Genomic DNA, 144,179 nt, shown 5'->3' on the forward strand with positions numbered 1-144,179 from the left:
ATGACTAATGATGATAAATACAATCCACCTGTGTGTAATCAAGTCTCCGTAAAAATGCACCTGCACTGTGATAGTCTCAGAGGCCCTAAACTTTCAGCTCATACAAGGAGAAGACTGATCAGAGATGCAGCCAAGAGGCCCATGATCACTCTGGATGAACTGCAGAGATTTACAGCTGAGGTGGGAGACTCTGTCCATAGGACAACAATCAGTCTATATTGCACAAATCTGGCCTTTATGGAAGAGTGGCAAGAAGAAAGCCATTTCTTAAAGATATCCATAAAAAGTGTTGTTTAAAGTTTGCCACAAGCCACCTGGGAGACACACCAAACATGTGGAAGAAGGTGCTCTGGTCAGATGAAACCAAAATTGAACTTTTTGGCAAAGATGCAAAACATTATGTTTGGCGTAAAAGCAACACAGCTCATCACCTAGAACACACCATCCCCACTGTCAAACATGGTGGTGGCAGCATCATGGTTTGGGCCTGCTTTTCTTCAGCAGGGACAGGGAAGATGGTTAAAATTGATGGGAAGATGGATGGAGCCAAATACAGGACCATTCTGGAAGAAAACCTGATGGAGTCTGCAAAAGACCTGAGACTGGGACGGAGATTTGTCTTCCAACACGACAATGATCCAAAACATAAAGCAAAATCTACAATGGAATGGTTCAAAAATAAACATATCCAGGTGTTAGAATGGCCAAGTCAAAGTCCAGACCAAAATCCAATCGAGAATCTGTGGAAAGAACTGAAAACTGCTGTTCACAAATGCTCTCCATCCAACCTCACTGAGCTCGAGCTGTTTTGCAAGGAGGAATGGGAAAAAAATTCGGTCTCTCGATGTGCAAAACTGATAGAGACATACCCCAAGCGACTTACAGCTGTAATCGCAGCAAAAGGTGGCGCTACAAAGTATTAACTTAAGGGGGCTGAATAATTTTGCACGCCCAATTTTTCAGTTTTTGATTTGTTAAAAAAGTTTTCAATATCCAATAAATGTCGTTCCACTTCATGATTGTGTCCCACTTGTTGTTGATTCTTCGCAAAAAAATACAGTTTTATATCTTTATGTTTGAAGCCTGAAATGTGGCAAAAGGTCGCAAAGTTCAAGGGGGCCGAATACTTTCGCAAGGCACTGTAGCTAGCAGTGCTGAGAGCAAATACGGAAGCTTGGGACTGAGGTGGCATTTTTTGTTTTCCTTTCCCCCACACTGTTTAGTACTGTGTGGATACATAAGTATCTACTGTACATCACTAAGAGATATGAATCCACAAAACCAACACCTCACTAATAACCTAATAATTCCATGTTTAAAGTAAAGTGTTAGCATTCCACTTCATTGAACTATAAATACAATAACTTGGTGATTTGATCACTTCTGTGCTCATTTTGCAACACTTGGTTAGTAATATCTAAACTGATAATCAGAAACTGCATGATTGTCCCCAGTCCACCTGGCCATGCTGCTGCTCCAGTTTCAACTTCCACCTGACTGTGCTGCTGCTCCAGTTTCAACTGTTCTGCCTTATTATTATTCGACCATGCTGGTCATTTATGAACATTTGAACATCCTGGTCATGTTCTGTTATAATCTCCACCCGGCACAGCCAGAAGAGGACTGGCCACCCCACATAGCCTGGTTCCTCTCTAGGTTTCTTCCTAGGTTTTGGCCTTTCTAGGGAGTTTTTCCTAGCCACCGTGCTTCTACACCTGCATTGCTTGCTGTTTGGGGTTTTAGGCTGGGTTTCTGTACAGCACTTTGAGATATCAGCTGATGTACGAAGGGCTATATAAATACATTTGATTTGATTTGTTTTGTTAGATGTTTTTCTGATCATGTCACAGATCATAGTATAGACTTCAAATGATTTAGACAGGGGTGGTGCATGCTGGTCTAAAAAAGATCCTCAATGTGAGCCATGTATACAGTATTTAGCGCTGCCCTCAATGTGATATAATTTATCTACTGAATTGCTTCTATCCAATAGATACAAGCCAGTGAACTAAGGCTGACTTTCAAGCAGCCAAGTCAATGACAGAATATCTTTTGGCGTGAGGAAGGAATCAAACCACAAATCAGCATTGTAGTTACATCAGTTTAGCTGAACAAAGTAACGCAGCATGTTGTGACTGTATACTACAAGACTTTCTGACAGGCAGGGGATGGAAGTGTTTTCATGGAGTAGCTTCAGCCTTAGGTGGTAGTGTAGATATTGGTTTTGTAAACTGATTGTATCTTTGTGAACAGTGAGAGAGAGTGTCTATCCATTTTCACTTGAGCAAAATACATTGATAATGGTATTTTTCATTGCCTCAAGTTTGGTTGAGAGAGAGAGTTCTTTGTGAACCCCTGATTGTCGCTGGGCAGATGAGTGTAAGTGTATAATGAGTATAGTTATTGTAGACCTCTTCTATCCTGGTCCCAGATCTGTTTGTGTAGTTTCGACATTTCATATGGTCCTTGTCACAACAATGGCCATAGGAGTTGGCAAAACAGCACATAAACAGATCTGGGACCAGATTCGATCTGTATCGGTCAGAGGTCATCTCTGTTGGATTAGGCTGTTTGCCAGCACCCAGGTTACACAATCGTAAAGAAACATCAAATCAATGCAATAGTCGACCACCAATGAGCTTGCAGGATTCCATTTAAGAACCATGAGAAGAAAAAAAAGATACAGTATTTCGCATACACCATGTACTTTACGCAGGAACATTACTAAAAGCCTGGTCCCAGATCTGTTTGTACTCTTGCCAACTCCAAGCCTAACATGTCAAGGAGTTGGAATGATAGCACAAACAGGCTGGTACTCAGGCTACTATAAACCCGAATGTTGTATTTTCTTTGAAAGTATGGGCTTATTTATAACAATGACAGTGCTATGGAGAGGAAACAGAGATACTTCACATTTGTATTACGTGTAATGCATGATGCCATCAACGGCTGACTTTTAAGACTGGTTATTTCCTGAGAGACAAACAATATACCTGACCATGCTAATAACAGCTTATGACAGTGGAACTGCAGCTTTGGAGAGCACTACATGGTATTTACAAGTGCTGAAAAGCATATGATTTAAATACTGACTATTAAACGTGTCTTCACATGCACACGGGTAGAGCTGACCAACCAGAGCGCAGACCATGCTCTGTTTGACATTATTGATTACTGATCACTAATGGTCACACTTTTACATCATCACAGACCAGAGCTCCACTAGGGCACTCTGTCTTGGGACAGTCTGCCTTGGGACAGTCTGTCTGGTCTTGGCTGGGGTTGCCTTTGAGAAAACGCAGGATCTTCTCAATGGTGGCCTCTTGGTACTCATGGGACCACCTGTATCGAGAGAGAAAGGGAGGGAGGGAGTGAAAGAGGGAGAAGGGGAAAGAGAAAGAGGAAGGGAGAAAGAGGGAGAGATAAGGAGAGTTTGAGTGATAGAAAAAGATAAGAGAGAAGGAAAGAGAAAGAGAGGGAGACAGGGGGAAAGAAAATGTAAGAAACTCCAGCGAAGTGCACTTTGGATAAGTGTTCAAAATGCTCATCTCTCTCAAACAGTCTGCCGTCTCTGTCTGACTCACTTGATGCCGTTGAAGTTGAGGATGGTTTTCATGTCCTCAGGCAGAGAGTTTGGGTCAGGCCACATGAAGTTATCAGTGACAGGGACGATGTTCTTCTTCTCAGTGAGAGCTGTGACAATCTCCTGCAGGATTTACGAGAGGTACGTTAAATCACAGACAGACACAGTGTCTACGCAGTCTAGACATGTAAGGGGCACGGGTATATGGGGAAAATAATGTCTCAACTGTAACATTGTTCTGTATGCAGTGCAGGGGCGTCAATAGGGCATGGCAGAGTATGGCAGTCGCCAGCCCCTCGCTCAACACCAACAATTTAAAATAGGCTACTAAAATCATTCCAAGGCAAATGCATTATTAGTGGGCTGGCTTTAGGACCATGCACACGCCTTTGAGCGTGCGAGAAGGGTGTTTGTCCGGCTGGATGCCTTTGAGAGAGCACATCGACGCAGTTGCAGTGAACAGTGCAACTTTTCTTTGAAAACAGTGCAGAGGTGGAAGATGGTTGTAGATGGCTAGGTAGTTACTGTTTGACATGACATGAAACTAAACTTGAGTTTTTAATACCGGTGCTGAACTAGTGGGTACAGTTAGCAGCTCATTTCTGTATGACCTGATTGTAGAATGTTAAGTCCTTTATTGACTAAGGTGAATGAAGCTACAGCAGCAAGGTGAAAATTGTCACGCCCTGACCTTAGTTATCTTTGTTTTCTTTATTATTTTGGTCAGGTCAGGGTGTGACTAGGGTGGGTATGTTAGTTTTGTATTGTCTAGGGGTTTTGTATATCTAGGGGTATTGTATATCTAGGGGTTTTTGTAAGTCTAGGTATATGTAGGTCTATGGTGGCCTGAATTGGTTCCCAATCAGAGGCAGCTGTTTATCGTTTCTCTGATTGGGGACCATATTTAGGTAGCCATAGGGTATTTGTGGGTTCTTATTCTATGTTTAGTTGCCTGTCTGCACTAGCCGTATTAGCGTCACGTTTTGTTGTTTTGTTCAGTGTTGCATTTCTTTATTAAAAGAAGTATGTATGCATATCACGCTGCGCCTTGGTCTCCTCCATACAACGAACGTGACAGATAATGTCCAGTCAATTTTGCAGTTTATTTTTAGCATTTTTAAATTGTGTAGCAATGGAATACATGAGCTTCAACTTTATATAAATTCCTTGGAGCTTCAACGTTGCCATACCTTTATTTAACTAGGAAAGTCAGTTAAGAACAAGTTCTTATTTTCAATGACGGCCTAGGAACAAGGGATTAACTGCCTTGTTCAGGGCCTTGTTCATTTTGTACCTTGTCAGCTCAGGGATTTGATCTGGCAACCTTTCGGTTACTAGTCCAACACTCTAACCACTAGGCTACGCTGCAGCCCCAAATGACGCCACTGATGCAGGAGACCTCTCTATGTCTAATATTGTATATCACCAACATATAGATGGAACATCTAGACATGTAAAGGCTAGAGTGACAGGATTATACACATAGAAACATTTTGGAATTCCATCTAGATACTATTGGATCTAGACTGAATGAATAAAACATTATGAACACCTGCTCGTTCCATGACAGACTGACCAGGTGAATACACGTGAAAGCTATGATCCCTTGTTGATGTTTGTCGGGGCATGGACTCTACAAGGTGTTGAAAGCGTTCCACAGGGATGCTGCCCCATGTTGACTCCAATAATTCCCACAGTTGTGTCAAGTTGGCTAGATGTCCTTTGGGTAGGGGACCATTCTTGATACACACAGGAAACTGTTGATAGTGAAAAACTCAGCAGTGTTTCAGTTCTTGACACAAACTGGTGCAAACCGGGTAAGCATTGCTTACCGGTGCAAACCGGGTAACAAACCAGGTAAGTATTGCTTACCCCATTTAAAAGCACTTAAACATTTTGTCTTGCCCATTCACCCTCTGAATGGCACACATACACAATCCATGTCTCGAGGCTTAAAAATCCTTCTTTAACCTGTCTCCTCCTCTTCATCTACACTGATTGAAGTGGATTTAACAAGTGACATCAATAACGGATCATAGTGTTCACCTGGATTCACCTGGTCAGTCTGTGTCATGGAAAAAGTAATGTTTTGTATACTCAGTGTATATTGTTCTGTATGCAGAACCGATCTATGTATAGATCCGTCTCTGACCTTGTGTACCCAGTCCTTCATGCCAGTGTCACCCATGCACTTGTCGAGGGCATTGGCAGACAGCACCAGGATGAAGTTCCGTGCCCGCTGGACGCTCTGGATCAGCTTGTCCTCAAACTTCCCTGCTTCCAGCTTCTCCACGTCAATGAACACACTGAAACCTCTGACCTGCAGGTGGACCTTCAACAGACTGGGGGGGGGGGGGGGGGGGGGGAGTAACAATTAACGATCTATAGATCTTAGCCTCCAGATAATCCTGACAAACCTGATAATGTTGTTCCAAAGCTCCCTAGCTTTCCCTCTATTATTCCTCGCCCTATCCATGACTCTCCCTCTTCCTCTCCTTCTTCCTCTCCCTCTCTGCAAACCTGGCGAGCTGGGAACCGGTAGTCCTGCGGTAGCTAATAAACACATCCGGTCCAGGGGGCTGGGCATCGGTCAGACACGGCTTAATCGGCCTACGGGTGGCTGCCAGGATCTTGGAGCGATGGATGCCGTTCTCTAGAAGGAGAAAAGGAATACTTTATTCTCCATTGTCTTGCAGGGAACATAAATGTGGCTTTTGGCTCACAACCCACCTATGTAACAGTCTGACTGGAGCTGTTGGTCGGTGAGGTGGAGGACGTTCTTGCGGTCCACGCCAGACTGCACCAGGCCGTAGGTGTACTGGCGGAAGCGTGGGCTCACCTCGCCCAGCCAGTCAGCCATGTTGTTGGGGTCACAGGTCGAGTAGTTGGCATAGGTCTTCAGGACGCGCAGGTCACGGAGGAACCTAGAAGACAAAACAAAATGGAGTGGGAAGGGTGAGGTGGGGATTTTATTTCAATGCTCAATTTCACTGATGTTGACTGGTGTAACAGACGTTTTATAAGCTTGACATAAACTTGACAGATAATTGAACTAACCTCTTGCGAGTGAGTCCTGCGGTCATGCCCAGGTCAGTGCTCAGCTCCTGGTCTGTGATGTTCAGCAGTAGGTCACCATCCACCTGCAGCTCCTGAAGGATGGGCAGAGAGAGTAGAGAGAAAGACTGAGTTAATTTAGTGAGTAAGAGGCTAAGGAGAAATACAGGTAACTGCCAAAACAAAGGAAACACCAGCATAAAGAGTCTTAATAGGTTGTCGGGGCATCACGAGCCATAACAGCTTTAATGCGACTTGGCATAGATTCTACAAGTGTCTGGAACTCTATTGGAGGGATGCTTTGCTGATGGTGGTAGAAAACGCTGTCTCCAGAATCTCCCATAAGTGTTTAATTGGGTTGAGATCTGGTGACTAAGAGGGCCACGGCATATGGTTTATATTGTTTTCATGCTCATCAAACCATTCAGTGACCACTCGTGCCCTATGGATGGGGGCATTGTCATCGTATGGGGGCATAGCCATGGTTGACAAAATAATGGCCAAAATACTGGCCTGCCCAGCAGTTTTATACATGTCCCTAAGCATGATGATATGTTAATTGCTTTATTAACTCAGGAACCACATCTGCGTGAAAGCATTTCTATTATTTTGGTAGCTACCTGTAGGTATCCATATCTAATAGACATGAAACCAAACATTCACCTTATTTTGTCACCATCTTTACAAGGACTATAGAAGAACATTCTCATTGTTTATTGTTCAAACCTTAGTCTTTTGCTATCGCTATCTCTATCTATCTTTCTCACAAACACACACTGAGACACAGAAACACACACCTGGAAGCGCTCAGTATAAGAGCTGAATCCAATTACTTGGAGCCATCTCTGAACCTCACCGCCCTTCCAGTTGGGCACGGAGGACAGGATACGTCGCGGCACCTCCTCCCCCATCATCCCCAGTGCCCGCTTGGCCAGGGCACAGGCCGTCCCGTTGCTGGAGTACATGACAATCCTTTTCAGGCTCTGCACCGCACCTATCTCCTGGAAGATCTGGGAGGAAGAATGTACACACATTCAATTGTATGTCCATTGATATTGTAGGGCTGGTGATTTTAATGAAGGAACATTTAAATCCCTTTTACTTCATTTTTACCTGTGCAACTAGATGAAACAAAACTTGATCACATTTACTCCACACACAGAAACGCATACAAGGCTCTCCCTCGCCCTCCCTTTGGCAAATCTGACCATAACTCTATCCTCATGATTCCTGCGTACAAGCAAAAATTCAAACAGGAAGTAACAGTGACGCACTCAATACGGAAGTGGTCACATGAAATGGATGCTAACGGACTGTTTCGCTAGCACAGACTGGAATATTTTCGGATTCATCCGATAACATTGAGGAGTTTACCACATCAGTCACTGGCTTCATTAATAAGTGCATCGACGATGTCGTCCCCACAGTGACCGCACGTACTGTACATTTCCCAACCAAAAGCCATGGATTACAGGCAACATCCGCACTGAGCTATAGGTTGGAGCTTCTGCTTTCAAGGAGCAGGATACTAATCCGGATGTTTATTCGAAATCCTGCTACGACCTTCAATGACCCATCAAACACCCAGCTTGAACGCTTGTCGGATGTGGCAGGGCTTGCAAACTATTACGCATTGCAAAGGGAATCCCAGCCGCAAACTGCCCAGTGACGCGAGCCTACCAGACAAGCTAAATGCCTTCTATGCTCGTTTCGAGGCAAGTAACACTAAACCATGCATGAGAGCGCCAGCAGTTCCAAACGATTGTGTGTTCTCACTCTCCGTAGCCAATGTAAGACCTTTAAACAGGTTAACATTCACAAGGCCGCGGGGCCAGATGGATACCAGGACACGTACTAAGAGCATGTGCTTACCAGCTGGCGGGTGTCTTCACTGACATTTTCAAACTCTCCCTGACCCAGTTTGTAATACCTACATGTTTCAAGCAGATCACCATAGTCCCTTTGCCCAAGAACGCCCAGGTAACCTGTCTAAATGTCTATTGACCATAGCACTCACATCATTAGCCAAATTCTTTGAAAGGCAGGTCATGGCTCAGTTTACATACACTAAGTTGACTGTGCCTTTAAACAGCTTGGAAAATTCCAGAAAATTATGTCATGGCTTTAGAAGCTTCTGATAGGCTAATTGACATCATTTGAGTCAATTGGAGGTGTAACTGTGGATGTATTTCAAGGCCTACCTTCCAACTCAGTGAGTCTTTGCTTGACATCATGGGAAAATCTAAAGAAATCAGCCATGACCTTAGAAAAAATTTGTAGACCTCCACAGTCTGCTTCATCCTTGGGAGCAATTTCCAAACGCCTGAAGGTACCATGTTCATCTGTACAAACAATAGTACACAAGTATAAACACCATGGGACCACGCAGCCGTCATACCGCTCAGGAAGGAGACGCGTTCTGTCTCCTAGAGATTAATGTACTTTGGTGCGAAAAGTGCAAATCAATCCCAGAACAACAGCAAAGGACCTTGTGAAGATGCTGGAGGAAGCAGGTAGAAAAGTATCTACTGTATATCCACAGTAAAACGAGTCCTATATCGGCACAACCCGAAAGGCCGCTCAGCAAGAAAGAAGCCACTGCTCCAAAGCCTCCATGAAAAGCCAGACAACGGTTTGCAACTGCACATGGGGACAAAGATCATACTTTTTGGAGAAATATCCTATGGTCTGATGAAACAAAAATAGAACTGTTTGGCCATAATGACCATCATTATGTTTGGAGGGAAAAGGGGGATGCTTGCAAGCACACCATCCCAACCGTTAAGCACGGGGGTGGCAGCATCATGTTGTGGGGGATGCTTTGCTGCAGGAGGGACTGATGCACAAAATAGATGGCATCATGATGTAGGAAAATTATATGGATATATTGAAGCAACATCTCAAGACATCAGTCAGGAAGTTAAAGCTTGGTCGCAAATGGGTCTTCCAAATGAACAATGACCCCAAGCATACTTCCAAAGTTGTGGCAAAATGGCTTAAGGACAACAAAGTCAAGGTATTGGAGTGGCCATCACAAAGCCCTGACCTCAATCCCATAGAACATTTGTGGGCAGAACTGAAAAAGTGTGTGCGAGCAAGGAGGCCTACAAACCTGACTCAGTTACACCAGCTCTGTCAGGAGGAATGGGCCAAAATTCCCCCAACTTATTGCGGGAACCTTGTGGAAGGCTACCCCAAACGTTTGACCCAAGTTAAACAATTTAAAGGCAATGCTGCTAAATACTAATTGAGTGTATGTAAACGTCTGGCCCACTGGGAATGTGATGAAAGAAATAAAAGCTGAAATAAATCATTCTCTCTACTATTATTCTGACATTTCACATTCTTAAAATAAAGTTGTGATCCTAACTGACCTAAGACAGGGAATTTTTACTAGGATTAAATGTCAGGAATTGTGAAAAACTGAGTTGAAATGTTTTTGGGTAAGGTGTATGTAAACTTACGACTTCAACTGTATGTGAGAATGCTGTTCATTGACTACAGCTCAGCGTTCAACACTATAGTGCCCTCTAAGCTTATCACTATGCTCAGGACCCTGGGACTGAACACCTCCCTCTGCAACTGGATCCTGGACTTCCTGATGGGCCACCCCCTGGTGGTAAGGGTAGGCAACAACACATCCGCCATGCTGACCCTCAACACAGGGGTCCATCTGGGGTGCATGCTTAGTCCCCTCCTGTACTCCCTGTTCACCCACGACTTTGTGGCTTGCACGACTCCAACACCATCATTAAGTTTGCTGACGACACAACAGTGGTAGGCCTGATCACCATCAACAATGAGGCCACCTATAGAAAGGATGTCACAGACCTGGCAGTGTGGTGCCAGGACAACAACCTCTCCCTCAATGTCAGCAAGACAAAGGAGCTGATCGTGGACTACAGGAGGGTCGAGCACGCCTCCATCCACATCATCGGGGCCATAGTGGACTTGTCAAAGACTCCAGCCACCCAAGTCATAGACTGTCCTCTCTGCTACAACACGGCAAGCGGTACCGATACACCAAGTTTGGAACCAACAGAACCCTGAACAGCTTCTACCCCCAAGCCATAAGACTACTAAACAGTTAACCAAATAGTTAACCTGACAATCTGCATTGACCCCTTTTGGACGAATTATTTTGACTCATTACATACGCTGCTGCTACTGTTAATTATCTATCATGTTGCCTAGTCACTTTACCCCTACCTATATGCACATATCTACCTCAATTACATCATACCCCTGCACATTGACTATGTACTGGTATTCCATGTACAGTTTTTAGCCAAGTTATTGTTACTCATTGTGTATTTATTCCTTGTGATATTATTTGTATTAATTTTCCTCTCTTCATTGTTGGGAAGTAAGCATTTCATAGTTAGTCTATACCTGCTGTTTACAAAGTGTGTTCAGGGCCTCCCGGGTGGCGCAGTGGTTAAGGGTGCTGTACTGCAGTGCCAGCTGTGCCATCAGAGTCCCTGGGTTCGCGCCCAGGCTCTGTCGTAACCGGCCGCGACCGGGAGGTCCGTGGGGCGACGCACAATTGGCCTAGCGTCGCCCTGGTTAGGGAGGGTTTGGTCAGTAGGGGTGTCCTTGTCTCATCGCGCACCAGCGACTCCTGTGGTGGGCTGGGCGCAGTGTGCGCTAACCAAGGTGGCCAGGTGCACGGTGATTCCTCTGGCGCATTGGTGTGGCTGGCTTCCGGGTTGGATGCATGCTGTGTTAAGAAGCAGTGCGGCTTGGTTGGGTTGTGTATCTGAGGACGCATGACTTTCAACCTTCGTCTCTCCTGAGCCCATACGGGAGTTGTAGCGATGAGACAAGATAGTAGCTACTACAACAATTGGATACCATGAAATTGGGGAGAAAAAGGGGTAAAAATTCAACAAACAAAAAAAGCGTGTGACAAATGAAATTCTATTTTATTTTATATATAGTTAGGTAAGTGGGCACCAGAAGTGGTTTTAGGCCACAAAAGGTTGTTGGGTGATATCCCTGTATCCACTAACCACTAAAGTTGTTTGTCCTAGCACTACACAGCTGATTCAAATAATCAACTAATCATCAAGCTTTGATCATTTTAATCAGCTGTGTAGTGTTAGGACAAAAACCTAAACGTGTACCCCTAGGGGTCCCGAGGACCAAGTTTGTGAAACTCTGCACTAAGGTGTAGTGGTCACCACAGGGAGGGTGTGCAGGCTTTTGTTCCAGCCCAGCACTAACACATCTGATTCAGCAAATCAACTGCTTATCAAGGTTGAATCTTTTGTTCCCTGATACTGACCTTGGTGTTCCGCTGGCGTGACTTGATGCTGGTCTCGACACACAAGTAGAAGGCAGCGATACACTTCCCCTCCAGTCTGGCCCCATCCAGTAGTGGCAGCAGCTGCTGTAGGTCTGCAGCCGTCCTCCCCTGCATGCTGTCTGCACTGTCCAGCAAGCTCCTGGCAAACTCATCAGGGTCCAGAGACGCAATAAAAGGCTCCACCAGCTCCAACGTCCCTGACTTCACCACCTATAATAATACATTTAGCAGACACTTTAATCCAGGGAAATTTACAGTGTTGTGTGCATACGTGTTTTTGTATAGGTGGCCAGTGCAGGAATCAAACCAACCACCCTGGTGTTACAACCTCCATGCTGTACTAACTGAGCCACACAGGACCCACCTCCTGCTCGATCTCCCGGTTATTGGCGAGCACGGCCACCGCTAAACACGCATGGAAGCGGATGAGCTCGTCCTCTTTGGAGAACGCCAACGGAAACAACCACTCGGCTGCCTGCTTCTCGATCATCAGCCGCTGGCAGTGATGGCCGCCATACATGGCGCAGTTGGCGAGTGCCACGGCACAGTGGCGGAGGACGGTGGGGTCGGTACCGCGGCACCAGAAGAGCAGGGCATCCAGGGCGCCATTGGCGATGAGCTGGGCGGACGTCTCCTCGGTGTGTTTGAACATGTGCTCCAGGATGCCTGAGACACTGCGAGCCAGCTGGGCATCCTCTGTCTCCCTCGTCAGGTTCAGGATCACCCCCAGACCCATGTGGGCCACGTAATCTCTGAATAGGAAGAGAGAGAGGTGAAGAGGGTAAAGAAAATGATTAGTATATAACTAGGCAGGGTTGGGTAGGTTAATTTCAAAATGTAATCCGTTACAGATACTAGTTACCTGTCCAAAATTCTAATCAGTAATGTAACTTTTGGATTACTCAAACTCAGTAACGTAATCTGATTACATTCAGTTACTTTTAGATTACTTTCCCCTCAAGAGGCATTAGAAGAAGGCAAAAATGTATGTTACCAATTGAAGACATCTATTGCAGGATAAATCAATGTTAAAGTTTACATATCTGGCCATATGGATGTTAAATTTTACTTTATGGGTTGGTTATGTATGATTCTTCTAACCCATCGCTTTCTACAACATATAATAATATGATTAACTTATATCTTTACATTAAAAACCAAAGTCTATCAGAATTCCAGTCATTCCAATAAATATTATACCCCTTGACCTTCAGGAATGGGACTTGGAAATATGGAAGTATAGATTATCCAAATTGTTTTACCTGAGCACCAAAAACTAAGGACTTATTAGCCAGCGCTACTCTATTTATGATTGTGTTGTCATGGAGGACTGATTGGGCTCATTGGTTTGAGTTGAAAAATAAATGCTGCGCTCATGGAATGGCATGCTTTGATCAATAATAAGTGATATCTGTATCGCCTAAACTACACCACTGCTGTCATCCTTACATCCAATGGTGCGATTGGAAGACATAGCTTGGACTGTAGCCTACAAATGACTATTCCTGCTCTTTTCCTGCGATCCATCAAACACATTTGGTGTGTCGTCATAGTGGTCTCTGACTTATGGTCAGACTCACTCAGGTGGAACAAATTTACATTTGCTCCTTTTTTCAATGCTGATTTGAATGTCATTGAAAAAACAGAGAAGTGTCAAATATTTTTTCGCAAACATTCTTTCTAAATGTAAAACTTATCCTCGAAGTAATCATCTAGTTTTTCAAAAGTATCTGTAATCTGATTACAATATTTTGGCTGGTAACGCAACAATTACTGTAATTACCATAACAATTACATGTAATCAGCTCCTCCCCAAACCAGTTGCTGAGTTTATAAATGTTTTTTTTAACCTTTATTTAACTAGGAAAGTCAGTTAAGAACAAATTCTTATTTACAATGACAGCCTACCGGGGAACAGTGGGTTAACTGCCTTGATCAGGTGCAGAACGACATATTTTTACCGTGTCAGCTCGGGGATTCAATCCAGCAACCTTTCAGTTACTGGCCCAATGTTCAAACCACTAGGCTGCCTCTGCCTGGTCTAACCACTAGGCTGCCTGGCGCCCCAGAACGACTAAGACTTATCTGTATCTGGGTCCTGGAAACTGGCCCTAAAGGTTAGGACCGAGGTAATATGTTGTACAACTAAAAAAGTGCATGTAGGCCTGTAGTGAATACACACCTGTTCTCAGAGACCAGTATCTGCTCCAGTAGTTTGGCAGACTCATAGGTGATCTCCACAGCAGGTGTCATTAGGAGTTGCAGGAGCAGCTCCAGTCCTCCGTCCAGTCGTATCCTGTTGCATATCTCCTCCGCGACCTGCCGGCCCACAGTAGGCAGAACCCAGGCCTCCTCCACTAACTGGAACGTCTCTGCGATGGCCCTGCGGGTCTCGTCTAGATCCGATGTATCTTTGGCTGATTTCAGTGTCTTGATAGCGGAGCGCAGGGCCGGGAGCGAGGTATCCAAAACATCCTGGACGTCGGCACCGTGGACACCCGGTGAGACCGGTGGTGCTTTCGGTTCCGAGGATGAGGTCGAGCTGCCCGACCTCCGGTTCCCAATCCGAATGACATATTCCGGTACCGTGAGTCTTTCGGAGCTGAACATGGAGAGGTATCGATAGAGTCTCCAGAGGAAAACGGTTAGAGATAAGAGCATCAACCGCCAATCTCTGTCAGAGCCAAGAGGGCTTGTTGCAGGCCCTGATCAATAACAGATCAATTATCAGGCCAGTTTCTCTGGAGAAATAAACGTGTGCGTAATAACCTGGTTATAACTGAATGGGAAACAATGTTTATCTTGCAAGCAAGTTGTTTAGATACATGAACAAACCATAATTGGTGAAATTACAATCCCATCATCTGAACTGGATGCTGAGCTATAAAATCTAAGTGACAGCTTTCACTAAATTGCATCATCATCACACTGATGTCATCTTTGAAAATAAGTGAATAAAGACTCATCTCGCATCATCATGAACAAGCCGTCACACTATGCTTGCATTTAAACCCGGATGTCCTCCGTTTTCTCCTATCATTTACAAGGCCTTGTTGGATCAAATTATGTCTACTCAGAATAACCCGACGCCAAAAAACTGATCAAGCCTTCACTGTGTCCACTATTAGATAATGTATCACCACTGCGGATGTTTACAGAACTCCTAGACAGGGAAAAACAATTGTCTCAAAAAGCCCATTACATATCAAATTATGTTTACCAGCTGGATGGAGAAATATAAACAGCTCTGTTGTCTTCTGTCTCTCGCTTGCATTATTGAGGTTTAATCCAGACAAAGACGCACTGTCGATCAAAATGACTCTCACGGTTTTCCTTTTTCCTGTCTATTCACATGACTATATTGAAACGACTTACGACTTGTTATGCTTTAATCCATAACAAATATATCTTATTTAGGCTACGTATTCTTAAAATAGACTCTCTCCGTGACATCCTTGACTCAGCATCCTCGAACGTCCTCGAAGCTAGGACCGCCCATTATCTTCAGGATATATTTACAGACGAACATGTCATGCCGAGGCCCGCTCAGCAACAAAGCGCCAGTATGGTGCTCATCTCCACTATGACCCCTTGTGGATAAAGGTAGAAGTGTAATCAATCAACAAGGTGGTACACACATCAACTGTGATAAATAGGTTATTATGGAGCTACAATAAGATAAAACAGTGCACATCAATTGATACACTACATGTCCAAAAGTATGTGGACACCTCCTCGTTGAACATATCATTCCAAATTCATGGGTATTAATATGGAGTTGGTCCCTGTTTGCTGCTATAACAGCCTCCACTCTTCTGGGAAGGCTTTCCTATAAGTGTTGGAACAGTGCTGAGGGGACTTGCTTCCATTCAGCCACAAGAGCATTAGTGAGGTCGGGCACTGATGTCAAATCAAATCAAATTTAATTGGTCACATACACATGGTTAGCAGATGTTAATGAAAGTGTAGCGAAATGGTTGTGCTCCTAGTTCCGACAATGCAGTAATATCTAACAAGTAATCAAACAATTTCACAATAACTACCTTATACACACAAATGTGTAGGGATGAATAAGAATATATACATATAAATATATGAATGAGTGATGGCCGTGCGCCATAGGCAAGATGCAGTAGATGGTGTAGAATACAGTATATACATCTGAGATGAGTAATGTAGGATATGTAAACATTATTAAAGTGGTGTTATTTAAAGTGACTAGTGATACCTTTATTAAGTCCATTTATTAAAGTGGCCAGAGATTTGAGTCTGTATGTTGACAGCAGCCTCTCTATGTTAGTGATGGCTGGTTAACAGTCTGATGGCCTTGAGATAGAATCTGTTTTTCAGTCTCTCGGTCCCAGCTTTGATGCACATGTACTGACCTCGCCTTCTGGATGATAGCGGGGTGAACAGGCAGTGGCTTGGGTGGTTTTTGTCCTTGATGATCTTTTTGGCCATCCTGAGACATCAGGTGCTGTAGGTGTCCTGGAGGGCAGGTAGTTTGCCCCCAGTGATGTGTTGTGCAGACCTCACTACCCTCTGGAGAGCCTTACGGTTGAGGGCGGTGCAGTTGCCGTACCAGGCAGTGATACAGCCAGACAGGATGCTCTCGATTGTGCATCTGTAGAAGTTTGTGAGTGTTTTAGGTGACAAGACACATATCGTCAGCCTCCTGAGGTTGAATAGGCACTGTTGTGCCTTCTTCACCACGCTGTCTGTGTGGGTGGACCATTTCAGTTTGTCTGTGATGTGTACGCAGTGGAACTTAAAACTTTCCACCTTCTCCACTGCTGTCCCGTCAATGTGGACAGGGGGAGCTCCCTCTGCTGTTTCCCGAAGTCTCCGAACATCTCCTTTGTTTTGTTGATATTGAGTGAGAGGTTATTTTCCTGACACCACACTCCGAGTGCCCTCACCTCCTCCCTGTAGACCGTCTCATTGTTGTTGGTAATCAAGCCTACCACTGTAGTGTCGTCTGCAAACGTGATGACTAAGTTGGAAGCGTGCAGGGCCACGCAGTCATGGGGAACAGGGAGTACAGGAGAGGGCTGAGAACGCACCCTTGTGGGGCCCCAATGTTGAGGATCAGCGGGGTGGAGATGTTGTTTCCTATCTTCACCACCTAGGGGCAGCCCGTCAGAAAGTCCAGGACAAAGTTGCACAGGGTGGGGTCGAGACCCAGGGTCTCAAGCTTAATGAGTTTGGAGGGTACAATGGTGATAAATGCTGAGCTGTAGTCAATGAACAGCATTCTTACATAGGTATTCATCTTGTCCAGATGGGTTAGGGCAGTGTGTAGTGTGATGGCGATTGCATTGTCAGTGGACCTATTGAGGCGGTAAGCAAATTGGAGTGGATCTAGTGTATCAGGTAGGGTGGAGGTGATATGATCCTTGACTAGTCTCTCAAAGCACTTCATGATGACAGAAGTGAGTGCAATGGAGCGATAGTCATTTAGTTCAGTTACCTTAGCTTTCTTGGTAACAGGAACAATGGTGGCCAATCAAAGCATATAAGGACAGCAGACTGAGATAGGGATTGATTGAATATGTCAGTAAACACACCAGCCAGCTGGTCTTCGCATGCTCTGAGGACGCGGCTAGGGATGCTGTCTGGGCCAGCAGCCTTGCGAGGTTAACACGTTTAAATGTTTTACTCACGTTGGCCACGGAGAAGGAGAGCCCACAGGCTTTGGTAGCGGGCCGTGTCAGTGGCACTGTATTGTCCTCAAAGCGAGCAAAGAAGTTGTTTAATTTGTCTGGGAGCAAGACGTCAATGTCCGCAACAGGGCTGGGCTGGTTTTCTTTTTGTAGTCCATTATTGACTGAAGACCCTGCCACATACGTCTCGTGTTTGAGCCGTTGAATTGCGACTCTACTTTGTCTCTGTATGGACCTCCCTTGGACGATTAGACCTGGCCCGCAGTCTGCGTTCCAATTCATCCCAAAGGTGTTCAATGACGTTGAGGTCAGGGCTCTGTGAAGGCCAGTCAAGTTCTTCCTCACCGATCTCGACAAACCATTTCTGTATGGACCTCGCTTTGTGCACAGGGGCATTGTCATGCTGAATCAGGAATGGGCCTTCCCCAAACTGTTGCCACAAAGTTGGAATCACAGACATTGTATGCTGTAGCGTTAAGATTGCCCTTCACTAGAACTAAGGGGCCTAGCCCGAACCATGAAAAACAGTCCTAGACCATTATTCCTCATCCACCAAACTTTACAGTTGGCACTATGCATTTGGGCAGGTAGCGTTCTCCTGGCATCCGCCAAACCCAGATTCGTCCGTCAGACTGCCAGATGGTGATGCGTGATTCATCACTCCAGAGAACGCGTTTCCATTGCTCCAGAGTCCAATGGTGGCGAGCGTTACACTAGTCCAGCCGACAATTGGCATTGCACATGGTGATCTTAGGCTTGTGTGCAGCTGCTCGGCCATGGAAACCCATTTCATGAAGCTCTTGATGAACAAATATCAGCAGAAACAAATAACAATATTTTGTTCAATATAGTCATTAGGCCTTTTACTGTTGTTTAAAGTGGCAATCTGCAATTTCTACATCCATTTTAGGACTTTTTAATTAATGATATAGGCTAAGTATTCATACCTATTAACTTATTCCACATTTTGATGTGTTACAGGCTGAATTCAAAATGGATTAAATTTAAATTTTTCTATCACCCATCTACACACAATAACCCCATAATGACAAAGTGAAAACATGTTATTAGCATTTTTAGCTAATTTATTGAAAATTAAATACAGAAATATCTAATTGAAACAGTATTCACACCACTGAGTTAATTCTTTGTAGAATTACCTTTGGCAGCGATTACAGCTGTGAGTTTTTCTGGGTAAGTCTTTAAGAGCTTTCCACACCTGGATTGTGCAACATTTGCCCATTTTTCTTTTCAAAATTCTTCAAGCTCTGTCAAATTTTTCAAGCATATTTAAGTCAAAACTGTAACTCGGCAACTCAGGAACATTCACTGTCTTCTTGGTAAGTAACTCCAGCATAGATTTGGCATAGTGTTTTAGGTTATTGTCCTGCTGAAAGATGAATTCATCTCCCAGTGTCTGGTGGAAAGCAGATGGAAGCAGGTTTTCCTCGAGGATTTTGCCTGTGCTTAGCTCCATTCCGTTTCTTTTTAGTCCTGAAAAATTCTTCAGTCCTAAACCATTACAAGCATACCCATAACATGATGCAGCCACCACTATGCTTGAAAGTATGGAGAGTGCTACTCAGTAATGTGTTGTATTGGCTTTGCCCCAAACATAACACTTTGTATTCAGGATAAAAAGTGAATTGCTTTACCACATTTTTTTGCAGTATTAATGCTTTGTTGCAAACAGGATGCATGTTTTTGAATATTTTTATACTGTACAGGCTTCTCTCTTTTCCTAATTAGGTTAGTATTGTGGAGTAACTACAATGTTGTTGATCCATCATCTGTTTTCTCCTATCACAGCCATTAAACTTTGTAACTGTTTTAAAGTGAACATTAGATTCATGGTGAAATCCCTAAGCGGTTTCCTTCCTCTCCGGCAACTGAGTTAGGAAGGATGCCTGTATCTTTGTAGTGACTGATTGTATTGATACACAATCCAAAGTGTAATTAATCATTTCACCACACTCAAAGGGATATTCAAATGTCTGCTTTTTTCATTTTTACCCATCTACAGTGCCTTGCGAAAGTATTCGGCCCCCTTGAACTTTGCGACCTTTTGCCACATTTCAGGCTTCAAACATAAATATATAAAACTGTATTTTTTTTGTGAAGAATCAACAACAAGTGGGACACAATCATGAAGTGGAACGACATTTATTGGATATTGAAAACTTTTTTAACAAATCAAAAACTGAAAAATTGGGCGTGCAAAATTATTCAGCCCCCTTAAGTTAATACTTTGTAGCGCCACCTTTTGCTGCGATTACAGCTGTAAGTCGCTTGGGGTATGTCTCTATCAGTTTTGCACATCGAGAGACTGACATTTTTTCCCATTCCTCCTTGCAAAACAGCTCAAGCTCAGTGAGGTTGGATGGAGAGCATTTGTGAACAGCAGTTTTCAGTTCTTTCCACAGATTCTCGATTGGATTTTGGTCTGGACTTTGACTTGGCCATTCTAACACCTGGATATGTTTATTTTTGAACCATTCCATTGTAGATTTTGCTTTATGTTTTGGATCATTGTCTTGTTGGAAGACAAATCTCCGTCCCAGTCTCAGGTCTTTTGCAGACTCCATCAGGTTTTCTTCCAGAATGGTCCTGTATTTGGCTCCATCCATCTTCCCATCAATTTTAACCATCTTCCCTGTCCCTGCTGAAGAAAAGCAGGCCCAAACCATGATGCTGCCACCACCATGTTTGACAGTGGGGATGGTGTGTTCAGGGTGATGAGCTGTGTTGCTTTTACGCCAAACATAACGTTTTGCATTGTTGCCAAAAAGTTCAATTTTGGTTTCATCTGACCAGAGCACCTTCTTCCACATGTTTGGTGTGTCTCCCAGGTGGCTTGTGGCAAACTTTAAACAACACTTTTTATGGATATCTTTAAGAAATGGCTTTCTTCTTGCCACTCTTCCATAAAGGCCAGATTTGTGCAATATACGACTGATTGTTGTCCTATGGACAGAGTCTCCCACCTCAGCTGTAGATCTCTGCAGTTCATCCAGAGTGATCATGGGCCTCTTGGCTGCATCTCTGATCAGTCTTCTCCTTGTATGAGCTGAAAGTTTAGAGGGATGGCCAGGTCTTGGTAGATTTGCAGTGGTCTGATATTCCTTCCATTTCAATATTATCGCGTGCACAGTGCTCCTTGGGATGTTTAAAGCTTGGGAAATCTTTTGTATCCAAATCCGGCTTTAAACTTCTTCACAACAGTATCTCGGACCTGCCTGGTGTGTTCCTTGTTCTTCATGATGCTCTCTGCGCTTTTAACGGACCTCTGAGACTATCACAGTGCAGGTGCCTTTATACGGAGACTTGATTACACACAGGTGGATTGTATTTATCATCATTAGTCATTTAGGTCAACATTGGATCATTCAGAGATCCTCACTGAACTTCTGGAGAGAGTTTGCTGCACTGAAAGTAAAGGGGCTGAATAATTTTGTACGCCCAATTTTTCAGTTTTTGATTTGTTAAAAAAGTTTGAAATATCCAATAAATGTTGTTCCACTTCATGATTCTGTCCCACTTGTTGTTGATTCTTCACAAAAAAATACAGTTTTATATCTTTATGTTTGAAGCCTGAAATGTGACAAAAGGTCGCAAAGTTCAAGGGGGCCGAATACTTTCGCAAGGCACTGTACCAATAGGTCCCCTTCTTTGCAAGGCATTGGAAAACCTCCCTGGTCTTTGTGGTTGAATCTGTTTCATAAGTTCTTTAAAGGGTAAAAGCTAACTTACCAACATTTAAAAAAATGTATATATATATATATATCATTAAAAAAATATTAAACTCTTTATTAAGTGATTTTTTAAACAAAAACAAGGTTTAACTAAACACGCTGTAGAGGTGAATGACACTGGTAGCCACTGCATTGCATTGGTCATTGATTGGCAGCGCACGGTTCTCTATCCCCTGGGTCCTCTCAGTCACACACCCAGAGAGACCCAGAGAGACCGACAGCATGAGGCTCAGGCTGATACTCCTGCTAGCTATTGTGTTTGCTGCAGAGGGTAAGTATACCATAAAATATATATATACGCTGCTCAAAAAAATAAAGGGAACACTAAAATAACACATCCTAGATCTGAATGAATTAAATATTCTTATTAAATACTTTTTTCTTTACATAGTTGAATGTGCTGACAACAAAATCACACAAAAATGATCAATGGAAATCAAATGTATCAACCCATGGAGGTCTGGATTTGGAGTCAGACTCAAAATTAAAGTGGAAAACCACACTACAGGCTGATGCAACTTTGATGTAATGTCCTTAAAACAAGTCTAAATGAGGCTCAGTAGTGTGTGTGTGGCCTCCACGTGCCTGTATGCCCTCCCTACAACGCCTGGGCATGCTCCTGATGAGGTGGCGGATGGTCTCCTGAGGGATCTCCTCCCAGACCTGGACTAAAGCATCCGCCAACTCCTGGACAGTCTGTGGTGCAACAGTGGACAGTCTGTTGGTGGATGGAGCGAGACATGATGTCCCAGATGTGCTCAATTGGATTCAGGTCTGGGGAACGGGCGGGCCAGTCCATAGCATCAATGCCTTCCTTTTGCAGGAACTGCTGACACACTCCAGCCACATGAGGTCTATAATTGTCTTGCATTAGGAGGAACCCAGGGCCAATCGCACCAGCATATGGTCTCACAAGGGGTCTGAGGATCTCATCTCGGTACCTAATGGCAGTCAGGCTACCTCTGGCGAGCACATGGAGGGCTGTGCGGCCCCCCAAAGAAATGCCACCCCACACCATGACTGACCCACCGCCTAACCGGTCATGCTGGAGGATGTTGCAGGCAGCAGAACGTTCTCCACGGCGTCTCCAGACTCTGTCACTTCTGTCACGTGCTCAGTGTGAACCTGCTTTCATCTGTGAAGAGCACAGGGCGCCAGTGGCAAATTTACCAATCTTGGTGTTCTCTGGCAAATGCCAAACATCCTGCACGGTGCTGGGCTGTAAGCACAACCCCTACCTGTGGACGTCGGGCCCTCATACCACCCTCATGGAGTCTGTTTCTGACCGTTTGAGCAGACACATGCACATTTGTGGCCTGCTGGAGGTCATTTTGCAGGGCTCTGGCAGTGCTCCTCCTGCTCCTCCTTGCACAAAGGCGGAGGTAGCGGTCCTGCTGCTGGGTTGTTGCCCTCCTAAGGCCTCCTCCACATCTCCTGATGTACTGGCCTGTCTCCTGGTAGCGCCTCCATGCTCTGGACACTACGCTGACAGACACAGCAAACCTTCTTGCCACAGCTCGCATTGATGTTCCATCCTGGATGAGCTGCACTACCTGAGCCACTTGTGTGGGTTGTAGACTCCGTCTCATGCTACCACTAGAGTGAAAGCACCGCCAGCATTCAAAAGTGACCAAAACATCAGCCAGGAAGCATAGGAACTGAGAAGTGGTCTGTTGTCACCACCTGCAGAACCACTCCTTTATTGGGGGTGTCTTGCTAATTGCCTATAATTTCCACCTGTTGTCTATTCTATTTGCACAACAGCATGTGAAATTTATTGTCAATCAGTGTTGCTTCCTAAGTGGACAGTTTGATTTCACAGAAGTGTGATTGACTTGGAGTGATATTGTGTTGTTTAAGTGTTCCCTTTATTTTTTTGAGCAGTGTATAATCTAGGTTGATTTGAAAATGTAGTGGTGACATTTTAGTTGAAGTTTGACTGAGTTGGAGCAGAGACAGTATATTGGAGTTGGTGGAAGTATTCCAAAAATGTTTGCTGTTCTATGGTCATTTATAAGTTACCTCTCTGTGCTGTCCTTGTTTGTCAGAGTCATGCATGGACCGCTGTGAGAATGGCTTCAACTCCAAAAATAATTTCCAGTGTGACACCATGTGTCAGTACTACAAGAGACCGCGACCGCGAGACCGCATGTCGTATGAAAAGTAAGAAGAGAGTGTGTGTGTGCGTGCGTGTGTTTGTATATTGATTGTTACAAAAGTTATAGATTTCACTTTTAACAACCTCTAAAAGGTCATATTGAAAAATGCACCACTGATTAACATGGTAATGAGTTGCATATGTTCAATATTCACATAATATGCAGGTAGCCTAGTAGTTAGAGCATTGGGCCAATAACTGAAAGGTTGCTGGATCGAATCCCTGAGCTGACAAGGTAAAAATCTGTTATTCTGCCCCTGAGCAAGGCAGTTAACCCACTGTTCCCCGGTAGGCCGTCATTGTAAATAAGAATTTGCCCAGTTAAAAAAATAATAATATTGGGCTTGTAATTCATTGGGTATTTCATCTAATGTGACCTCTGTTTCCTTCAGCACGTGGGGACACCTTTGAATTTGCAGAGGATGATGATGGTCTATTTGCCCCTACAACGCCCACCTCGCTGACCAAACCTGAAGATGAAGAATCCAGCTACTCATGGGGCCAACGTCGGCAACCCACATGCTTCAGAACTCCCAATTCCATCTCTACTCCTACCACAATTGCCTTAAAGACAAACCCAGTCACAGAGCCAGCTACAGGCGCAGCTACAGGCCCACAGGGATGCCAGATCCCACTCTCGGAGGCAGCTAAAACCACCAAGGCACCATCAGCCTCACATGCAGGTAGAGGCCCACAGAGAGGTCAGGTCCCAGTGAAAGTCCCACTCCCGGAGACAGCTAAAGCCACAGAGGGACCATCAGTCGCACATGCACCCTCAATCCAACAGAAAATATCAGTCTCCCAGAGTGCCACGGTAAGAGTAACAGAGCCAGTTACAACAGAAGCTCCAGGCACAACAGCAGAAGTGGAGACAACCACAGAGGAAGTGGTAGATCCAGATGCTGAGCCATGCAGCGGCAGGCCCTGGGACTCCGTCATGCAGTTCAAGAACGGCTCTGTCTACACCTTCAGAGGTAAGAGTCTTCAAGGGTCTTACCGCGTCACCTTTATAGGTGTGAAGCATTGGGTGGGAGAAAAACACCAGGAGAGGTTCTGTTTATCTGTATCTCCCGCACCCCACCATACCCCTGTCTGCGCATTATGCCCTGAATATATTCTACCATGCCCAGAAACCTGCTCCTCTTATTCTCTGTCCCCAACGCTCTAGGCGACCAGTTTTGATAGCCTTTAGCCGCACCCTCATACTACTCCTTCTCTGTTCCGCGGGTGATGTGGAGGTAAACCCAGGCCCTGCATGTCCCCAGGCACCCTCATTTGTTGACTTCTGTGTTCGAAAAAGCCTTGGTTTCATGCATGTCAACATCAGAAGCCTCCTCCCTAAGTTTGTCTTACTCACTGCTTTAGCACACTCTGCTAACCCTGATGTCCTTGCTGTGTCTGAATCCTGGCTCAGGAAGGCCACCAAAAATTCAGAGATTTCCATACCCAACTATAACATCTTCCGTCAAGATAGAACTGCCAAAGGGGGAGGAGTTGCAGTTTACTGCAGAGATGGCCTGCAAAGTAATGTCATACTTTCCAGGTCCATACCCAAACAGTTCGAACTACTAATTTTGAAAATTACTCTCTCCAGAAATAAGTCTCTCACGGTTGCCGCCTGCTACCGACCCCCCTCAGCTCCCAGCTGTGCCCTGGACACCATTTGTGAATTGATCGCCCCCCATCTAGCTTCAGAGTTTGTTCTGTTAGGTGACCTAAACTGGGATATGCTTAACACCCCGCCAGTCCTACAATCTAAGCTAGATGCCCTCAATCTCACACAAATCATCAAGGAACCCACCAGGTACAACCCCAACTCTGTAAACAAGGGCACCCTCATAGACGTCATCCTGACCAACTGGCCCTCCAAATACACCTCCGCTGTCTTCAACCAGGATCTCAGCGATCACTGCCTCATTGCCTGTATCCGCTACGGAGCCGCAGTCAAACGACCACCCCTCATCACTGTCAAACGCTCCCTAAAACACTTCTGTGAGCAGGCCTTTCTAATCGACCTGGCCCGGGTATCCTGGAAGGACATTGACCTCATCCCGTCAGTTGAGGATGCCTGGTCATTCTTTAAAAGTAACTTCCTCACCATTTTAGATAAGTATGCTCCGTTCAAAAAATGCAGAACTAAGAACAGATACAGCCCTTGGTTCACCCCAGACCTGACTGCCCTCGACCAGCACAAAAACATCCTGTGGCGGACTGCAATAGCATCGAATAGTCCCCGTGATATGCAACTGTTCAGGGAAGTCCGGAACCAATACACGCAGTCAGTCAGGAAAGCTAAGGCCAGCTTCTTCAGGCAGAAGTTTGCATCCTGTAGCTCCAACTCCAAAAAGTTCTGGGACACTGTGAAGTCCATGGAGAACAAGAGCACCTCCTCCCAGCTGCCCACTGCACTGAGGCTAGGTAACACGGTCACCACTGATAAATCCATGATTATCGAAAACTTCAATAAGCATTTCTCAACGGCTGGCCATGCCTTCCGCCTGGCTACTTCAACCTCGGCCAACAGCTCCGCCCCCCCCGCAGCTCCTCGCCCAAGCCTCTCCAGGTTCTCCTTTACCCAAATCCAGATAGCAGATGTTCTGAAAGAGCTGCAAAACCTGGACCCGTACAAATCAGCTGGGCTTGACAATCTGGACCCTCTATTTCTGAAACTATCTGCCACCATTGTCGCAACCCCTATTACCAGCCTGTTCAACCTCTCTTTCATCTCGTCTGAGATCCCCAAGGATTGGAAAGCTGCCGCAGTCATCCCCCTCTTCAAAGGGGGAGACACCCTGGACCCAAACTGTTACAGACCTATATCCATCCTGCCCTGCCTATCTAAGGTCTTCGAAAGCCAAGTCAACAAACAGGTCACTGACCATCTCGAATCCCACCGTACCTTCTCCGCTGTGCAATCTGGTTTCCGAGCCGGTCATGGGTGCACCTCAGCCACACTCAAGGTACTAAACGACATCATAACCGCCATCGATAAAAGACAGTACTGTGCAGCCGTCTTCATCGACCTTGCCAAGGCTTTCGACTCTGTCAATCACCATATTCTTATCGGCAGACTCAGTAGCCTCGGTTTTTCGGATGACTGCCTTGCCTGGTTCACCAATTACTTTGCAGACAGAGTTCAGTGTGTCAAATCGGAGGGCATGCTGTCCGGTCCTCTGGCAGTCTCTATGGGGGTGCCACAGGGTTCAATTCTCGGGCCGACTCTTTTCTCTGTGTATATCAATGATGTTGCTCTTGCTGCGGGCGATTCCCTGATCCACCTCTACGCAGACGACACCATTCTATATACTTTCGGCCCGTCTTTGGACACTGTGCTATCTAACCTCCAAACAAGCTTCAATGCCATACAACACTCCTTCCCGTGGCCTCCAACTGCTCTTAAACGCTAGTAAAACCAAATGCATGCTTTTCAACCGGTCGCTGCCTGCACCTGCATGCCCGACTAGCATCACCACCCTGGATGGTTCCGACCTAGAATATGTGGACGTCTATAAGTACCTAGGTGTCTGGCTAGACTGCAAACTCTCCTTCCAGACTCATATCAAACATCTCCAATCGAAAATCAAATCAAGAGTCGGCTTTCTATTCCGCAACAAAGCCTCCTTCACTCAAGCCGCCAAGCTTACCCTAGTAAAACTGACTATCCTACCGATCCTCGACTTCGGCGATGTCATCTACAAAATGGCTTCCAACACTCTACTCAGCAAACTGGATGCAGTCTATCACAGTGCCATCCGTTTTGTCACTAAAGCACCTTATACTACCCACCACTGCGACTTGTATGCTCTAGTCGGCTGGCCCTCGCTACATATTCGTCGCCAGACCCACTGGCTCCAGGTCATCTACAAGTCTATGCTAGGTAAAGCTCCGCCTTATCTCAGCTCACTGGTCACGATGGCAACACCCATCCGTAGCACGCGCTCCAGCAGGTGTATCTCACTGATCATCCCTAAAGCCAACACCTCATTTGGCCGCCTTTCGTTCCAGTACTCTGCTGCCTGTGACTGGAACGAATTGCAAAAATCGCTGAAGTTGGAGACTTTTATCTCCCTCACCAACTTCAAACATCAGCTATCTGAGCAGCTAACCGATCGCTGCAGCTGTACATAGTCTATTGGTAAATAGCCCACCCTTTTCACCTACCTCATCCCCGTACTGTTTTTATTTATTTACTTTTCTGCTCTTCTGCACACCAATATCTCTACCTGTACATGACCATCTGATCTTTTATCACTCCAGTGTTAATCTGCAAAATTGTAATTATTTGCCTACCTCCTCATGCCTTTTGCACACATTGTATATAGACCCCCCCTTCGTTTTCTACTGTGTTATTGACTTGTTAATTGTTTACTCCATGTGTAACTCTTTGTTGTATGCTCACACTGCTATGCTTTATCTTGGCCAGGTCGCAGTTGCAAATGAGAACTTGTTCTCAACTAGCCTACCTGGTTAAATAAAGGTGAAATAAAAATAAATAAAAAATGTGTTTGTTTACTGACTAAGGGGAGTGGTTATTTTTTGCTGGATGAGAAGTTGGTGATGCCCGGCTACCCCAAACAGATCCAGGACATCTGAGGTATCAGAGGACCTATACGTATCAACTGCCAGGGCAAGACATACATGTTCAAGGTGGGATGAATACGCTCGTTAGAGAGGGTAGACTAAAGCTTCAATGTTGGAAGGATGGTAGAGGAAAATTATATCTCTAGCTGTTTGTATTTATTGTACATTTTATAACTGCAATACATTTGTTATAAATTGCCAACGTCACTGATATAAATTGCATTTATTCATTCCAAATATATTTTTGGAGAATTGCATATCCTTCAACAGAGTAACAAGTACTGGCGGTTTGATGATGGTGAGATGGAGGAGGACTATTCCAGGAATATCAACGTGGGCTTTGAGAGGATACCTGTCACGACTTCCGCCGAAGTTGGCTCTCCTGCCTGTTCGGGCGGTGCTCCGCGGTCGTCGTCACCGTCCTACTAGCCACTACCGATCCCTTTTTCGTTTGTCTGTTGGTTTTGTCTTATTAGTTTCACCTGTGCGAATTTTAGTTTAATTAACGCCCTTATATGTAGTAGGTTGTCCCGCCCTTGTTTTGTGCGGGATTGTTTTTGTATTCATGTCATTTGGTGTAGTACTTGTGTTTTATTCTCCGGTCTATTTTGATCCGTTGTTGGATTATTCACCCTGTGTGTTGGGTTGACCGTGTGTTTATGTGCGCCGGAGAATAAACTATCGAATCACTGAAACCTGCTCTCTGCGCCTGATTCCACCCACCTTGATTAAACGTGACAATACCAGACGAAGTGGACGCAGCCTTCGCCATAGCAGCCCCTGGACACCACGCCAAAGAGAAGGTCGACTTCTTCAAAGGTCACACCAAATCTTAAACGAAGAACATAAATTGCAGCAAAATACAATCCACTAGGCAGTTGATAATTGATAAGTGATAAAAATTGTTTGATCATTTAAAAAAAGTATGTATTTACACTTGAGAATACCTCTCAATGATAGTCCTCCTCTTAAATGTATTCAAATGATGGAAGATATAGCCACAATTAAGTGATTAAATCACTGTTTCCAGTGTATTTCTTTTCACATAATCTGTTTTGTTAACAGAACAGTTGTTTGTCTGTGTTCCCAGGTGACCAGTACTACCAGTATGAGTTCAAGCACCAGCCATCACGTGAGGAGTGTATCAAGATGTCAGCTGGGTCTCCCAGTATTACTATATTTATATAATGTAGTATTCACTGTAGTATTTTTGCAGTCTTTACTATAGTATTCACTGTAGTGTTCACTGTAGTATACTGTAGTATTTACAGTTAACTATAGAATACTGTACTGAAAGAACTGTGGTGTATAGTAATTCATGTAGTGTTTTTGCAGATTGTAATATACTGTAGTATTTACTGTGGTGTTTTTGTGGACAGTGTAGTGTTTACTATAATGTTTTTATTTTATTATCTTTGACAAAGAAGTGTAGGCTTTCACAGTGTGTAATATCGTATTCTACAGTATACTAAAGAATTCTATAGTAAAATGTAGCAATCTCTCCTCTCTATCTGACCCAGTTCACAAGACGAGCCTTTAAAGGTTGGATTGACAGTGTGAAACAGAAACCCTACTACCACCTAGTGAATGACAGGCTAGAAAGACATCAACAAACACAACTGTGGACTACCAGGTCGTAATTTCCTGACTGCAGCGCTTTCAGTGGAGTATGATATGAGCTGTTTTCGGCTGTGTAGAAGAACATGTTATGTGGGAGACAAGCTTAACAGTGATCAAGAGGACAGAGGCTTAGCAAAACCTACAGATAGTAAATAGATTATGTCAGGTAGCAGGGGGATATCTGTTACAATGAGACACTGTTCTGCATTCTTTTACATGACAACTCAATTCCACTTGAATTTGACAGTGAACACGGTCCAGACTTGTTGATTCACTGCTGATTTAAAAAAAAATATATATATATATATAATTGACATTAGATTAAAGAAGATCAAGTAATCAATCATCCATTCTTACCCTGTCTGTCAACCCCTCTTTATATCCTGTACAAGCAGAGGGGGTAGACTAAAGAGTGGTCACCATAGAGATCAATATTGTATCTACAGTTATGTCTATGGTGGCTAATTTCCTTTCTTTGTAAATGCCCACACATAACCAAATGCTCTCAATTCTAGCGTATTGTGAATGGCATCTGACAGACATCATAATATACATCATATACATGGCAAGTATTCAACCAGGCATGCAGTAGCACCTTCATAATCCATTTGATGTCATCAGCTTCATCACTTGTTTTGTTTCACTCATGTACATCCCAAATGGCACCCTATTTCCTTTATAGTGCACTACTTTTGATCAGGGCCAGAATGAAAGTAATAGGGTGCCATTTGTGGCACAGCCTCAGTGTTCCAGTGAATAATATATATCACAGACAGATGATGGTTTGGAAAGGGTTGGTGCTGCCAGTGCCAAGCTGTTTTAAGGGTTCAAGCTGGCTCAACAGAGCAATGTTTGTATTTATTATGGATCCCCATTATTTTCTGCCAAGGTAGCAGCTACTCTTCCTGGGGTCAGGCAAAATTAAGGCAATAATACCATTTTTAAAACATTACAATACATTCACAACATATTTCACAACACACTGTGTGCCCTCAGGCCCCTACTCCACTACCACATATCTACAAAACAAAATCCATGTGTATGTGTGTATAGTGCGTGTGTTATGTGTGTATGCATGTGTCTATGTTTGTGTTGCTTCACAGTCCTCGCTGTTCCATAAGGTGTGGTTTTATCTGTTTAAAAAAAATCTGATTCTACTGCTTGCATCAGTTACCTGATGTGGAGTAGAGTTCCACGTATTCAAGGCTCTATGTAATACTGTGCTTCTCCCATAGTCTGTTCTGGACTTGGGGACTGTGAAGAGACTTCTGATGGCATGTCTTCTGAGGTATGCATGGGTGTCTGAGCTGTGTGCTAGTCGTTTAAACAGACAGCTCGGTGCTGTCAACAAATACCTCTCACAAATACAAGTAGTGATGAAGTCAACCTCTCCACTTTGAGTCAGGAGAGATTGACATACATATTATCAATGTTTGCTCTCCATGTACATCCAAGGGCAAGACGTACTGCCCTGTTCTGATCCAATTACAATTTTCCTAAGTCCCTCTTGGGTGCACCTGACCACACGACTGAACAGTATTCAGGTGAGACAAAACTATGGCCTGTAGGATCTGCCTTGTTGATAGTGCTGTTAAGAAGGTAGAGCAGTGCTTTATTATGGACAGACTTCTCCCCATCTTAGCCACTGTTGTATCACTATGTTTTGACCATGACAGTTTACAATCCAGGGTTACTCCAAGCAGTTTAGTCATCTCAACTTGCTCAATTTCCACATTATTTATTACAATATTTAGTTGAGGTTTAGGGTTTAGTGAATAATTTGTCCCAAATACAGTGCTTTAAGCTTTTGAAATATTTAGGACTAACTTATTCCTTACCACCCATTCTCAAACTAACTGCAGCTCTTTGTTAAGTGTTGCAGTGGTTTCACTCGCTGTAGTAGCGAGTTAAGTGTATAGTGTTGAGTCATCCGCATACATCGACACACTGGATTTTCTCAAAGCCAGTGGCATGTCGTTAGTAAAGAATGAAAAAGGTTAGGGGCCTAGAAAGCTGCCATGGGGAATTCCTGATTTTACCTTTACTAAGGGTTGGTAACAGGCTGATTGTTCGGCTATTTCAGCCAGTAAAGGGGGCTTTACTATTCTTAGGTAGTGGAATTACTTTAGCTTCCCTCCAGACCTGAGGGCACACACTTTCTTGTAGTCTTAAATTGAAGATATGGCAAATAGGAGTGGCTATTATCAGTAATTTTCCATCCAATTTGTCAGACCCTGGCTGATTGTAATTGTTGATAGGCAATATTTTGCTCACCTCTTCCACACTGACTTTAGGTGGCAGGGAAGTCAGGCGCAGGAGAGTCAAAATGGAGTGTAAATGGAGTCTTTTAATAAATGTCCACGGAACATGCTCCATAACACCAAAAGTACAGACATGAACAAACATGGGTATGAGGACCCGTCGCACACCAACACAACAATAAACAACACTGACAATAAAACAATCTCTGACAAAGACATGAGGGGAAACAGAGGGTTAAATACACAACAGGTAATGAATGGGATTGAAAACAGGTGTGTGGGAAGACAAGACAAAACCAATGGGAAATGAAAAATGGATCCATGATGGCTAGAAGACCGGTGACGTCGAACGCCGAGCACTGCCTGAACAAGGAGAGGCAACGACTTCGGCAGAAGTCGTGACAGTATTGCTACCACTGTATTATCAAAGGTATTGTCTAAGTGAATTTCAGAGATTGTCAAAATATGAATGTCATCTGTTACTAGCAAGTTATTCATTTAATGAACCTTGTTTCTTAAGCTACATATGTTGACATGGGCAATTTGAGCAGTTTTCTGGGATGCTTGCTTGTTTTCATTGCTTTACTGGGAAGCTTAGCAAAAGTCGATATTCTCATGTTATTTATGTTAGTGCAGAGTGAGCTGCACACAGTGGACTTCCTACTACGGCACACCGCCTCAGTGCTAACAGCATAAATATGGTTCATAAGCACACAATTGCTGCATAGAATAGCTGTAGGATCAGCAGAGGCATTCAGGGCACATAGAGGTACATAAATTAAGTTACTTACATTGTGTCTTCCAATGCCCCTGGTATAATGTACATTTGCTAAAGCATTATGATGACTCAGTGACACAATGGTAGGGATTAACTGAGCTGGGCTTGAGACGCAGCCTTATAATTCTGTGAAAGGATCCAGGAACCCAAATAATTTGGGTGGATCCCATCCTCCTTTTGTTTCCAAAAGGTATCGAAATTGTCAACAAAAGTTACACCCATTGGCTTGCAATAATCACGTAACCAGTTGTGAAGAGAAAGAATCCTGCTAAAGCGTTCAATGCCACGATTCAGAGAGGGCACTGGATCAGATATGATGGGTCATTTATTTGTGTCTAGCAGAGTGTCAATCAGCGCTTTAAAATCCAGTTTTAACTGATCAGAGCTGCCCTTCATAATGTCATTAACACCCCCATTACCTACGATAGAGTCGATTTCCATGTCCTGATGTAGTACATTAGGGAGCAGCTTAGTAATGTCATTTACTCAAGCTCTGGAATAGGACATTTGTTTTTGCACCAGGAACAGTTCTTAACATGGAGCTGCCCAAATCATGGCTGATGAGAAGGACGAGGAAATACGTCCACTCCCACGCTTCACAGGCATGCACGCCTCTGACAGATGAAGAGGTCCCGCTTGATCCAGAGCAAGGATGGAAGGTTGCCGAAAGTCGACTTCGAAATCGTAGGGGAAGGAGTAGGAGGAGGAACAGCGGCCGCATATGCAGGAAGATCAGGCTCTAGGGCGGTGAAACAATTTGTTGTTTGTATCTGCTCCGGGCCTCTCGTAGGGAGTGTAGATTGCATTGCGGGAGGCCGCTGTCTTCGGCTTCCACAGCTCATGACATGCGACCATCGTTGATTGCCATGCTCCTCTTGCTGTGCTCCTTCGACTCCAGCCAGTCGGATAACAACAAATGACCACACCGAGATGCATCCAACATGGACGAACGCAGTGCAGCACCGGTGTATAAATGGTAAACATTCCACTCTGCGTTTCCCCCAGTTTCTTACGTAGGCTGGCGACCTGCGTGATCAAGGAAGCCACCTCCGTTTATAATCCTCCACAAGCAAACAATTGCTGCATTGGAACTCCAAGTGATCCAGTTTGTCTCAAAACCAAGGGTAGTAGATACAGCTCCTACAGCGCTGGAACCATTCATTTATGTCTCCAGACAAAGAGGCTCCATTGCAAAACTCATCTGGTACCAACTTTGTTAGCTTGATGGCTAACATTAGCAGCTTAGCCTAGTGATGACAGACAAGCCAAAGTGAACAAAGTGCACAGATCGGAGCATGCATTTTTTTGTTTTAATTTGTATAGTTGTTTCACACATGGCAGTTACAGTGTCGATTACTATTTGGTAAGGCGATTTCAACATTATCCTATTGTTGCATGATATACATACATACAGTACATATTGTACAGAACCATCATGTACATATTGTAATTCATAAAATGGTATACTCAATATTGTAAAGTTAGTTAATGTCAGACTCAACTGTTAACTTCAGTACATTAAGCTAGTTTCCAAATTCCTCATTCATTAGTAGTCAAACTACATACTCGATTGTGAGAGGAGATCGAGCAGCACAGTCATTCGCATCTGAAGTTAGGAATGCATTATCATCACATTCTCATATAGGTTAGCTCCATCGTCCACACTGGCCACCACTCCGTCATTGGCGATGACTTCACTCAGACTAACAGCGTTGGTTACAACTCCAGCTGGCCCGACTGTTAGATATCCACTGTCAGTCTCAGTCTGCATCCCAGGGTCACCATTCCCTCCCCTCACCGCTGACCTTTCACCCATGACTTCTAACCCAGCGACCTCTGGCACACTTTTCAAAATGGAGGACAGGGGCCTCGTAGGCATAATGGTGGCATTGGCACCCTCTGGTGGGGGGTGAGTGTTAGTGCCATCGTCAGTGTTTCCCATGACAGCAGGCGAGCTGTGGTGGGCGTGCTGTTTCCTCCTACTGGGTTTCCTCATAGGTACGCCTTCCCCTACAGGACCCTCCACCCCCAAGGGTGGGTGACCCCCCTGCTCCCACACACTGGCCCTGGCCCCTAGCTTCCTCCTGGGTGGCTTGGTGATCCCCTCCGCCACCGGGATCTTACCCTTGGACCTAGTTCCCCCCTCCTGGTCTTTATGTCTCTGGAGGCTGCCTAGCCTGCGTAGCATGGCCTGTACCGGGCCCTCCGAGCTGGGGAGCTCTAGTTTAGACAGGGGCCTCCCCACCCCCGCCTTACCCACTGTCACGTACACTGTGGTCACCTTGTCCATCCCTTTATCGATCTCTGCCTGCTGGCCATTGGATGTGGACCCTGGTGTTTGCCCACCCTTTCTGTTAACAGCAGTGTTGGATATGGTGCGTCTTCTTCCTACCAATGCTCCAGGCACCTGCAGGGTAGACATGGCTTGGGACGGGGTGGCCGTGTACCTGTCCACATCGGGGTCCCCTGCTTCACCACTGGATCCTGGTTCTTCCAATGGTCCAGTCTCACCTCCACATCCATCCACACCCCCCTCACCTGTCTCCCTCTCTTCCCCCTCTGAGGCCTTCCCTCCATGGGCCTGGAGGGCTGATAGCATCAGGACCCCCCAGGGGGACTTAGGTTTGGTGCGGGGGGCCCCGGGAGTCAGGTCCTGGGCAGAGCCTCGGCGCTCCTTGGGGCTGAACCTGGGATGAGGTGAGATTGAACTTTATTCATCCCCAAGAATAAATAAATTTGACAAACTCTCAACATTAAAAACAATTGCGATAACTATAACTTTGCAGAGACAAGTTAAAAAGGGAATTGAAGTGTTGCGTGGTGTGTGTAATGTCCAATGTCCTCATCATGATGACTGCGACCTGGTGTTACCTGGTGCCTTCGGCGAAGGAGACGGAGGGGCGTTTGGACTTGGCGTTGCTGGAGGTGCGGGGGATGCCAAAGGGGAGGGACATGTCTTCTGCACTAACGCTGAAGGCAGAGGGGTCGGGGAACATGTTACACTTAGAACTCATCTCATGCTGGAACTCCTGGAACTCACCGCCCGCCACTGCAGGGATGTCTGAGGGAGGAAGAGTTGGGTAAAGGGAGGGACAAGGAGAGAGAGAAAATAGGGAGTCAACAAAGCACAAAGGGTTGAACACACACACAGACACACACACACACACTGATTACCTTCTCTGGGGGGGACACAGTAGAGAGCCTCTCCGGTCTCCTCATCACTGTCGAAGGAGGATCCATCCGTCACCCAGCCTGAGGAGGGAGGCTCTATGAAACTGTGGTTGAATGTCAGCTCAGGGTCGTGGTGGGACACTGGAGAGAGAAGTGCTTATTATTATTATTGTCATAATATTGTAATAAGTATAGCATGCACACCTCTCATGTTTCCAAGTGCACAGAGAAAAACCTTGAGAGCATCCAACAAGTACTGGAGTTTCTTCCTTACATACAGTACCAGTCAAAAGTTTGGACACACCTACTCATTTAAGGGTTTTTCTTTATTTTTTACTATTTTCTAAATTGTAGAATAATAGTGAAGACATTCAACTATGAAATAACACATATGGAATCATGTAGTAACCAAAAACAGTGTTAAACAACTATATTTTAGATTCTTCAAAGTAGTGTGAGTTCAGTGACCAGCCGGAGGAAGACGACACGACAGCACCCTCCACAGGGGATAGGTACTCAGTGTAAAGCCAATTAGTACACACCTGGGCCCACTAATTGCTTTGTGTCTTCCTCTATATAGGTGTGCCAGGAGAGGAGCTGGGGGAGGATTGGGAGGAGAAACCTGTGGGGATGTCAGATTTTCCTACCTCAGAGAAAGCTTTGTTTACTGGGGCCCCTTGTCTCTCTGTTAACCAAGGCAGGCTTTAGGTAGAGAGAAGCGTTCCTCCGGTAACTATGCTGTGTAGAAGAGAGAGCTTTGTTTACTGGGGCCCCTTGTCTCTCTGTTAACCAAGGCAGGCTTTAGGTAGAGAGAAGCGTTCCTCCGGTAACTATGCTGTGTAGAAGAGAGAGCTTTGTTTACTGGGGCCCCTTGTCTCTCTGTTAACCAAGGCAGGCTTTAGGTAGAGAGAAGCGTTCCTCCGGTAACTATGCTGTGTAGATGATAGTCTAAAGACAGGTGTAGCCATTTGTTGTTTTGCATTCCCCTTTTGGCCACGGCCTTTTGGTCAATTGTTTAGTTTCTGTTTATTTGTTTTGTTACGCTGGTGACAGCGTTGGAGGTTACCCTGTACTGAAATTATTTTGTTGGGCGAAAGAACCTGTTTAGTAAACAATCACAAGAAAATGAATCACAACCACTGCCTCTGGTCTGTTCATGTTTTACCTCCCGCCTGTGTTAGGGTGTTTTGGACAAGCTGATCCGTTCACAGTAGCCACCCTTTGCCTTGATCACAGCTTTGCACACTCTTGGCATTCTCTCAACCAGCTTCACCTGGAATGCTTTTCCAACAGTCTCGAAAGCTTTCCCACATATGCTGAGCACTTGTTGGCTGCTTTTCCTTCAATGTGCGGTCCAACTCATCCCAAACCATTGGGTTGAGGTTGGGTGATTGTGGAGGCCAGGTCATCTGATGCATCCTTCTTGGTCAAATAGCCCTTACACAGCCTGGAGGTGTGTTGGGTCATTGTCCTGTTGAAAAACAAATGATAGGACCACTATCAAGCACAAAACAGATGGGATGGCGTACCGCTGTAGAATGCTGTTGTAGCCATGCTGGTTAAGTATGCCTTGAATTCTAAATAAATCACTGACAGTGTCACCAGCAAAGGACCGGTGGGAACAACACATGCGGAGATCATCTGTACACCTACTCTGCATCTCACAAAGACACAGCAGTTGGAACCAAAAATCTCAAATTTGGACTCATCAGCCCAAAGGACAGATTTCCACTGGTCTAATGGCCATTGCTGTTGTTTCTTGGCCCAAGCAAGTCTCTTCTTATTGGTGTCCTTTAGTTTCATTGCAGCATTTCAATCATGAAGGCCTGATTCACACAGTCTCCTCTGAACAGCTGATGTTGAGATGTGTCTGTTACTTGAACTCTGTGAAGCATTTATTTGGACTGCAATTTCTGAGGCTGGTAACTCTAATAAACGTATCCTCTGCAGCAGAGGTAACTCTGTCTTCCTTTTCTGTGGCAGTCCTCATGAGAGCCAGTTTCATCATAGCACTTGGTTTTTGTGACCGCTCTTGAATACACTTTCTGGATTGACTGACCTTAATGTCTTAAGGTAATGACGGAATGTCATTTCTCTTTGCTTATTTGAGCTGTTCTTGCCATAATATGGACTTGATCTTTTACAAAATAGGGCTATCTTCTGTATACCACCCCTACCATGTCACAACACAACTGATTGCCTCAAACGCATTAAGAAGAAAATAAAATTAACTTTTAACAAGGCACACCTGTTAATTGAAATGCATTCCAGGTGACTAGCTAATGAAGCTGGTTGAGAGAATGCCAAGAGTGTGCAAAGCTGTCATCAAGGCAAAGGGTGGCTACTTTTAAGAATTTCAAATGTAAAATGTATAACACTTTTTTGGTTAGTACATGATTCCATATAAAGAAAAGTGTTATACATTTTACATTCTTAAAAGTATCCACCCTTTGCCTTGATGACAGCTTAGTGTGGATGTCTTTGTCTACAATGTAGAAAATAGTACAAAGAAAAGAAAGAAGATAGAAACACCCTTAAGAAACACCTTTGAATGAGTAGGTGTGTCCAAACTTTGAATGGTACCGTACATACAGACACAGCAGAGATATGATATGATATCTAGTGTGATATTGGACTGACCTGTGACTCTGGGTAGCCCAGAGGACCAGATAGAGATACAGGGTACAGCAGAGCTCACGTTGGCCAGGACATTATACACATGATACTTCATACGGACAGAGGTACCACCGTCACCCACTGCTACCCTGTAGGACCAGAGCAAGGTCAGAGGAACACACACACACACACGCCTTTGCCATCAGAATCATACACACACACACACACCTGTCTTTGCCGTCAGTAGGTCCTCCACAGCAGCAGCAGCAGCAGACCAGACCCAGCAGCACCAAGGTCAGAGGGACCAGGAGACCAGCGATCAGAGCCCTGTGACCACCTAACACCACACACACACCCACACATAAACAAATGTGATTCAACCTCACATATTCCTTCTTGAGGGGAAAAAATATTTGAATCCATAGACCCATCTACTTTTACTTATCAGTAACTACACATTAATAACCAACTGGAGCTGTATCCAATAGGAGGAGTGCATACTGAATGGACACGCCCCCGTTTCTGGGTGACAGGCGGTGCCCTCTCCACAGTCACAGACAGAGGAACAGTTAAAGCCATACAGCTGGTCTGGACAGGTGATGTTACAACTGGGGACACAACAGAGAGAAACCGGTTAGTGACAGCCAGATACACAATCACCTAACGTGACATTGAGATACACAAACAGCAAGATGTCTAAATTAGATAGTATTGGATTGGAGAAACATATTTATTTGAACCATTGTTCACATCAGTGATTACTTCAAGGAAGGGAGAAAGGAAAGATGCATTTTAACAGTATTCGAACAGAACCTGTTTGCTTTCTCCATACTCTCACCTCTGTCCCTGGAACCCGGGCCCACAGACACAACTTCCTGTCACGTGATCACAGTGGCCATGGAAACAGGGGCTGCACAGGAAGCGGCAGGCGTCTCCGAATGTTCTGTTAAAGCATGGCTTGTCACATCTGCAGACAAACAGAGTGGCCCAGGTAACAGACGGACAACAAAACTGTCAGCAATTGAAGAAAACGCTGAACCTCTTCGGTATCATTGACACTGTCATGTCTGGGAATTACTGTAAAAGGTCTCAGATACATTTCACTGGTAGTTAGTCATCAAACACACACACACCTGGGTCCGGTCCATCCTGGATCACATCGTGAACACGCCCCCGTCCTGGGGTTGCATGGTTCACCGTTCCTGCAGCGTGGGCAGGCCTCATGGCAGTCGTTTCCATGGTAACCCCGCTTGCACGGCCGGTCACAGCGTGTGCCGTTCCACCCAGGCTCACAGGCCTTACAGACACCATCAACCACAGAGCAAGGCTGGCCTCGTTTACAGTGGCCACAGCTACACAGGAGAGAAGGAGAGAGAGACATCCATGGAACAGTCCAACTGAATACATACTGTAGCCATTTCAGGATAGACACAGGTACAAACCTACATAAAGTGCTCAGAAGTCTCCCGAACCATCATTCATCCATATTGATCAACAGCACAATGACAAGGCTGTACCATCCCAATCATGTAATCCAAATCACCACTGCAACATCCATATACACTGGCTTACCTCAGTGTACACCCGCTGCCATACTCCCCAGGTCCACACGGCTCATTACAGACGGCTCCCTTGTACCCAGGCTGACATAAACACTCCCCGCTGACGGCATGACACTCGCTGTGCTTCAGGTCACAGTTACAGTGGCGATCACACGACGGACCCCACCAGTCGTTCTGGCACTCGCACGCCCCCGTCTTCTGTTGGCACGACGATATGTAGCAGCTACAGCGAAGGCTGCACTTCTGACCCCAGAACCCTGAGGCACACTGACACCTGCCAACCAACGTTTTTTAAGAAAACATATATTTCTATTGTGTTTTAGCAATTGTGTTGAAAAGTATGGTGTGAGACACCGCCCTTTTTAATTTGTAAATTGCATCAAGAAGTTCATCTCTAAGCTAACTAATGCCTCCCACTGTAAGTAAACTCATTCTCTCTCACCTGCCGGTCAGTGGGTCGCAGGTGGAGGTGCCTGGGTAGCACTGGCACTGCTTGGTACAGGTGGGTGTCCACCAGCCCTCGTCGCAGGTGCAGTTGCCGTGCACAGGGTGACAGTGCCCGTGGCGGCCACATCTGCAGGCGTTCTGGCAGAGTGGCCCCCAGCGGTTGGGGAGGCATGTGCACTCGCCCGTGATCGGGTCACATCGCCCGTGAGGGTGGCACTTGCACATCTCACGGCAGTCCGGTGCCCAGAACTCTGGAGGGCAGCCTGAAGAGGGAGACAGGTTGTAATACTTCAGTAGTACTCTGGAGGGCAGCCTGAAGAGGGAGACAGGTTGTAATACTTCAGTAGTACTCTGGAGGGCAGCCCAAAGAGGGAGACAGGTTGTAATACTTCAGTAGTACTCTGGAGGGCAGCCTGAAGAGGGAGACAGGTTGTAATACTTCAGTAGTACTCTGGAGGGCAGCCCAAAGAGGGAGACAGGTTGTAATACTTCAGTAGTACTCTGGAGGGCAGCCTGAAGAGGGAGACAGGCTGTAATACTTCAGTAGTTTGCACTTAATTACAATGTTCTTGCCCTTTTATTCCTGCAATGTAAAGTGCTACCAAAGTTACTATATTAACTCTGGTTGTGTTAAAAATATATTTCTTAGTGACATAGCCTATGTAACTTAAACGTCAGAGTTGGTTTGACTTACGTGTCTTGCAGTGGGCTCCATAGTAGCCAGGGCGACAGCGACAGACGCCCGGGTATACACACACCTCATCCTGCTGGCAGGCCCGCTCGCCATCACACACAGCTGGAGTCATAAACAACAGACACAGTGCTGAATTATACAATAGTACCTAAACAAGATGAAAAACCTGTTCTTGTGTGCCCTGGATGGTTCTACACATGTTACTGTCTACTGGTACTCACGTATAGTACACTCCTCTCCCTGTTGCCTCCATCCAGTACAACAGACAAGAGTGGAGGGATCCCTGTTTGAGAAGGGTAAACAAAATACATACCATAAAGCATAGTAGGAAGTTTCCTTATGGGTCACATTTCTTTTGACTGTTTTTTTCATGAAATAATGGAAGATTACAATGATTAAGTTTCTGAGAATAAAAATAAGAGAGAAAAATAAGGTGTGAGAGTGGAATGTAATCATCACCTGAGGTCCTGGCAGACATTTCTCTCTGAGGGAGCCAGTCTCTGAGGGGAGGAGAGGGAACAGCAGAGCAGTAATCCTAGACCCGTCAGAAACAGGCCCATGTCCACCCCACAACCAGGTCCGTACCAGCCCACAAAAGGTCTCAGACCGTCCAAATCACGCCTGTCCCTGTCCCAAAACCAGAATCCTATCCCGGAAAAATCACTTTCTCCTTTTCTCCTCTTTCTCTCACTATTCTCTTCCCAAGTCCAGAAGAGGACAATGGAAATTGAAAGCACTCTCCTCTTTCTCGATTCTTTCTCTCTCTCCCTATGTCTTTCTCCCAAGTCACTCTCTCTCTTTACCTTTCTTTTCCCCAGCCCAGCTCTGTGGTCTTGGAAGTCTGTCTTTCTGCCCAGCCTAGCTCTCGTCAATCATTAGTCTTGTAGTTCTAGGCCCAGTAATGCCTGACTGAGCTGTCCAAACCCATATGTTTCCTCTCCCTCTTTCCTGGGGAAGTTAGAACCACTTCCTCCTATTCAATCTGCCTCAGTAAGGCTTTTTAAAGACATCACCACATACTGAGAGATTCTGGGAAGAGGTGAGCAGTGTGTTTTGCAAGTTTTTTTGTGTACTGTACTTCTGTCTTCCACACAATAACTTCCTACAGCTCACAAACATACACACACAAAACACAAACAAAAAAGATCAGAAGTGGGATGTTCTCTTGGCAAATTGATGCATGTTGACAGTCCAACTCTCATTCTCCCACAATACACACTTCAGATTGAATGTCAGATATTTATTTAATTTTAGTAGCACAAAAGCTTCTCCATTTAAAAACAGTCAGGCTTACAAAAATGAAATCACCAGCAGCATTAATTTAGAATGTCAGAAAACTATCAGTACCGATAAGATATGGCAGGGGGCAGCGGCAGCCATTGTTGTGTGTGTGTGTGTGTGTGTGTGTTTAACGACATGGTGAGATAGAAGGAGCGTGAGAGCACAGACACCATTTCCTTTCAAGGAAACACACACTTCCTCTGTATGTACAGTAACCAACGTACAGGTGCTGGTGCCCCAGTGAACACACACAGACAGACATGCAGGCACACGCACAGGACAGACAGGCACACACACACACCACACTTGGCAGACATACATAACAATCAACCCCAATACCCAATTCATGGTCCTGGGAAGACATGATTGAACTCATAATAAGACTCTATCAAATATGTGAGATGAGCTGATGGTTAAGAATATAAAGTCTAATCAATAAATGACTGTTACTGAGGCAATACATTCAGGGTCAGAATCGACACACAGTGTACTTTACTGCCAAACGTTCCCTATAACTCACACCATGTCCATGACAGAGAATTAGAATTACAGCAACCACAAGGCATGGCAACAAAAAAACACACTAGGTAAAATGTTAAACACATGGAAGTCCACCATGGTTGTTAATAGTTAGGATGCCCTCTTCTGGCACAAATATGTTCCTGCGATTACTAATGATTTCTGTGGTCAAAATACATCTTAAAATCTTTATTAAAATATTGCAATACAAATTTGCTTCAGAGATTTTCCTGTTAATAATGTCCTGCATGGTCATTGTCAATGCAAAGTGTACAGTTGGCCATGTCACCATTCTGAACCTCTTCCTGAGAGAAACAGAGGGAGAAACAGTGGGAGAGAAAGAGAAAGGTATATAGAGCAAGGACGAGGAGGTAGTAAAAAAAGAAAGAGGGAAGGCATGAGAGAATGCTCTTCCTTTCTTAGGGCTGCTATGGAGACCTAACCAGTATAAAACATTCAGTGAAAACTGAACAGAATGGAGGACAAGTGTAGTTGGACAGGTGTTGAGGGTTGTCATGGTGATCGTCTGGTTTCTGTCTCCGTGGTGGTCTTGGTGTCGTCGATGATTTCCCAGGAAGAAGCAGCCTTGTTTTCACTGGGACTACGGCTGCTGTGGTTGCTGCCGGAGCGAGTCAGGAAGCCAAAGCTAGGAGACAACACAGGTCTAGGATCAGATATACTAACTCACGACCAGAAGAAACTAAAGCTACACACAGGAGAGGAGAGACCACAACACAGTTCCCAGGTCAGAGATATTGTCTTGAAAGACTGAGTTGTTCCGCTTCCTAGTAGTTCCTACACACTACTACAGTGTAGAGGTCGACCGATTATGATTTTTCAACGCCGATACCGATTATTGGAGGACCAAAAAAAGCCGATACCGATTAATCGGCCGATTTAAAAAAAATGTATATATACATACACACACACACACACACACACACATTTTTGTAATAATGACAATTGCAACAATACTGAATGAACACTTTTATTTTAACTTAATATAATACATATGTGCTTTTGGATGGGTGTTCTTAAGGTGATTCCACAGGTTGGTGGTATTTTTTGATTTAGTTTAAAAAATAGAGTTTAAGTTACCTGTGATGAATGTTGAAAACAAAAGCTGTAATTTCTATATGCAGGAAATCCTATTTTAATAATGGACATGGTAAGAATTGACTACCAAAGTGCGAGTCATAATTCCCATGACATCTTCTAGCAAAATCTGAAAAGTGGTTCTTTCATTCATTTATTCCATAGGATATTTTTTAGATTCACTTAAAATAAGGTCTGTGTTTCATGTAGGCTTACACCACCTTGCCAATTGTATAACTGTGTAGATATCCATAGGACAAGTTAACTCTGATCAATATTGGCTAAATATATGTGAAGATCTTATTTTTTGTAGAGTGGATTTATGAAAATATTTTGACAAAACGTTACCTTATCCTAGTGAGATTTACACGGATATCAAAACGCCGAGGCGGTTTAAGCACGAAACACAGACCTTATTTGAAGTAGATCAAGACATTCTCTATGGAAGACATGAACAGAGGCGGTTTAAGCCTGCACGAAACACAGACCTTATTTGAAGTAGATCAAGACATTCTCTATGGAAGACATGAACAGAGGCGGTTTAAGTCTGCACGAAACGCAGACCTTATTTGAAGTAGATCAAGACATTCCCTATGGAAGACATGAACAGAGGCGGTTTAAGTCTGCACGAAACACAGACCTTATTTGAAGTAGATCAAGACATTCTCTATGGAAGACATGAACGGTAAAATAACGAAGGAACCCCTTTCAAGTTCAGCCGCAAGTTATTACAGGAATTAGAACGCGTCGACTATTTCTCTCTAAACCATGTACCTAAACCATATACCTTTGACTATTACGAGTCTACCACCCCTCAGTCAGACTGCTCTATCAAATATCAAATCATAGATTTAACTATAATAAACACACAGAAATACGAGCCTTAGGTCAAATCCGGAAACTATCACCTCGAAAACAAAACATTTATTCTGTTCCGTATTTTATCTAACGGGTGGCATCCATGAGTCTAAATATTGCTGTTACATTGCACAACCTTCAATGTTATGTCATAATTACGTAAAATTCTGGCAAATTAGTTCGCAAAGAGCCAGGTGGCACAAACTGTTGCATATACCCTGACTCTGCGTGTAATGAACTCAAGAAAAGTGACAATTTCACCTGGTTAATATTGCCTGCTAACCTGGATTTCTTTTAGCTAAATATGCAGGTTTAAAAATATATACTTGTGCATTGATTTTAAGAAAGGCATTGATGTTTATGGTTAAGTACACATTGGTGCAATGACAGTCGATTGATTGTTTTTTATAAGATAAGTTTAATGCTAGCTAGCAACTTACCTTGGCTTACTGCATTTGCGTAACAGGGGGGCTTCCTCGTGAGGCAGGTCGCTATTGCGTTGGACTAGTTAACTGTAAGGTTGCAAGATTGGATCCCCCGAGCTGACAAGGTGAAAATCTGTCGTTCTGCCCCTGAACAAGGCAGTTAACCCACTGTTCCTAGGCCGTCATTGAAAATAAGAATGTGTTCTTAACTGACTTATCTAGTTAAATAAAGATGAAATAAAGGTGTAATCGGTCGACCTCTACTACAGTGTCTGAGGTTATATACCGCATAGTCTCGTGACCAACCGTGATCATTAAACGGTAAGCGTGTATGTGAAACGTGGTTCTGGTCAGGGTTTCTGAGATTACATGCAGTACTACATTGAACAGATATGAGGTAGTCCCTGGTTACACCACCAGGGGGAGTAGTCTGTTTACATCAATGGCCTTAGAGGCATCAGCAGGTGCTGTGAAAGCTATATGTTGAAGGTAAACAGCAGAACAGTGAACAAAGCAGAGGCAAGTTTTTCTATGTCTGCCTAGAGGTAAACATAGACACTCAACAGTATTATCTTTCTCCCAGACAAATTAAACAACTTTTTTGCACGCATTGAGGACAATACAGTGCCACCGACACGGCCCACTCCCAAAGACTGTGGGCTCTCCTCCGTGGCCGACGTGAGTAAAACATTTAAAATATGTTAACCCTTGCAAGGCCGCCAGCCCAGACGGCATCCCTAGCCACGTCCTCAGAGTATGCTGGCTGGTGTGTTTACGGACATATTCAATCAATCCTTATCCCAGTCTGCTGTCCCCACACGCTTCAAGAGGGCCACTTTTGTTCCTGTTCCCAAGAAAGCAAAGGTAACTGAACTAAATGACTATCATCCCATAGCACTCACTTCTGATATTTGCTTACCGCCCCAATAGGTCCACAGACGACGCAATCGCCATCACACTGCACACTGCCCTATCCCATCTGGACAAGAGGAATACCTATGTAAGAATGCTGTTCATTGACTACAGCTCAGCATTCAACACCATAGTACCCTCCAAACTCATCATTAAGCTTGAGACCCTTGGTCTCGACCCCGCCCTGTGCAACTGGGTTCTGGACTTCCTGACATCTCCACTCCACTGATGCTCAACACTGGGGCCCCACAAGGGTGCGTTCTCAGCCCTCTCCTGTACTCCCTGTTCACCCATGACTGCGTGGCCATGCACGCTTCCAACTCAATCATCAAGTTTGCAGACGACACCACAGTGGTTACCAACAACGACATGACGGCCTACAGGGAAGAAGTGAGGGCCCTCGGAGTGTGGTGCCAGGAAAATAACCTCTCACTCAATGTCAGCAAAACAAAGGAGATGATTGGGGACATCAGGAAACAGCAAAGGGAGCACCCCCCCCAACCACATCGACGGGACTGTAGTGGAGAAGGTGGAAGGTTTTAAGTTCCTCTGTGTACATATCACAGACAAACTGAAATGATCCACGCACACAGACAGTGTGGTGAAGAAGGCGCTACAGCGCCTCTTCAATCTCAGGAGGCTGAAAAAATGTGTTGTCACCAAAAACCCTCACTAACTTGTACAGATGCACAATTGAGAGCATCCTGTCTGGCTGTATCACCGCCTGGTACGGCAACTGCACCGCCCACAACCGCAGCACGAGGGTAGAGGGTAGTGAGGTCTGCACAATGCTTTACCGGGAGCAAACTACGTGCCCTCCAGGACACCTACAGCACCCGATGTCACAGGAAGACACAAAAGATCATCAAGGACAATAACCACCCGAGCCACTACCTGTTTACCCCACTATCATCCAGAAGGCGAGGTCAGTACAGGTGCATCAAAGCTGGGTCAGAGAGATTGAAAAACAGTTTTTTCTCAAGGTCATCAGATTGTTAAAACAGCCACCACTAGCACAGAGAGGCGGCTGCCTTCCTACAGACATGATATCATTGGCCACTTTAATAAATGGAACACTAGTCACTTTAATAATGCACATTACTCATCATGTATATACTGTATCCTTCACTCTCTATTGCATCTTAGCCGCTCTTTCACTGCTCATCCATACATTTTATACTTATATATTCTCCTCCCATTCCTTTACTAGATTGTGTGTATTAGGTTTTGTTGTGGAATTGTTGGATATTACATGTTAAATACTGCTGCACTGTCAGATCTAGAAGCATAAGCATTTCGCTACACTCTAACATCTGCTAACCATGTGTATGTGACCAATAAAATTTGATTTGATTTGAGGAGACCAGAGGTAGTTTAACAGACAGACAATATAATCAGGATTCAGGACATAGCAACAAGTTGATGGAATGATTCACGCATGCTGGAGGGCTATGAAAGAAGCCAAACCAGTCTAACCAAACACAGACCTGCCTCAACTTTGCCTAGACAATCAGTGGCCTTCGAGTAAGGGTTATGGTAGGGCACTGCATATTTAACTGAGGCTCATTGTCATTGCAAATTAGGCTATTGCAGGAATTCTCCAACATAACGGTCCTGTGTCAGTTTACCAAAGTAATAACATTGTAACAAGCAACATACCAAATTTCTCGAACTCTTCTGATTGGGTTTCTATGAATGTTGTAAATATGCTTTAAACATGTTTACATTTATGTATGTAAATAGCTACAGTGGAAGAAAAAGTGTGAACCCTTTAGAATTACCTGGATTTCTGCATAAATTTGTCATAAAATGTTATGATCTTCCTCTAAGTCACAACAATAGACAAACACAGTCTGCTTAAACTAATTACACACAAACATTTAGAGTTGTTCATGTGTTTATTGAACACACCGTGTAAACACCCTCCTTTGGCAGCAATACCCTCAACCAAACATTTTCTGTAGTTGCGGATCAGACCTGTACAACGGTCAAGAGGAATTTTGGACCATTCCTCTTTATGAAACCGTTTCAGTTCCACAATATTCTTGGGATTGTCACTTCCTGACCTTAGTTATCTTTGTTTTCTTTATTATTTTGGTTAGGTCAGGGTGTGATGAGGGCGGTATTTGTGTTTTTGTCTTGTCTAGGGTTTTTTGTATATCTATGGGGTTTTGATATGCCTAGGTATATGTAGGTCTATGGTGGCCTGAATTGGTTCCCAATCAGAGACAGCTGTTTATCGTTGTCTCTGATTGAGGATCCTATTTAGGTTGCCATTTTGGTTTTGTGGGTTATTGTCTATGTGTAGTTGCCTGTCAGCACTTGTGTTAGATAGCTTCGTGGTCGTTTTGTTAGTTTGTTCTGTGTTATTAATTATTTCTTAATTAAAAGAGGAATGTATTCATATCACGCTCACGCTTCTCATCGTTACGACGAACGTGACAGGGATGTCTGGTGTGAACCGCTCTCTTGTGGTCATGCCACAGCATCTCAATCGGGTTGAGGTCAGGACTGACTGGGCCACTCCAGATGGCATATTTTCTTCTGTTCAAGCCATTCTGTTGTTGATTTACTTCTGTGTTTTTGGTTGTTGTACTGTTGCTTCACTTAACTTCTGTTGAGCTTCAATTGGCAGACAGATAGCGTTATATTCTCCTGCAAAATGTCTTGATAAAATGAATTCCCAAGTTTTCCGTCTGATAGCAAGCTGTCCAGGGCCTGATGTAGCAAAGCAGCCCAAACCATGATGCTCCCTCCACCATACTTTACAGTTGGGATGAGGTTATGATGTTGGTGTGCTGTGCCTTTGTTTCTCCACACACAGTGGGTGTTGTGTGTTCCTTCCAAACAACACAACTTTAGTTTCATCTGTCCACAGAATATTTTGCCAGTAGCGCTGTGGAACATCCAGCTGCTCTTCTGTTAACTTCAGATGTGCAGCAATGTTTTTTTTGGACAGCAGTGGCTTCTTCCATGGTGTCCTCCCATGAACACCATTCTTGTTTAGTGTTTTACGTATTGTAGTCTCATCAACAGAGATGTTAGCATCTTCCAGAGATTTCAGTAAGTCTTTAGCTGACACTCTAGGATTCTTCTTAACCTCATTGAGCATTCTGCTCTGTGCTCTTGCAATCATCTTTGCAGGATGGCCACTCCTATGGAGAGTAGCAACAGTGCTGAAATTTCTCCATTTATAGACAATTTGTCTTACCGTGGAATGACTTTTATAGATACTTTTGTAACCCTTTCCAGCATTATGCAAGGCAACAATTCTTAATCTAAGGTCTTATGAGATCTCTTTTGTTCCGAGGCATAGTTCTTCTCAGGCAATGCTTCTTGCGAGTGCTTTTCATAGGGCTAGGCAGCTCTAACCAACATCTCCAATCTCATCTCATTGATTGGACTCCAGGTTAGTTGATTCCTGACTCCAATTAGCTTTTGGAGAAGTCAATAGCCTAGGGGTTCACATACTTTATCCAACCTACACTGTGAATGTTTAAATGATGCATTCAATATAGACAAGAAAAATACAATAATTGGTGTTATTAGTTTAAGAATACTGTGTCTGTGGTGACTTAGAATTTGATCTGATCTTCATCTATGTCAAATTTATGCAGAAATCCAGGTAATTCCAAAAGGTTCATATACTTTTTTTTGCCACTGTTAATAGATGTGTTGTGTAAATTAGTAAAAACAGGTCAGTAGTACTTACAGGTTCCTGATGCGAGACTCATGTGGTTTGCTGTGTGTGCTGTCTGTCTCGGTTTCTGTCTCTGCTCTCCTCTTAAACAGGGGGCCTTTCTCCTCATCACTGTTCAAGGAAATCACATCCACAAAGTTAGCACTGTGTGTGTGTGTGTGTGTGTGTGTGTGTGTGTGTACCCGTGTGTGTGAGTCAGTGTCACCTGCTGCATTCGTCTTCTGGCATGCCCAGCATCTTGGCCTTGATGACAGTTTTCTGTTTCTTTATGGCAGAACGTACTGCCTCCAGCAAGAATCCTGGACACCGCTCATCATTCAGGATCTCCCTGTATGGATGACACACACGTCAGTACATACACACTAGAGGTCGACCGATTAATCGGAATGGCCGATTAATTAGGGCCGATTTCAATTTTTCATATCAATCGGAATCTGTATTTTTGGGAGCCGAATTGAAGTTTTTATTTTACACCTTTATTTAATCTTTATTTAACTAGGCAAGTCAGTTAAGAACACGTTCTTATTTTCAATGACGGCCTAGGAACAGTGGGTTAACTGCCTTGTTCAGGGGCAGAACGACAGATTTTCACCTTGTCAGCTCGGGGGATCCAATCTTGCAACCTTACAGTTAACGAGTCCAACACAATAACAACCTGCCTCTCTCTCGTTGCACTCCACAAGGAGACTGTCTGTTACGCGAATGCAGTAAGCCAAGGTAAGTTGCTAGCTAGCATTAAACTTATCTTATAAAAAACAATCAATCATAATCACTAATTAACTACATATGGTTGATGATATTACTAGATATTATCTAGTGTGTCCTGCGTTGCATATAATCTGATTGAGCATACAAGTATCTAAGTATCTGACTGAGCGGTGGTAGGCAGAAGCAGGCACGTAAACATTAATTCAAACAGCATTTTTGTGCGTTTTCCCAGCAGCTCTTCGTTGTGCGTCAAGCATTGCGCTGTTTATGACTTCAAGCTTATCAACTCCCGAGATGAGGCTTGTGTAACCAAAGTGAAATGGCTAGCTAGTTAGCGCGCCCTAATTGTTGTTGTGTTGCTGGTTCGAGCCCAGGGAGGAGCGAGGAGAGGGACGGAAGCTATACTGTTAAACTGGCAATACTAAAGTGCCTATAAGAACATCCAATAGTCAAAGGTTAATGAAATACAAATGGTATAGAGGGAAATAGTCCTATAATTCCTATAATAACTACAACCTAAAACTTCTTACCTGGGAATATTGAAGACTCATGTTAAAAGGAACCACCAGCTTTCATATGTTCTCATGTTCTGAACGTTAGCTTTCTTACATAACACATATTGCACTTTTACTTTCCTCTCCAACACTTTGTTTTTGCATTATTTAAACCAAATTGAACAAGTTTCATTATTTACTTGAGGCTAAATTGATTTTATTGATGTATTAAGTTAAAATAAAAGTGTTCATTCAGTATTGTTGGAATTGTCATTATTACAAATACATATTTATTTTTTAAATTGACCGGTTAATCGGTATCGGCTTTTTTTGGTCCTCCAATAATCGGTATCGGCGTTGGAAAAAAAAAAAAATCATAATCGGTCGACCTCTAATACACACACAGGTATAAAACTAAACAAACATGTAAACACATACACACACACAAACAAACACACCCCCTATAGTACCTACCTCTGGTAGTAGGAGAGTTCCTCCTGCACCAGGAACAGGTTGGCTTTGAGCTCGTTCCTCTCTGTCAGCATCTCTCTGACCTCCTGCTTGGTGAAACAGGGTCTGTTGGGGTCCTTAAGGTCTATCACCAGCTTGCCTGTCAGGTCCCACTCTGTCCTACATGGACTGGCCTGTTGGGGTGGAGAAAACACAGCTGGACTATCACAATTGTGTTAATGTAATGACAGTTGTGTTTAAAGGGAAACAAAATGGTTGTTCACCTGGTATAAGAAATGTGAACTTCACGGTCTATGAAATTGTCTAAAAGCAATAGCAAAAGCTAAATACCCATCAAAATGACACGATTTGGCTATGTGACTATTACAAAGTAAAAAGACACAGATTTCTTGTAGTGAGATTTCTTAGTCACATTATACTGTAGGTGGACAATACATACATGTACATCTTGTGCCACAGGTGTATCTGTTTCTCTCACAACAATGAGTTAACTCCTTTGTCAGAGAGAGAAGTCACAGATATGACCTTAGTTTCTCTTATCTTATTCATAACAAATATTTCAAAATGGCTACAGTTTCTTTTACAGGGAGAAGAGTTTAAAGAAACAAAGGCCAAGTGTAAGACTTGGCAGAGAGAGGACAGTGACAAATGTTTAAAGATTACAGTTCAGCTCCAAAATAAACTGAGGGAGAGGGCAGGACACTAAAAGTTCTCTAGAGAAATGACAAGCAAGGTGTAACAAACAAGTCAGTAAAGAGAGTCAGAATACACCACTCTGGATGACTAACATTTATGTAGTATTACTGGGTACTTTGGGTCCTGGATACGATTTGACAGAAACAGCATTTCAGTTGTGTGTACAGTATATCAGACCACAGGTATGACTCAAAAATACATGTTTAGTGTTCTAATTATGTTAGTAACCGCTTTATAATAGCAATAAGGCACCTTAGGGGTTTGAAGTACAGTGGGGAGAACAAGTATTTGATACATTGCAGATTTTGCAGGTTTTCCTACTTACAAAGCATGTAGAGGTCTGCAATTTGTATCATAGGTACACTTCAACTGTGAGAGACAGAATCTAAAACAAAAATCCAGAAAATCACATTGTATGATTTTTAAGTAATTAATTTGCATTTTATTGCATGACATAAGTATTTGATACATCAGAAAAGCAGAACTTAATATTTGGTAAGGAAACCTTTGTTTGCAATTACAGAGATCATACGTTTCCTGTAGTTCTTGACCAGGTTTGTACACACTGCAGCAGGGATTTTGGCCCACTCCTCCATACAGACCTTCTCCAGATCCGTCAGGTTTCGGGGCCATCCCTGGGCAATACGGACTTTCAGCTCCCTCCAAACCTTTTCTATTGGGTTCAGGTCTGGAGACTGGCTAGGCCACTCCAAGACCTTGAGACGATTCTTACGGAGCCACTCCGTAGTTGCCCTGGCTGTGTGTTTCGGGTCGTTGTCATGCTGGAAGACCCAGCCACGACCCATCTTCAATGCTCTTACTGAGGGAAGGAGGTTGTTGGCCAAGATCTCGCGATACATGGCCTCATCCATCCTCCCCTCAATACGGTGCAGTCGTCCTGTCCCCTTTGCAGAAAAGCATCCCCAAAGAATGATGTTTCCACCTCCATGCTTCGCGGTTGGGATGGTGTTCTTGGGGTTGTACTCATCCTTCTTCCTCCAAACACAGCGAGTGGAGTTTAGACCAAAAAGCTCTATTTTTGTCTCATCAGACCACCTGACCTTCTCCCATTCCTCCTCTGCAGATGGTCATTGGCAAACTTCAGACGGGCCTGGACATGCGCTGGCTTGAGCAGGGGGACCTTGCGTGCGCTGCAGGATTTTAATCCAAGACGGCGTAGTGTGTTACTAATGGTTTTCTTTGAGACTCTGGTCCCAGCTCTCTTCAGGTCATTGACCAGGTCCTGCCGTGTAGTTCTGGGCTGATCCCTCACCTTCCTCATGATCATTGATGCCCCACGAGGTGAGATCTTGCATGGAGCCCCAGACCGAGGGTGATTGACCGTCATCTTGAACTTCTTCCATTTTCTAATAATTGCGCCAACAGTTGTTGCCTTCTCACCAAGCTGCTTGCCTATTGTCCTGTAGCCCAGCCCAGCCTTGTGCAGGTCTACAATTGTATCCCTGATGTCCTTACACCCTCTCTGGTCTTGGCCATTGTGGAGAGGTTAGGGTCTGTTTGGTTGAGTGTGTGGACAGGTGTCTTTTATAAGGTAACGAGTTCAAACAGGTGCAGTTAATACAGGTAATGAGTGGAGAACAGGAGCGCTTCTTAAAGAAAAACTAACAGGTCTGTGAGAGCCGGAATTCTTATTGGTTGGTAGGTGATCAAATACTTATGTCATGCAATAAAATGCAAATGAATTACTTAAAAATCATACAATGTGATTGTCTGGATTTTTGTTTTAGATTCCGTCTCTCACAGTTGAAGTGTAAAATTACAGACCTCTACATGCTTTGTAAGTAGGAAAATCGGCAAAATCGGCAGTGTATCAAATACTTGTTCTCCCCACTGTATATGGCCAACATACCATACCCCCTCGGGTCTTTTTGCTTAAATATAATATGAATGTCCAAGGCCAATTCAAAAATGGAAATGAATGCTTACCTTTTTAATAAGGGAGAAAAATACACACTTCTTACCGTGCCCACTGCAGCGTTGGCCTTTTCCAGCTGGGTGGTGAGGCATTCTATCTCTTTCTGTTTCTCTCTGAGGTCTGCCTCCATATCAGCCTTCCTCTCCACAGCATTCTTCACCTGGGCCATGACGATGCTCTGCTTGTGTCTCAGCTCCCCATTCATCTTCATGAAGCGCTCCAACTGCTCCTGCAGCTGTACACACACACACACAATCACACACACACACACACACACATGAAACAACATTAACATTACTTACATACACACTCAGGACGATGATATGCTAGATATCATAGTGGGCCTTGGTAGGGGTGCAGGGACTCATTGGGAGTAAGGGTGACCATATTACACAAACACAGGGGGACAATACTGGTTACTCCCATGAACACAAAAACATGTTCAAGCATAATTTTGAGCAAACTTAATTTAGGAGGCCCCACAGCTTTAGGTCAGATGAAAGGCCTAGAAACATCAACAAACTCGAGCTGGAGTTTAAAACCATTACTGTGTGACAGAGGGAGCTGCTGTGAATAGGGAGGTGGAGTTATTGCCCAGACTTGTCTCCAAGGTGTAGGTGATGCTCAGCACAAAACAATAACCATGACTATTACGCCAGTACTGTTTCAATTTCAAGTTTTATTAGTCGCATGTACGGGATGGTATACCACGCCACATGGTATACCCCGCCACATGGTATACCTCGTCAAAAGGTATACCACGCCACATGGTATACCCCGTCACATGGTATACCCCGCCACAACTTGACACAGTGTTTTGTACACTCAGTGTATATATATATATATATATATATGTATATGTATGTATGTATGTATGTATGTGTGTGTGTGTGTGTGTGTGTGTGTGTGTGTGTGTGTGTGTGTGTGTGTGTAAACTGAAAAGTGTCTGGGTCACTGCTGAGAGACAGACTTCCTATCGGCTGTTTATGACACCTCCCCACTCATGACTGGCTATTGGCTGACCTTCAGAGTATTGATACAATCATTGTGCCCAGGCGTGTGTGTGTGTGCGTGTGTAAACTGAAGCGTGTATGGCTACACTTGCATTCAGATGGACTGTACATGTAGTCTTTTTGTCCTTACCGCCTCCACCTCTTTAGACATGCTGGCTATCTGCTGTACTTTGGCCCTCAGCTCATCTCTCTGCTTGTCAACCACTTCCTTCAGTTTAAGCATCACCTCCCGCTCCTGCCGTTGTACACGGTCTGGAACACAGGACCACAACAATGCAATATCATCACTGTGGGTATTCAATGGTCAACAGACAAATCAGAGAGAACATCATTAGGGCACACATTTTTTTTAAATATAAATAATGTCAATGGAGTCTGGGAAGTCCCTCCTTGTTTCAGTCTGTTTTCTTCCGTTTGGTGCCTAACGAATATGACCCAGTAGCTCATCAACCACCAACAGTCGGCCGAGACTACGTCCCCAGCCAAATCTGCTCAGTGGAGTGTATCTTAAGGTCTGACGTTAAACAGTAAAGACACTTTAGGATTATCCTTCAGCACACGGTCATCTTTAAGCATTCTGGTTTATACCTGTTGATTCAGACAGACGACTCTGGACGTATAATAACTGATACATAAGTTATGGTGGAGCTATGGCATGGTAATTGGAGACACTAATGTTCCTAGGCTAAACTGTTGCAATAAAAACTTAACAGCAAGCAGCTAACATGGACCTCATTGCTGGAAAACTGCTTTCAGTGTGTAGTATGACCGGGGTTTTCAAACTGGGGTCCGTAGAGGTACTGCAGGGGGTCCACGATGTAATTTTTTATTTAAAAAAAATGGAAATATATTTTTGGGGAATTGTTTTATGTGATACATTCTTATTTTATGAATATCACTACAACAGAATATCCTCGTGGATACCATTTCTATGTCTCAGCATCCAGTATGAAGGAATTTAAAAACTAGCGTTAGCGCAATGACTGGAAGTCTACAGCAACGGTTAACATGCTAGCTGTTCCTGTTCATTCAACTCTGGGGAAGTAGATACATGTCTTGCCAAAATCTCTAACTATCCATTTAATATGGTGGAAATTACAGTCATTGGAGCTAATTAAAGGGTTTTTCTGTATAGAAAAGTCTTAAGTGGGCCATCTAAGTGTTCCATTTTTTTGTGGAAAAGTGTCAACTTAAAAAAAACGACCAAAACCAAATAGCATGCAGAAAATATATTGAAGTATAATTATTTGTAAAAATAACATATGCTAATATATGATGGGGGTCCCTGGGTCGCCAGTTTGCCTGGGCGGGGGTCCCTGGGCAAAAAAAGTTTGAAACCCCTGTAGTATGGTATCATATAATCTAATTGAGTTAAATGTAATTATGAGCACAATTAGATTATTCTTCTAGTCCTGAGAAAATGAAGAAAGTTAAATGTACATTTTAGTGGCTGGAGTAGATCCAATTATTGTGATGTTTCTTGACACAAATATGGCCTTCTCCTCCAGGGAAAAATGTATCTGATTTAGGCCCCCCGCGGCTGAACAGACACTTCCTTGAAAACTAGTGAAAAAATACCACAAGACTTGCATACATTGCATTAACAGTTTACATTAGGTTGAAGTAAAGAGGTACAGTATACAAGCCATAGTGGACATTATCAGTAGACAGACTTAACTAAACTTTCAACTGCCCTTGAAAATTGCTCATATGCAATGAGTAAATCAAGGATAAGAGCATCTAATTTGTTGAATGATATTAGGGTTGGTGCTCTTCGAAGCTTCTATAGCAGTGTGAGTATAGAGTACTAGGCAGAGACGAGATGAATAATGAATATCTTACAAATACTTCAGAATGCTTAATAAGTTAGTGTAATAATACAAATTATATGCGTCTATCGTATAATATTAGTTTATATGTATCTATTCTGCTTTGTTCTTCTTTCAGTCTTTACATAACAAATGTCACATTTACAGTCCCACATTCACTTCCCAAATAAACAAACACTGGAATTCCTCAGTCAGCAATGTGTTCCCCTGTGACTAACACCAGAAGTAAATACTCTGCATGAGCAACACAGTAACTCCATTCTCGTGGCAAGATTACTTTGGGGTACTTTACCTGTTGTGGTGTATAGCATGTTTGCATACACGCGTGTGAGAAGCGGATTGTTTCTAAGAGGCGTGTGATATATTATGTGGTCTTGTTGGTATCTTGTTGTTATATTGTACGATATATTATGTGCAACAGAAAGGGTAAGTACCATGCCCCGACCATCCTGAGCATGGTTGACCCTAAAACAGATGTTTAAACTAACCTTCCTGGGCATGGTTGCCCCTCAGGCAGATGTTTAAACCAATAATGTGTGCACGTGTGTTCATGTGTTTTAAACCAACCTTCCTGGGCATGGTTGCCCCTCAGGCAGATGTTTAAACCAATAATGTGTGCACGTGTGTTCATGTGTTTTAAACCAACCTTCCTGGGCATGGTTGCCCCTCAGGCAGCTCTGTAACTCCTGAATCTCAGTCTGTAGATGTAACACTTGGGCCTGCAGCTCCTCGCACCTGCTCCTCTGCTTCTCTGCCTCCTCCTGCTGCTGCACCTCCTGTTGGGGGACGAGGAGAAGCGGTCACTGACTCTGGGTTAGGAGGAGACACAGCATACCCACCATAGAAATAGAATGACATTCTATGCCCCCAGTGGAGTCTACAGGTACTTGGTGGTACTTGGTGGTGGGGAAGAATAGCCTCCTAATTAAATCAAAGATATTGATAAATACTGAGTGCTAGCTGAAGAATGTTCCAAGTGAAAGAGAAAAACAAGCGTGCCCATGACGCCTGTGTTTATAACTTCAATTTCAGTGTTATGGTGACTACCAATATAACAACAAGATACCAACAAGACCAATAACACACAGTGTAGTCAGGTGTGAGACAGAAGCAATGTTGGGATGAGCAGGGCTCATGGTGTGGTGTGTGAAAGAATGTGTGTGGTGCATAGAGACGCGGTGTAGTGAAAGCTGTAGGAGATAAATGGGCCAAGAGCAAGTACAAACATACTGTTTCTTCCTAAATCAAATCTATAATCGTTGAGATCACAGACAAGATAAGTGATTTCCCAAATTATAATGCGATATAGCCTGGGCTATATAGCCTACCCATGTTACTAACGGTACCATGTTGTTATTACCATCGACTCACCCGCTGTATTTCAATCTTTCTGCTTTCGTCGTATTCTTTCACAGATCTCGTCTTCTTCTGTTTCTGTACATGTAGCGTTTCAAATGCTTTGAGTAATTCTTCTTCTTTTGACTTGTGTGCATTGTTCCGCGAGGCGAAGCTCTCCAAAAGCTCTAGAACTTTGACTATTTTAGGCAGCAGTACTGTGGCGCTCTCTTTACCGTAGCTGTCAATAAGTTTTTCCACTTCTGAGCCAATCAATTTAGCCATTTCGTATACATCATCCACAGTTAATGCTGAACATGTCCTTTCAAAACAACACCCGGTCTTCTTGACGTCTTGCTTTTGATCGTTAATATCGCAATCATTCTCCATGTTTGCACCAGTGTGCATGCACGTTAATATCGAAACCCAGAAATAAAATTAAAATGTCGTTCTCGGCGTGACAAGACAGTTCCCCAGCGATAGAGTCGAAACACAACTAAAGCGAGTGTTCTCACAATAAACAGGTGTCTCATCTATATCGCGATATGCTGCTGCATCTAAAATATATGCATTATTCGTCACCCTATGCTCGAAGTTGACTCTTTCTTTAGTTGGATGCTTGGTCATCCAGACAGTAATAAACCCGTTCTAATTTGAACCTCATTCGAGCATACGTCACACATTGTGCTTGCCCCTAGTCGAGAACATTAACTTGAGGCCCGATTCAAATGAAAGAACAGAGTTCCTCATCGAGTAGTCTTGAAAAGACAGAGCAGTGTACTGTAAACTGGACGCCCACATTTCAGCCCCCTCTCTTTGCTCGGCTTGTTTACCATTCAAGAACTCTCCTACTTTCCTGACCAGCGTAATAGGAGTGAGCTTCTCTTAGAGCCACATAGCATGGCGTACTGTTGAACTGGTGTGCTAGGTCGAACGTACAGTAAAACTGTCCAAGCATACCAATTGGATTTCATCTGAAGGCATGGGAAGCGATCGAGGATGCTGTGTACTGTTGTTTAACAGTCGGCATACAGTACCAGTCAAAAGTTGACACACCTACTCATTCCAGGGTTTTTCTTTATTTTTACTATATTCTACATTGTAGAATAATATTGAAGACGTCAAAACTATGAAATAACACAAATGGTCTTGAACCGCCACTGGACCAAAGGACAGATTTTCACCAATCTAATGTCCATTGCTGTCGTTTCTTGGCCCAAGCAAGTCTCTTATTATTGGTGTCCTTTAGTAGTGGTTTCTTTGCAGAAATTCAATCATGAAGGCCTGATCCACGCAGTTTCCTCTGAACAGTTGATGTTGAGATGTGTCTGTTACTTGAACTCTCCGAAGCATTTATTTGGGCTGCAATTTCTGAGGCTGGTAACAGCAGAAGTAACCCTAAATAGGACTAGCAAGAAACACAAGTCATATTTAAACTATAAAACCAATGTCAGTGATTAAAGTCACATTAAAACATGAAAGCAGAAAATACCAACTTTTAATATGACCCCAAATTAATTTAGAAATATTCAAATGCCCCTTGATGGCAAAAAGGTTCCCCACCAGTCTTAAAGTAATGTACTGTCATTTCTCTTTGCTTATTTCAGCTGTTCTTGCCATAATATGCACTTGGTCTTATACCAAATAGGGCTATATTCTGTATATCACCCCTACCTTGTCACAACACAAATGATTGGCTCAAACACATTAAGGAAATACATTCAACAAATTAACAAGGCACATCTGTTAATTTAATTGAATTCCAAGTGACTACCCCATGAAGCTGGTTGAGAGAATGCCAAGAGTGTGCAAAGTGTGGTTACTTTGAAGAATCTCAAATATATATTGATTTTAACACATGTAACCAAAAAAAAGTGTTATTTCATAGTTTGTCTTCACTATTATTCTACAATGTAGAATATAGTAAAAATAAAAACCCTTGAATGAGTAGGTGTGTCCAAACTTTGACTGGTACTGTACGTAACAAACGGAATAGATCAAATGCAATCGAAGGACACAATCTACCCACATTTGCTTCATTGACATGACAATCAGTTTGCAAAGCAGGGCAAGAGTGCTTTGTTAGTCATCATCATTGATGAGGCAAAATACGTATATCCGTCTTTGGCCACAGCTTGCATGTCTCCCACACTCCCATGAGACCAATCTCTTCCAGCTGAGCCACCACTGTCCATCACCAATAAGTTTGACTGCAGACATGATCCTAATTACAATGGTAGTCACTATCTCAGGTGTGTCCTTGCTATAAGACAGTGCTATTCACAAAATACATGATCACTGCACTCACACACAAACTGAGACAACCAAACAAGGGTAAATACTTATAAAATGTCAATCTTTATTTAAACCCAAACGACAGTGTCCACAATGAATGCAACAACATAGCAAATGGGTAACAGAATGCTAGCGTAAAAACACAGGACATATCAATTCCATTACAGTTCTAATGGGAGAAAAGAGTATTAATGATTAACCACCAATTTAAAGAAATGCCACAAATGCATTTTACAGCTATATCAACTACTAGACTGATGAGACAAATACCGGTACACATTAGCAGCAATGTGTCAAAAGGAATGCCATAAATGAAATGCAGTAGAATTCACATTCTGAAGCCTTATTGGAGAGATCTGATGGGAGGGCAACCAATTCAAGCAAACAATTTAGCAGAAAACCCCTCAAAATTGGCATTGTGTCCTAAAATAAAAGGTGGTCCTAGGCTTACATACATACAAATTCCAACATCTTCAGGCCATCCCTATCAGTTGGTACACTTGGTCCATCACAGTTATGGAGATCGCTATAGCTGTACCTCGATTCCCCTAGTAGTTAAATTCATAACTTCACGACTGGCTGGGCCAAATTGTCTGACTGTACTAGACAGGGCCGCATAAGGATGTCCATGTCATAGAATATCTACAATAGAGAGGTAATCCTCATCTCTGAGCAGAGCGCCAGTCTCAACCGTACATGTCCTCTCTGTCTGCGTTGTAGATCTCTCCCTCCTGCAGGGAGGCGAAGTTGAGGAAGTGAGAGGGGCGATGGACCTCGTGGTAGAACTCCTTGGGGTTGGACAGCTGCAGGTCATACTTCATGTTGGGGTCGTGGCGGACACCTGAAAGAGGAGGATGTATAATTGATACACTACATTACCAAAAGTATGGACAACCCTTCAAATTAGTGGATTTTGCTATTTTTCAGCCACAACAGTTGCTGACAGGTGCATAAAATCGAACAAACATTGTCAGTAGAATGTCCTGTACTGAAGAGCTCAGTGACTTTCAACGGGACACCGTCATCGGATGCCAGTTTGTCAAATTTTTGCCCTGCTTGAGTTGCCCTGGTCACCTGCAAGTGCTGTTATTGTGAAGAGGAAACATCTAATAGAGACAACGGCTCAGCAGCGAAGTCAAACTCACAGAACGGGACCGCCAAGTGCTGAAGCACATAAAAATCATCTGTCCTCAGTTGCAACACTCACTACCGAATTCCAAACTGCCTATGGAAGCAACATCAGCACAATAACTGTTCGAAAGATGACCATGCGCAATGCCAAGAATCGGCATGGTTCGCGCTAGGTCCCTTAGCTCCACTGAAGGGGAATCTTAACACTACAGCATAATAACATTCTAGATGTTTCTGTGCTTCCAACTTTGTGGTAGGCCCTTGTTTCAGCATGACAATGCCCCCGTGCACCAAGCGAGGTCCATACAGAACGCCGACTGTGAGCCAGGCCTAATCGCCCAACATCAGTGCCCGACCTCGCTAATGCTTGTGGCTGAATTGAAGCAAGTCCTCGCAGTAATGTTCCAACATCTAGTGGAACGCCTTCCCAGAAGAGTGGAGGTTGTTATGGCAGCAAAAGAGGATCAACTCCATATTAATGCCCATGATTTTGGAATAAGATGTAAGATGAGCAGGTGTCCACATACTTTTGGCCATGTAGTATATGTTGACAAACACACTGCAAGCACGTGGTTGTAAAAATGCTTAATTTTCCTAATATGCTATTTCACTGTTGTTGAATTTAATGGTTTCAAATACACTAAGATTTGAAGACACTGATAAGAGGTTAGCCATTAAACAAGATTCTCTATTTAGCACAAGTTTCAGTCTGGGAATAGGTTTTAATGTGTCTGAAATCCACCCTCCAGGCAGTGTGGGCATAGCAGAGAATCCCATGTTCTATGCACTACTCACCCATGAAGTTGTAGTTCCAGGAAACCTGTCCAGGCACCATGAAGAAGCCCAGGAAGCGGTCAGACAGAAGCATCTGAACCCTCTCATAGTGGGAGGGCAGGTAGCCCTTGGGGTTGTTGCCCTTGTCTGTGTTCTGTCTGCCCCACTCGTACCCACTGGGAGTCAGCTTGTAGGCCGTCAGCGTGCATGAGCCAGGAGTGAAACTGGAAATGAATAAATATACATGATGCAACTAGAAGGCTCAACAGGCTAACCCAGTCTAGTGACGAGTAGACTGCCTGGATTCAAACCCAGACGGTCACACCAACCAACATACAATGCCCTCTATCATGAAGTAAAACCTTATTCAAATTAGCTGCAACAGTTGAAGTCGGAGGTTTACATGCACCTTAGCCAAATACATTGAAACTCGGTTTCACAATTCCTGACATTTGATCCTAATACAAATTCCCCGTCTTAGGTCAGTTAGGTCACCACTATTTTAAGAATGTGAAATGTCAGAATAATGGTAGAGAGAATAATTTATTTCAGCCTTTATTTCTTTCATCACATTCCCAGTGGGTCAGAAGTTTACATACACTCAATTAATATTTGGTAGCTTTGCCTTTAAATTGTTTAACTTGGGTCAACATTGGGTGAATTTTGGCCCATTCCTCCTGACAGAGCTGGTGTAACTGAGTCAGGTTTGTAGGCCTCCTTGCTCACACACGCTTTTTCAGTTCTGCCCACAAATTTTCTATAGGAGTGAGGTCAGGGCTTTGTGATGGCCACTCCAAAACCTTGACTTTGTTATCCTTAAGCCATTTTGCCACAACTTTGGAAGTATGCTTGGGGTCATTGTTCATTTGGAAGACCCATTGGCGACCAAGCTATAACTACCTGACTGATGTCTTGAGATGTTGCTTCAATATATCCACATAATTTTCCTACATCATGATGCCATCTATTTTGTGAAGTGCCAAACAGTTCTATTTTTGTTTCATCAGACCAGAGAACATTTCGCCAAAAAGTATGATCTTTGTCCCCATGTGCAGTTGCAAACCGTAGTCTGGCTTTGTTATGGTGGTTTTGGAGCAGTGGCTTCTTCCTTGCGGAGCGGCCTTTCAGGTTATGTCGATATTGGACTCGTTTTACTGTGGATATAGATACTTTTGTACCCGTTTCCCCCAGCATCTTCACAAGGTCCTTTGTTGTTGTTCTGGGATTGATTTGCACTTTTCGCACCAAAGTACATTCATCTCTAGGAGACTGAACGCGCGGTATTCCTGAGCGGTATGATGGCTGCGTGATCACATGGTGTTTATACTTGTGTACTATTGTTTGTACAGATGAACATGGTACCTTCAGATGTTTGGACATTGCTCCCAAGGATAACCAGACTTGTGGAGGTCTACAATTTTCTTTTCTGAGATCTTGGCTGATTTCTTTTGATTTTCAAATTATGTCAAGCAAAGAGGCACTGAGTTTGAAGGTAGGCCCTGAAATACATCCACAGGTACACTTCCAATTGACTCAAACGATGTCAATTAGCCTATCAGAAGCTTCTAAAGCCATAGAATTTTCTGCGATTTTCCAAGCAGTTTAAAGGCAGTCAACTTAGTGCATGTAAACTTCTGACCCACTGGAATTAGTGAATCATAGCGAATGATAAGTGAAATAATCTGTCTGAACAATTGTTGGAAAAATTACTTGTGTCATGCACAAAGTAGATGTCCTAACCGACTTGCCAAAACTATAGTTTGTTAACAAGAAATTTGTGGAGTGGTTGAAAAACGAGTTTTAATGACTCCAACCTAAGTGTATGCATATATAGTTGAAGTCAGAAGTTTACAAACTCACTGCTGGTAAGTGTAAAGAAAAAAGCAAGTACAAGAATCTGGCCTACCTGCAGGTGATGATGATGGTCTTCTCTCCGTCCCAGGCGGGGTTGTCAGCCATGATCTTGGCGTGGCTGGTGACGTCCTGGGGGGAGAGCTGGGGAGACTCATTGGGCTGGGTGTGGATCCAACCCAGGGGCTCCATCTCCTAAAGGGGAGAGACAGGTTAGAGAAGAGGTGAGATACGGGAAGTAGAGAGGGGTGTGTGTGTTCTGCCCTCATCAGGAACTGAACACTTCCAATTTCAAAGGCTATGGCATACATAAAAACACAAGGAAAATGAGTCACGGTCCATGGTTAATCACTTCCAAATACTGAGACGTGATCCAGTAAACCGCATGCATTACATGGCATCAAATCGTGTTATATGCATGTGTGTCCGAGTGTGTGTACATTATCCCCAAAGTCTGTACCTTGAGGTACTCGTGACCAGGCAGCTGATTGGGTAGGTGGACGGTCTGATGAGTTCCCCACTGGGGTACCATGACGATACACCTGATCTCCTTCACCTGGGGGTTGTCAGGGGGACTGGTGCCGTACAGGTAACCTGCAATCTGAAGACAGAGGAGATGCACACGTCAGCAACACACACATTCAGATTTACAGATATATAATACTATACAAGACATGACTGAAGGTCATGACCAAATAGTTCTGGTCCAGGAGCACTTCATTCATATAAGACGATTACAATAATAATGGGGATGTTGATAGATATGAAGGTAGAGTGATTTGACTGTTTTAGCATCATGGTAGGCATTTTATCTCGAGGGTCACAAGCAGAGACAACTAGGAGAAATTTACTGTGATACAAACAGGATAGACCATAGGCTACTGACCTGGGCTCGCAGGTCTGAGATGCAGATGAACTTCTTGAGGACGTTCTTGGGCAGGATGTAGGTGTAGCCCGTCTCCTTGATGTCATCAGACGACACGTAGATGTGGTTGGTCCTCAGGTGCAGGTTGGCAGCAGAGATGGCCCTGCAGGAGGATGAGGAAGAACCATGTTAGGACTTTCAGACAAGACAATAGAAAGAGAAAATAATTCTTAAAAAAGGTCAAGTTATCAAAGAGCCAATATAGACGCTCTGACGTCTGAAGCTATGGCCTTGATTTTGCAACTCCCGCTTTGAGAACTATAATATACCAATCATAAAGCTCCATGAAAGTTTCTATTACATTCCTTTGTCAGCACCATGTGTGAGTGGAAGGATATATAAACCTAAATGTCACAATCATATTCTATGAGTTCACTAATATTATTGTAAAAATATAGGGAAATCTACAACATTTAAAATCCAAATAGTCTCCCCCTACATACCTGACTCTCCATTCTGTCTTGGAGGAGAAGGTCTGTGTCTCGTAGTTGGAGGTTGTTGAGGTGATGATCTCGTCTCCATGTTTGTTGACTGTGCGTGTCTGCGTGGCGGTGAGCTGGGACTGCTCCTTGGTCTGCTTCTCGATCTCAGCGATCTGCTGGCGCTGCTGGGACGGAGCAGAGATCTCCATGCCCAGGATGATGTCACGGATCTCAGACTGGGTCAGAGACGCCACGTTGACGCTTGAGAGGACAAAGTTGAAGTCAGAAATGGCTGAGGGAAGTTTGGGAATGAAATGCATGCTCGCTTGCAGTGGGAATCCCAGATGCTACTTGATTCCAACAAAAATAGTCAGACGCATTTTTGCATTAGCTTATTGAGATTGTTAAGAGATTTTTCTTTGAGAGGCGTTATGAAGCTTCATGACAGCTTTTCGAAGGCCACCACAGCCACTCACTTGTTCTTCTTTCCATAGTCGGCCAGGATGAGGTCTTTAAGCTGCACCTCCACCTTGATCCACTCCTCGTCGGTCAGTGTGGGCCAGATGTGGTGAGGCTCTGTGATGGTGGTCTTATCAGGCTTCAGGATCACCTTGGCACGGTCGTTGTTCACATGGAGCGCTCTTAGGATCAGGATAAGACGTGAGAATGCCTAGAGACAGGAAACAGAGCCGTACAGACACTGGTTAAACAGGGGAATGACAGAAACAGCCCCCCCAATTAAAGTTTTGCATTCTAGAAGAGCTTCTAGAATGAGAAACAGGACTAGACAATTATTCCATAAATAACATTCTTCAAGAAGCTGGCTCCTATGTATACTTTAAATGCATCACCTCCTCATGGACTGTACCAGATTTGCCAGTTCTTGCTGTGAGATGTTACCCCACTCTTCCACCATGGCACCTGCAAGTTCCCGGACATTTCTGGGGGGGAATGGCCCTAGCCCTCACCCTCCGATCCAACATGTCCCAGACATGCTCAATAGGATTGAGATCCGGGCTCTTCGCTGGCCATGGGAGAACATTGACATTCCTGTCTTGCAGGAATCACACATAGAATGAGCAGTATGGCTGGTGGCATTGTCATGCTGGAGGGTCATGTCAGGATGAGCCTGCAGGAAGGGTACCACATGAGGGAGGAGGATGTCTTCCCGGTAATGCACAGTGTTGAGATTGCCTGCAATGACAACAAGCTCATTCCGATGATGCTGTGACACACCGCCCCAGACCATGACGGACCCTCCACCTCCAAATCGATCCCACTCCAGAGTACAGGCCTCGGTGTAACGCTCATTCCTTCTACGATAAATGCGAATTCGACCATCACCCCATGTGAGACAAAACCGCGACTCGTCAGTGAAGAGCACTTTTTGCCAGTCCTGCCTTGTCCAGTGACAGTGGGTTCATGCCCATAGGTGATGTTGTTGCCAGTGATGTCTGGTGAGGACCTGCCTTACAACAGGCCTACAAGCCCTCAGTCCAGTCTCTCTCAGCCTATTGCGGACAATCTGAGCACTGATGGAGGGATTGTGCGTTCCTTGTGTAACGTGGGCAGTTGTTGTTGCCATCCTGTACCTGCCCGCAGGTGTGATGTTCGGATGTACCGATCCCGGGCAGGTGTTGTTACACGTGGTCTGCCACTGCGAGGAGGATCAGCTGTCCGTCCTGTCTCCCTGTAGCTCCGTCTTAGGCGTCTCACAGTACGGACATTTCAATTTATTGCCCTGGCCACATCTGCAGTCCTCATGCCTACGTTCACGCAGATGAGCAAGGACCCTGGGCATGTTTTTTTTTTGTGTTTTTTAGAGTCAGTAGAAAGGCCTCTTTAAATGTCCTAAGTTTTCATAACTGTGACCTTATTGCCTACCGTCTGTAACCTGTTAGTGTCTTAACAACTGTTCCACAGGTGCATGTTCATTAATTGTTTGTGGTTCATTGAACAAGCATGGGAAACGGTGTTTAAATTACAATCTGTGAAGTTATTTGGATTTTTACGAATTCTCTTTGATAGACAGGGTCCTGAAAAAGGGACGTTTCTTTTTTTGCTGAGTTTAAAACAAAAAAAGTAGAAAGTAGACTCACGGTGTAGGAGGAGATGGTCTTGAGCCAGTCGTCGTACAGGTTGAAGAGGACCATCTGAGGCTCGGTGGCCTTCAGGATTAGGTCTCCAAACTTCTCCACCTTCAGACAGGCCTGGAAGGGCAGCTGCAGCTCAGAGCCCTTGATCACGATGTTGGGGAAGTCCAGCAAGTGCACCTGGGAGGAGGAAGGGATAAAACATGTTCCACATTGGTCATCTCAAGTCTTTCAATATTAATTTATGTCAAATCGTATCAAAACAGATCACTGATCATCGCAATAGTTAATATTTATAATCTCAGTCAAATTCAACTGAGTCCTTTCCTTCATCTCTACTGATGTGGAAATTGGGCAGATTAATGCTATGTCTATATCAATGAGGAGTGTGAAGCGCAATCAAGCAATCAATGTGATTGTGAGTTATGGGGTCTCACCTCAAGGGGATCCAGCATGCCCTTCCTGGTGACAATGATCTGTTTTGGCTGCTCCTCCACAGGTAGGGAACGAATAAGAGCAGCCACCTCCTCAGCTGTCTTCCACTTAGCCAGCTATAAAGGGAGAGGGAACAGAGGAAGGAAAGAAAGAGGGAAGGGAACAAGGTGAGGACAGTTTATTTATTAGATTGTTTATTTAACTAGGCAAGTCAGTTAAGAACAAATTCTTCTTTAGAATGACGGCCTACCCCGGCCAAACCCTAACAACGCTGGGCCAATTGTGTGCCACCCTATGGGACTCCCAGTCACGGCCGGTTGTGATACAGCCTGGAATTGAACCAGGGTCTGTAATAACGCCTCTAGCACTGAGATATAGTGCCCAATGAGCATAACTAGTCTTCCATGCATATTTGTTTTGCTCCATTCCAGAGTTTTATTGCCCTGTGCATTGCTAAAGAGAGTGACAGGTCTTTTTCATTTGAAGACGAACCTGTCCCAGACGTTTCTGTCCGGCCCACACAGAGGTATGGATGATCTTGAGGAAGAGCTGACCTGTCCTGGGGTTGAAGATGAAGATGGCTCCATTGATGGGCTTGGTCGTCAAGTTACCCTCAAACGTCTGCAAGGACAGAGTATTTACATGACTGAAGACAGAGGATGCTGAACACTGAGGCGATCTAACAGTAGATCTTTTCACAAATGTTTAATTGTCTGAAAATGTTACACTCTGCATAAAAAGCTATTCTAGAGGTACTGTTGTGCCAGACAGAATCTAACCCATATAATTAGAATCCCTAGAACATTGACACCAATCTCAGAATGTCTGACTCCTCACTCACCTTGTGGATGGTGACACGGTAGACGTTAGTGTCGTCCACAAACCAGATGATCTGATTGGAGAAGAGCTCTCCGTAGTTCTGGGAGGACAGGTAGGGCTCAGTGGGCTCTGAGGAGTAGAGCTGCAGACCCTTACGGATGCGCTCCCTCAGGACATACAGGGCAGGGTTGGCCTTCATGATCTTAGCCATGGCCTGCTGGATAAGAGGCTTGCCTCCCGGGAACCAGTTACCGTACCCACTGGAGGGAGGAGAGAGAAAAGAGGGTGGATGATGAGTTCATATGTTATGTAACAGATGTAAACAAACACGTGTTCAATAACCCCCTTTAAGTTGAGGGAAACGGTTGACAAACAAGACTACTAGCTACGCTAACAAAAAACTTCATCACTTATGTGGACATTAGTGGAAATGCTAGACTCATGTCAACAGGCTAGAACATTTCTCCATTACTTATCATGCAGACATTAGCAGAAACGTTAGCGTAGCTATGGTAACCTGTGGAGGTTGTAGGCCAGGTCGATGGCAATGAGCACCCCGGTGGGGGAGGGGTAGATGCTCATGTTGTCGGTGGTGTAGTCCAGGAACTTGGCTCTGGCGTAGCGCTCGATGTCGTGAGAGTCGTAGTCTCCCCAGCGAAGCTGTATGTCGATCCAGTACTTCTGGGTGGTGGTGCTGTCCATCACGTCCCTGAAGAGAGAGGTCAAGGGTGAATTAGTACTAAGAAAGAAATAATGTCTTTATAAATTGCAAGAAGAACTTGGCTTCTTGTCAAACTTTTTTGTTTGACAAGTTTGGAAGCCGCTTCCATTTTGAGAGGGCATATTAAAAATGGATACCTGCGAAACATCGTTCATATCCAACTAAGAAAAGGCTTCAGCGTTAACCTGATACAAAGTTGAAAAGACTGTAGTGTCGTACTTTGAGTCAGCGAGCAGCGAGGGGCGTGAGACGTTCCACTTGTAGGAGGCGAAGAGTAGTATGTCGGCACAGGAGGAGTTCATCTTGTAGGACTTCCTGGGGTGAATGGTTTCCTTCTGCACTGTCTCAATCTCCAGGGCATCCAGCTCCTGGTCAAACACCTACATAGACAGAGGGAATTCATTATTTTCTGGAAAAGTTTTTATACAATCAAAATGGATTTTCAACCACGTTGTTTTGTGATGTTGGTAGAGAATGTCCTTTAAAGAAATGCAGTGACATTTGGTTTTTGCTGCCCGGAAAGGCAGTGAAGGCAAAGGTACACAAAACTTATCATTGGAGTCTCCACTTATGTCTCAGAGTCATCAGACGTCCTGGGATCCCTGATTGAACCAAATACATCAAGCTGAGATATAAGCTCCTAGTAACGTGCCTGACAGAGATCCATGACGACGCTCTCGTGGATCTTCTGCCACAAGTGAGCCCTGAAGATCTGGATGAGGGAGATCTTCAGGGTGGGGATCTTTCCGTGCATAAAGATCCCGGTCAGATCCAGCTGCACCTGGAAACCCACATACACCTAGAGAGGACAGAGTACGGAGCGGAATTGTGAGTGTCAAGAGTAGCAAAACAACATCTGGGATATGCATCCTTGTGTGTGTAGTCGGGTACTCACGTTGGCCCTGTTGATGGTGGGAGACCACCAGAGGGTGAAGCGACGGTTGGGGATCTGGTTCAGACCAGATCTCTGGGCGTTGGTCAGCTTCTTCCATTTCATGGACTCCTCAAAGCCACTGGCCTTCTCCCTGTGGTGAAGTGGAGATCAGGCTGGAGGTTAGCGAGGTAAAAAACCCATACCTCACGTCTACATTACTGATGTTATACTGTGTCTTTGACAATGCATATCAAATACCACAAATACTTTTGAAAAAAGAGTGTGCAAAGCAGTGGCTACTTTGAAGAAACTCAAATATGAAATTTTTGGGGGTTACTACATGATTCCATATGTGTTATTTCATAGGTTTGAGGTCTTCACTATTATTCTACAAGGTAGAAAATTGTAAAAATAAAAGAAAAACCCTGGAATGAGTAGTTGTGTCTAAACTTTTGACCGGTAGTATATGTACGGGCACACACGCAATAATAACAATTCAGTCATATAGTGAATGAGTGTGTGGTACTGACCAGAAGAGACCCTCCCAGGTGGGGAAGTAGGTCCCTTTGAAGAGCGTGTGTTCCAGGATACCCTCCACCCCTCCCAGAGCCTGGATCATGTCTGTCCTGTAGTTGTTGAGGTTCCACAACTTCCCGTCGTGCCGCTGGTGGGTCCACCAGAACGGGTTCTGCTTCAGAACCTACGGGACAATCAGACAGACTAGAGTTAATGTTCTGCTTCACAACCTAGGAGACTATGAGAAAGAGCATAGCATTAATGTTTGGACAAATGCTTAAGGCATTTACCAGAATTGAAATGCATTTGTAATTTATTTGTAAATGTCCAAGTCAATCTTTCGTTAGAGGACATATTTAAAAAAAGATCTGCAGTACCCACTGGTCCGTGTCTTACCTGGTACTGTTTGAAGTCAGTGCGGACCCTCCAGCCCTTGTCGTAGGCCAGCGTGTGTCTGTCCTTCTGGAACAGGGTGTTGATACGGGGGATACCTCGGTCCCAAGAGTCCTCCAAGTCCTCCAGGGTCAGACGCCTGACAGGGACAACACATCATCAACTCTCATTGTCCTAAGCCTCTGAACCATTTGACCATCTGGTTACAGACTATGCAGCTAAATCTGGGTTTACACCCCACCAAGTGTTCTCCTTAGAAAAACCTCAAATGTTGAGTTACACATTCTGGCACGCACCAAAATATTCACCCGTGCAATGTGTGATTAAGTACGCAGAGTGGAGCTTAAATCCAGCCTACATGGGGACAAGGGGTTAGATTTGAGATAGGACAACTGTCTTGCCTGTGTAGGTGTTCAGTACCTGTTCTGTGCGATAGCCTCCTGTCTCTTCAGGGCGTACTCTGCCCAGACTCTCTGGGAGTCGATGAACTCACTCTCCCAGGGCTGGATGTAACGGTACAGGTTAGGAATCAGCTGGTCCTCCTCGTGGCTCATACCGGACCGGAAATGGGTGATGCCAACGTCAGTCTGCTTCGACCACCTGAGGGAGGGGGGCAGGACAAGAAGGGTTAGTGGCAGGAAGAAAATCTTGCATCTAACTTGCAATTTAAAACATGTATCAATCGGTAATGGTGACATTTCAAGGAGGCAGTAATGTAGCCAGGTCTATCTACATTAGTTAACTACAAACGTTATCGTTATCCAGCTCAGAGGCTTACATTTCTATCAATTCAAGGTTATCAAAGCTTGCAGCAAGTTGACTTTGTTAACCTCATACAGGAACTTCTATGGCCTGGTCTAGACAAATCTTAGCTTCTACATATTCTGCGTTTTGCGCTTACCTCAAATCCGACTGTGGGATGAGGACGTGTCCCATGGACAGCATGCCCAGCCCTCCCAGCTCCTTGGGGGTGTAGAAAACGACAGGGGGGAAGCGACTGGGCATCTTGGAGTTGAGGCCAATCTTGATACGGGTCTGGATCTTGTTCTCACACTTCACCAGCAGGTCCAGCAGCTCCTGGGTGTTGACCACCGCCTCGCGGAAGTACGTCATCAGACCGATCAGAGCCGTGTTCCACTTGTTCACAATCTGACGGGATATTCAATTATTTCAACATTAGTACAGTTCTCATAACTCTAGACTACATTTATGAACCCAGCTAATGATTCAATTAAATTTAATACATTTCTTTAGTTGGTATACTTCTATACACAATTATATTTAAATGTGAGAAAAACAACCTCAGTGAAGAAAGGAATAGTGGTTTTGTAAAGGAGTTACCTTGGTGAAGGTGGTAGATCCTGAGGCCATGAGTATCTGTCGGACTCTGTTGTGGAACCGCTGCATGGACTCATCATCCACACGCAGGAAACACTGGGCCGTACGCTCTTTGGTCACCTACATACAGACGGAGACACAGATGGACGCAGTAAGCACAGCGATCTCACCGCATTTATCCTACAGTGGAAGGGATAGTCTCCCCAAAAATAGTGTTCAAGCGATTCATAAAACTTTAGTACAAGGGACAAAAGTGTAGCAGTGTATCAGTTCCAGTCAGCCACGGTGATGAAGGTCTGACCGTATCTGGTGGAGGCTGTCATGATTGTTTAGCAGGACAGAGTCAACTGGTGTGCGTACAAACCAAGTAACATCACCCTTCCTCAGTCCCCTCTCACCTCGTTCTGCAGGTTCCAGACGCCGTCCTTGTGGGTGAACTCCTCGTAGCTGGTGCGACACTTGGGCAGGATGCGGCACTCGAAGCCACACATGTTGAAGAGCAGGTTAGGGTTGTCTTTGCTGTAGACAGACACAAAGCTGTTCTCCCATTGGACCGTGGTCACAGAGCGAGGCAGGCGGTTCTTAATGTCCCAGAACACAGCACGACCCCTGGACGGTTAGACAGGGAGGAACCACTATCATTTCACAAGTATGGGAAAATAACATGTGCAGGTCTCACGTCAGTACATCTCACACAAGGACTGCATTATTTTCTCAGCTACTCCACTACGGTTCCATATCAACTCCATCTTAAAGAACTAGCAACTGGGGGGGGGGGGGGGGGGGGGGGCGACTCACAGGTTGACGTCGTGCTTCATCAGTCTCATCCTGGCGTCTCTGGGCCAGCACTTCTTGTTGTTGTAGCCCACAATGTTCTCATTGTTGGGGTCAGGGTGCTCCGTCAGGTACCTCTGGATCAGGTCCCTGGCCTCATCAGCTGAGAACCTGGAAGGAGAAAGAAGGAGGACATGTCAACTACTGAGCTTCTACAGATACCTACATGGATAAGTCTAAACGGTTAGTCTGAACCAAGTAAAACTTTGTGTGCGTGTCTCCTGCTCCTACTCAGGTATTTGATGTAGAGTCAGTTAAGGAGTACTACCTCCTATCTAAGGTGTGGTCTAATTTGTGTACCTGAAAAATATGTGTATACGGTCGATGTATCTGCAGTAGAGGCGGATGGGGTGGGCGCTCTCTGTGGCTGTATCTTGGAAGGACAGGAAGTCGTTGGGCATCTGAGGGGGTCCGGCCATCTCACTGGCCCGGTGGAGGCCCAGCACCAACAGGTCCATGACGAGGCCGTAGTACTGCACGATGAACGAGGCAAACTGCAGACCACGGATGATACCGTATGAGTTGGTGTGGTTCATGTCCTGGGATGGGAGAGAGGAAGGATATGACGTTGGGTCTATATACGCAACTAAACAGTTAGTAGAGAAGAGTGAAGTACAAGGTATGAAATCGAACAATGCCATCGTTCAACAACAAAAAGATATTCACAATGCAAATACAATATCTTCCTCATTGCTTTTGAATGAGGAAAATTAGAATCTGTTTACTTCATGATTTGACTGAAATGTAATTGATCTAAACCCTGCACAACAAACCCATCTTCAAGATGGCAAGGTGTTCTCACCTTGTAGTTGATGACCACGTTGTTCTTGGCAGTCATGTAGTCAGCGATGTTGTGGTCCACGATGAGACGCAGCAGTCTGTTGAGCAGCGTCAGATCTATTTTCTCATACATCTTCTCATAGCGAGACTCCAGCATTACGTTACACTCTCCCTCCATCGTCTCCCACACATCCTGCAGGTTGTTGATGCCTGGCAACAAAACATAGGGTACAAACAGTGTTTTTGGCCATCATTAATGGATATATAATGAAAGAGTCTAACAGAAACAATTGAAGTGGTTGTAGATACGTTTTCCTATTATACAATATGCATTGGCTTTGTGAATACACATATACAACTGCTATAAGCAACACTCAACATTTTGGGACTTTTGAAAGCAATGTTGTCTACCCAACATAGTCCTCACCTTGGCACCACTTGTAGACGAGGAGTGGAGGAGGCTCTGTGTCAGCTGGTTTGATCCAGGGGGGGAAGAGACGTCGTTTGTCAGCCTCATACCACAGGTACTGGTCCAGGTAGGCATCTGTGATCTTCTCCAGGGGCTCCACGTCATACACAGGCACCAGGTGGCTGTACAGGTCCATGAACTCTATGCCCACCTAGAGAGGAGGTGATTGTTAAGTTCATAGAACAGAGATAGATTTGGGTATTGATACAGTTGTCCTTGTCAACTGAAAGTTCAAATAATCTCCATCTCGTTAGACAAAAATGGGGGGAACCTAGAGGTTAACTTGTGTTTTCAGAGTAACTTAAGTTGCTAATAAACCGATCATGAGGCAAAAATCTCAGTGTGTATATAGAGTTGGTCCTGGGACTAACCTCCTTGAAGGCTCTCTGTGTGAGCAGGTGACGTTTGATTCTGGACAGGGCCTCGTGAGGGTTGTCATAAGCCTGTTCTATCAGCCCCAACTCCTCTCTCTGGGACTGGTTCAGCCTGGACTTCACACTGGGAAGAGAAAACAACCACATGATCAAGTCATTGCAAGATCAAATAAATAACATACCTCAGCAGCAAGAATCTACAGGCATCTCATTCCCCGATAAGCTATCCAAGGTAGCATTACAGTACATGTTCCCTAACAGGAGGCTACAGGGAGTTGGTGTGTGTTACCTGTAGGCCTCTTTGAGCCTCTCCAAGGCCAGGATGAGCAGCTTGGTGTCGTGTTTGTAGGACAGCGGGGGGAAGGGGATGGGGGAGAAGCGTCTGCTCTCCAGCCAGTGGACTGTGGTGGTGTAGATGGCCACAGCCTCCTCTGCTGTGATGTATGGACCATCCTGGGGGAGACAGATTACATATTATACACACTGCTCTAAATGGATATGGCAATATGAAGTCATAGGAACCAAGTTACCAGTTTTTAAACAAATAATAACTACACCTTTAAATTATAGAAAAAGACACGAACAAGTGTCAGAGTATTATACTACCGACTCAGCCTGTTCTTGAGAGACTGGTGGCCCTGTTAACTCTGCTGGTTTGCTGTTGCATATCTGAATTGTCTACACTTCTCACATCAGAGTAGGTAGTTGCACCATAGAGATAAAACGGTGTTTTACTTCCATGTTTGCATCAGCTATGCAGTTACCTAGTGCATTCTTTCCCATAAATGAGGACCACAGTGTGTGTTGTATTACCTTCAGGTAGTTGTGCTGCCTCTCCTGCTCAGCCTTCAGGTACAGACGGGTCAGTCTGCCCAGGTTCTTCTTGCACACCGTTTTGTCCACGGTGGCGCCGCGCCTGATTCGCTCGCGGTTATAGTGGGCCGTGTTGGTCCACCAATCAGCTTTGGCCTTCACATACCGTAGGATCATGTTCTCGATGGGGGTGGGCAGGCCTGGGACCTGGAGGGAGGACACGAATTAGACAGGTCAAAAGCTGTCAGTACTGGAGAGGTGTAAATGAAGTACCTTCCAGGGAATCAAACTGCGTCTATTGCTTACAATATTGTTATTGCTGATGACAACTACGTTTGATGAAAGATTATATTTCTATAACATTTCACCAATAAATATTCTTAAAGCAATCATCTACTCTGCATTCCCTGAACTGCTCCTACCTTTTCGGCAGTCAAACCAAGCACACACACCCCTGGAATGAAGCCCCAACATTCCTTTCCCTCTATATGCTGCCTCCTCATTCCTATACATCCCATATATGTCATCATACCTTCCAGGGAATGTTGGCCTTCCAGCAGCGCCACGACTCAGAGAGGTGCTGCAGGATGGTTCTGGCCTTGTTCTGCTTGATGCCCTCAGGCATCATATCCAGGATGTCGTGCATCACAGCCGCACGCAGTTCTAGGTCAAAGTGGGACTCCACGCGCTGCTTCGTCACAGTCTTCGCCACGCCCTTGGAGTGACGACCTGTTGAAGGGGACATTCATGATTGGTTGATAGACTGATTGAGAACACAATAGATACAAGAGCTTCTCATGTGAGTAAATCAATGATCCATAGTTATTTCATCACGGTTTTCTTATCATCACAGTCCTCCCTTTTCATAACCCTTCACACAGACACATCTAAATATTTACAATTGCTCAAGGACACAAAAGCAACTTGGCAAACGAGTAGTTCATTGATGGGCCATACCGCATCAGTTGATAATGATTAATTTCACACAAACAATTCTAACATGACCTATGACAAAGGGGAAGTTAAAAGGCCTTACCTTCGAACTGCCTGGCCAGCAGGTTTCCGAGCCATCTCTCTAGCAGGGGGGTGATGCCCCTCATGAAGAACAGCCACACCCTCCATCCTGGGGCCCAGAACCCACAGCCTGGACCCTTACCCACCGGACCCTGAGAACACACAAGAAAACGCACACCTTCAACAACAAACTCAGGCTTTAGTTCTGTCCCAAAATAACCACCAATACATTATTAGAGCAGGTGTGTTAGTGTCTTCAGACATATTTACTTGACTAAATCTGCAATAAAGGTAATGTTTGTGTGCATTTACATAGATCTGTCTCTGTGTGTATACTCAGTACTCACAGTATTGAAGCGGTAGTAGATGAGGTGCTTGAGGTCCTTGCACATGCGGATCTGTCTCATCAGCTTGTACTTGTAGCGGTACATGCCAGTCAGCTGGCCCACGTGGGCAAAGATGTACTGCAGCCCGTCTGCCAACTACAGACCAAGGAGGAAGTAGGGAGAAACCATACATATTAGGAAAGACTTTAAATTTAAATAGGTTTGACTCATTTGATAAAAACAGGTACTTCCTGGTAACTCGAAATGACATGGTTCCAGTTTAACAACGTTTACTAAACTGTATTAGCATACTACATGGTTGCCATTGCACTCAGGCCAGGTTCATCAACAACGAGACTGCTGCACAGGTGCACTAATAACAGAGTGATAGCCCCGTAATAACAGAACTATAGGGATACTTAAAACATGACATTAACACTTCCAACTGTGAGCCAAAATCAAATCATGCTATTTAAACACCACAAAAAAATATTTTATTGGAGCTTTAATGTGATTCAAATGTGTGTTACTGACCTGGAAAGCATCCACGTTGCCCAGTCTGTACTGTACGTGGCTGTCCACCACCAGCTTGCTGAGACGCAGCACCTCTCTGCACAGATGGAAGGCATTCCCGAACCTGGACTTCTTACGTTCCTGAAGGGACAGACACCACGGGCGCATTCAGCATGGTACAACCTTGTGGAACTCTTTTAGATAGAACTGCCATGATTCTACTTGTCAAAGAGGCATGTTCGTTCTATATATCATATTTATATCTGCAACGTTCCACAAAGTTTGCCTACTGAACGTGGCCCTGAAAACCCCTAAACTGTTAACTCAGTACAGGTCAGATAAAACATGCTTGCAATGTAGCATGACACAAGCACCCCTTGATATTGAGCTACTACAGATTAGGATTTAGTTATGCAAATTAGACAACTAAGTCAGAAGGGCCATGGTAAGCCGAGGCAAGGTGTTGTTTTTGGACCAGACTTGGGTCTACTTTGCTCTGTCTTGTACCTTTTTACATCAGCTGGCATCTGGTTTGACTGGTTACCTTTGTGGTGAGGGTCTTGACCGGCTTGAGGTTGAAGTTGTAATCCAGGTGCAGGTAGTTGAGGTTCTTGCGGTGGATGAGCAGGTTCAGCATGTTGTATCCCTGTCTGCACACCTGCAGGCCCACCTCCACCCAGTCCAGCTTAGTCGACTGGAAGAACTTGGTGGCTTTGAAGGAACGGAACAAGTACCTGTAGGGGAGGACAGAGGAGGCTGGTCAGGTTATGTTGTACACCCCCCCCCCCCCCAAAATGGTGCTGCAAATAATAGTACATTTCAGTTATTTTTCCGTATGAAACACCAACGAACAAACATTGCCGAAATTCATGGTTCGTATGGTAATTTGAGAAGAACTTGAGAATCATCATTGATGCTTACCTCTTCTTCTGGGCCTTGGGTGGTCTGTGTTTGAGAGCGTTGAGTACGTAGTACTTGAGCAGTTTCTGGTAAGACACACGCACCTTCACTGGCTGGCCGGCCGGGCAGTGCTCACGATACCTGATAGGGGAGGCAGTCATGCAGACACCCACTAATTAGATTTGAATTCAGTATTAATATGCCATCTTTATTAGGTTTACAATATCAGCAGAGACAAGAGTTCACAGATATAGCAGTCATCTTCAGTCATTATAGGTCTATGTAGGACAAGTTACTTAGTTTTATCGTATTAGAGAAATGTTTCCAATAACTTACCAAGGCAATAAATACTTTTATACAGCAACAACAATTCCCATCCTACATCAACATTACCAAATCATGTTCTTTGAGTGTATCCTCACCAGTTCTTGATGAGTGGGATGTCGATGGCCCGCCTGGTCCTCCCAGATCGCAGATTGAAGGGGCGTGGCGCCCAGAGCAGAGCGATTCCATTGGCTGTGTTGTCTGTGTAGAGGGGCGTCTCCTTCAGGAAGGGCTCCACGTACTCTGGAAGCTCAAACTCCTCGTCATCATCTGGCAGAGGCTCCTGACTCTGTGTGAGTATGTGTGAAAGAGCGAGTGAGGGGACAGCAACAGGAGCACACACACTGCAATAGAGATATCCACTGTTAGTTGACTTTCCCATTCTCAAAATAAGTGTTTGAATGCTGATGGACTAACTGCAGCACAGGTTCAGCTCAACCAGTAATCCACCATTCAATTCTCCTTCGGTCGTTACTCACTTGCATTGGTTTGCTTGCCTTTGTAGGAGGGCTAGTAGCCAGGTAGATATAATTTTAGAAAACATTTTTGTTCCCTAGACAGAGTTAATGGCGCTGCTGGGGCAGGGTTCATTACAATTCAAGAGAACTTTGTCCCCGAAGGGCAATCTGGCTGCAGTGCATTACGTACAGTACACTAAAAACAACACATACCTTGACTGAGTGTCTGTGGGAGATGGGGTTGATCAGGGGGTCAAAGTAGAACGCTGGCAAATCAGGATCCTCAGTCTTGATGAAAACCACATTGGGAGTGTGGTACCTACAGAAACACTAGTTAGCATTGGTGGTGTATCACCCAAATGTGTGCATATCAAAAGATTTCCATTTCAAGGAGTCTGGGAGGTTGTTCTGGGGCCTGTATGACATTGTCAGTAGAGGGCATATTTCTCACCAGGTAAGGTGAACGTGGTGGGGAAGGTTGTTGTACAGGTACGGGAAGGCAATCTTGTACTCCGTCCTGATTGGCTGTCTGATGATAATCTTGTTGATGTCGTTGAACTCGTTCCAGTCTTCATCTCTGAGATGGGAGAAGAGAGTTCAGGAACAGATACGTCAACAGTGTGATGCCCAAAAGCCACCACATGGTAGACAGTACTAGGCTACTACCACTAAGGGGTAACAGCCTAAAGACCCATACTCTTACTGGAGGTTGATGTCCCTAACTAGGGGTTCAAACTTGGGTCCCCCAGGGATGGCCATGTTGAGGGCCTTGGAGGTGAAGAAGGCCTTCAGGTCAAACAGGTAGAAATAGTTGTAGTCCACAAGGTCAGTCAGCAGCTGGTTGGCCAGACGGTACAGCGTGGACATCATGGGCAGGGTGAACTGCCAACGCCTGTACGTGGTCCCGTTCACATACCTGGAGTTGGAGGGAAGTAGAGGAAGGCAGGTTCATACAAGGACTAGAAGAAAATTGACATCCATTTCAGTCATGTTTTGTCTTGAAGAATACTTGACTGATTTCAACTTACCCAGAACTTGTGCTAAACCAACCAAGACTTGTGTTTAAATATTGTGGCCTACGTTAATAGGTTTCAGGTCTTTGGTACGCTGTGATAATGTTCTGATGACCACCAGGCAATAGTATAAACCATGCTTATTTGAAAATAGAGCAAAAGTCTGTGTTTAGGTGTCCTTTCTGCATCAGGACCGTCCAGAGAGCAAACAAAACAGGTTTTGCTGTGACTCACTTGTTGGTGTCCTTAAGGGGCTGGTGCTCGTAGAGCCACTCCGCCACAGAGGAGTCCTCTTCTGCATCCAGCTCCATCTGGATGGCCTCCAGTGGCTCCACATCCAGGATGTTATCAGCGTAGTCCAGCGGAGGTTCCTCGTCATCAAAGGGAGGGAAACGCATACGCTTGAAGTGACGACGGTCCCTTTTCTCACGGCGCATCATGATCCACATGGCGCTATGGAGAGAAGAGATAACAAGGATCATCTAGGTTGTTTGAGGCATGTATGGCTAACTCTAGTTTCTAACAATTCGTAGAGAGGACTTTATGGAAACTAGGCATGCTTCAATCCAAAAACAGACCTCAATTGTTACTTCACTTTAAAAATATACAAAAACAGAAATAAAAAAATTGCTTGAACAGAATATTAGCCCGTCTCACCCCCACTGGGCGATGTAGACAGGCTCTATGACCCAGGGGATCTCGTTGACAAAGGAAATGGCTCCGGTGATGTGGTATAGAACAGGCACGTCTCTGATCTGCTCCCAAGGCATGGGCATGTTCTCCAGTAGCTTCAGCACCGCGTGGGGCATGTACTTCAGGGCTCTGTGGAGAAGACCGCACAAAGAGGGAAGGGAAGTGAGGAAGAGGTGTGTGAGTGTTGGGAGATGGATGAAAAGAGGAAAGGGGGGGGGGGGGGGGGGGGGGCATGGTTAGCAAACTACAATTGTTTTAATTATTGTGATAGGTTTATGTTTTACCGGTACAGCATACCACCACTATTTATTTTGCAGGGACACCGTACCACCGTACATTCACCCCTGGATATCATACACAACATTTTCCAAATTCTTCTCAAAATCCCCAGAGTTCCATAGAGACACTGAGAAGTTGCTTCATACCCCAGGTAGACCCTCTTGTCGTGACGGAACTTCCTGTTGGTCATGTCACCGTGGTCCCTGATGATCTTACGGACGTGCTCAGGTGGCATGTCTTCCTTCTGGGCGTCAACAAACCCAAACTTCCTCTTCTCAGAGTAGCGCTTCGCCTGCAACTGCTGCCATTTTCTGGCTGTTGTATTGTGAAAATAACAATTAATAATGGTTGAATTATAGTTTCATGCAATGGAATTTTCTATTTCATGAATTGAATAACCACCCCATGGAAATCCTTGGCAAAGAGGCAATGAAATGTTATGGTTTTTGGTAGATGACAGACACATGAGGCCAGTCCAGTAGCTGTACATTAGATAAAACACATTGATCAAACGTTCCTTCAACGTTCCAGCTCAAACGTGAGCTGAACCCACCTTTCTCTTGCAGTTTTTCCTCAGACATGTAATCTGGAACCTGGACTGGAGGGTGGATACCTGGGGGCATTCCACCAGGTACCCCTCGATAAGGGAATGCAGCTGCCATTGCGGCTCACAACTAGAAATATTAATAATTTAAAATAATAATAAAAAGGGTCAAACAATAATCATGTATTATTAGTTAGGTAGTACTTCAGCAACGAACATAGTCCATGAGTGTCAATAACAAGTAATGCATCAGCTTACTGTGCTCAATTCATCATGAAATGTTTCGATTTACCAACACGTTTACAATGGCTGCTGTTTTCTGGTAAATATAAATAAACTAAATCATTTATGAGAGTACTTGTGTCAATATTTCATAATGTTAGCTAGCAGGTGAAATCTTGAGCAGTGCAAAATCTGGAAAGCTAGCTTGGTCGCTGGCTAGCTAACTTAATTAGCGGATGTTTTATAACGTTAGCTGTAGCACGCGTACAAATTCAAGTGTGTCGTTAGCACACACAATGGGGAAAAAGCACAGGTGGGCAAATTAATTGACCAATCGATTAATAAAATTCGAGCCTATCATACGTGAGTTGATTTAGCTAACTAACGTTAGTTGGCTAGTCTTTATTAGTTGGGCAACAACTTTTTTTTGTGAAGGCCCAGAATGAAAGTGCTAACGTTAGTCTGCTAATGCTAACCGGATCAATTGCACAACCAGAGGACCTGGCAAAACGTACCTCCTCCACGTCCAGGGCAACTGCTTTGTATTGAAAATAGCCTCGATTTGCACACGATTATAACAACATCTCTCGGTAAAGAATTATATGAACTTTTTCCTGCATTCACGATTGTGTTGATTAGCCTTCCTCCTGCCCAAAGCACGCAGTGTAAACGACACCGCACGTTGCGCGCACTTCCCTTGAATTCACGAACTGTTTGATGGCTTTCGAACAACACAAACAAAGGGGGCTACGCAAGAATATGCACAAACGTAGAAGACAAGCGCACTAATTCAAAGTACCCGGATGAAGAAACGGAAGTTTCGTCACTTGGACAGGATGTTTGGGTTTCAAAGTTCATCCTGTGTCTGCCTCTAAAAAAACATACATTTGTCAACATGTCAACACAAGTGCATGACAATGTCAAGGTAGGTTTGTTATCAGATTACAACCATGTATGTAGCTACACTCATTGTTAAACGGAGCTAAAGTAAGACGTTTTATATCTTTAAGTACCTACCATGATACCGACACAGACCAGGCATGCAGCTATTCCTGTAAATCCACCATGGCTACTCCCACCTCCAGAGGTTGATCTACTAGTGTTGGAGAGACTACAGAAAGATAGGGAGGGTGTTAATCCATCTGGATACTGTGTATCAGGATTTTGTGGCCATTTACACAGATGGTTTCAAAGATCCAAGAACAGGACATACTGGGTCAGCATTTGTAGTGCAGGAACGTATTACAGATCATCTGGCTGTATATACGGCTGAGCTGATGGCCATACTGTTGGCTTTGCAGTGGGTGGCGGAAGTCAAGCCAGACAGAGTAGTTATTTTCTGTGATTGATGTGAGGTGTTGATGAGTCAGCAGTCCTTTAGCTCATGTAGCAGACAATACCTGCTTTATGAGGTACTACAAACTCATGGCACTATTAGACAGATGGGTATACATATCAGATTCACTTGGGTCCCAGTCCATGTGGGGGTGTAGGGGAATGAGGCAGTTGATGTTGTGGCTAAACAAGCACTTAGTAGTTGGGATGTTATAGTTTCAATGAGCAAGGCAGAAGCAAAAAGCCTGATATTGACAGTGATGGTGCCACAATGGCAGGAGCAGTGGAATAGAGCTATGAAGGACAGGGATTTATTTCAAGTACAGAGGAAAGTCTGGGACGGGAGGACAGCATGAAGGGGCAGAAGAGAAGGGTGGGACACAACTGATTGAATAAGACTTTAAAAGGGATAGGAAAACATCCAACAGGAAAGTGTGATTATTGCCAGGAAACAGACCGTGGAGCATGCATTGCTACAGTGTGGCAGTATCAGAAGGAAAAGGAGAGGATGAGAGCTAGTATGAGGGAGAAGGAGATACAGGAAATTCGTTTTAAAAGTATATTGAGTAGAACTTCATTAGTTATAGTCTCAAATAATTTATATATTTTTTAAGATGAACGGGGCTGGCAGGATTTAGTTTCTCCCTGTCTCTGGCCCACACTCCAGTACAGTAGGTGGCGGTAATGCATCATGACGATGAATTGTGAACCGAAGATAAACCTTACCGAGGAAGAAGCCCGGGCATGCGCAAAAAGTGGCGCACCAAGTTCTCGCATCGATTTTTCTACATAGTATGCTGTCGCCACTCTCTTGCAGTAATTGTTCTACACATTTTGAAAAGAAACCAAAATGTTTCAAAATATTACGTATTTTATCACTAACAGATGAGAGGACAGCTTAAGTACTTTTCCCGGACATTACCCCCTCACTACAGTCCGCATTTCTGTGTCCAGATTGTAACAAAACAAGTGCATGGCAATGTCAAGGTAAGTTTACCCTTACTAAAAATAAGTGCCGTCAGTGTGCAGTATAACTGAAGAACGCTGTAGTATAATTGTAGTTAGTGTAGTGTACTGCAAATACTCCGTCGTTTTTTTTACTGTTTTCTACATGGTTGAATACTAGGGAAGACATCAAAACTATGAAATAACACATATGGAATCATGTAGTAACCACAAAAGGGTTTAACTAATCAAAATACATTTTATATTTTATATTTGTCAAAGTAGCCACCCTTTGCCTTGATTACAGCTTTGCACTTTGCACTTGGCATTCTCTCAACCAGCTTCATGAGGTAGTCACCGGGAATGCATTTCAATTAACAGGTGTGTCATGTTAAGTTAATTTGTCAAATTTCTTTCCTTCTTATTGCATTTGAGCCAATCAGTTGTGTTGTGACAAGGTAGGGGTGGTATACAGAAGATAACCCTATTTGGTAAAAGACCAAGTCCATATTATGGTAAGAACAGCTCAAATAAGCAAAGAGAAACGACAGTCCATCATTACTTTAAGACATGAAGGTCAGTCAATACGGAAAATATCAAGAACTTTGAAAGTTTCTTCAAGTGCAGTTGCAATAACCATCAAGCGCTTTGATGAAACTTTCTCATGAGGACTGCCACAGGAAAGGAAGACCCAGAGTTACCTCTGTTGCAGAGAATAAGTTCATAAGAGTTACCAGACATAGATATTGCAGCCCAAATAAATGCTTCACAGAGTTCAAGTAACACACATCTCAACGTCAACTGTTCAGAGGAAAAGGCGTGAATCAGGCTTTCACGGTCGAATTGCTGCAAAGAAGCCACTACTAAAGGACACCAATAATAAGAGACTTGCTTGGGCCAAGAAACACAAGCAATGGACATTATAAATGTGAGATTTTTTGGTTACAACCACTGTGTCTTTGTGAGATGCAGAGTAGGTGATCGGATGATCTCTCCATGTGTGGTTCCCACTGTGAATTATGGAGGAGGTGTGACAGGTGATTTATTTAGAATTCAAGGCACGCTTAACCAGCATGGCTACCAAAGCATTCTGCAGCGATATGCAATCCTATCTGGTTTGCACTTAGTGCGACTATCATTTGTTTTTCAACAGGACAATGACCCAACATACCTCCAGGCTGTGTAAGGGCTATTTGACCAAGAAGGAGAGTGATGGAGTGCTGTATCAGTTGAGATAGTTTGGGATGAGTTGGACCGCAGAGTGAAGGAAAAGCAGCCAACAAGTGCTCAGTATATGTGGGAACTCCTCCAAGACTGTTGGAAAAGTATTCCAGGTGAAGCTGGTTGAGAGAATGCATTGAGTGTGCATGATTCCATATGTGTTATTTCATAGTTTTGATGTCTTCACCATTATTCTACAGTGTAGAACATAGTAAAAATAAAGAAAAATCCTTGAATGAGTAGGTGTGTCTAAACCTTTGACTGGTACTGTATGTGTGAAATTTGTTTTGATTTAGAATGGACCATTATCATGCTCCTGTCTCAAAACAGGGGCAGAGGGAATAAAATACATGACTGCACTTAAATTGCGAATGGAGGATGTTTTTCCCATGTTTCATTTTGATGCCAGCCAGGTAAGCAAAACTCCTGTTTCAAAGATAAGCAATGTGCTTAAAATTTGGAAGGTTGAGAAATAAATATAGTTGGCCTAGCCTATCGACAGCTGATTGGATCCTCAGTTTTCTCACGCAATTGCATAGCCTAAATAAATGTTGCGCAACATGAGCTCTCATGAAGTGTTTTGATTAGAATTTCGATTACATTTGCAGTGATGTCAGAGTGATTAGAGGGACAATAGTGTGGAGTACCAGGCAGTTAGCACGTTTGGTAGGCTAGTAATGACCATCAGCAGCATCAGGGCTCAGAGAAGCCTAATTACCATGACTAAACGGTCACATGGAATTTAACTGCAATCATGACTCATGAACGCCGGTGTGGCAGTAATGTGGTCACCGTAACAGCCCTAATCCTAGGCAGTCACTTCCATTTCCAATGTGTTGCAGGTGATATTAGCTATGCATCTGGCACTTACCGGCTCTTCAAATTGCCCAAAAAGCTTGAGATGTCAAGCGCAATAGTGACCTACAAGAGAACTGTGTCTGACTACCCTTGTCAGCTGTAGTTTGACTCCTCCCACTGCTTCAAGGTATGTTAGTGCAAACACGGCAGAGCTCTCCAACCCTGTTCCCGGAGAGCTACCGTCCATAGGTTTTCACTCCAACCCCAATCTAGTGCACCTGATACTAATAATTAGCTTGTTGATAAACTGAATCAGGGTAGGTACAACAGGGGTTGGAGTGAAAACCTACACGAGGGAAGCTCTTCAGGAACAGGTAATAATATAACTGCCCTCACCAAAGCATTTTTCATGAAGGCAGCATTGGTTGTTTCTGTTTATATAGCAAAGTCATTTTGTTCCCAAGTGTTTTACTTGTGTATTCATATTGCTACAGACATTTCTAAAAATGGATTCCACACTACATTAGGTCAATGCACAAATTGTGTGGGTTGTCTGATATGCTAAATGTATAATCCCTTTGATGATTACTTTGTGTTGTGCAGAAAAACGCTGCAGGTCGACAGGGTTATCTGTTATCTTCCAGTGCTCTCTCTTCTCCCAAGACTTCTGCATCCAGAAGGTAGGTACCACTTTACAAAGGTAACACCTTAGCATTGTTGCTGTGATAGCTCTGTAATAGCAATATAATTACAATTGTAACATGGTACCCAAAAGCAATCAGGAACTGTTTATTATCATAGGAAATAAAGCTACTCCGCAAATACTTCAACTGGCGTTTACTCAGGATCATCTGAATCCTGAACCGTGTCCTCTGCTCTCCCTTTTCAGTATGGCCACCTCAGCCCTTTAATGCTGTGCTGCTCGGTGAATCAATGCTCCAAGACAGGCAAAGCCCCAGTAGCCTGTGGAGAGACCTAACTTAACGACACCTGGATGACACCATATCCATGATGGAACCTCTTCAGAGGGCCAGGGTGTATGGCCCAATAATCTTGCCTTCCTGCTGAAGTGTCCATTCATTCACTACTTCCCACAAATCTAAAAGCATTGGATTGTTGTTTGCATATTTAGAGTGATAATTCCCAAGAAGCCGGTGTTTGTTGGATATGTTGGCACGGTGTTGTTAGGCCCGAGACCAAATCGAGGACTGGCAAACCATGCCAATATATCCAACAAACACCAGCTTTGAGGGCATTATCACTTGTACACACACGGGTTACCAACATATTCAAATAATGATCGACATTTTTAATTAAAAATGTTATTCTTATAAATTTATTTGTACAATTTCATCCTTCCACAAGATATAGTCCCTACATAAATCTAGGGTTGCTAGAGACGCGACGAAGTCGCTCGTTCTTTTTGTTCTGTATCTATCGACGCGACCCAACGAGATAATGAGGCATGATTTCGCCTGGCATCGAAAATGTGCTCTCTCGTTAGGACACTGTTGATCAGAAGAGCTAGCCAACAACACAGCTAACACAATAACTTCTAACTGAAGCAGCAAAGACTGCAAGCTAGGTTTGTTTTGTTTTACCTTTGTATACAGTGGGGCAAAAAAGTATTTAGTCAGCCACCAATTGTGCAAGTTCTCCCACTAAAAAGATGAGAGGCCTGTAATTTTCATCATAGGTACACTTCCTTAGAAAGCATGAGCTCTTGAGTTGGGAAAATCTTGTGCAATACACCGACGCATGTCTTGTATTCAAGATCCTCAATGGCCTGGCTTCCCCTCCACTCAATATTTTTGTTAAACAGAAAACCCAGACATATGGCAGCAGATCCACAAGGTCTGCCATGAGAGGTGACTGTATAGTTCCCCTAAGGAAAAGCACCTTTAGTAAATCTGCATTCTCTGTGAGAGCTTCCCATGTCTGGAATACACTGCCATCACACACATAACTGCACCACATATCACACTTTCACAAAATGCTTGAAGACATGGCTAAAGGTCAATCAGATTTGTGAACATGGTCCCTAGCTGTGTGTTGCCACTCCATGTTGTCTGTAGCTTGTGAGGTGTGGAAACACTTTGTTGCTTTTATGAATTTTGTCTTGCTGCTTTTTGTTTTATGCTGCTCTGTCTGTATGCTACGTCTTGCTTGTCCTATGTTGCTCTGTCTGTATGCTATGTCTTGCTTGTTCTATGTTGCTATTGTCTATATTGTAATTGTTTTTAATAACCTGCCCAGGGACAGCGGTTGAAAATTAGCCGGTTGGCTAAAACCGGTACTTTTACTGAAATGTTGATTAATGTGCACTGTCCCTGTAAAAATTAAAATAAACTCAACTCAACTATGACAGACAAAATAAGAAAAAAATCCAGAAAATCACATTGTAGGATTTTTTATAAATTTATTTGCAAATGATGGTGGAAAATAAGTATTTGGTCACCTACAAACAAGCAAGATTTCTGGCTCTCACAGACCTGTAACTTCTTCTTTAAGAGGCTCCTCTGTCCTCCACTCGTTACCTGTATTTATGGCACCTGTTTGAACTTGTTATCACTATAAAAGACACCTGTCCACAACCTCAAACAGTCACACTCCAAACTCCACTATGGCCAAGACCAAAGAGCTGTCAAAGAACACCAGAAACAAAATTGTAGATCTGCACCAGGCTGGGAAGACTGAATCTGCAATAGGTAAGCAGCTTGGTTTGAAGAAATCAACTGTGGGAGCAATTATTAGGAAATGGAAGACATACAAGACCACTGATAATCTCCCTCGATCTGGGGCTCCACGCAAGATCTCACCCCGTGGGGTCAAAATGATCACAAGAACGGTGAGCAAAAATCCCAGAACCACACGGGGGGGACCTAGTGAATGACCTGCAGAGAGCTGGGACCAAATTAACAAAGCCTACCATCAGTAACACACTACGCCGCCAGGGACTCAAATCCTGCAGTGCCAGACGTGTCCCCCTGCTTAAGCCAGTACATGTCCAGGCCCGTCTGAAGTTTGCTAGAGAGCATTTGGATGATCCAGAAGAAGATTGGGAGAATGTCATATGGTCAGATGAAACCAAAATATAACTTTTTGGTAAAAACTCAACTCGTCGTGTTTGGAGGACAAAGAATGCTGAGTTGCATCCAAAGAACACCATACCTACTGTGAAGCATGGGGGTGGAAACATCATGCTTTGGGGCTGTTTTTCTGCAAAGGGAACAGGACGACTGATCCGTGTAAAGGAAGGAATGAATGGGGCCATGTATCGTGAGATTTTGAGTGAAAACCTACTTTCATCAGAAATCCATTGAAGATGAAACGTGGCTGGGTCTTTCAGCATGACAATGATCCCAAACACACCGCCCGGGCAACGAAGGAGTGGCTTCGTAAGAAGCATTTCAAGGACCTGGAGTGGCCTAGCCAGCCTCCAGATCTCAAACCCATAGAAAATCTTTGGAGGGAGTTGAAAGTCTGTGTTGCCCAGCAACAGCCCCAAAACATCATTGCTCTAGAGGAGATCTGCATGGAGGAATGGGCCAAAATACCAGCAACAGTGTGTGAACCTTGTGAAGACTTACAGAAAACGTTTGACCTCTGTCATTGCCAACAAAGGGTATATAACAAAGTATTGAGATAAACTTTTGTTATTGACCAAATACTTATTTTCCACCATAATTTGCAAATAAATTCATAAAAAATCCTACAATGTGATTTTCTGGATTTTTTTCTTCTCATTTTGTCTGTCATAGTTGAAGTGTACCTATGATGAAAATTACAGGCCTCTCATCTTTTTAGTGGGAGAACTTGCACAATTGGTGGCTGACTAAATACTTTTTTGCCCCACTGTATATGCATAAAAATGATGCCAGCCGATTCATGATTTCGACTGGCTGAGAAACGCTGCCTGCCTCTCTCTCTCTCATCCCTACTCCCGACCCCTACATGTTCATTACATTACTATGGGACAGTTGGAGATAGAATTTGAATATTGAAACAATGTTGCAAATGTCAGCGAGACAGACAGCAAGGTTTATACAAATCTCCACAGTTAAACTAAATGTTAGTCTAAAAGAAATGTGAGATCATGCTTTTTAGAGTGGAGATCAAGTTTATAACTTCCCTTCCTGGGCGGATGAGACAGTGGATTGCACAGTCAGATGGAACAAAGTAAATAGGCATTTTAACGTCATAGATTTAGCCAGTGGTAACTTGTGGAATAGACACCGGCTGAAATGCGCTTTTAACCAATCAGCATTCAGGATTAGACCCAACCATTGTATAATACCAGACATTTCCTTTCATGTCAGTGAAGGGAAGTGAACAAGTACACTTGATGGAGAGGTTATTTGGATGCACTCAATGTGACAGAAAATACATCCGTTTTGCTGTCTGGTGCAGACAGCAAAACGGATGTATTTTCTGTCACATTGAGTGCATCCAAATAACCTCTCCATCAAGTGTACTTGTTCACTTCCCTTCACATAGGTGCTATGTAGCACAAATTATATAGAAACGGTTGTAATGTTCCTTTTCAGACTAAAAAGCCTAATGTGCCTTGAATTAACATTTTTCTTCCCATGTCCAGCTCACAGAATTAAACGACAATAGTTATTTTATTAGGTGACATTTGGAGCATTACCTGGATAATACATGAGACCGTAACCTACACTGCTCAAAAAAATAAAGGGAACACTTAAACAACACAATGTAACTCCAAGTCAATCACACTTCTGTGAAATCAAACTGTCCACTGAGGAAGCAACACTGATTGACAATACATTTCACATGCTGTTGTGCAAATGGAATAGACAACACCTCTCCATCAAGTGTACTTGTTCACTTCCCTTCACTGACATGAAAGGAAATGTCTGGTATTATACAATGGTTGGGTCTAATCCTGAATGCTGATTGGTTAAAAGCGCATTTCAGCCGGTGTCTATTCCACAAGTTACCACTGGCTAAATCTATGACGTTATAGGCAATTAGCAAGACACCCCCAATAAAGGAGTGGTTCTGCAGGTGGTGACCACAGACCACTTCTCAGTTTCTATGCTTCCTGGCTGATGTTTTGGTCACTTTTGAATGCCGGCGGTGCTTTCACTCTAGTGGTAGCATGAGACGGAGTCTACAACCCACACAAGTGGCTCAGGTAGTGCAGCTCATCCAGGATGGCACATCAATGCGAGCTGTGGCAAGAAGGTTTGCTGTGTCTGTCAGCGTAGTGTCCAGAGCATGGAGGCGCTACCAGGAGACAGGCCAGTACATCAGGAGACGTGGAGGAGTCCGTAGGAGGGCAACAACCCAGCAGCAGGACCGCTACCTCCGCCTTTGTGCAAGGAGGAGCAGGAGGAGCACTGCCAGAGCCCTGCAAAATGACCTCCAGCAGGCCACAAATGTGCATGTGTCTGCTCAAACGGTCAGAAACAGACTCTATGAGGGTGGTATGAGGGCCCGACGTCCACAGGTGGGGGTTTTGCTTACAGCCCAACACCGTGCAGGACGTTTGGCAATTGCCAGAGAACACCAAGATTGGCAAATTTGCCACTGGCGCCCTGTGCTCTTCACAGATGAAAGCAGGTTCACACTGAGCACATGTGACAGACGTGACAGTCTGGAGACGCCGTGGAGAACGTTCTGCTGCCTGCAACATCCTCCAGCATTACCGGTTTGGCGGTGGGTCAGTCATGGTGCCGCACAGCCCTCCTTGTGCTCGCCAGAGGTAGCCTGACTGCCATTAGGTACCGAGATGAGATCCTCAGACCCCTTGTGAGACCATATGCTGGTGCGGTTGGCCCTGGGTTCCTCCTAATGCAAGACAATGCTAGACCTCATGTGGCTGGAGTGTGTCAGCAGTTCCTGCAAGAGGAAGGCATTGATGCTATGGACTGGCCCGCCCGTTCCCCAGACCTGAATCCAATTGAGCACATCTGGGACATCATGTCTCGCTCCATCCACCAACGCCACGTTGCACCACAGACTGTCCAGGAGTTGGCGGATGCTTTAGTCCAGGTCTGGGAGGAGATCCCTCAGGAGACCATCCGCCACCTCATCAGGAGCATGCCCAGGCGTTGTAGGGAGGTCATACAGGCACGTGGAGGCCACACACACTACTGAGCCTCATTTTGACTTGTTTTAAGGACATTACATCAAAGTTGGATCAGCTTGTTGTGTGGTTTTCCACTTTAGTTTTGAGTGTGACTCCAAATCCAGACCTCCATGGATTGATACATTTGATTTCCATTGATAATTTGTGTCATTTTGTTGTCAGCACATTCAACTATGTAAAGAAAAAAGTATTTAATAAGAATATTTCATTCATTCAGATCTAGGATGTGTTATTTTAGTGTTCCCTTTATTGTTTTGAGCAGTGTATATAATAACAGACACTGATGTGAACTCCTAAGACCCAATCATTCAACGTAGAATGTTTTTTTTATACAGTAATTGTTTAATTCTCAAACTACAAATACACAGGCTGAAGGTCCCACCAGCCCATACACACAGATCACTTGACAAACACAAAAGAGTAGAGAAGGAAATAATTAAACAAGACGTGACCCATGTGACTCACAGCTCAGGGTGCTTTCAAGACAACTTTAAACTTAGGTGGAAAAAAGGTCAAATCACAACGTCAGTGAGCTACAGGTCGGAATGTTGGAGTTCTAGAAAGATGCTGAGTGTCTGACTTGGAATTCTGATTTGAATGACCGCCAGGTGTTCACAGTTGTCTTGATCGCTCAGAAGTCTGAGATTTCCAGGTTCCCAGTTGTTTTGAATGCAGACAGACTAGCAGGGTTTCGACTAGTTACCACAGCCACAAAATCATAATTAGATTTTAGATGAGTTTAATAGTCACATGTACAGGGTTGCAGATGTAATTACAGGGTGCAGTGAAAAGGGGTAGCTGATTAGTGGTGGCTATTCAGCAGCCTGATGGTCTGGGGATAGAAGCTATTGGCCAGTCTTACAGTTTTTGCCATGATGCTCCTATACTGCCCATGTCCGAGTGATGGAAACTGGAGAACAGGCCATGGCTGGGGTCCCTGATGATTTTTTTGGGCCTTCCTGCAACACCTGGTGTTGTAGCTGATCTGGAGGGCAGGCAGTGTGTGTTCGGCTGAACGTACCACCCTCTGTAGCGCCTTGCGGTCCTTGGTGGTGGAGTTGCCGCACCAGGCTGTGATACATCCCGACAGTATGCTCTCGATGGTGCTCCTGTAGAACACTGTAAGGCCCCTCTGGGACACACTGAATTTCTTCAACATTCTGAGATTAGAGTCGCTGTCATAAAAATGTATGGAAACAAAAATTAGCTTTTTGGTGGTTTTAAGGTTAGGGTTAGGCATAAGGTTAGCAGTGTGGTTAGGTTTAAAATCACATTTTAAGAAGATAAATTGTATAAATTAGCAGGGTTTTGACTTTGTGGCTGTGGTAACTAGTGACGACCAACTAGCACAGCATGGTCCAGTTGCATTAAACATCTTAAAGCTGCAATATGTAACTTTGTGGGCGGCCCACTAAATTATATTTCTCTCATTCTCATTGAAAGGAACTCTAAGTAGGGATATATCTGTTTTATGTGCACTGTTTCTATGCTTCTTGTTAAGTTATTAGGCGAGCTATTAGAATTTTAGTGATTTCTGCATAGTGCATCTTTAAGTGTTTCCCTTCAAGGAATATCTGGTTAGAATGGAGACGACTTGATTCACTTGGCGTGTTTGAGTGGTAAGGTGAAAGGAGCCGACTGTAGACGGAAGGGGGTACATATGCACCGACAGCAAGTCAGACAACTTGTGCTGTTTCTTGGAAATGCAACAGTGTCAGATATGGCATTCACCTTTGTTATTGATGAAGAAGTGGATGCAATGGAAGTACCACTTCTCCTACACGAAGCTGAACATGATCAACGTGGTCAAAGGAAGTAATATCCTGATAAGGACATAAGATATCAACCCAAGCTGCCTATTTCAACCTTTATGTTGCTTTTGTCAGTAAGAAAGTGAAAAACAGAATTGGATTAAATCCCATAATGGACAAAACACTCACTGTACAGAAAATGATTAAATTAAGCATGCACACAGTTACTGGGTAAAAATTTAAATGATTAGACAACACATGTACATCAGTTCACATAAATTACTGGGTAAACAATATGCCAAGCAGTCAAATGCACTCACTATTGACCCCACGATTGGGGTCTGGGGTACTTGCTCATTAAGGGCCGGTTTCCCAGACACAGATTAATTGTCTACAATTGCCAGTGTAGAAATCCCCTAAAATAACCCATGTATACTAATTGTAGGCTAACCATGGAACATTACAGTAAGCTATATAAATAAATAAAGAGTCGCACGCTGTCTCTCTCTCTCTCTCTCTCTCTCTCTCTCTCTCTCTCTATATATATATATATATATATATATATATACACATAAACTTCCAGTAATTTATTGGGTAAAACACCCATGTTTTGGCATCACTGCCTTCAGGGTGATGTCATGAATGCTTGAAACAGGTTATATAGACAAACAGAGCAATTAGATCAACCAATGACAATAGTGAGGGGTGCCATAATTATTAGGTTGATTAGAATGAATTGAGTGAAACTGTTAAAAGACAATAGTTTACAGCACATGGAATATACAGTTACAGTCAGAAGTTTACATACACTTATGTCGGAGTCATTCAAACTTGTTTTTCAACCACTCCACAAATGTCTTGTTAACAAACTATAGTTTTGGCAAGTCGGTAAGGGCATCTACTTTGTGCATGACACAAGTAATTTTTCAAAAAATTGTTTACAGACGTATTATTTCACTTATAATTCACTGTATCACAATTCCAGTGGGTCAGAAGTTTACATACACTAAGTTGACTGTGCCTTTAAACAGCTTGGAGAATTCCAGAAAATGATGTCATGGCTTTAGAAGCTTCTGATAGGCTAATTGACAACATTTGAGTCAATTGGAGGTGTACCTGTGGATGTATTTCAAGTCCTATCTTCAAACTCAATGCCTCTTGGCTTGACATCATGGGAAAATCAACAGAAATCAGCCAAGACCCCAGAAAAGAAAAAAGATTCTCCACATGTCTGGTTCATCCTTGGGAGCAATTTCCAAATGCCTGTAGGTACCACGTTCATCTGTACAAACAATAGTATGCAAGTATAAACACCATGGGACAACAGCCGTCATACCGCTCAGGAAGGAGATGTGTTCTGTCTCCTAAAGATGAACGCACTTTGGTGCAAAAAGTGCAAATCAATCCCAGAACAACAGCAACGGACATTCTGAAGATTCTGGAGGAAACAGGTACAAAAGTATCTATATCCACAGTAAAATGAGTCCAATATCGACATAACCTGAAAGGCCGCTCAGTTAGGAAGAAGCCACTGCTCCAAAACCGTCATAAAAAAAGCTATACTACAGTTTGCAACTGCACATGGAGACAAAAATTGTACTTTTTGGAGAAATGTCTGATGAAACAAAAATAGAACTGTTTGGCCATAATGACCATCGTTATGTTTGGATGAAAAGGGGGAAGCTTGCAAGCCGAAGAACACCATCCCAACCGTGTAGCACGAGGGTGGCAGTGTGCTTTGCTGCAGGAGGGACTGGTGCACTTCACAAAATAGATGGCCACATGAGGGAGGAAAATTATGTGGATATATTGAAGCAACATCTCAAGACATCAGTCAGGAGGTTAAAGCTTGGTTGCAAATGGTTTTTCCAAATGGACAATGACCCCGAGCATACTTCCAAAGTAGTGACAAAATGGCTTAAGGACAACAAAGTCAAGGTATTGGAGTGGCCATCACAAAGCCCTGACCTCAACCCTATAGAACATTTGTGGGCAGAACTGAAAAAGCGTGTTTGAGCAAGGAGGCCTACAAACCTGACTCAATTACACCAACTTTATCAGGGGGTATGGGCCAAAATTCACTCAACTTATTGTGGGAAGCTTGTGGAAGGCTACCTGAAACTTTTGAACTAAGTTAAACCATTTTTAATGGCAATGCTACTAAATACTAATTGAGTGTATGTAAACTTCTGACCCACTGGGAATATGATGAAAGAAATTAAAGCTGAAATGAATCATTCTCTCTACTATTATTCTGACAATTCATTCTTAAAATAAAGTGTTGATTCTGACTGACCTAAAATAGGGATTTTTTTACTAGGATTAAATGTCAGGAATTGTGAAAAACTGTTTAAATGTTTTGGCTAAGGTGTATGTGAACTTCTGACTTAAACTGTATTAGTCTATTATAATATGGAAACATAATTAGATATTGTACATAATATTAGCATCAACATACATTATTTAATTAATTTCACATATGTAATTGTTTCCAATATCTTTAAGAATATGTTAATTTATAAGACCTGTTCATAAAAAATAACCGAGAAGAAAAAAATGTCATAAGAGCCTGAGATCAAAGTTAATATTCAGAGCACTAGGGGTCAATGGTTTTAGAGAGGATGTCCAATATGCCTCCCTCTATAGTAGTCGGATCTCGACGTTACCTCCTCTCCTTGGTAGAGTAACATGCTCAGTGCCTGTGTATTTGAGGTAAGAGATGGAATGGTTAGCTTCAACAAAGTGAGCTGCTACTGGGTAGTCAATGTTCTTACACCTGATTGAGCTGCGGTGTTCAGCTATGCGATATTTTAATTGTCTTTTCGTTTTTCCTACGTAGACTTTCCCACATGAACAGGTGATGTCTTGCATGAGCTGATACCCCTCACAGGGACTTTTCGACCCGTATGTTTTTGTAGTGCTGTTGCACTGTGCGCATGCGGCATATTTATATGTCCCATTTGGAATGGGTGTCAAGAGTGTTTGAGTGGGCTAAGGTCAGATCTCACTAATGTTCTCACTATCCCCAATATTGCGACCACGCTTACAGACCACAAGATACGGTATTATTGTTCACTCTGATTGGTCGAGGACCTACAACACCGCCTCTGTCGTACCCTGATTGGCTTGATGAATGCACAGGAATGCTGCCATTGGTCTCAACACCTCTACGGGTTTCCCACTGTTTTGTGGCATTTGCTAAGGAGCTCCGTTGAACTAAAGAAGCTAACGTTAGCTAGAAAACAACACACTAGACTAGGTACGTATTGAATACCATATAAATTCATTGGTTAAGCGAATGATATTTAATAAATAGATGTAGCTTCTGGTGTATGACAATTTATGTTGTCTGGTGGTGGTTAGCTACCTGCTGTCTCAGACACAGGACTCTGACTCTTGTTCTTGACACAGCTAGCAAGCAACTATAGCTACATTTATGAAACAATGTTGGCATTTTCCCCCTCGAACTATTCATATCAGCAGGTATTTAGCTTGCTTGTTAGCTAACTAAGTCGTCTTCAGTTGGTGATTTGAGGCTGGCCATATAGCTGGAGGAACCAACTTTAACTAGATAACGTTAGATAGCAAATGTTGCAATCCTTGGCAAATAGCAAGGCTAACAGTGGTTCGTGTAACGTTACCTCTTCATTATTAGTTTGTTAGTTTAACCCAAGTTCCGATAACCATTTGTCGGGATACTTATTAGCTACAAACATAAAACCAAACCGCAAGAGGGCTCTAAGTTAGCTAACGTTACTAGGGGAGAGTGGCGTAAATTGAGCTAAAGAGGTACGTTAAGCCACTCTTCTAGGAAAACATACACAAAATGTGTAATTTAACCAACTATTTAGCTTCGAGGTCATCATTTCATGAAAAAAACACATGGAATGGTGCTCAGCAAGTAAAAAACAAAGAATTTCACCAAGTCAAATTCATTTATTGTTAGAGGTTTCATAATACTTGTATCAAAACCAAAGTAGATCATTTCTATACATCAATTGGGGTCCCCTATAAGCGCATGGGGTAAGTCTTGCCAATGGCAAGTTGAACAAATTGAAGTGTTTCTTCCCAGGCATGACGCAAGGCATTATCACTGGGATATGAGGTAACAACAGGGTTCAAATTAAGACAAAAAGTGGGTGTGTTGAATTGTGTTTGGGAAATAAAGATGGACATGGTTTTAAAAAGGTTATGGTAATCTTTAATTCAGTATAGACATATTTAGGCGGCATAATGTATACTGTCGTGCAGCTCAACTTATCCCATACCCAAGGTAAGTTGTGCCAGGAGACCACTTTTTTGGGCAAAACTGTAATGTTTACTTGATTTCAGATTATTTCCAGGGATACACAACATCCTGAAATATATGTAGCCTAGATATCTTTGTTAGAAACAATTCTATATTTCCCTTGACGGAGTGATGCTGAATGTAAAACATTAAACCTACCCCACTCTCCTACTGGTTAACAAGTGCTTTCACAGACTGACAGCTGGCAAACAACACTACACAAGTTTCAAATGAGACAAAAGGGAGATCATTGTAGTCGCATAACAAAGTTCCAGATTTGGTGCATTGGTACCGCTTACCGTGCAGTAGCAGAGAGAACAGTCTATGACTTGGGTAGCTGGACAATTTTTAGGGCCTTCCTCTGACACCGCGTGGTACGTGCCGTACGCACTACCCTCTGTAGCATCTTCTGGTCAGATGCCAAGCAGTTGCCGTACTAAGCAGTGATGCAGCCAGTCAAGATTCTCTCAATGGTGCAGCTGTATACATTTTTGAAGATCTGTGGGGTGATGCCTTATCTTTTCATCCACAGGAGGGGGAAGAGGCGTTGTCGAGGCCTCTTCATGACTGTGTTGTTGTGTGGACCATGATAGATCATCAGTGATGTGGACACAGTGGAATTTGAAGCTCTAGACCCACTCCACTATGGCCATGTTGATGTGAATGTAGTCCACGATCAGCTCCTTTTTCATTCTTATGTTGAGAGAGGTTGTTGTCTTGGCACCACACTTCCAGGTCTCTGACTTCCTCCTTATATGCTGTCTCATTGTCATTGGTGATCAGGCCTACCACCATCGTGTCGTCTGCATACTTAATGGTTTTTGAGTCGTGCTTGGCCACCCGGCCGTGGGTGCACTGGGAGTACAGGAGGGGACTAAGCAGGGACCCCTGAGGGGCCCCAGTGTTGAGGGTCAGCGTGGCAGATGTGTTGTTTATTTTCACCACCTGGGGCGGCCCGTCCAGGATTCAGTTGCAGAAGGAGGTGTTCAGTCTCAGGGTCCTTACCTTAGTGATGTTCTTGGGGGGCACAATGGTGTTGAACACTGGGCTGTACTCAATGAACTACATTCTCACTCTGTTGCTTTAATTACAACCTTCAGATACTTTTATGTAGCAAAGGTAATCAAGCCCATATTGGTATGTGATACAGGAAACATATTGAAAATAAAAACAGACCTACATCCTAGTTATTGAAAATGTAATGTGTTTGAATGTAATGCGTGGTTTACTGTGTTGCCTGTCAGGGGTACCGACAGGCCTACATTTTGTAGTACAAAATGTTCTATTAGTACAACCAAAAGTGGTAGGAATCTGTTTTAGACCTTTTGTGTCCATTCTATGCCCTATACGGAAATCTACTGGTCTCGGCCTTTATGGAAATAGAGACATAAATTACAATCAGCTAATAGCAGGGTTTAATGGTCTTGTTCTTTCCTCTGTAGGATAAAGACTTGGAGCCAAAATGGCATCAGACTCCCCGCGCAGACCAAGCCGCTGTGCTGGAGGGGTTGTGGTACGAGCACAAGCTGCCACGTAAGGACACACACACACACAATAAACACACACACACAAAAATAGGTTTTCAGCTATTCCAGCGGATGGGTCTGGGCAGCCAACTAATACAAGTTTCCCCCTGCAAAGACATATTACCTAACATCACATGATGGTTGTTATTAACCATCGGTTTCAGACATGCTTCAGTGCTATGGATTGATATGGTCTGGTTCAATATATTTCCTTACCACTTTTCTGAGGTAGAGATGGCGTTACAGAGTGTTATCTGCAACCAATTTGACTGAATAAAGTGCCAAGATAATACTTATATCTATGCATACACTACCTTCCATAATTTTAAACGTTATACTTATAGGTATGTATACAGTACCAGTCAAAAGTTTGAACACACCTACTCATTCATGGGGTTTTCTTTATTTATATTATATTCTACATTGCAAAATAATAGTGAAGACATCAAAACTATGAAATAACACATGGAAGCATGTGGTAACAAATGTAAATGTATTTAAGTTTCTTCAAAGTAGCCACCCTTTGCCTTGATGACAGCTTTGCACACTCTTGGCATTCTCTCAACCAGCTTAATGAGGTAGTCACATGGAATGCATTTCATTTAATAGGTGTGCCTTGTTAAAAGTTAATTTGTGGAATTTCTTTCTTCCTTAATGTGTTTGAGCATATCAGTTGTGTTGTGACAAGGTAGGGGTGGTATACAGAATAGAGGTCGACCAATTAAATCGGAATGGCCGATTTAATTAGGGCCGATTTCAAGTTTTCATAACAATCGGAAATCTGCATTTTTGGGCGCCGATTTGCCGAGTTTTATATTTTTTTATACCTTTATTTAACTATGCAAGTCAGTTAACACATTCTTATTTTCAATGACGGCCTAGGAACGGTGGGTTGACTGCCTCGTTCAGGGGCAGAACGACAGATTTTCACCTTGTCAGCTTGGGGGATCCAATCTTGCAACCTTACAGTTAACTAGTCCAACGCAATAATGACCTGCCTCTCTCGTTGCACTCCACAAGGAGACTGAAAAATCATAATCGGTCGACCTCTAATACAGAAGCTATCTTTATTTGGTGAAAGACCAAGTCTAAATTATGGCAAGAGCAGCTCAAATAAGCAAAGAGAAATGACAGTCCATCATGACTTTAAGACATGAAGGTCAGTCCATGTGGAACATTTCAAGAACTTTGAGCATTTCCTCAAGTGCAGTCAGTGTGTCCAGTCTTTTGACTGGTACTGTACACATTCAGCAAGGTAATACTCTTATGTTATTACAGTGAGCAGTCGTATATGGAGAGTGTTGTGACCTTCCTCCAAGATGTGGTCCCTCAGGTAAGACCGTTTTCATTGATTGTCGTCTTTTCTCCAGTAACATCAATGTATATTACATTTACATGTTACCATTAACCAGATTGACTAGTTTACTCAGGCTGTCAATGGTATTTTTACAGGGCGTAATAACTATATTATTAACTAAATCACACATTATCCACAGAGATCCTATTGAAGTTCCTAGATTTAATTCTATGACATGAACAGACTCAGTAATAATTTAATCTGATTTAATTTTGTCTATTCAAGGCATACACAGGTGCACCCCCAACTGATGAAAAAGAGAAAATAGTTTGGGTCAGATTTGAGAAAGCTGACCTCAATGGTAAGTCTAAGAACAGTTTCAAAGCTTCCCCCATCGACTGTCTTTTGTTCACTCATGAGGTGGACACACACATTTTGATAACAATGAGGCAAGATATCACTTGTTATCTGGTATTTTAAATCTACAGATTAGGTTAAACCATATATATATATAAATAACAGGTTCTAGAATATTTGGAGTGGACTGAAATATGCTGATAAGTGGCCTCTTCTTACAATGTCTGGGAAGAAAATAGTTTAAATGTGACACATGAATAGTTCCTTTGGCAGGCGTTGTTTGTCAACCATTTGATGGTTCATTTCTTGTAAGGACTTTGAGTGACAGGCCTGATGTATCTCAGCGGCACGTGTGTTTGTGTGCGTGCACACCAGATCTCTCCCTCAATCTGACAGCAGATGTGTTGATTAGACACAGCATCATTGGCTGTGTTTATAAAACATTCTACCACTTTGAAGAGGACTCAATTAGAACTTCACTGTTCCTGCTTTGCATGGTCAATGTAAAGCAAATGGTTCCATAGAGTTGACACACATTCAAAGTAGCTAGGGTTGAATATTATTTAAATGAATGCACTGGAACACTTAAACCCCAAACATAGTTCTACAATGTGAAACAGTTCATTCAAAAATATTTTTGAACTTGACAAAGACAGTTTCATGTTTCTTGGGACCAGGATTCATCATTTTAGATAGCAGCAACAAACATAGCAGTAAAATGTATTTTATAAACTGATTATACACAGAATATACAAAACATTAAGAACACCTGCTCTTTTCATTACAGACTGACCAGGTGAATCCAGGTGACAGCTATGCTCCCTTATTGATGTCACTTGTTAAATCCACTTCAGTCAGTGTATATGAAGGGGAGGAGATGGGTTAAAAGAAGGATTTTTAAGCCTTGGAACAATTGAGACATGGATTGTGTGTGTGCCATTCAGAGGGCGAATGGGCAAGACGAAAGATGTGTCTGCCTTTTGAAAGGGTTATGGTTGTAGGTGCTGGGGGGGTTGTGCAACTCAGTGTTAGGAAGGTTTTCCTACTGTTTTGTAATCTCAATGGATGTTTGTGGGGAGAGACACCGACACAGATCCATACACAAAACAGGCACATACAACAGTTATGATGTCTGGGTCTCTGGGATGCATCCTGCTACAGAAATGCCCTGGTTTGGATTAGTCAATTCAAATCAAAATAAGTTTTAATCAGTCTACAGAGTTGACTGAATAGAAATGTAGAAACTATCAAAATAGAGTCGCACAGTCCGTATATAAACTCCCAGTAATTTATTGGGTTTTTACCAACGTTTCGGCATCATGTGCCTTCTTCAGGGTAATGTCATAAATACTTGTACCAGGTTATGTAGACAAATATTGCAATTAGTGCTAGTGAGGGGTGTGTCATAATGATTAAGTTAATTAGTGAAACTGTTAAACTATTGTTTTTATGACATAAAATATATTAGGCTATTGTAATCATATAGAAACATAATTGAATATTGTACATGATATTAGCATCAACAGGGGGAACATATTAGGTGTACGCTAATAAGCTGTAGAAAAAAATATATACAATTATAAGACTTGTTCATAAGAAGTGCCTGAGATCAAACTCAGTATTGAGACCACTAGGGGTCAATGTTTTTGGATAGGATATCCAGTAAGCCTCCCTTTGTAGTAGTCGGATCTCGACGTTACCTCCTCTCCTTGGTAGAGTAACATGCTCAGTGCCTGTGTATTTGAGGGAGGAGATGGAATGGTTAGCTTCAACAAAGTGAGCTGCTACTGGGTAGTCAATGTTCTTACACCTGAATGTTCAGGTGTTCAGCTATGCGATATTTTAATTGTCTTTTCATTTTTCCTGCGTAGACTTTCCCACATGAACAGGTGATAATACAAATATCGTATTTTGGTAGTTTTAATAGTTTATTCGCCATAGGTCAGCACTTCCACACAAACACATTTTTCTGGGTGTGCGCCAACTCTTGTTTTTCCCCCGTATATAGATGTATAACATCCCTGTATGTTTTGCTGTGTCTCCATCAGATACGTCCCGCTCCCCAGAGTTCCTGGAGATGCACAGTGGCAGCAGTGACCCTCCTCTCTGCCTCATGATTGGTTACGCCGACGGGATGCAAATCTGGAGCATATCCGTGAGTAAAGACCACCTATAACATAAAGACCACCTGTAACATAAAGACCACCAGTAACACAACCAACTGGTGTTGGTGTTGAAGTCAATAGAAAGATGTTCATACAACGACAACAGACCACAGAGACGTTATCGTGTCTGACTTCCAGTACTCCTTGTCCCCCACTAGATGTCAGGATATACCAGGGTGTTACAGCTATTCTCTTCTTAAAATGCTCCAGGCAATTCCAAGTCCTGACAACTTCTGCACAAATGGTCTCTCTAGGATCTGTGTTGTGGGTGTTGAAATATGAGATGCGGGTCTTTGTGTTGTGGGTGTTCAAATGAAATATTTAAAGTGTAGAGCTGTTTACATTTGATGAGCAGGGTGGGTGCTTCCCACAGGACACTACTCTCTCCAGGCCCCACAATTACAGGACACATAGCGCCTTTTGTGCACTAGGGCTGGGAATTGCCAGGGACCTCAAGATACAGAATTATCACGATACTTAGGTGCCGCTACGATATGTATTGTGATTTTTATTGCAATTCGATGTTCCAAACGTATTGCTCACCATAAGTCTGCTGCAAAGGGACGAGAGAGCCATGAGAAAACAAGTTTTGATCGTCATGGAAATAAAAGTGTTGAAAAAGTAGCTCCCTATTTTAAAAAGAAGATGGAGAACAGGCTATGAAATTAAATACTTGAGTTTTGGTGCAGGTACAGCCAACTAGCACAAACGTTATATTGCGATATTGTCAATATGATATATTGTCAAAAATAATATCCCAATATGTAACTATCACCCCCCCACATCACTATTTTGCACCCACATGGAGCAGACTTCCGCAGTAGAGACATGCACAGGCCTCCACAAGGTGAGGAAAATCATGGAGGTGAGAGACTGGCCACTCATTTCCTCCTCTCCTCCTCACCTGTCACTGAGGAGGTAGACTTAGCCAACAAGATGGAGGACATTTGATATTCTTAGAAGGTGGTTTGTTTTGATGTGACCTGTCTCATCCCAGGGTCAAATATTTATGAGGATGAATATGGATTGAAGTAAAGTAAGAAACTACTTACTGAGAAACGTAGTAGTGGTAATGGCATTAAACTTTTTCCTGCAATTTCTTTTCACCCAGATTTGTATTCTTTAGAGTTAATATCAAAGACCAACAAGGAGGAAATGTATTGGCTATTTGAAAGATCTGTTTTGAAACAACCATTTTTTCAACCACAGTAAATTTGTTTCCAGGAATATTGAGAAATTCTCTTGGAAAATCATTAGAGGAATTTGTCAGCTCAAAACTTAACAAATAACCCGCATCTCTGCAACGGCCTCCATTTAGGACTATCAGGTTTCAGGTGCAAGCTGTCACAGAAACATGCAAACTTAACATACAGTTTAAGTCAGAAGTTTACATACACCTTAGCCAAATACATTTAAACTCAGTTTTTCACAATTCCTGACATTTAATAGTAGTACAAATTCCCTGTCTTAGGTCAGTTAGGATCACCACTTTATTTTAAGAATGTGAAATATCAGAATAATAGTGGAGAGTGATTTATTTCAGCTTTTATTTCTTTCATCACATTCCCAGTGGGTCAGAAGTTTACATATACTCAATTAGTATTTGGTAGCATTGCCTTTAAATTGTTTAACTTGGGTCAAACATTTTAGGTATCCCTGACTTGGTTGTCCTTAAGCCATTTTGCCACAACTTTGGAAGTATGCTTGGGGTCATTGTTCATTTGGAAGACACACCAAGGTTTAACTTCCTGACTGATGTCTTCAGATGTTGCTTCAAATATATCCACATAATTTTTCTTCCTCATGATGCCATCTATTTTGTGAAGTACACCAGTCCCTCCTGCAGCAAAGCATCCCCACAACATGATGCTGCCACCCCCGTGATTCACGGTTGGGATGGTGTTCTTCGGCTTGCAAGTCCCCCCTTTTTCCTCCAAACATAACAATGGCCAAACGGTTCCAGTTTTGTTTCATCAGACCAGAGGACATTTATCTAAAAAGTACAATCTTTGTCCCCATGTGCAGTTGCAAACTGTAGTATTGCTTTCTTATGACGGTTTTGGAGCAGTGGCTTCTTCCTTGCTGAGTGGCCTTTCAGGTTATGTCGATATAGGACTCGTTTTACTGTGGATATAGATACATTTGTACCTGTTTCCTCCAGCATCTTTACAAGGTCCTTTGCTGTTGTTCTGGGATTGATTTGCACTTTTAGCACCAAAGTACGTTCATCTCTAGGAGACAGAACGCGTCTCCTTCCTGAGCGGTATGACTGCTGCTTCTTCCCATGGTGTTTATACATGCGTACTATTGTTTGTACAGATGAATTTTATTTTATTTTTTTATTTTACCTTTATTTAACCAGGCAAGTCAGTTAAGAACACATTCTTATTTTCAATGACGGCCTGGGAACAGTGGGTTAACTGCCTGTTCAGGGGCAGAACGACAGATTTGTACCTTGTCAGCTCTGGGGTTTGATCTCACAACCTTCCGGTTACTAGTCCAACGCTCTAACCACTAGGCTACCCTGCCGCCCTGAACGTGGTACCTTCAGGTGTTTGGTTCATCCTGGTTCATGTTTGGTTCATTTGAGGTCTTGGCTGATTTCTTTTGATTTTTCCCACGATGTCAAGCAAAGAGGCACTGAAATTGAAGGTATGACTTGAAATATGTCCACGTGTACACCTCCAATTGACTCAAATTATGTAAATTAGCCTATCTGAAGCCATGGCATAATTTTCTGTAATTTTCCAGATGTTTAAAGGCACAGTCAACTTAGTGTATGTAAACTTCTGACCCACTGGAATTGTGATACAGTGAATGATAAGTGAAATAATCTGTCTGTAAACAATTGTTGGAAAAATTACTTGTGTCATGCACAAAGTAGATGTCTTAACTGACTTGCCAAAACTATAGTTTGTTAACAAGAAATTTGTGGAGTGGTTGAAAAACGAGTTTTAAAGACTCCAACCTAAGTGTATGTAAACTTCCGACTTCAACTGTACATCCTATGAGCTCTGAACAGACTAATTCCTTAATCAGTACTTTCTAAACATCCACAGGCCATGAGGGAAATGACACACTCTTTCCCTCCGCACACTAAGACAGGAGGCTGTCTGACATACACACACAATGAACAACGTGTCTGTTGTTAACGCACCTCTTGAGGAGAGAGACTATAGGCAGCTAGCTATCGATGTGCTACGCTAGCCTGCCTACATGGTACCATCCTGAATAAATGAGGAGAGATGGGCCATAGCCAGCTTGCTACCGATGTGCTACGCTAGCCTGCCTACATGGTACCATCCTGAATAAATGAGGAGAGATGGGCCATAGCCAGCTTGCTACCGATGTGCTTCGCTAGCCTGCCTACATGGTACCATCCAGAATAAATGAGGAGAGATGGGCCATAGCCAGCCAGCTGCAGATGTGCTGCTGCACTACATAAACTCAGCAAAAAAAGAAAGGTCCTCTCACTCTCATCTGCATTTATTTTCATTAAACTTAACATGTGTAAATATTTGTATTTGTATGAACCCCTGGTGAGACAAAACCGTGAAGAGCACTTTTTGCCAGTCCTCTCTGGTCCAACGACTGTGGGTTTGTGCCCATAGGCGACGTTGTTGCCGGTGATTTCTGGTGAGGACCTGCCTTACAACAGGCCTACAAGCCCTCAGTCCAGCCTCTCTCAGTTCCTTGTGTAACTCGGGCAGTTGTTGTTGCCATCCTGTACCTGTCCCGCAGATGTGATGTTTGGATGTACCGACCCTGGGCAGGTGGTGTTACACGTGGTCTGCCACTGCGAGGACGATCAGCTGTCCGTCCTGTCTCCCTGTAGCGCTGTCTTAGGCTTCTCACAGTATGGACATTGCAATTTATTGCCCTGGCCACATCTGCAGTCCTCATGCCTCCTTGCAGCATGCCTAAGGCACGTTCACGCAGATGAGCAGGGACCCTGGGCATCGTTCTTTTGGTATTTTTCAGAGTCAGTAGAAAGGCCTCTTTAGTGTCCTAAATTTTCATAGCTGTGACCTTAATTGTCTATTGTCTGTAAGCTGTTAGTGTCTTAACGACCGTTCCACAGGTGCATGTTCGTTAATTGTTTGTTTTTCATTGAATAAACATGGGAAACAGTGTTTAAACCCTTTACAATGAAGATCTGTGAAGTTATTTGGACTTTTACGAATTCTCTTTGATAGACAGGGTCCTGAAAAAGGGACGTTTCTTTTGAGTTTATAGTCTATTACCATCTTGAGTTGGGTATAGTTCCTTTTCAAAACCAGTTGATCAAGGATTGGAATTGACCCCAACTGGTCGATTCACTGTTAAGGTGTTTTTCCTCTTCATCTTCCCCTCTTTTTCTGTGGTTTTGTTTCCGAGACAAGTTTTTTCACTGGGTTCATATTAAGTGATGAAAGCTCCTCGGTCTCTAACCGTGAGTGGCTGTGAAGTGTTTGTGACAGTCGCTAAACCAACACCCTCTGTAATGGCACTGACTCCATAGACACACACACACACGGGCTGACACACACACACACACACACACACACACACACACACACACACACACACACACACACACACGGGCTGACACACACACGGGCTGACAGAGGGAGTTTGTTTGTGTATTACTGTCCTGTTAGATAGCCAGGGATCTTTGACTGAAAAGGTGTCGCTTGCCAGGCCCCAGGCAGATAAGTCCAAGACTAGCGTGGGCAAGTTGTTGGACTGAGTAGGTGTTGGGGGAAATGACCAGCTTTGAAGAGAGGTGTCTGTGTGAGTGCTGTTATTATTAAAACTAGCCTGAGTACAGTCCCAGATACACTGATATTTTCCCCTGTCTCCACCGGCTGCCTGGCTATGAGCTTCATCGGTTTCCAAAAGGGTGTAAAGTTATCACTGCTGGTCTGCTTTGTAGCTCAACAGTGAAAACGGCCCCTGCTTGTGTCCTTAGTACCAGACGTTGCTCTTTGTGTGTGTCCCATTTTGCTTGTCGTGTGTACCTCATGATGGAAACTAACATTTAAATCAATTGCAGTTATTTTAGGATCCCAAAACCACTATTTTTGTTTGAAAGTATTCATCATTATTCACTGATCATATTCATCCCCACCAATATGTCATGCATTGTGTCCTGTCTATGTTCACTTGTGAATATGGCCCAGATATTGTGAGTCACAACTGAGGGGTATTACAGATTAGAACAGTGTACAACACACTAGTTTCCATTTGAAAACATCCCACCCAGACCAACAAATGAAATTAATAAAATGATAAAAAATAAAAAAATTAAACACGAAGAAGCAATTTGGCATATTGCTGTGTAGGCAGGCGGCCAATGCAATGGCGGAGAACAGAGATAGATGTTGATGCCTGGCTGTCTGTCACACAGAGCCGTGTAAGGCAAGGATGAGCTGTGGGGTAATGCTCAATGCCCGCCATATTATTATCCAAACCCCCTCCACAACACACAATCCGGCAAATTCCATTATTCTCCATTTGCCATAGGAATCCCACCGTAGTCCCAGTTATTCCCTCTATCTGTGCTCTAGTCTAATCTGTCGATTGTCACTGGGCCGAGCTGCACTTTTAATAAAAACAATGGCCCGATTCACCACTTCGAAAAGAGGCTACTAATTGCGAAAAGAGCGTTCATCCTCGGATGTGCTTATCTACTTAAGACACGCGGATTAGGGCAGCAGTATTGTGATAATGCACATTTCACTAATTTATTGCGAAAAAAAATGGGGTTTAGTGCTTAAAACAATGCACCATTACACACGTCAGAGCCACTTCAGACCACGCAAGTGTTCTGACCTGACTATACTATAAGCCTCTCTCTGGGGCCTAATGCAGGGGATAACCTTGCATCTCCGTGGCATAGAGCAGGGACACAGCTACCAGATTTATTTCCATTAACAGTTCTTGCATCTGACACATAAGTAAAGATGGGAAGCAACCTACAATAACCTCAAATATATTGGTGTCCTCCAGCTATAGATACTGTAGCGTCCCAGAACGACGGGATATAGGCCTACACAGCAGATGTGGTGGACATGTTCAAAATGTCAATGTGTCAACACTATTTCCAGAACAGTATCTATCTTCTAACCTATTATTCTTGAGTTACTATATGTTGGGCTATGTTTGATCTCAGTTCTGTTTAAAGCATTTTAGATGTCAGTCATCATAGCTCTTTTGAAAGCCATCAGCTGAGCTGACTGACTGGTTATCAGACTCTGCAGCCCATTCTGTGCTGTTGGCTCGGTCACAGAAAGAGTAGGCAGCTTGTTTGCATCGCAATGCTTTGGGGACCTTTCTTTCTTGGTGGCTATTAATGTGCGGTTTGGCTGGCACTTCAACCACCAGCCCCCCCTCCTCGACAAGCCCCTTTCCACGCAGTTGGAATAGATTATTTTGCTTACAGTGTGAACAAATCTCTCTTTGTTCCGGTCAGGGGCCCCCACATTGTCTTTTGACTTTGCCCTGCTGCCGACTTCTTAACCCTTTAGCCTCCATCCAAACCGGAGCTGTACGTTTGTGATTGTGTAGCGTTGATAATTCTATCAGTACTGTAGGTATGTGGAGCTGACTTGGCTCCTCAGAACACTGAGGCTTAATTGGAAGTATGGCCGTATTGATTATCGTAGTGACCGCTTAATAAAGACACTATCTCTCTTAACTAGTGGTCACCCCACTCAGCGCATGGAGTTTAGTATCATCAGAAAGAACAACTCCAGCCCTGCTGACTATGGCCAACTGTTAACCGTTTCTTATCAAGTGTTTCCCCTAACATTGTATAGGCGGGCTTCCCCCCTGCCGAGCTCTATTCCCTCTGTTCAGCTGGTGTTCGCTTGTCCAAGTGTCTTTGACGAAACGACACCGCAACCACAGTAAAATAACAATGTCGTCTTTTGCACACCAACTAAAGCCTTTAAAAAATAATAATACATTTGTTAAATTTCCTTTCCTTTATTTAAAAGCAATCAGAGTAAATGAATGGTTTTAGACGTTCATTGTATGCATGTATATCAGAAGGCTGGGAGAAAAAGCTGACCAGCCACTGTAATATAGTCTCAAAGCTTTTGACTTGTTACATTTACTTGTTATATTGTTGTTGATCTTGCTCTATTCTTTTTTTCCCTCTCTGTTGTAGCTGGGTGGGGAGGCCCAGGAGCTTTTCTCTGTGCGCCACGGACCTGTGAGAGCTGCCCACATCCTGCCGGCGCCCCATATCAGTGAGTATCTACCTGCTTACCTCTGCCGTCTTTTTGGTGTACCCTAACATTTCGTTTTTATGTCGTTCTACGGGTTCACATCGGACTGTCTTTGAATGTGATGCACATTGTAAGCGACGTCGTTCCCAGCGACTCAAGTCCCCAAGATGCTGTCATTCTAGAAATCAGTAGAAAAGCTCAGCTGTTTTCAGCTTGTCATGCCACATGAACCTTCTGTCTATCCACGTTAGTCAATATTTGTCCACCCAATCTACAAAGTGGAAGAAAAACGCTCTGCAGTTGAATTGATGCGTTTTGAAGGATACTGGTCTTGTTTTTCCTCTGATGTGGGTTTCAACACGGCCATGAATCTCTCCTCCTCCGTAAAAAATGCAATCGCTTAAACTCAAATCTGTTCTCGCCAGCGCTCAAGGACCGCTCTTGACACGAAGTTAAGTGTGTCACAATTTATGCTGTTTGTGTTTGCAGTGATATACCATGCATTAATTAAAGACTACCCGGTTTGTCAATAGTCAGGAGCCCCTCTCTTCCTGTTCCTATCCTAATATTAAAGGCAGTCCTGTAAGAATGATTACTGTTGGCCTCAGCTGGCTCAGAATGAAGTGCCAGAGCCCCCCCCCCCCACCAGCATTTCTCGCACAAGTAACTCATTGGCCGCATTGTATTACAGGGGTAATAGCATTTCTAAAGGTTAGGTATGGAAGAGAAGCAGGCCAGGGAAAAACATGTCCAAGGTTTTGATCTAATCATGTTCAACCAGAGACTTCAAAAGGAAAACAGAGAGGAAATATCACCTCAAGATTGCCTATGGACCGCTCTCACAGACAGACACAGTTTTATCTAATATAGAAGCATAAGCATTCACATCCTCTAAAGCCGGTACACAATTTGATTTCCCTCGTTCCACCAATGAGTTATTATCCAGGCATGAAGTTAGAATTTTCTGTCACTGCAGGTATAATTCAGAAATTAAGTGAAAAGCACAAAACTCCAGCATGTGGCGTTCTGGTGAGAAAATCAGCTTTTTGTTCTTGCTCTGTGTTCCGGTCCTTTGGCAGATTTCAACAATGCACAATGACAGCATTGAAAGGGCCCTGGACGGGGATGAAAGCCACAGACAGTAATAAGAAGCAGCAGATACGCAACACATGAGAGGAGTGATTCTCTGACCGCTAAAATAAAAATGAATTGTACTAGCGGGGGAGAGAGAGACACTGATTGCAATCTGTTATACCCAGCCGGGCGCAAACAGTGTTGCACTGTGGTGAGCTGTTAAAAGACCAATTGTTTTAGTTGGGATCCTGGGTGGGCGGTTTTGGAAAGTCCTGAAAATAGGTGTCGGTTCAAAAAAGGCAAAAGGCCCCTTCCCGGAATAGAGGCGGAAGTTGCAGTTTTCCGAAGAGAGCGTTCTGTTTATCAGTCCAGCATCCCAGAGTTTGTAACTTATGCTCTTTTCTTCCGTCCTCTGGTATAGACCATACATACACCTACCAAAATGATTCACAATACAATAGATGAGCATTGATGACAAGTGATCCTAATATGTATGAGTCCTTTGTTGATCTCTTGAACAGTAGAGTGGATGTCAGTAATAGTATTGTGTTTTTTGGTCCTCTGTGCTGGACCTGAACTCCTATGACCCAGATGCCCAGCCTCCATATTAAAGCCCTAATTACTGAAACCGCTCTGGAAATTCTATAATTTATAACAGAAAACATGTTAACTTTAGACTTGCCTTTCTCTATAAATGAGAAACACGCACTCAACACTCAAACATACGAATGTCGAATGGGCAAATGTAGATGCGCATACAGTCAACGCTCAAACATACAATTGTCGAATTTGTATGTCGAATGAGCTAAACTATATCTCTGAAATGACAGTCCACTCATAATCAAAGCGTAGTCAACACTAGTAATGAGATCTTAGATCTTTTTCTCCTGACTGTATTTACAGAAACTGTTTATTTTCCTAAATGCATTGTTCAAATGAAACCCTTTGGTCTTTCGGGGGAATCATATTTGCCTACAGCTCAATATGGTGACCCCGTTGTGATGTTTGATGACAGAAATATGAGTGCAGAAGAAAGGCTGTGTTTGGGAGTGTTAGGGGTTTGAGGACGGCATGTTGGATCTCCCACACGGCACGGTCACACCACAGGAACTCACAGTGATTACTGTCAGGGCTAAATGACTCCCCTCCACAGGCCTAACATCTTCTTCAATCTGGACTCCCACTACACGCACACACACACCGCATCCCTCCACTCCCTCCCTCCCAACACCATCTTTAAGAATGTGACAATTAAGGGAAATATGGGCTCTGTAGACTTAATGCAACATGTTTTCTCCTCCGCCCTAAATTTGTGTTCCAAATGGCACCCTAGTCTCTACATAGTGCACTACTTTGGCCAGAGCCCTATGGGACCTGGTCAAAAGTAGCGCTCAATGTAGGGAATAGGGTGCCATTTTTTACTGAATCTAAATTCTGCCCACTTGGCTTTTACCATACTGTAATTTCCCCTCCAAAACCAAAAGAATTAAACACAGAGGGAGACAAAACCCTCCTCAGCTTTGAAGGCGTTCTCTTTCTTTTTCCCCCTCTTGTTCCTCTCCTCCATACCGAGGGGAAAGATGGTTTGAGTTCAACATGTTGCGCAGAGTGCTATTTCTGGCCCTCTGTCTCTCTCCTCTTAATGTCTTCCATGCTGGTATGTTAATATATTTGATCCCCATAGGTCTTCATGTGAACCTGGGCATTATTTTGTGGTTGGTGGGGATGAGTCCTCCCAAGTTGACAGGAATGAGAGGGTCTCTCTTGTTCTATTTTATATTTTGTCTCCATTTCCTCTTCCAGAGTTTTTTGGGGGTATAACTTGATTACAGAGCTGCTGTTGTAATGTAATCAACACGCATCCTGCTGCGGGTAGTGTTGGTTAAGCGGAGTGAGTGGCTCTGGCAGGCTGGGCCGGGCCCACTACACAACAGGCCTGTCTCGCATGCATAGGGCCCCCTAATGATGAATGTTCCTCTTTGTGTTGGTCAGTTTTTTCACTGCTCTCGGTCAGTCCCTCATCATCCTTCTCTCTTCTCCTCCTAGGTCCGCTGATGATTGATGGTTTTGTGGACAAGAGGCCTCTCCTGGGGGTGTGCAAGAGCACTGGGTCCTTGGGGTGAGTACAGTACACATCCCTCATCACATCGCTTCCTGGGATATGGGATGGGTTATGCTGGGAAATGCAGTTTGGAAGGTGGTGTCTGATATCAGCGACTGACTTGACTGAATCCACGAAAGTGTGTGGGTATATATGTGTATATATACAGTTGAAGTTTACATACACTTAGGTTGGAGTCATTAAAACTCATTTTTCAACCACTCCACAAATGACTTGTTAACAAACTATAGTTTTGGCAAGTCGGTGAGGACATCTAATTTGTGCATGACAAGTAATTTTTCCAACAATTGTTTACAAACAGATTATTTCACTTATCATTCATTTTGATTCACTAATTCCAGTGGGTCAGAAGTTTACATGCACTAAGTTGACTGCCTCTAAACAGCTTGGAAAATCCCCGAAAATGATGCCATGGCTTTAGAAGCTTCAGATCGGCTAATTGACATAATGAGTCAATTGGAGGTGTACACGTAGATGTATTTCGAGTCCTACCTTCAAACTCAGTGCCTCTTTGCTTGACATCATTGGAAAATCAAAAGAAATCAGCCAAGACCCCAGAAATGTTTTTGTAGACCTCCACAAGTCTGGTTCATCCTTGGGTGCAATTTCCAAATGCCTGAAGGTGGTACCATGTTCATCTATACAAACAATAGTACGCAAGTATAAACACCATGGGACCACGCAGCCGTCATAACGCTCAGGAAGGAGACGCGTTCTGACTCCTAGACATGAACGTACTTTGGTGCGAAAAATGCGAATCAATCCCAGAACAACAGCAAAGGACCGTGTAAAGATGCTGGAGGAAACCGGTATAAAAGTGTGTATATCCACAGTAAAATGAGTCCTATATCGACATAACCTGAAAGGCCGCTCAGCAAGGAAGAAGCCACTGCTCCAAAACCGCCATAAAGAAGCAATACTTCGGTTTGCAACTGCACATGGGGACAAAGATCATACTTTTTGGAGAAATGTCCTGTGGTCTGATGAAACAAAAATCAAACTGTTTGGCCATAATGACTATCGTTATGTTTGGAGGAAAAAGGGGAGGCTTGCAAGCCGAAGAACACCATCCCAACCGTGAAGCACGGTGGTGGCAGTATCATGTTTTGTGGGTGTTTTGCTGCAGGAGGGATTGATGCACTTCACAAAATAGATGGCATCATGAGGCAGGAAAATTATGTGGATATATTGAAGCCACATCTCATTAGTCAAGACATTAGTCAGGAAGTTAATGCTTGGTCGCCAATGGGTCCTTCCAAATGGACAATGACACCAAGCATACTTCCAAAGTTGTTGCAAAATGGCTTAAGGACAACAAAGTCAAGGTATTGGAGTGGCCATCACAAAGCCCTGACCTCAATCCCATAGAAAATTTGTGGGCGGAACTGAAAAAGCCTGTGCGAGCAAGGAGGGCTACAAGCCTGACTCAGTTACACCAGCTCTGTCAGGAGGAATGGGACAAAATTCACCCAATGTATTGTGGGAACCTTGTGGAAGGCTACCCGGAACGTTAATGGCAATGCTACCAAATACTAATTGAGTGAATGTAAACTTCTGACCCACTGGGAATGTGTTGAAAGAAATAAAAGCTGAAATAAATCATTCTCTACTATTATTCTGACATTTCACATTCTTAAAATATAGTGGTGATCCTGTGACTGACCTAAGACAGGGAATTTTTACTATGATTCAGTGTCATGAATTGTGAAACTGAGTTTAAATGTATTTGGCTAAGGTGTATGTGAACTTCCGACTTCAACTGTGTGATATATATATATATACTTTGTATTTTACCACATTTTGTCACATTTTGTCTCATCGCTGCACCTCCCCAATGGGCTCAGGAGGCAAAGGTCGAGTCATACGTCCTCCGAAACATGACCCGCCAAACCGCGCTTTTTAACACCCACCCGCTTAACCCGGAAGCCAGCTGCACCAATGTGTCGGAGGAAACACTGTTCAACTGATGACCTCGTCAGCCTGCAGGCACCCAGCCTGCCACAAGGAGTCGCTAGAGCGTGGTGAGCCAAGTAATGCATCCCCAGCCAAACCCTCCCCTAACCCGGACGACGCTGGGCCAATTGTGTGCCGCCCTATGGGACTCCCGATCATGGCCGTTTGTGATACAGCCTGTGTTCGAACCCGGGTCTGTTGTGACGCATCTAGCGCTGCGATGCAATTGCCTTAGACCGCTGCGGGGCTTTTTACACTACAAGCCCATACAGATCCGATAATGTGAGTTTATATGTAATTCTATGTACAAGCACAGGGCCTTCCAATATTGAAAGAAAGTTGCTGTTCCTGATGACATCAAATAGCGTTACAGTCCATTAACTCTCAAGCCAAATCAATAGCCTTTCTCTGGATGGGTCAAAGTTGATCTGCGCCACACACACTTGTAATCCAGTTTCCACATGTGCTAACCATGGCTGCTGGTAACCATGACCACTGGTAGGTGTGATGTGCGTCAGTTGGCAACAAGGCATAGTTTTATTTTATTGGGCTCGATGCTTCTAAGAAGTTAGTATATGTATGATAATAGACTCATGTCTGGTCTAGTCGTTGTATTTCTCTGGCCTCCCTCTCACTGATTGGTCACAGACAGACCCACAGTGGAACCGGATTGCACAACATGTCAACGTGACTTGCATACTCGGACTACGTCTGCAATGACACCCAATTTAGTAGTACCCTATATAGGGATTGACTCTCATTTCAGACGAAGCCTTAACATGAGTTCCCTTTCCCATCCATCCTTCCTCAAATGCCTGATTTAACAAGGAAACAACAGGTCAAGTAGTTGTTTTGATCTTTCGCTAGAAAGAGGGTAGAGGAGGGTAGGGGAGAGGAAAGGAGAGGAGAGGAGGGGAGGGTAGGGGAGAGGAGAGGAGGAGAGGGGAGCAGGTAAAAGAAGAGAGGAGATGAGCGGGGAGGAGAAGAGATTTGAAACTTCCATGTGCTAATGGAATGTCCTGTCTCTTTCGCCAGGGTGTCAATCTTTATGATGTTTTCCCATTTAAAATGTGTGGAAAGGAAGGGGGAGACCGGCTCGGGCCCTTGGTTGTACTGCCTCACATTGATGTTACGAGGTACAAATCTTAAGTACATTTGAAAGCTGGGTAGTAACAGCACCACAAGCCCCCCCAAATACATACATAGAGAGGGAGGAAGGCAAGGAGAGAGGAGATTAAGAAGATATGTGGCACCTTGGGAAGCCGGAGGAGTGGGGAATGGCTGGCTGGTGGAGAGGGAGCAAAGGTAAGAGAGAACCACAGACGACTGCTCTGCGCTCTTCTCTCCATACCCTGCAAAGGCTGTTGTGAACTCCCCCTTTCCCCTCTTCCAGAACAGCGAAAACATAACTCGATATTTCCTCCCCAGGAAATGAAATAAGGAAGTCTGTCTTCGGCTGGGCTTTGATGGAGACCACCTTCCCCATGTTTTTAAAGGAACACTGCCTGTTCCTCTGCTGCCTTTACCTCTCTCCCCCTCTGCTGCCTCTCTCTCTCCTTCTGCCACAGATTCTGGCTCTGCCTGGCCCCTCCTCGGCCTCTGTACTGACTTTTAGTCTTCTGAATGTGTCCTGGCTGACAAGGAGAGAGGAATACAAACAGGGAGGGTTTGGCTACTTCGCCCAGTGACTGATGCTCAGCACTAATTCTGAAAACATGCTTGCTGCTGAAAAGCCCAAACCCTGACATCTGGCTGAATGGCACATCCAGACTGGGGCCGTCCTGACCCCCGACCGACAGAAGTGTTTGGTAAATAACACTACATTAAAAGATGAGAGAAACTCCCCTATGGCCGCAGCACAGTTTTTCCGTTCGGGACGTTCGTAAACTTACTAAGGTCCTCACACAGTTTTTAGCATATAATCATTTTAAATAACAGCTTTTGTCAACCAGCAAAAAGGATGCCGGCTTGACACTTAAATGGAAAACAGATTGGAGTCTTGGCCGCGAGAGCAGCGCTGGTTTTGAAGTTGGTTCAGTCAGCTCTAGGCTTAGATTACAAGATTTGCAAATTAAAGGAAAACTAGAAAGTCAAAAAGCATCTGTGCCTATCCTTGTATTTGTGAACTTCTAGCCAGGCGCACTCAACATAATTTTATCAATGGAAAGGATTATGCGTTAAGCCAAAACAATTTATAGATCGAGTGATTTTCCTGACGGCAAAGTACATATGTGTCCCTTCACGCTCTGCGCCAGTGGGGGAATTAGTAAAGAATGCCTGTGTGCCATCCTGTGGCAGCCCTTGGGCTCTGGTCTGCCTCCTCCTCACATAGTATCTGGAAAGGATTTGTGTTTCCAGCCCCTGCTGCTGCTAGTATGTTGTTATTATTTTCTTTCATTTTAATTATGTCCGCAGGTATTAACATTCAGAACATTTTAAGACTGCTCTTTGTCAGTGAATGTAAATCACAGAGGCAGGGGGTGGATGGTGGAGGCATGCTAACTGCATGCTAACTGTTTGTTGGTGTTTTTAGGAGTTGGAGCATACATACACTCCCAGGGTAAAAGTTCAGCAGGGAAGAAGAAACGTGCTTTTGTTATCACTTTTTTTGTATTGCAAATACTGTATAGTGCACTACTTCTGACCAGGGCCCCTTACTTCCCTGTACGCCCACCCCAAATTTCCAGATGCACAGAGGATGTGGGCATGACTTAAATTTTTTATTATAATTTATTTTTGACAAATAGTCTAATGTCACCATGGAGATTACGGATGGATTCGTATTTTGGGAGGGTTCCGCCCGGCCACGACACATTGTGACTCCCCCGTGGGTGACGAGAAGCTCACCATGGCTACCTCCCAGACTGTAGCCAGTAGCAGCCTGGAAACAGTCAGCACCAGTGAAGGAGGATACAGTGCATGTTTTTCTTGTTTACTTGTACACTTATTTTATTCAATATTTACCATAACCAGTGTTTTTGCTGCTAGACCTTTCAAGACATGGTTTCAGCACCAGGACACAGCTCTGCATCTGGCTCCTGTGAACCTCCCATGGACCTGTCCCTTATAACTCAGGGCTCGAGGGTCAAGGCTTTTCACACCTCAACAACCAGGCCGGTGTCATGCCCTTTATCTCAATATTCATTACAGACACATTTAGCACACAGTTTTTAATCTGACGCAGGAAGATGAAAGCTATGTGTAATTTTAAATGACACCCGTCAACAACAAAGTGAGATTGATCCTACAAGAGAGGGATAATGTCATGTCCCTAATTTTGTCTATATCCCAAAGCTTTATCCATTAAGTCCTGTTGTCACCTAATGCCTTTATATTAATTACAGTATTGCAGGGAAAACCCCACTCATTCCACCATACATTTTCGAAGAGACTTAAGGGAAAGCCTATTGTGGTTCTAAGCTGTGCTTTTCATTGCTATTTTCATGACAGGTTTAGCCATGGTAAACGCGAGGTATCCCTCTCTAAAGTGTATTAAAGGGTAAATCTCAGAGCGTTTGTATTAAAGAGGCACCAGATTATGGGGATTTGGGGAAGTGATGCTTTTGAAACCAGCATTAGGCCTTAGTCTCCATGATACACACACTCACTCCCCAGCGGGGACACCGCTACAGTCACAGTGCTGTCTTTTGCGGTCCAGCCAACCACAGAATTTATTATGATTAAGATAAAGCTCAAATAGGGACATTTTTCTTTATTTCCCGCTTTTGTTAGTTTTCAATTTGTGGGTGTTAATGTCATGCTGTTTTTAAGAGTTCTGAGGAAATCATTCCAGAACCGTTTGTAATGTTAGTCTGTGAAAATGGGAATGCCTGTAATCTCAACTAAATCACCTTTTAATTTTAGGCCACACACACTTACATTTACACATAGACACACACACACACACACTCAGCGCTTACAGAGGGCAGTCTCTGGCTTCATTTCGAAGCGTTGATTTTGACTTCAACGTTTGTTTTCTGTCGGCCCGAAAATATGTTCTGCCTCGCCAGTTTCCCCCTTCAAATGGGAAGTGAGTTTAAATTAAGTGGTATGTTTTTTTTTTACAGGTCACAATGAGGCATAAATACTTTTCAGTCCACAGTTCATTCAGCTTTTTTGCAGTATGTTTTACAGTCCTTTCATGACTAATGTAAAAAATCTAATCAGAGTGTTTCAGTTTTGTAATACTGAAGGTGTTGTTCATCAACTTAGAATTTTAGCCACTATGTATTAATATGCCCTATATTTCTATTAAGGGAAGTAGTGTATTCTTTTCCCCAAATATCACATACCAGTAACTTCCAACTGCAATTACTTTGGTGTGTGAGGATGACAAGCAGTGAATGGATGGAAACCAGATGGAGTATCTCATCTGGTAAAGAAAACCTCAGCATACTGTACCTCACTAGGGATTTGAACATGGCACTCTCTAGTTACCAATACATTCTCTCCACCAGGAAGCTGTTGTTCTGCATGTGAGTAAGAAATGGACCAGGGGGATGCTATGCTATTTAGCACACAGTCTCTTTTCTCCTGTCATGGTTAGGGTTAGCCCCGTGGGCCCTTGTCAGAAGTAGTGTACTATACTGTTTAAGTAATAGGGTACCATTTGGGATTCATCCATCTCGTGTCATGGATTCCTCTCCCTGTTGACCGTTCCTCTCAGACAGTCCAGTCCAGGTGCAGCTAACTTCTGCTTAGATCTGTGCTCTGTCTGTCCTCTGTGTGTTCCGTGCAGACTGGGACACTCGTATAACTCAAGGTCTCCAAGGATAGGAAGACCCAAGCCTTTTGAAGAGTTTTAAAGCAATTTTCCTTATTTTCTTTTTTAAGATGCTGCAGGGCAGGTAGCCTATATCTGTATTGTTAATTACCGACAAGGCTCGTTGACATTTATTCAAAGCGCAATTGTTCATTTTCGTGTTAATAATGTAGTATTACTTTATAGAAATATAATTTTAGTAGTATTCAATTCTCATCTGACACTTGACTGTAAAGCACAACTCCATGTGTTATCACAAAGTGCACTCCTCAGTAGTGTTCATAACCATTTTGGACAGAGGCAACATGTTGTGTATTTGACATCAAAGCATTTCGGTATAAAGCATACAGGTTGAATTACCTTGGTTTTAAAGCCCTGTCAGATTTGAAAGTATTTTTTGTTAATAATACCCTTTCTGGCTGACTTGTCGTGGTGTTGTTCAATCTTCCTTGTAGGTAGTCTGCCGTGAGTACATTGTTTAAACTTGAACATATGCTGCTACTTTTATAGTATTTTACTATAGGATATTTGACATCACTGTGCTTCTCGGTGTCACAGCTGAAGTATAGGAGTGAAAGCACACTTGACCAGATGCTGTTTGGATGCTACAATTTCCGAGATGTCTCCAGGTCTGAGAAACAGAGAGTTAGTTCTGCCACTTTCCACAGCAGATACAGAAGGGCTACATAGGTGGATGCTGTGGATTGAGACGCAGCCTATGCAAAAATAGATCTTTAGCTTAAACTGACTGTTTTTGATGGCGATTTTTGTTGCACCAGTGTGCCAATAGACTAGGGTTTGACCAAGGGATTTGTGCAAGCGCAGACACACACACACACACACACACACACACACACACACACACACACACACACACACACACACACACTCTGGCGTGGCGATGTGTTTCCAATATGCTTGTTGGTGGTGAATGTACTGAATGAGGAGGAAATGTATTTCTGGCAGGGCTGCAGACATGGAGCTGTGGTTGAACTTCTTACCCTAATTACTTTCCCGCTAATGCCAGCGGCGTGCCGGAATCACAGCCCCCTCCCCCCCCGAGCTGCCTCTGATGTGGCCGGCGTTTGTTGTGTGTTGAGGGTTGTGTTCCACAGAGGAGGAGGGGAAAGGAGGACTGAGAAAGAGAGGGAGGGGTAGTCAGCGAGAGAAGGAAACTTAGTGAATATTGTGACAGAATTTGTCTCTTTTCTTCCAGTACCACCCACCTCACTTGATGCCTATGAAATTGAGTAATTGTTTTCATGTGTGTGTGTAGAAGTAACTGTTATAAATCTATGACTCACCAGGCTGATCTCAGTCCAAAGATTAGTTCAACCAATTTGTCCAGGCTTTACTTGTAACATGTTTTTCTACCTACATGGTTCACCCATAGTGTATGCACATCCCAACACTTACCCAGATGATAGTATATAGATATAATATAAATACTCTCTAGTCTTGGTCACTATTGTATAAAATGCACCCAAAGGCCTATTGTTTATTGCACTGAAAGCCATTGGCTGATATGTAGGTGGTCTATGACCCGGGTGGCATTCCTAGTCTCTGGGCACTCTGACCCTGTCCCCTCCACCCTTCCAGCAGAGACTCCAGGGACCAGGCCCAGGCTGTATTTGTTTAGCATTTCCTCAGCTTGTAATTGTCTGTTCGTATTCAGGGAACTCGTAAAGGGCTCAGCTCTGAGCTGCAGTCTGAAACGTGGTGACGTCCCCCTCCTTGTAAATGCATTTATTTGCTTGCTTTTTAATTCCCCTTTAAGGCTTCCCCAGTTCCCCTGCTGTCTAGCCCACTGCAGCCCGCCACATGAAGTGTGCGGTTTTTATCCATCGGTTCCGCTCAGGTTCATAAAATAATAACCTTCCCGGTTCCGTTGACCAGAAGCCAGACGTTCCTTCCCGGAGAAGAAATGCAAGCCCAGCTCACAGCGCCGTCGTGTTGAAGCTAAAATAACACATGTTAAAGACGTCTTTCATGCAGGAAAAAACACTCTCTCGTGATTTAAATGGCATGCATCTGACATAATGTACATAATAACCATTGTAAACTGATGTGTTGCTAAAATGAAGACTGCCTCGGTTGTAAAAGTCATATAACCGTTCTGTTGTGAATACATTTTCCAAAATGGTACAGTAGCTAGTCTATAGCAGGCCAGATAAAACAGAGCTGTGCTGGACGGTCAAGAGACCCAGAAACATGGTGTCATCCCAAATGGCAGCCTATTCCCTAGATAGTGCACTACTGTTGACCAAAATTAGTGCACTATATAGGGAATAGGGCCCTGGTCAAGATTAGTGCACTATATAGGGAATAGGCCCTGGTCAAAATTAGTGCACTATATAGGGAATAGGGTGCCGTATAGGACGTACACGTCTGTTTTTACTAGCTTGCCTAGTGGCCGTTTGAGGTGGAGATAGATGGATGTAGCAGGTGTGGATCTCTGTCTGGCTGCTTTACAGCCTACTACCCAGTAATTAGCAGTCATTTAGGATTGCTGTTATATGAGGGAAACCCTTCATGTTAGAAGTCGACTTGGGCCAAGACCAACTGTTTCCACTTCAGCAGGCTTAGACTCCAAAGGTCATGGCCGTTGCCTCAGTAGTGTGTGTACCTCTATTTCAATGTGTGTGTGTGTGTGTGTGTGTGTGTGTGTGTGTGTGTGTGTGTGTGTACATGCTTAGACACAATCTCAACTTTTTTTATGATTTTACAATCTCATCTCTCGCTCTCCCCCGCTCTCTTTCTTTTTCTCTCTCCCTCACTCTCTCTCCCAACTGCTTCAGTCTCCTTCCCACTCTCTGCATCAATTCAGACCCAAAATGGCCAATCCCAGTAAATAGTAATTGACACATTGATCTCATAGGCCGTAATAACAGTCCTATTACTGAGGCGGAAGAGGGCGCTCAGTGTCACCTTAACATGTTACTGGACTGACATCTAGCCCTGATCAATGATAATGATGATTTAGCCTGGCTTTCAACCCACGCCTCCGCAGCCCCAGCACCAGGAAATCACATTACAGCTGATCCTGCCCTGGCTCCATTAGAACACCGCCATTTGTTAAAATACTGCCCAGGCCAAAACAATTCAACCGGGGGCCATTTTGATTCTGTAATAGAGGGACGGGCGGGACATCATTGTCCCCATGAGTGAATCAATCCGGGCGCCTGTTATTTCGTAAAAAGCATTTGGATTAGATTGATCTGACCCCGGTGATAACGCTGAAATCGATGGAGGAGCCGCCAGAAAACAAGTTAGAAGTTGTATTTTTCTATTAATCTCAATTCTTGTACTCAGTTTGGTAATGCTATCCTTGCTGTGCCAGAGAGTATCATAATATGCCTTAGTGTAAGGCCTGCAGCAGATCAGTATTATGTCCGGCTGCTATGGACAACTGAATGGAGGTCACCCAAAACTCTTGTCACCTCCTTTATCTTCCCCATTGCCTCTTACAGGAAATGACAGGGGAAATGCGCGCACACACAACGTCAGACACTCCCGCTGGTACATACACCCGACACTCACACAGACTTGAGTGCGCACACAAACATGCAGTGTCAGGCATGCACACACGGACACTGTGTCTCTGGCTGGGCTGAGAGATCTGAGGGCTCCAGCCACAGACGGACGGACGGACGCGCCTCTGACTTTGTCCGTGGGTGTGGAGCTGCATTTGTGTCTGCCCAAGCTCTGTGGAGTGGTGCTGCTTCCACGCACACACTAATCCCCTTGATCAAGGGGTGAGCATCCTTTTTAGGGAGTGGACAGCGGCTGCGCCCAAAGTAGTGCACTTTATGGGGAATAGGGCCAGAACAGCTTCAATGTGCTTTTGTCTGGAACTCTATTGTAGGGATGCGACACCCTTCTTTAACGTCTAAGTCCTTCGTTTGGTGTTTTGTTGATGGTGGTGGAAAACGTTGTCTCAGGCGCCGCTCCAGAACCTCCAAAAAAGGGTTCAACTGGGTTGAGATCTTGTGACTGAGACATACACACCCATAACTCCCTATTCTCCTTTTGAGACCCCTCTTTCAAAGTCACAGATCTCTTCTTGTAACCATTAGTGCTTAGTGATTAACCTAAATGTTGATTTCTATACTACTACTTGACCGATGCATGTTCAATTATTTGACTTATATTTCATTTGTTATTTTTCTGTTGACTGCCAAAAACGTGGTTATTAACTACAATGACCATAATCCATTGCGCACCTACTTGTCCAGATTATTTTACGCCTGCTACAGAAGAGAGAATACACAATCATGAGGTGTTATAGAGAGCAGCTGTTGCTTCACAAGTTATCTCTATCTGAAAATACATAATCAAAGTGATTGATGGTATTCAGCAGTCATACGTATGCCTTATTTACTTTGAACTACAAAATAGTGATTTTGTCAGACAGAATAAGCATCAGCTTTAAAGAGCTGAGATGATGACTTGGAATGAAATAATCAAATGAAACATGTAATATACACAACTGAAATAATTGATTAAACTGAAGTAATGATTAATAAATAATGGTTAAGTGATAAGCAGTAATGGGCAGTCACTACCATCATGGGACTTTATTAATTATTTTTATTCTGTGTTATTACAGCATTCAACCCACGTAATGCACAGAGCATTTATTAAAAGTAATCGAAAACCGTAATTGTTTTAATAATTGAACCGAAACCGAACAGACCTCAAAAAGCACTAATCACTCAGCACGACTAGGCATGGTAGCCAAAATAATGAACAACTGGGCATTTTTATACATGAGCCTATAAGCATATTGGGATTTTAATTGCTTAATTAACTCAGAAATTACACTTATGTGCACCTGCTTTCAATATATACAGTTCCAGTCAAAAGTTTGGACACACCTACTCCATTACAGGGTTTTTCTTTATTTTTTACAATTTTCTACAATGTAGAATAATAGTGAAGACATCAAAACTATGTAATAACATAATCATGTAGTAACCAAAGAAGTGTGAAACAAATCACAATATTTTATATTTGAGATTCTTCAAATAGCCACCCTTTGCCTTAATGACAGCTTTGCTCACTCTTGGTATTCTCTCAACCAGCTTCTTGAGTTAATCACCTGGAATGCATTTCAATTAACCTTGTTAATTTGTGGAATTTCTTTCCTTAATGCGTTTGAACAAATCAGTTTTGTTGTGACATGGTAGAGGTTGTAAAAGGAAAGAGAAATGACAGTCCATCATTACCTTATGACAGGAAGGTCAGTCTATCTAGAACATTTCAAGAACTTTGACATTTTTTTCAAGTGCAGTCTCAAAAACCATAAAGCGCTATGAAGAAACTGGCTCTGAGGACTACCACAGGAAAGAAAGACCCTGAGTTACCTGCTGCAGAGGATACGTTCATTAGAGTTAACTGCACCTCAGATTGCAGCCTAAATAAATGCTTCAGTGTTCAAGTAAGACACATCTCAACATCAACTGTTCAGAGGAGACTGTGTGAATCAGTCCTTCATGGTTGAATTGCTGCAAAGAAACCACTACTAAAGGACACCAATAATAATAAGAGACTTGCTTGGGCCAAGAAACACGAGCAATAGATATTAGACCAGTGGAAATCTGCCCTTTGGTCTGAAGAGTCCAAATTGTAGATTTTTGGTTCCAACTGCAGTGGAATTGTGATACGCAGAGTAGGTGAGCGGATGATCTCCACATGTATGGTTCCCACCATGAAGCATGGAGTAGGTGTGGGGGTGCTTTGCTATTCCCTGTATAGTGCACTACTTTTTACCAGGGCCCTATTCCCTGTTCTGTAATTTATTTAGAATTCAATGCACACTTAACCAGCTTGGCTACCACAGCATTCTCCAACGATACGCCATCCCATCGGGTTTGCGTAGTGGGACTATAACAGGACAATGACACAACACACCTCCAGGCTATGTAAGGGATATTTGTTCAAGAAAGAGAGTGATGGAGTGCTGCTTCAGATTACCTGATCTCCACAATCACCCGGCCTCAATCCAATTGAGATTGTTTGGGATGAATTGGACTGCGGAGTGATGGAAAAGCAATGCTCAGAATATGTGGGAACTCCTTCAAGACGGTTGGAAAAGCATTCCTCATGAAGCTGGTTGAGAGAATGCCAAGACTGTGCAAAGCTGTCATCAAGGTAAAGGGTGGCTACTTTGAAGAATCTCAAATATAAAAAATATTTTTCATTTAACACTTTATTGGTTACTACATGATTCCGTGTGTTTTTTCGTTGTTGTGATGTCCTCACTATTATTCTACAATGTAGAAAATAGTAAAAATAAACATTGAATGACTAGGTGTTTCCAAACTTTTGACTGGTACTGTACTTGGTATCCCTCATTTACTTAAGGGTTTCCTTTTAATTTGGCAGTTACCTGCATGTCTCCCTTTATGTCTGCAGCAGGACTTAATGAGTGTTTTTGTACCACCCAGTCCCCAGGCAGACATGGAGCCAGAACATCACAGCCTGAGTTCACCAACACTAATTCTGCTTGGCATTTGCTGTTGCGACAAGACTCAATATAGCCAGTCTACACACGGCTAACACGAACCAACAGCAGTTAATCAAGAGCCTTGACTATTGACCAAGAGCGAGGACAAGAGAGCAGGAGAGAGAAAAACATTGAGAGAGGGGAGCGAAAGAGGAAGAGCGCAAGAGAGGGAGAGGAGAGGGGGAGAGACTGAATTAATTAGAGAGAACAAGATGGAGAAGAAGCGAGAGAGACTGATGCAGGCAGACTGGCTTCTCTATCATCGGCTCCATTCTAAGATTCCCTAATTGGAAGAATTTTGACAAATGAAACCCTCTCCGGTTCTCCATTGCTGCGACTCAGGGCTATCAAGTAGCACATGGACGGTCCCTGCAGCTTTTTACCATTCAACTCTCCCCTAAGTGTTTCCATGTTCCCGGTGCTTTGCGAACAGTTTAAGATGCCGTGGCTGCTTTGTGATGGCCTGATGTGTGCATAATTTGAAATGGGGTAATTTTCTCAACGCTTCGGCCACAGTATTTCATCCACTGTTTGCATTTGTCAGAGAGAGGCCTGAATGGAAAGAGCAGATCTTTTCCACCATAAAGAAGAGAAATAGTGGCCTGTTGTTCGATTGGTTTGAGTGATTGAGAACGCAGACCGACATTAGAACCTAATTGATGCTTGCAGCCCATTGCTGGTCATTGGAGTAGAAGTGATTTGATTTGATAAGATCGGAATTTTGTATTCTTAACTTTTTGTGTCAGTAGGCTAGGCTGAAACAAGCCCTGAATGCTGATTGGCTGACAGCTGTGGTATATCAGACCGTAATCCACAGGTATGACAAAACATTTATTTTTACGTTGGTAACCAGTTTATAATAGCAATAAGGCACCTTGGGGGTTTGTGGTATATGGCCACTATACCACGGCTAAGTGCTGTATCCAGGCACTCTGGGTTGTGTCGTGCGTAAAGGGGGGGGAGGGGGGGGGGGGGGGGGGTTGCCCACAAAATGTTAAAACAAACCCAATTTTGATAAACTCCCATGTCTATTGGGTGAAATACCACAGTGTGCCATCACAGCAGCAATATTTGTGACCTGTTGACACAAGGACAACCAGTGAAGAACAAGCACCATTGTAAATACAACCCATATTTGTTTATTTAATTTCCCTTTTGATCTTTAACTATTTGCACATATGTCATTTGTAATGTCTTTATTCATTTGGAACTTTTGTGAGTGTAATGTTTACTGTTAATTCATATTGTTTATTTCACTTGTGTTTATTATCTAGTTCACTTGCTTTGGCAATGTGAACATTTCCCAGAAATCCTTGAAAATATGCCTATTTTGTACTGAATGTGTCAAATAAAGGATGTGTTTCTGTGCCTAGGACGAGCCCTCCATACTGCTGTGTGGACCTGTACTCACTGAGGACAGGGGAGATGGTCAAGTCCATCCAGTTCAAGACGCCCATCTACGACCTGCACTGCAACAAGGAGTACGTATGGTGGCATCACTTTTTGCATTCATATAAATATATTGTAGTTTCATGTTATATGAAAATCACATACTATTTGTCATTTTCCTGGTTCTTGTAGGATTCTAGTTGTCGCCCTGCAGGAGAAGATTGCTGCATTCGACAGCTGTACCTTCACCAAAAAGTTCTTTGTTACAAGTAAGGAGCTGGGACTGTGTGTGTATCCTTAATGGCACCTGATGGTGCCTGGTCAAAAGTAGTGCACTATATAGGGATTAGGGCCTTGTACCCGATCCTCATGAGAGACAGTTTCATCATAGCTCTTGATGGTTTTTGCGACTGCACTTGAGGTAATGTTCAAATTTCTTGTAATGTTCCATATTGACTGACCTTCATGTCTTAAAGTAATGATGGACTGTCATTTCTCTTTACTTATTTGAGCTATTCTTGCCATAATATGGACTTGGTTTTTTACCAAATAGGGCTATCTTTTGTATACCACCCTACCTTGTCACAACACAACTGATTGGCTCAAACGCATTAAGGAAAGAAAATCCACAAATTAACAAGGTACACCTGTTAATTGAGATGCATTCCAGGTGACTAACTCATGAAGCTGGTTGAGAGAATGCCTAGAGTGTGCAAAGTGGTCAAGGCAAAGGGTGGCTATTTGAAGAATCTGAAATATAAAATATATTTTGATTTGTGTAACACTTTTTTTGGTTACTACATGATTCCATATGTTTTATTTCATAGTTTTGATGTCGCCACTATTATTCTACATTGTAGAAAACTGTAAATAAAGAAAAATCCTGGAATCCTGTTGTTAAACTTTTGATCGGTAGTGTAGGTAGAGTTATTAAAGTGACTAAGCATAGATAACAACAGAGAGTATCAGCGGTGTAAAAGAGGGGGGTAGAAGTTGTTTAGAAGCCTCTTGGACCTGAACTTGGCGCTCCGGTACTGCTTGTCGTGTTGTAGCAGAGAGAACAGTCTATGACTATTGTGGCTGGAGTCTTCGACAATTTTTAGGGCTTTCCTCTGACACCACCTGGTATAGAGGTCCTGGATGGCAGGAAGCTTGTCCCCAGTGATGTACTGGACCATACGCACTACCCTCTGTAGTGCCTTGCGGTCGGGTGCCAACCAGTTGCCATACCAGGCAGTGATGCAACCAGTCATGATGCTCTCGATGGTGCAGCTGTAGAACCTTTGGAGAATCTGAGGACCCATGCCAAATCTTTTCAGTCTCCTGAGGGGGAATACGTTTTGTCGTGCCATCTTCAAGAATGTCTTTGTGTGTTTGCTAAATTTTTAGTTTGTTGGTGATGTGGACACCAAAGAACTTGAAGCTCTCAACCTGCTCCACTACAGCCCTGTCGATGAGAATGGGGGCGTGCTTGGTCCTCTTTTTCCTGTAGCCCACAATCATCTAATTTGTCTTGATCACGTTGAGGGAGAGGTTGTTGTCCTAGCGCCACACGGCCAGTTCTCTGACTTTCTCCCTATAGGCTGTTTTGTCATTGTCAGTGATCAGGCCTACCACTGTTGTCATTGGCAAACTTAATGATGGTGTTGGAGTCGTGCCTGGCCGTACAGTCATGAGTGAACATGGAGTACAGGAGGGGACTGAGCACACATCCCTGAGGGGCCCCTGTGTGGAGGATCAGCGTGGCGGATGTGTTGTTACCCTTACCACCTGGGGACAGCCTGTCAGGAAGTCCAGGATCCAGTTGCAGAGGGAGGTGTTTAGTCCCAGGGTCCTTAGCTTATCAGAGGGCCTGTTGGACTTCTGGCAGTCTCTATGTGCATGCCACACAGTAAAATTTTCGGGCCAACTCTTTTCTTTGTGTTTATCAATGATGTCGCTCTTGCTGCTGGTGATTCTCTGATCCACCTCTATGCAGACGACACCATTCTGTATACATCTGGCCCTTTGGACACTGTGTTAACAAACCTTACAAACAAGCTTCAATGCCATTAAACATTCCTTCCGTGGCCTCCAACTGCTTTTAAATGCTAGTAAAATTAAATCACATGCTCTTCAACCGATTGGTGCCCGCACCAGCCTGCCCGACTAGCATCATTGCTCTGGGCGGTTCTGTCTGGTTAGACTGTAAACTCTCCTTCCAGACTCACATTAAGCATCTACAATCCAAAATTAAATCTAGAATCAGCTACCTATTTCGCAACAAAGCCTCCTTCACTCATGCTGCCAAATATACCCTTGTAAAACTGACTATCCTACTGATCCTTGACTTCGGCGATGTCATTTACAAATAGCCTCCAACACTCTACTCAGCAAATTGGATGCAGTCTATCTGTTTTGTCACCAAAGCCGCATATACCTCCCACCACTGCGACCTGTTTGCTGTCATTGGCTGCCCTCGCTACATATTCGTCGCCAAACCCACTGGCTCCTGGTCATCTATAAGTCTTTGCTAGGAAAAGTTCTGCCTTATCTCAGCTCACTGGTCACCATAGCAACACCCACCCGTAGCACGCGCTCCGGCAGGTAGATTTCACTGGTTATCCCCAAAGCCAACACCTCGTTTGGCCGCCTTTCCTTCCAGTTCTCTGCTGCCAATGACTGGAACTGAAAATCACTGAAGTTGGAGACCTATATCTCCCTCTCTAACTTTAAGCATCAGCTGTCAGAGCAGCTTACTGATCACTGTACCTGTACACAGCCCATCTGTAAATAGCACACCCAACTACCTCATTCTCATGGAATTTATTTATTTTTGCTCTTTTGCACCCCAGTATCTCTACTTGCACATCTATCACTCCAGTATTAATGATCAATTGTAATTATTTTGCCTCTATGGCCTATTTATTTCCTTACCTCCCTAATCTTACTACATTTGCACACACTGTACATAGATTTTTTGATTGTGCTATTGACTGTACGTTTGTTTATACAATGCTTTATCTTGGCCAGGTCGCGGCCTACCTGGTTAATTAAAGGTGAAATAAATAAATAAAAATTCATGAGTTTAGAGGCACTATGGTGTGAAACGCTGCACTGTAGTCAATGAATAGCATTCTCACATAAGTGTTCCTTTTGTCCAGGTAGGAAAGGGCAGTGCGGAGTGCAATAGAGATTGCATCATCTGTGGATCTGTTAGGGCGATATGCAAATTGAGCCGGAGTAGTACAATTAGATCTTTGTCCTGTATTGACGCTATGCCTGTTTGATGGTTTGTCGAAGGGCATAGCGGGATTTCTTATAAGCTTCCGAGTTAGAGTCCAGCTCCTTGAAAGCGGCATCTCTTTCCTTTAGCTCAGTGCGGATGTTGCTTGTAATCCATGGCTTCTGGCTGGGTATGTACAGTTGAAGTCGGAATTTTACATACACTTAGGTTGGAGTCAGTAAAACTTGTTTTTCAACCTCTCCACCAATTTCTTGTTAACAAACTATAGTTTTGGCAAGTCTGTTAGGACATCTACTTTGTGCATGGCACAAGTAATTTTTCCACAATTGTTTACAGACAGATCTCTTATAATTCACTGTATCACAATTCCAGTGGGTCAGAAGTTTACATACACTAAGATGACTGTGCCTTTTTTAAACAGCTTGGAAAATACCAGAACATGATGTCATGGCTTTAGAAGCTTCTGATAGGCTAATTGACATAATTTGAGTCAATTGGAGGTGTACCTGTGGATGTATTTCAAGGCCTACCTTCAAACGCAGTGCCTCTTTGCTTGACATCATGGGAAAATCTAAATAAATCAGCCAGGACCTCAGAAAAAAACATTATAGACCTCCACAAGTCTGGTTCATCCTTGGGAGCAATTTCCAAATGCCTGAAGTTACCACATTCATCTGTACAAACAATAGTATGCAAGTATAAACACCATTGGACCACGCAGCCGTCATACCGCTCAGGAAGGAGACGCGTTTTGTCTCCTAGAGATGAACGCACTTTGGTGCGAAAGTGCAAATCAATCCCAAAACAACAAAGGACCTTGTTAAGATGCTTGAGGAAACATGTACAAAAGTGTCTATATCCACAGTCGACAAAACCATCCGCAGTTAACAAACTGTCGACATAACCTGAAAGGCCACTCAGCAAGGAAGAAGCCACTGCTCCAAAAACGCCATTAAAAGGCAATAGTATGGTTTGCAACTGCACATGGGGACAAAGATCATACTTTGTGGAGAAATGTCCTCTGGTCTGTTGAAACCAAAATAGAACTGTTTGGCCATAATGACCATCGTTATGTTTGGAGGAAAAAGGGGAGGCTTGCAAGCCGAAGAACACCGTCCCAACCGTGAATCACAGGGGTGGCAGCATCATGTTGTGGGGGAGCTTTGCTGCAGGAGGGACTGGTGCACTTCACAAAATAGATGCCATCATGAGGCAGAAAAATTATGTGGATATATTGAAGCAACATCTAAAGTCGTCAGTTAAAGCTTGGTCGCAAATGGGTCTTCCAAATGGACAATGACCCCAAGCACACTTCCAAAGTTGTGTCAAAATGGCTGAAGGACAACCAAGTCAAGGTATTGGAGTGGCCATCACAAAGCCCTGACCTCAATCTTACAGAAAATGTGTGGGCAGAACTGAAAAGGCGTGTGTGAGAAAGGAGGGCTGCAAACCCGACTCAGTTACACCAGCTCTGTCAGGAGGAATGGGCCAAAATTCTTATTGTGGGAAGGTTGTGGAAGGCTACCTGGAACATTTGACCAAAGTTAAACAATTTAAAGGCAATGCTACCAAATACTAATTGAGTGTAAGTAAACTTCTGACCCACTGGGAATGTGATGAAAGAAATAAAGGCTGAAATAAATAATTCTCTCTACTATTATTCTGACTTTTCACATTCTTAAAATAAAGTGGTGAGCCTAACTGACTTAAGACAGGGAATTTTTACTAGGATTAAATGTCAGGAATTGTGAATAACTGAATTTAAATGTGTTTGGCTAAGGTGTAAGTAAACGTCCGACTTCAACTGTACTTAGTCCCTTTGGGGATGACATCATCAGTGCACTTATTGATGAAGCCAATGACTTATGTAGTGTACTCCTCAATGCCATCGGAGGAATGCCGGAACATACTCCAGTCTGTGCTAGAAAAACAGTCCTTTCTTTAGCTTAGCATCTGCTTCATCTGAAAAATTGTTTATTGATCGAGTCACTGGTGCTTCCTGCTTTAATTTTTGCTTGTAAGCAGGAATCAGGAGGATAGAGTTATGGTCAGATTTGCCAAATGGAGGACGAGGGAGAGCTTTGTATGCATCTCTGTGTGTGGATACAGGTGGTCCAGAGTTTTTTATTATGAAAATTTTCCCCCCATTTGGTTGCACATTTAACATGCTGATAGAAATTTGGTAAGACGGATTTAAGTTTCCCTGAATTAAAGTCCCCAGCCACTAGGAGTGCCGCCTCTGGATGAGCGTTTTCCTGTTTGCTTATGGCGGAATACAGCTCATTGAGTGTGGTCTTAGTGCCAACCTCTCTGTGGTGGTATGTAGACAGCTACAAAATTATAGATGAAAAGTCTTTAGGTAGATAGTGTGGTCTGCAGCTTATCATGAGATACTCTACCTCAGGCGAGCAAAACCTTGAGACTTCATTAGATGTTGTTCACCAGCTGTTATTTACAAGAATACATCGTCCGCCACCCCTTCTCTTACCAGACGCCGCTGTTCGATTCTGTTCTATCCTGCCGATACACACACTATTCTTATCACCACGATCACACACACGCATGCATGCACTCTCACTCGCACACATACAAGGTGTACACACACACAGTAGACCAGTGGATACAGTTATTAGTACTCACAGATGCATCTACTCTTCAGTGAAATCAATGGACATATCATCTTGGAACAGATGCTCTGTCCTGTGTCGATCTCTGTGTACATCTGTGGGAACACTGAAGCCATATAGCCACCAACACACAGAGCCAGCCCAGTCACATAACACATCAGCATTTCCACACAAACATCCCATCACCAGAAGACAAGCAGGTCTGTCACGCTGGTATCACCCAGCCCAAACAACCAACTGAAGACAGGTACTGGCAGCATTTACCTCACCATTCACAAACCACCAAACCAGCACAACGTTTCGAACAAGTCTTTGAAACAGGTCTAAACTGTTTAACTGAAACTTAATGGTAGAGCATGCTGGAGTCCCTCTGGTAGCGTAGCACATGTCAACATCTCTGAGTGTGTTTATAGCATGTTTACAGCTCAACATCATATAGCTGCACTACCTACCTAGGTTGTGTTCAGAAGGCACTGAAGGAGATAAAACATTTTGAAAAGGAGTGAAACTGGGTGGTATCGTACTAGTACAATAAGACTGCTCATTGGGTTGTTTTGCTCATTTGTGCCCAACTGAATATGACCCCTGGACAGTGCAGGATGACGTGAAACATTCTTTGTAACAAGGCCATTGCTGTCTGCAGACAGTAAACAAACTGCTGTTAGGAGAATATGTTCTTAATGCGTTGTCTGTTCTGCCTGCCTTTCCCCTCTGTCTGGCTGGCAGGGCCACAGGACAATGAGTATAGTCAATCACTGTTAATCGCTCTGAATGATGCTTCATCCTTGTAAAATGGAGATGTCTTTGGGGAGGAAGAACAGCAACACAGGCGTCCTGTAATGTGGGTTGTTTTAAGTTGTTGCTTGTCTTTAGAGTTTTGTGGACTGGGGATGAGGTAGGTCTGTATGTGTGGGGATGAGGTAGGTCTGTATGTGTGGGGATGTGAGGTTTGGGTTGGTGTTTCCCCTTTTTCTCCCTCAAATGTTTTAATCTTTCTTTCTTCAGCCCTCTGCATTTTCTTTCCTCTGTTCACCTCAGCCTTTTCCCCTCTCCCCTTCTCTCCCTCTATTCTCTCTCTCTGTCCTTTCCTCTGTTCACCTCAGCCTTTTCCCCTCTCCCCTTCTCTCCCTCTATTCTCTCTCTCTGTCCTTTCCTCTGTTCACCTCAGCCTTTTCCCCTCTCCCCTTCTCTCCCTCTATTCTCTCTCTATGTCCTTTCCTCTCTCCCCTTCTCTCCCTCTATTCTCTCTCTATGTCCTTTCCTCTCTCCCCTTCTCTCCCTCTATTCTCTCTCTATGTCCTTTCCTCTCTCCCCTTCTCTCCCTCTTCTCTCTCTCTATGTCCTTTCCTCTCTCCCCTTCTCTCCCTCTATTCTCTCTCTCTATGTCCTTTCCTCTCTCCCCTTCTCTCCCTCTATTCTCTCTATGTCCTTTCCTCTCTCCCCTTCTCTCCCTCTATTCTCTCTCTGTCCTTTCCTCTCTCCCCTTCTCTCCCTCTATTCTCTCTCTATGTCCTTTCCTCTCTCCCCTTCTCTCCCTCTATTCTCTCTCTGTCCTTTCCTCTCTCCCCTTCTCTCCCTCTATTCTCTCTCTATGTCCTTTCCTCTCTCCCCTTCTCTTCCTCTATTCTCTCTCTGTCCTTTCCTCTCTCCCCTTCTCTCCCTCTATTCTCTCTCTCTGTCCTTTCCTCTCTCCCCTTCTCTCCCTCTATTTTCTCTATGTCCTTTCCTCTCTCCCCTTCTCTCCCTCTATTCTCTCTCTCTGTCCTTTCCTCTCTCCCCTTCTCTCCCTCTATTCTCTCTCTCTGTCCTTTCCTCTCTCCCCTTCTCTCCCTCTATTCTCTCTCTCTGTCCTTTCCTCTCTCCCCTTCTCTCCCTCTATTCTCTCTCTCTGTCCTTTCCTCTCTCCCTCTATTCTCTCTCTGTCCTTTCCTCTCTCCCCTTCTCTCCCTCTATTCTCTCTCTGTCCTTTCTTCTCTCCCCTTCTCTCCCTCTATTATCTCTCTGTCCTTTCTTCTCTCCCCTTCTCTCCCTCTATTCTCTCTGTCCTTTCCTCTCTCCCCTTCTCTCCCTCTATTCTCTCTATGTCCTTTCCTCTCTCCCCTTCTCTCCCTCTATTCTCTCTCTATGTCCTTTCCTCTCTCCCCTTCTCTCCCTCTATTCTCTCTCTGTCCTTTCCTCTCTCCCCTTCTCTCCCTCTATTCTCTCTCTCTGTCCTTTCCTCTCTCCCCTTCTCTCCCTCTATTCTCTCTCTCTGTCCTTTCCTCTCTCCCCTTCTCTCCCTCTATTCTCTCTCTCTGTCCTTTCCTCTCTCCCCTTCTCTCCCTTTATTCTCTCTCTCTGTCCTTTCCTCTCTCCCCTTCTCTCCCTCTATTCTCTCTCTATGTCCTTTCCTCTCTCCCCTTCTCTCCCTCTATTTTCTCTATGTCCTTTCCTCTCTCCCCTTCTCTCCCTCTTCTCTCTCTGTCCTTTCCCCTCTATTCTCTCTCTATGTCCCTCCTCTCTCCCCTTCTCTCCCTCTATTCTCTCTCCCTCTATTCTCTCTCTATGTCATTTCCTCTCTCCCCTTCTCCCCCTCTATTCTCTCTCTCTGTCCTTTCCTCTCTCCCCTTCTCTCCCTCTATTCTCTCTCTCTGTCCTTTCCTCTCTCCCCTTCTCTCCCTCTATTCTCTCTCTCTGTCCTTTCCTCTCTCCCCTTCTCTCCCTCTATTCTCTCTCTCTGTCCTTTCCTCTCTCCCCTTCTCTCCCTCTATTCTCACTCTCTGTCCTTTCCTCTCTCCCCTTCTCTCCCTCTATTCTCTCTCTGTCCTTTCATCTCTCCCCTTCTCTCCCTCTTTTCTCTCTCTGTCCTTTCCCCTCTATTCTCTCTGTCCTTTCATCTCACCCCTTCTCTCCCTCTATTCTCTCTCTATGTCCTTTCCTCTCTCCCCTTCTCCCCTCTATTCTCTCTCTATGTCCTTTCCTCTCTCCCCTTCTCTCCCTCTATTCTCTCTCTATGTCCTTTCCTCTCTCCCCTTCTCTCCCTCTATTCTCTCTCTATGTCCTTTCCTCTCTCCCCTTCTCTCCCTCTATTTTCTCTCTATGTCCTTTCATCTCACCCCTTCTCTCCCTCTATTCTCTCTCTGTCCTTTCCTCTCTCCCCTTCTCTCCCTCTATTCTCTCTCTCTGTCCTTTCCTCTCTCCCCTTCTCTCCCTCTATTCTCACTCTCTGTCCTTTCCTCTCTCCCCTTCTCTCCCTCTATTCTCTCTCTGTCCTTTCATCTCTCCCCTTCTCTCCCTCTTTTCTCTCTCTGTCCTTTCCCCTCTATTCTCTCTGTCCTTTCATCTCACCCCTTCTCTCCCTCTATTCTCTCTCTATGTCCTTTCCTCTCTCCCCTTCTCTCCCTCTATTCTCTCTCTATGTCCTTTCCTCTCTCCCCTTCTCTCCCTCTATTTTCTCTCTATGTCCTTTCATCTCACCCCTTCTCTCCCTCTATTCTCTCTCTGTCCTTTCCTCTCTCCCCTTCTCTCCCTCTATTCTCTCTCTATGTCCTTTCCTCTCTCCCCTTCTCTCCCTCTATTCTCTCTCTATGTCCTTTCCTCTCTCCCCTTCTCTCCCTCTATTTTCTCTATGTCCTTTCCTCTCTCCCCTTCTCTCCCTCTTCTCTCTCTGTCCTTTCCCCTCTATTCTCTCTCTATGTCCCTCCTCTCTCCCCTTCTCTCCCTCTATTCTCTCTCCCTCTATTCTCTCTCTATGTCATTTCCTCTCTCCCCTTCTCCCCCTCTATTCTCTCTCTCTGTCCTTTCCTCTCTCCCCTTCTCTCCCTCTATTATCTCTCTCTGTCCTTTCCTCTAATCCCCCTTCCTCTCCTCTCTCTCCCTCTATTCTCTCTCTATGTCCTTTCCTCTCTCCCCTTCTCTCCCTCTATTCTCTCTCTCTGTCCTTTCCTCTCTCCCCTTCTCTCCCTCTATTATCTCTCTGTCCTTTCTTCTCTCCCCTTCTCTCCCTCTATTATCTCTCTGTCCTTTCTTCTCTCCCCTTCTCTCCCTCTATTATCTCTCTGTCCTTTCCCTTCTCTCCCTCTATTCTCTCTCTGTCCTTTCCCTTCTCTCCCTCTATTCTCTCTCTGTCCTTTCCCTTCTCTCCCTCTATTCTCTCTCTGTCCTTTCCTCTCTCCCCTTCTCTCCCTCTATGTCCTTTCCTCTCTCCCCTTCTCTCCCTCTATGTCCTTTCCTCTCTCCCCTTCTCTCCCTCTATTCTCTCTCTGTCCTTTCCTCTCTCCCCTTCTCTCCCTCTTTTCTCTCTCTGTCCTTTCCCCTCTATTCTCTCTGTCCTTTCCTCTCTCCCCTTCTCTCCCTCTATTTTCTCTATGTCCTTTCCTCTCTCCCCTTCTCTCCCTCTATTCTCTCTCTCTGTCCTTTCCTCTCTCCCCTTCTCTCCCTCTATTCTTTCTCTGTCCTTTCCTCTCTCCCCTTCTCTCCCTCTATTCTCTCTCTGTCCTTTCTTCTCTCCCCTTCTCTCCCTCTATTATCTCTCTGTCCTTTCTTCTCTCCCCTTCTCTCCCTCTATTCTCTCTCTGTCCTTTCCCCTCTCCCTCTATTCTCTCTCTCTGTCCTTTCCTCTCTCCCCTTCTCTCCCTCTATTCTCTCTCTCTGTCCTTTCCTCTCTCCCCTTCTCTCCCTCTATTCTCTCTCTCTGTCCTTTCCTCTCTCCCCTTCTCTCCCTCTATTCTCTCTCTCTGTCCTTTCCTCTCTCCCCTTCTCTCCCTCTATTCTCTCTCTATGTCCTTTCCTCTCTCCCCTTCTCTCCCTCTATTCTCTCTCTCTGTCCTTTCCTCTCTCCCCTTCTCTCCCTCTATTCTCTCTCTCTGTCCTTTCCTCTCTCCCCTTCTCTCCCTCTATTCTCTCTCTCTGTCCTTTCCTCTCTCCCCTTCTCTCCCTCTATTCTCTCTCTGTCCTTTCCTCTCTCCCCTTCTCTCCCTCTATTCTCTCTCTGTCCTTTCCTCTCTCCCCTTCTCTCCCTCTATTCTCTCTCTCTGTCCTTTCCTCTCTCCCCTTCTCTCCCTCTATTCTCTCTCTCTGTCCTTTCCTCTCTCCCTCTATTCTCTCTCTCTGTCCTTTCCTCTCTCCCCTTCTCTCCCTCTATTCTCTCTCTATGTCCTTTCCTCTCTCCCCTTCTCTCCCTCTTCTCTCTCTGTCCTTTCCCCTCTATTCTCTCTCTATGTCCCTCCTCTCTCCCCTTCTCCCCCTCTATTTTCTCTGTCCTTTCCTCTAATCCCCCTTCCTCTCCTCTCTCTCCCTCTATTCTCTCTCTATGTCATTTCCTCTCTCCCCTTCTCCCCCTCTATTTTCTCTGTCCTTTCCTCTAATCCCCCTTCCTCTCCTCTCTCTCCCTCTATTCTCTCTCTATGTCCTTTCCTCTCTCCCCTTCTCTCCCTCTATTCTCTCTCTGTCCTTTCCTCTCTCCCCTTCTCTCCCTCTATTCTCTCTCCCTCTATTCTCTCTCTATGTCCTTTCCTCTCTCCCCTTCTCTCCCTCTATTCTCTCTCTATGTCATTTCCTCTCTCCCCTTCTCCCCCTCTATTTTCTCTGTCCTTTCCTCTAATCCCCCTTCCTCTCCTCTCTCTCCCTCTATTCTCTCTAAGTCCTTTCCTCTCTCCCCTTCTCTCCCTCTATTCTCTCTCTATGTCCTTTCCTCTCTCCCCTTCTCTCCCTCTATTCTCTCTCTATGTCCTTTCCTCTCTCCCCTTCTCCCCCTCTATTTTCTATGTCCTTTCCTCTAATCCCCCTTCCTCTCCTCTCTCTCCCTTTTTATGTATTTTCTCTTTTACAATCTCTTGTCTCGTCCTCTCTTCCCCCTCTACTCTTCCTTTTTTCTCTCTTCCTCTCTCCTCTCCTCCCCCTCTTTCCACACAGGATGTGTCAGACACATGTTGTCTCACTGCCTGGGCTGAGTGGGTCGTTCTCCCCCAGCCTTGGAGAGCCAACAAAAGGCTGTAGCATTGTGGCTAACCTCAAGTCCTATTCACCCCGCGCCTCCCAGCCTCGACTCTTCTGAACACTAAATTACTGTCTGACTCCCCATCTCATCTGCACCCTGAGCAGTACATTATGTCAGCCAAACCCCTCTCCCTTTGCCTCCATGCACTCACATGACCTCATATTGGTGTCTGTGCTTTTGCTTGTACGTGTCTGTATATGAGATGTGTATTTGTACTGTTATGTTCGTTTATAGAGGTGTGTGTGTGTGTGCGCAAACAAGCGTATTTGTCCTAGTTGCTCTCTGCGTGCATTTAACTCCGTATCCATCATGACTCCCTCTCATGTTTACAGACATGTTTGTGAGTAGTGGTACATCCTGTGTAATGGTGGATGTGCTGTGGTAGAACTGGGTTTATTTAAAAAAATATATATATATATATATACTATTTGTAATCTTTCAAATACCTTGAGCGTTTGCTTTAGCCTGCTGGCGTGCCCGACGGGCAGGGTAGGACATTTTGGAACTAATATGTTGGTCTATCAAGCCAGACAAGCTTAATCAAGCACAGATAAAGTTTTTGAACCCTGGTGCTGTGTGGCCATTGACTCCAGTGTGTGCGTGCCTGTATTTAGTTAATTACTACTCATCGTCATGTCTAGTGTGACATGACTGTTTACATCAACATCTGTGTGAGTGGGTGGACACATTTGTTCTTGTTTATACTGATAGCTGATCCTCTTGTGATTTTATGGGCCTTTTGTCCTCATCTTCTGTGTGTGTGTTGACGTCCATTGTATTTATGCAGAGCTTTTGAGTGTTTTTCTTTTTACTTAGAGCCACACTATGACCTCAGGCGTTCTGTGGCACCCTATAAAGTGGGAATGGCTCCTGTCTGATTGACTGGCAGACAGACTGATCCCTATGGGGACTACTACTAAAGCAAGCAAGCCCACACAGACAGACACACACCCACACACTCCTACACAGTGATCCACTTTCCCCTCTCAAACACATTCAGGCTTTTAGAGAGACCGAGGTACTCTCGGAGGAGAGGATCTCCGACTCCTGAAGCACATATCCACAGCAGCATTCACTGTTTCACAACTTCTAGAAGGGAACATGTTGTTGATACGCAGGTCTGATTTTTCCACCTTGATTGGTATTTATTAAATGTTTTTTGTGTGACTGTGTTGTCAGCCCCAGTTGTGTATCCAGTTTGTTCTGCGGCTGAAGGGTATGGGTTGCACCTTCAATAACTGTACGTTTCCTCCTGTGTTTCAGGCTGCTTTCCCTGTCTGGGCCCCAACCTAAACCCCATAGCACTGGGAGGACGCTGGCTAGCCTACGCTGAGAACAAGGTAGGAGACACACACACTGAATATACACACACCCATCCATCACGGATGTACTTATCACAACACCATATTTACAATCCTCAAATTCATTTTTTACTTTAGCTCTTTAATCTCTCAGTTCAACTCATTCCAAGAAGAGACCACTAGAAATGATAACATCTGAAAACCAACAGATGTAGGGTTTTTTATGTCCATTTAATAGGATTTTTGTATTTTCCAAAAGCAAGTCCACTCTACGCACTCTTGCAATAGATTTAATAGATAATTGTGTCTGGTAGTTGTCTGATTACGCTCGGCCACTCAAGTAATTGACAGATGGGTCACTGACTACTATAAGCTTCTCTGTTCCTTAAGAATAGAGTAGGTCTGGGATGGATGGATGGATCCCAGGAAATAGACAGTGGGATAGGAGAGGTTTTTAATGTGCTGACCCTCATATTCTGTTCCTGGTTGGCCTCAGCTTTCTTATCTGTTTTCCTCTCTGTCTCTCTGTCTCCCCCCCAGTTAATCCGGTGTCACCAGTCTCGAGGCGGTGCCTGCGGGGACAATGCCCAGTCTTACACAGCTACAGTCATCAGCGCTGCTAAAGTAAGTGAAACACAAACACTCACACCTCCCTCCACCCCAGTGGTTGGAATAAAATCATCTGTACGTTTCTGAGAAGTGATATAGGATCCACCTTGGCTTTACCCTGTGAGTCAGACACCGTTATGAGACTATACATCATAACCCAGACACAGGCCTTGAGAGTCTGAGCATCTTAACTAATTTCTGTCGTCCTTGTGTGTGTCTGTAGGGGGTTCCATCCTGTACTGTGTACTGTACTGCAATATGGGACACAGCCCCTGTAATAGTCCTCTCAGCTGGAGCGCACCGCCAGGCTACACTACCCTAACTGCTAAGCCCTTTGATACCAAGCTGAATTTATACCCCTCGGCTCTGTTGATGTAGCGGCTGAGCTAACCTGCGCTACTAGCCTAGCGCAGCACTCTCCTCATAAGGTTCCAGTCTCCGGTCTTAGCCAGGCCCCCAAAGGGGAACCCTAATTGATTTATGAAGACCCCTCGGGTCAGAGTTATTCCCATGGTCTACTACCCCTCTCTCCTTAATGAGCGCTAACGGCTAGCGTGATGAAGTCCCATTAGCTGCTAATGGCGGTATACATCAAAAAGAGCAGTGGCGGCAGCGCTAAAGTGTTAGCCTGGCTAGCGGAGGGAGGGGGAAACGAGGTTAAGGGCATCCCGATATGCAGACGGATTGTCTGCGGCCGCCGTTGAGAACTATATATTATAATCTCAATATTTTCACCCCCGCCCGCCCTCTCCTCCTCCGGTCTACAACGCGACACAGACTAAGTGCTTCTGTCCAGAGACTTGGAAGGCGAGAGGGGGTGTAGAGGGAGCACTAAGGGGAGTATTTCCTAGCCTTTTATAGGAAATAACATTTTATAGCAGCGCATAATTTCAGCTGTATTATTATAATTCCTCATACTAATCACTGGAATATAAACACTCCTCGCCAGGGTG

General features: G+C 43.9%; 5 protein-coding genes and 1 long non-coding RNA gene across 20 annotated transcripts in view; 2 read left to right on the forward strand and 4 right to left on the reverse strand.

The window, feature by feature from the left end:
- Positions 1-2,635: 2,635 nt before the first annotated feature.
- On the reverse strand, positions 2,636-15,515 carry LOC109875613 (sterile alpha and TIR motif-containing protein 1). The gene is made up of 10 exons (XM_020467988.2): positions 14,128-15,515; positions 12,310-12,697; positions 11,925-12,155; positions 7,435-7,647; positions 6,641-6,732; positions 6,314-6,507; positions 6,104-6,236; positions 5,736-5,925; positions 3,585-3,706; positions 2,636-3,342 (listed from the first exon to the last, which is right to left on the reverse strand). The coding sequence occupies exons 1-10, from the start codon at positions 14,604-14,606 to the stop codon at positions 3,189-3,191; spliced, it is 2,196 nt and encodes a 731-aa protein (XP_020323577.1). The 5' UTR covers positions 14,607-15,515; the 3' UTR covers positions 2,636-3,188.
- Positions 15,516-34,046: 18,531 nt separating this feature from the next.
- On the reverse strand, positions 34,047-42,198 carry scarf1 (scavenger receptor class F, member 1). 2 transcript variants are annotated; one of them, XM_020467972.2, is made up of 13 exons: positions 41,708-42,198; positions 41,470-41,531; positions 41,249-41,350; positions 40,550-40,817; positions 40,118-40,381; positions 39,679-39,897; positions 39,384-39,512; positions 39,047-39,153; positions 38,774-38,882; positions 38,570-38,694; positions 35,933-36,070; positions 35,630-35,819; positions 34,047-35,445 (listed from the first exon to the last, which is right to left on the reverse strand). In XM_020467972.2, the coding sequence occupies exons 1-13, from the start codon at positions 41,806-41,808 to the stop codon at positions 34,371-34,373; spliced, it is 2,889 nt and encodes a 962-aa protein (XP_020323561.1). In that variant the 5' UTR covers positions 41,809-42,198; the 3' UTR covers positions 34,047-34,370. The 2 variants fall into 2 exon arrangements, with proteins under 2 accessions (XP_020323561.1, XP_031651649.1); XM_031795789.1 differs by having other exon boundaries at positions 40,550-41,067; positions 41,708-42,197.
- Positions 42,199-42,473: 275 nt separating this feature from the next.
- On the reverse strand, positions 42,474-58,805 carry LOC109875598 (RILP-like protein 1). Its single transcript, XM_031795278.1, has 9 exons — positions 58,557-58,805; positions 57,832-57,961; positions 57,674-57,772; positions 55,487-55,608; positions 54,390-54,578; positions 51,715-51,884; positions 50,244-50,366; positions 50,051-50,149; positions 42,474-43,694 (listed from the first exon to the last, which is right to left on the reverse strand). The coding sequence occupies exons 1-9, from the start codon at positions 58,803-58,805 to the stop codon at positions 43,562-43,564; spliced, it is 1,314 nt and encodes a 437-aa protein (XP_031651138.1). The 3' UTR covers positions 42,474-43,561.
- Positions 58,806-60,855: 2,050 nt separating this feature from the next.
- prpf8 (pre-mRNA processing factor 8) lies at positions 60,856-83,353 on the reverse strand. The gene is made up of 43 exons (XM_020467911.2): positions 83,179-83,353; positions 82,451-82,571; positions 82,044-82,212; positions 81,583-81,747; positions 81,160-81,378; positions 80,616-80,828; positions 80,364-80,489; positions 80,126-80,231; positions 79,553-79,743; positions 79,152-79,271; positions 78,775-78,964; positions 78,252-78,371; positions 77,739-77,873; positions 77,414-77,543; positions 76,910-77,106; positions 76,378-76,584; positions 75,854-76,017; positions 75,562-75,688; positions 75,149-75,341; positions 74,744-74,931; positions 74,242-74,480; positions 73,906-74,052; positions 73,506-73,716; positions 73,111-73,227; positions 72,671-72,918; positions 72,190-72,369; positions 71,773-71,908; positions 71,391-71,560; positions 70,882-71,011; positions 70,639-70,785; positions 70,206-70,366; positions 69,783-69,974; positions 69,288-69,525; positions 68,939-69,067; positions 68,449-68,562; positions 68,018-68,191; positions 66,395-66,588; positions 65,940-66,179; positions 65,458-65,599; positions 65,032-65,172; positions 64,627-64,766; positions 62,742-62,944; positions 60,856-61,656 (listed from the first exon to the last, which is right to left on the reverse strand). Exons 2-43 carry the CDS (start codon positions 82,557-82,559, stop codon positions 61,502-61,504), a joined length of 7,017 nt encoding a protein of 2,338 aa, XP_020323500.1. The 5' UTR covers positions 82,560-82,571; positions 83,179-83,353; the 3' UTR covers positions 60,856-61,501.
- A 119-nt stretch (positions 83,354-83,472) lies between these two features.
- Positions 83,473-88,297, forward strand: LOC109875563 (uncharacterized). Of its 7 annotated transcripts, none has more exons than XR_002252836.2 (6): positions 83,473-83,588; positions 84,884-84,985; positions 86,495-86,577; positions 87,007-87,149; positions 87,566-87,642; positions 87,852-88,297. It is a non-coding gene; the product is annotated as an uncharacterized LOC109875563 (long non-coding RNA). The 7 variants fall into 7 exon arrangements; XR_004203963.1 differs by lacking the exon at positions 84,884-84,985 and adding an exon at positions 86,097-86,277 and having other exon boundaries at positions 83,491-83,588; XR_004203962.1 differs by lacking the exon at positions 83,473-83,588 and adding an exon at positions 86,097-86,277 and having other exon boundaries at positions 83,606-84,985.
- A 9,143-nt stretch (positions 88,298-97,440) lies between these two features.
- LOC109875543 (breast carcinoma-amplified sequence 3-like) overlaps positions 97,441-144,179 on the forward strand; it is a 314,869-nt gene continuing 268,130 nt past the window's right edge. For 7 of the 8 annotated variants that reach the window (XR_004203964.1, XM_031795790.1, XM_031795793.1 and 4 more), the window contains exons 1-11: positions 97,975-98,090; positions 100,562-100,652; positions 101,924-101,978; positions 102,228-102,303; positions 104,348-104,454; positions 111,618-111,699; positions 114,799-114,871; positions 129,471-129,578; positions 129,679-129,755; positions 142,580-142,656; positions 143,158-143,241. Coding sequence is in view for 7 of the 8 variants with exons in the window: in XM_031795790.1 (XP_031651650.1) it covers positions 100,582-100,652; positions 101,924-101,978; positions 102,228-102,303; positions 104,348-104,454; positions 111,618-111,699; positions 114,799-114,871; positions 129,471-129,578; positions 129,679-129,755; positions 142,580-142,656; positions 143,158-143,241 (810 nt within the window). In the remaining variant the exon portion in view is untranslated. Of the gene's footprint in view, positions 97,544-97,974; positions 98,091-100,561; positions 100,653-101,923; positions 101,979-102,227; positions 102,304-104,347; positions 104,455-111,617; positions 111,700-114,798; positions 114,872-129,470; positions 129,579-129,678; positions 129,756-142,579; positions 142,657-143,157; positions 143,242-144,179 lie in introns of those variants that run through there. The other variant, XM_031795791.1, reaches the window with a different exon arrangement.

This window comes from Oncorhynchus kisutch, linkage group LG18, assembly GCF_002021735.2.
Source record: "Oncorhynchus kisutch isolate 150728-3 linkage group LG18, Okis_V2, whole genome shotgun sequence".
Taxonomy (NCBI): domain Eukaryota; kingdom Metazoa; phylum Chordata; class Actinopteri; order Salmoniformes; family Salmonidae; genus Oncorhynchus; species Oncorhynchus kisutch.

Coding starts and splice junctions, on each gene's coding strand:
- LOC109875613 (XM_020467988.2), bottom strand. CDS start 14,606: ATGCTCTTATCTCTAACCGTTTTCCTCTGGAGACTCTATCGATACCTC. Junction 6,237..6,313: donor CCAGTCAGACTGTTACATAG/GTGGGTTGTGAG, acceptor TTCTCCTTCTAG/AGAACGGCATCCATCGCTCC. Junction 5,926..6,103: donor ACCGGTTCCCAGCTCGCCAG/GTTTGCAGAGAG, acceptor CCCCCCCCCCAG/TCTGTTGAAGGTCCACCTGC.
- scarf1 (XM_020467972.2), bottom strand. CDS start 41,808: ATGGGCCTGTTTCTGACGGGTCTAGGATTACTGCTCTGCTGTTCCCTC. Junction 39,154..39,383: donor CCCGGGTTCCAGGGACAGAG/GTGAGAGTATGG, acceptor TTGTGTCCCCAG/TTGTAACATCACCTGTCCAG. Junction 35,446..35,629: donor TCCTTCGCCGAAGGCACCAG/GTAACACCAGGT, acceptor ACCTCATCCCAG/GTTCAGCCCCAAGGAGCGCC.
- LOC109875598 (XM_031795278.1), bottom strand. CDS start 58,805: ATGGCTAAATTGATTGGCTCAGAAGTGGAAAAACTTATTGACAGCTAC. Junction 55,609..57,673: donor GGGCAACCATGCCCAGGAAG/GTTAGTTTAAAC, acceptor CCTGTGTTCCAG/ACCGTGTACAACGGCAGGAG. Junction 43,695..50,050: donor GAGTCTCGCATCAGGAACCT/GTAAGTACTACT, acceptor GTTGTCTCCTAG/CTTTGGCTTCCTGACTCGCT.
- prpf8 (XM_020467911.2), bottom strand. CDS start 82,559: ATGGCAGCTGCATTCCCTTATCGAGGGGTACCTGGTGGAATGCCCCCA. Junction 70,367..70,638: donor TCGTCATGGATCTCTGTCAG/GCACGTTACTAG, acceptor CTGTCTATGTAG/GTGTTTGACCAGGAGCTGGA. Junction 62,945..64,626: donor ACCATCATCATCACCTGCAG/GTAGGCCAGATT, acceptor ATTCATTTCCAG/TTTCACTCCTGGCTCATGCA.